Raw genomic sequence first — 144,090 nt, forward strand, 5'->3', positions numbered from 1 at the left:
TATATATATTCTGCCATATACATAGTCACCTTAAGTGGCTCGGGAAGTAACAAAGGGGAGGAGACAATTGAATGCATTTATGTAACCAATTCATGTCATCTTTATGTACTATGATTTCATCACATAGTATGTGGATTGTTCAGCAGGACTTTTTTATGTGAAAAATTTAGTATAAGAGGTAGTATTCCGTAATCTGGAAATAAACTCGTAAGAGAATGCATTTTTGTTTTTGTGAGTGACAAGAGTCACTCAAGGGGGGAATGTAGTGGGAAAATGCATTCAGAAATAAGGTTCTGCGAACACGAAGCAAACTATATTATGTTGTGTTATTTCAGGTTTTATTTTACAGGCTTACAGTATAATATTTTATGTTCATGTATGTTAATCCTCATGCATTCACACTCTGGTTGTCTCACACTCGTTAGGAGAGTTGTTATTCATTGTGCCATGAGCTGCGCACATTCCAAAGACCAAGGCTGTCTCCTGTAGAGTAGGGCATCAGATGTGTTATGACTACTGCTTATCAGACATTAGACGTCACCAATAGACACTCTAGGTGAAAGAGGCATATAATAGAGTGATTTTCTTTGTTCTAGTTAGTTGATTCTCGAGACAACTCGGTTTGCTTGTATCCTGTGTTGATGCAAATAAATCTTACACGTGAAGTGAAACGGTCAATTCTCTTTGCTTTCTTTGAGTCTGTGTCACCATTCTGGATACCTTCAGTGGGAGTTTGTGGTCTCTCACTATAGTCAGATAGCTAAAAGTTTATGTCAGATAGATGTTGATTGAGGTGCATTGAGACAAGAAAAATTAAACCACAACAAACTTTACCACTGGTCCTTCACTCTTAGCCCGTGTGGCTCAGAGGCAGAGCGGGTCGTTCCTTAATCGGAAGGTTGTGGGTTCGATCCCCGGCTCCTGGTGCCACATGTCAAAGTATCCTTGAGTTTCTGTTCAATGGACTTCGCCATCACTGAGTGAATGTGTGTGAAAGGGTGAATGTGGCAAATAGTGTAAAAGCGCTTTGAGTGGTCGGAAGACTAGAAAGGCACTATACAAGTACAGGTCCATTTACCATTTGTCACATGGTTTGACTCTCAGACGGCAGTTTCTTAGCGTACAATGGAAGAAAGAATGGTGCACCCGTGGTCTTTGGCAGACGGTTTATTTGCAAATATCTCCGTAAGGCAGAGTCAATTACGTTGCAGCCCCATTGTGACCCATCTGATCCAGGTTTGGTGCTCAGTAGAAAGGATTTGTGATATATCTTGCAGATGGCACCTACAGTCTCCAATTTTTTATAATAAAGGTTTACTGATCGGGGGGAGACCTGTCACCTACTCTCAGGGGGACAAGGGAGGGATATAGTTTTTGGGTGATAATTTACGACTTAGATGGTTTACGCTCCTTTCAAGACATTAAGAATAGCTTCAATCTGCCAGGCACTTCCTTCTTTTTTCATTTACAGCTGAGAGCAGCTCTTAAGGCACACGGTGTACCTTGGCAGCACCCGCTGCCTACACATCCACTTCATGAGTTGATTGTTACTAAAAGAGCTGTGAGGGGAATGGTATCCACTCTATACTTACACTTGCTTGAGGCCACCTACAAAATGCTCCCAGTAGACAGATTATGGAGGGGTGATGTCCCTGGACTGGATCAGGATTTTGATTGGGACAAGGTGTGGGTCAATATCAAACTCGCCTCTCGAAATCCTGACCACCAGCAGATCCATTATAATTTCATACACAGGACCTACCTGACCCCTCGTAAGCTACATTTTATGAAAGTTATCAATGATCCCTCATCCACCCTGTGTACATTAAAAACCACTGGCACTTTCCTTCACATGGTGAGGGGGTGCCCCCCCATTGCTCGATTTTGGCAGGGTGTGGCCGCTGAGCTGATGGCACTCATATCGGAGACAGTGCCTGTGACTACACCAGTGTTATTATTAAATGATCTTTCAGCACTTCGAGTCCCTGAATGTCAGAAACGTGTAATGTTGGCAGGTTTAACAGCTGCTAAGAAAATGATCCCAGTACTCTGGACCCCCCTCACACTTTGACCATCAGACAATGGGTTTTAACTTTTCTTGATGTTACGTATATGGAGCTGTCGACAGCCCGTATAAATGGGGCCAAAGAGGCGAATGTGATATGTGGCTCACTACGACTGAAGCATTGAAGGGCTCACTCTGATCCTTGTGGTCCGTTGTGTATCTGATCTACTTCACTTGGCATCTTGAATCACTTAATAGGTCTATATTAACTGTTCCACATGTCCCTTTTGTTTTTGTCTTACTGTTTTTGTTATTGTTATTGCTATTTGTTTTAGCTGCAGTGTCTCGATTCTACTTTTTAATTTTTTTTAAATAGTTTATTATTTTTCATTCTATGTATGTGTGTGTGTGTGTGTGTGTGTGGGGGGGGGGTTGATGTAACGGTATGTTCAGCGGCTGTATGTCATTATTTGTTTTGTGTTTGAATGAAAATAAAATAAATATTTGATCCAAAAAAAAAAAGAGTATTCTTGTGGTACTATCATCGCATAACACCCATACTGACCAAAGCATATTAGTTATGTGCAACTCTTAGTTATTGGCCTTTTAGTTGTAGAATATGGTCATGCAGAATAAGACATAATAAGTGGTTTATAATGACTAATATGCTAATAGGCAATTAGTTAATAGTTACTTTTGTATCTTAATATTTAAGTGTTACCAATATATTTTTATTAACATTTAACTGAAATCAATTAAATTCAATTCAATTTTATTTGTATAGCGCCAATTCATAACAGAAGTTATCTCAGGACACTTTTCAAATAGAGCAGGTCTAGACCGAACTCTTTATAACATTATTTACAGAGACCCAACAGTACCACCATGAGCAAGCACTTGGCGACAAGGGCAAGGAAAAACTGCCTGTTAAAAGGCAGAAACCTAGGACAGATCCTTCGGCTCTAGCTGGGTGGTCGTCTGTCTCGACCAGTTGGGGTGAGAAAGAGAGAGAGAGACAGAGAGAGAGAAAGAGACGAGAAAGCACAAGAACTCCGGGGAAGAAGTGAAGTTAGTAACATGCATTAATGGAACATGAATGAGTGCAGAAAGAGAGAGGAAGAGAGGAGCTCAGTGCAGTCAAGGCCTATAGCAGCGTAACTAAGGGATGGTTCAGGACTCACCTGATCCAGCCCTAACTATAAGCTTTATCAAAGAGGAATGCCTTAAGCCTACTCTTGAATGTGGAGAGGGTGTCTGCCTCCCGAACCACAACTGGAAGCTGGTTCCACAGGAGAGGAGCTTGGTAACTGAAGGCTCTGGCTCCTGTTCTACTTTTAGACACTATAGGAACCACAAGTAGCCCAGCATTCAGAGAACGTAGTGTTCTAGTGGGGTAATAGAGTACTATGAGCTCTTTAAGATATGAAGGGGCCTGACCATGAAGAGCTTTATAGGTGAGGAGGAGGATTTTAAGTTCGATTCTACATTTTACAGGGAGCCAGTGCAGAGAAGCTAGTACAGGAGAGATGTGATCACTTTTTCTAGTTCCTGTCAGTACTCGTGCTGCAGCTTTCTGAATTAATTGGAGCATTTTAATGGACTTATTGGGGCAACCTGATAATAAAGAGTTGCAGTAATCCAGCCTTGAAGTAACAAATGCATGGATTAGTTTTTCTGCATCTGTCTGTGATAGTATGTGTTTTTTAATAGTATTTTTGTAATATTACGTAAATGAAAGAAGGCAGTCCTAGAGGTCTGCTTCATGTGGGAATTAAATGACAATCCTGATCAAAGATAACTCCAAGATTCCTGACAGTGGTGCTAGAGGCCAAGGTAATGCCATCTAGAGTAACTATATCTTTAGACAGTGAGTCTCTAAGGTTTTTGGGGCCAAGAACAAGAATTTCGTTTTTTTTTTTAACATCAGAAAATTGCAGGTCATCCAGGATTTTATGTCCTTAAGACATGTTTGTAATTTAGATAATTGATTAATTTCATTGGGTTTGATTGATAGATATAACTGCGTATCATCTGCATAACAGTGAAAGTTAATGGAGTGATTCCTAATAATGTTGCCTAAAGGGAGCATATATATAGTAAATAGTATTGGTCCAAGTACAGAACCTTGTGGACCTCCATGACTAACTGTAGTATTTATTGAAGATTCATCGTTAACATGTACAAACTGCGAACAATCTGATAAATATGACTTAAACCACCTTAGTGCGGTTCCTTTAATGCCAATTTGATGCTCAAGTCTCTGTAAAAGAATATCATGGTCAATGGTGTCAAATGCAGCACTAAGATCTAATAATACAAGAACAGAGACAAGTCCATTGTCAGAAGCAATCAGAAGGTCATTATTAACTTTAACCAGAGCTGTCTCTGTGCTATGATGAACTCTAAATCCTGACTGAAAATCCTCAAATAAACTATTGTGATGTAGAAAGTCACACAACTATTTGGCGACTACTTTCTCCAGAATCTTAGAGAGGAACGGGAGGTTAGAAATCGGTCTATAGTTGGCTAAAACCCCTGGGTCAAGAGTGGACTTTTTAAGAAGGGGTTTAATTACAGCTACTTTAAAGGACTGTGGTACATATCCTGATAATAAAGAAAGATTAATCATATCCAGTAAAGAAGTGCCAATTAAGGGAACAACTTCTTTAAGCAGCCTAGTTGGGATCGGGTCTAACAGACAGGTTGATGGCTTCGATGAAGAAATGATTGAAGTTAACTGATGAAGATCGATAGCAGAAAAACAGTCTAAATATATACCTAAGTTTACATTAGCAAAAGTCCCTGAACTTATAACTAGCCACTGATAACTGTTGATGGCAGTTGGTGATTAATTTGTTCTCTAATAGTAATAATTTTATTGTGGAAGAAGCTCATAAAGTCGTTGCTACTTAAGTTTATGGGAATATGTGGCTCAATAGAGCTGTGGCTCTCTGTCAGCCTGGCTACAGTGCTGAAGAGGAACCTAGGGTTATTCTTATTTTCTTCTATTAGTGCTGAGTAATAGGCTCCTCTGGCATTACGGAGGGCCTTTCCATGAATTTTAAGATTATCTTGCCAAATTGAGCGATATTCTGATAATTTGGAAGAGTGCCATTTCCTTTCAGATTTTCTAGCTATTTGCTTTAACTTGCAGGTTTGGTGGTTAGACCACGGTGCTAATGTCCTATGTTTTAATAATTTCCTTTTTATAGGAGCGATAGAGTCTAATGTTGATCGTAGTGAGCCTGCAGCACTATCGACAAGATTATCAATTTCAGAGGGACTAAAGTCGTTATAGGACTCTGTTAAATTCAGACATGGCATTGAATTAAACACTGAAGGAATCTCCTCCTTAAATTTAGCTACAGCACTGTTATATAGACATCTGCTGTAGGAAGTTTTGCCTAATGGCTTATAATCTAATAGTATGAATTCAAAAGTTATTAAATAATGGTCAGATAGGAAAGGATTATGTGGGAAGACTATTAAATGTTCAATATCAATGTCATATGATAGAACAAGTTCAAGAGTGTGATTAAGACAATGAGTTGGTTTATTTACACTCTGACAGAAGCCAATTGAGTCTATTAATGATATAAATGCGTTACTAAGGCTGTCATTGGTAACATCCACATGAATATTAAAATCACCTACAATAATTACTTTATCTGATTTAAGGACTAAACCTGATAAAAACTCTGAGAATTCAGATATAAAATCAGAGTACGGTCCAGGAGCGCAGTACACTATAACAAATAGAACTGGCTGCAGTGTTTTCCAGTTTGGGTGAGAAAGACTAAGAACAAGGCTTTCAATAGAATTATAATATAGTTTAGGTTTAGGGTCCATTAAAACGCTCGAATCATATATGGCTGCTACTCCACCTCCTCGGCCAGTGCCTCGAGGAATGTGAGTATTAATATGACTGGGGGGGTGGATTCTTTTAGGCTTACATACTCCTCGTGGGACAACCAGGTCTCAGTAAGACAAAGTAAATCAATGTCATAATCTGATATTAATTCATTCACTAAAACAGCTTTAGAGGACAGAGACCTGATATTTAACAGCCCACATTTCATTCTCTTATTTTGTGCTACTGAGGAGTTAGTTTTAATTTTTATTAGATTTTTATGTTGAACTCCTCTTGTTTTTATTTCTTTAAATAATTTAGGTGGTCGGGGGACAGACACAGTCTCTATGGGGTTTGGGTGGGTGACTGTACTAATGGAAGAGCAGAGAAGTGTGTAAGACAGCAGCTCTGCTTCCTGGTCCCAACTCTCGACTGTCAGGTTTTAGAAATAAACTTCGCCATATTTCTAGATAAGAGAGCCGCTCCATCCAAAGTGGGATGGATGCCGTCTCTCCTAATCAGACCAGGTTTTCCCCAAAAAGGCATCCAGTTATCAATGAAGCCCACATCGTTTTCTGGACACCACCTCGACAGCCAGCGGTGGAATGACGACATGTGGCTATACATGTCATCACTGGTCACATTGGGCAGGGGTCCAGAGAAAACTACAGAGTCCGATATATATTTACGTTTATCTTTGGCCAGCAGCTTTAAATAGGATTCGATGTCGCCCGCTCTGGCCCCAGGGATACATTTAACTATGGCCGCTGGCTTTGCTAACTTCACGTTTCTGACTATGGAGCTGCCAATAATCAATATCTTTCCCAAACCATAACCAAAGTGGTCGCAGGATCCTGGATTGTAGTGTGACAGTCCTGAACCACCCCAAGAACCTCTTTGCGACTCCACCACATTAAAATAAATGCTTCAAATGTTGTCTCTGAATATAATCCATAATAATGTTATGTACAAAATAATTATTAAAACAATTATAACAGTAATATAGAAAACTTTTTACGAGACAGGGTTGAGTCTTCAAATGTCCTTCAAATGTGTTCTAATTAGTTTGTTGACTAATCTGAACTTTGAAAATGAAACTTTTGAAACCCTCTGATCAAAGTCACATCCAAGTGTTTCTGACAGCGTGGCAGGGGAACTTCTTGGATGTATGCTTCCCTCTGTTTTGTCAGGGGAGACAGAACAGGCAGCCATTTTGGCAATGGCCTTGATAATGTTAATACATTTGGCACGGTTCCCCTGGTCAGCTTCCAAGAGAGTAGAAGTGTACCTGCTAAAGCCTCAGGCTAAACTCTACGCTGGTGACAAAGTATCCCCATCTGTCAGACCTGCTGCTCCCTACCTCATTTATCTTGGATATATTTTATCTATCAGTATTTAAGAATATAATGTATGGAGATAGCAGTGAGTTAACAAGCACAGCCCTGACCCACTTTATGAGGGAAGGTCTTTCGGCATTGAAACTGAATTTTATTCAGAGAAGACCAAATTAAGACCAGGTTTCCTTTACAAATTCTGCCCTGAGAAGCTATTTTACTGTAATTATTATCAAGTGCATTATACAAATGGTCTTCTGTCCAACTCTTAAAAGACTTCAGCAAGCGACAGCATCAGTGGTTCAAATGTTTCTAGCCACCTCTAGTGACACAAGCAAAGACAGAAGAAGCGTGACATTTGAATTATTTATAAAATATTGCAGGGGGCAGGTTAGGATGAACATTTCATATATATAGTAAAAATAATTTGAGAATTAATGAAGTGCTACCGTTATGTAGGGATGGGAATTTAGAACCTATTCGAAATTGTCCAATCCATCGTAATCGTATGCTACTGAGTTTTACGAATTCCTCTATCAATGCCAGCATACTTTTCTGACAGTTGCTAATTTCAAAATAATGATGTCATGTGTCTATGCTGCTGGAAACTTGCAACAAGAAGGAGTCAGCGAAGATGTAGCAATGAGTTACCAAGCACAGCCCTGACCCACTTTATAAGGGAAGGTCTTTCTGCATTGAAACATAATTTTATTCAGAGAAGACCAAATTATGGTCCAGGTTTCCTTTACAAAGTCTGCCTTGAGATGCTATTTTACAGTAATCATTATCAACTACTAAGTGCATTATGGTCTTCTATGAACCTCTTAAAAGACTTCAGCAAGTGACCGAACAGCATCGGTAGTTCAAATGTTTCTAGTGACACAAGCAAAGACAGAAGTAGCATGACATTTTAACACCATAAAATCTTGCAGAGGGATGTTTTTGAATGAATAAACTGGTACATTTATGTAGGGATGGGAATCAAGAACCTGTTCCAAATTGTATGCCTCTCAATTCCTTATCAGTTCCTTTATCAATGCCAGCATGTTATTCTGACAATTACTGCTGAAAACTTGCAACAAGAGGGAGACGTCAGGGAGCAGTAAACAGTCCATTAGAACTTATGGGATGGTAATGATTCTTCCAGATATTAGGATGGACCTTCATTTATGATTTAAGGATTTAAGGATTTTTTTCATTTGGCAAGTGACCATTGTTGCGCATGAATGAAGCATACGTAATGAAATGCATGTTTCTGCCAAAGGCTTCACATTATTCCACTGACTGACAGTTGGATCAGTAAATGTAACTATGTGCTAGCAGAGGCAAGGAACAAAATAGCCGCCCAAATACTGGGAAGAACATGCATTCAACAGATTTGTTAGGCCTGAAGATAAATGAGTTTTAGTGAGAAACACTAAACTTATTTACTTTACAAACTGTAAATAAGTATTTTAAAGATACATTTATACTAATCAAGGTACTTGTACAACTGATTTAATACATTATCTGAATAAAAACAATATACATTTAGACGTTGGACAATTCAAACAAAGAATTTGTATTAAGGTCAAAAATGTGTAAGAGGGTTTGCAGAGAATAAGTCAAACAAATCTGAGTCAAGACTACTGTATCTTCCTGAAGAGGTACTCAAGGAGCTTTGAAATCAATATCCATCCTCATAATAAAAATGATATGGAGAGAATGATGTCTCTGTAATATGAGGAACAGTGCTGACTCTGTGCCATTCAAATTAGTATCACACAAGCCCGATGGCTCACAAACCACAGACGCTATTCACAGAAATGATTTCAAACAGATAAAAAGATCCTCTGTTATCAGTTAAAATGTGTTGGGATGGTGGTTGTGTAGCATTAGGTTCAAGAGGTGTGAAAACTGTCTTGCATAAGACAATGGCAACTCTAATTAAGCTCTCCAAATCACAGTCACTCACTCATTTCTTTCAATGTCCAACCAGCAGAAGTTAAGGTCTGACTAACACTCCAGATGTCTCTTCAGAAAGGCTCAAGACAAGTCAGAGGTGAAGTGTGCATTTGATCCACTCCAAAGCTTTTTTTTAAAAAGGCATGAATACTACAACTGCATACTGCAGTATTACTGTAAGCCAAAATTCATCTATAATGTATGAGAGGCCGCACAACCAGATGAAAACTGAAAAGCCCCTGCACACCGTCACTACTGCTTATTCATTTTATGCTTTTAATATGATGTATACCTGAGGAAGTTCACTTAGACCAAAACATTGTACTAGGTTTAAGGCATAGACTGTATAATTAAGTCTGCATCGTGTGGCCCCTAGAGCGCCTGAACTCGAGACTTCTGTTGGCCGAGCCGCTAAGCTTTAGTTTAGACCTACGCTAACTTTCGTCTTCTAGACTTTCCCTAATGTTACTCAACTAATGGTTCCAATCCAGAGTGAAAGAGTAATTTCGATGCGATGCTGACACTCAAAAAAAATGTATTCAGTCTTTCGCAATGTAAGCTTATGGGAAAAAGACTTTTTGGGGTCATTGTGCATTAAGTGACAGACACCATTGCTGTAATTACAATAATCAAATTGGCTTCAAAGACAGTGCTATTCCTGGAGGCTTACTATTACCTCCTGCGTCACACACTCTGTAGCCACAAGCCCATGCCAGCTATATGATTCTCTTTGCTGCATTTTTAAAATTTGCTGGAAGGGCGGGGGCTAGCAGAATTTAGGGGTTTTAAATAGTTTCACTAAATTCACCACAAAATATACATCTGCAGCCAGGACCTCCACCCACCTTGGAACTGGTAAGAGGGTCTCGAGAACATTAAGTTTATTTAGAATTCAGATTCTTTGTGCGAATTCTTTTTTGATGCAGACATAAGACACAGCAGCAGTGTAGATTTAGCTCTTTGGCTACCAGGAGCATAATTTGGCACAGGAGATTAATTAACCCTGCAGCCCTATAAACAGACACAGGCATTTAATGAGAGCTTTAAAATGTATAAAAAAACAAAGGTTGGTGAGCTGCTGCTTTCCAGCAAACTCAAAGAGGACAAGCTGCTGTTACAAAGACAGATCTCAGTATATGGCTGAAGAGCCCTGTAAAATCAATACTGCAGTTAATCACTATGAGCCCCTCTTTTACCACTGCCCACATTCTGATGATGATGCAAACCGCTCAACAGACAATACAGCACTTCTGGGATTCTCAGATCCTATGAGGTGAATAAAATAGACCAATATTGCAAGTGTTGTACTTGACAAAACAACACAGGGGTGGAGCCCTCGGGCGGCTGTGGCAGTAATTTTACTTTAACTATCCCAGCCTGTGCCTGGGAACATTTGGCAGCGGCTACAGAGCAGCCAGACGCTTCCAGGCATTATTTTTCCAAGCATCCACCAGCTCTGTGTATTAGCTTTTCAGCCCCTTGGGCTCCTGCACTTGCCTCCTCACTCTTATTAGTGAGCTGTTTGCACACTTGTATACAGATACTTAGGGGCCTGAATAGGCTAAGCCCAAACTGATGGGACAGCAACAAGGAGGGGGATGGAAGTAGATGCACAGGAAGTAGAAAAACTAGAGTAAAGTTCTTCTAAGGATGATTGTGTATGCTGCATAGTATACAGTGCATAGATGGGTAAGCAAACCATGTGACAAGAATATGGAAGGCTGCTGTTCTGTACTATATGAAGTCAAGCTTTAGTCAAAACTGTGTTTTTCATCCTACAGTGTGATGTTTGAATGATGTATGCGCAGAGTTTAATATTAGAAGGATGTCTTCACATCTGCTGAAAGTAGAAAGTTTCAATATATCATTATATCCTTCTAAATGTTACACATTGGATTTTTAATTGTTTTTTAATACTTCAAAGATTCTTCTGCATACCACAAGAGGCAGCTCACATACCACCAGTGGTACACATAACATAGTTTGAAAACCAGTGGTCTAGATCAATGGCTCCCAACATGGGGGTTGCCAAAGTAGGGGTTGGGACACCCACTATGGGTCGCCAAAGCTTCATGGGGGGTCATGAGGCCTTCTTAATTTGAAATAAACCTAAATAAAAATGCTTAGATATAATGTATGTTTGTTAAAAATACATAATACAGACAGATAATTGTATAAAAAGTTCCTAAAACAATCAGAAAAACTCACCTCTGATGTAATATTTTCAGGAAATAATCTGCTCAAAATCCATCCAAACTGCTTGCTGTACACCAACCTCCCACAGCTGTACAGTTTATCAGTTGTTCTTTTAATATCCATAAAATATATAACTTCTTCAGGCATCGTTAACGTAATGATAGAAAAGGGGTCCCTGAAGGAAAAAGGTTGGGAACCACTGATCTAGATCAACATTTGTCATGCTGGTTACTTCAGGACCGTGACATGTTCACAATGGAATCTTATATGGGCCATATTTAAAGAACATAATGTCATAATGAGAGCCAAAATGAGAAAAATCTGATCTGAGCAATAAATCTGAGTTGGGCTCTAAGCCTTGCACTGTGAAAGTAGACAGTGGCTGTTGGTTGGTACACAGGAACCAGACAGTGGTCTCCTGTGTTAAAGTTGAGTGTTTTGTTGACTTTGAGTGTAAATTACTACAGTGCCAGTTTTGACTTTCTCCACTGATATCTGCCTCCCTACACAATCTGTTAAGATGACAGTATAACCAGTTTCCATTGCATTTGCTTTATTATTGCTTGACTTTCAGAGCAAAAACTTACCACAAACACCAAAGGATAAATGTGGACTGAAGCTGGGGTGACATATTTTCCAAGGCTGTTCTGTTTGCCTCTGGGGGCCTACATTAGGCCTCAGTGATATACAGTCAATACCTCTCATCCTTATTCCCCTCCTGTTTTTTTGGTAGGGCCAGGACTGCTGAGCTATGGCCACTGTGTCCACAGGGGCCAACGGGCAAGGCAGCAGTAATGAGCAGCACAGCCTCTTTTCTCTCCGCTCCAAATGACCCCGCTGAGGCTGAAAGAGGGGATGGGCGGGAGGAGGAAGACACCCCCAGGCAGAGTTATGCTTGTTGAACCACTCAATCACCTCACATTAACATCTTAAAACTCAGAGATGTCCTCCGGAGAGCTCGGCACAAATGCTGCTACTCAGCAATTAAAGGCATGCTTGTGGAGAGTTGACAAACTGCTGCTTCTTTTCTTTTTTTGTCTTGGACTCATACTCTCTGTCTGTTGTCCTAACTCCGCAGACAGTCACTCTTACACTCAAAAAAAATATTTTGATTAATTCAGTAAGTTTGATTCAACTTACTTAGGTTTGGGTCTGACTAATTTAATTGGGTTAGTCCAACTAGTTTTACAGTTGCCCAGTAGCCCAAGAGATTTAAGATTGCTTAATCCTATCTATATGTTCCATGATTTAATTAAGGAAATTCAAAGAAAATTTTGAATGTAAAAAGGTGATCTGGTGGGTGTGGAACATGCATATATATTTGTCTTTCTTCCCAAATCCCATGTGCTGAGCCAACACTGTACAACACAATGTATCTACTGTTAGCATTGTGTGTATCAAATCATCCTGATCTCTCTCTCCCCCCCCACTGGTCGAGACAGACGACCACCCACCTAGAGCCGAAGGATCTGTCCTAGGTTTCTGCCTTTTGACAGGCAGTTTTTCCTTGCCCTTGTCGCCAAGGTCTTGCTCATGGTGGTACTGTTGGGTCTCTGTAAATAATGTTTTAAAGAGTTCAGTCTAGAACTGCCCAAATTAAAAAGGTCCTGAGATAACTTCTATTATGAATTGGCGCTATACAAATAAAATTGAATTGAATTATTGTTGTCCACAAAAACTATTAAAAACACATCAATGAGCCACACTGTGTGACATGCCCTTTCATTACCATGAACACAAACACTAGTTTATCACATACACCGTCCTGCTACCCCAAATACTCACTAAAACCAAATGTGGATTAATCCACCATCGCAAATAGTCTCCAACAAAAGCACTATGTCCTTGGCATTGCCTGGACTAGAATCACCCAACAGGAAATTATATGCAGACATCAGAGAGGGGTCACGTTTTTAAGTCAGTAGATGGTAAGTTCTCATTATATTGGTTTATGGACATATTGTGCAAAAATAGATGTAATTTTTGGCATATTAGCACCGTCTACAATTTTGCACTTCATTAATTAAAACTGAATATATAGCAGATGAATATTGATAAGCTCTCTCACCTACATATGTCCATGTATTACTTTATACTGCAACAGTTCTGAAGTCCGAGAAGAATACTCTAAAACACAACTTCAGATCAGACTCAGCCCTCTGAGAGTACAGCCTGTACAAGATCAGACATTTGAAAATGATTATCTCAATGCTGAAAAATGTTCCAAGAGGATTCTCATACATCTCTCTCTACGGTTCTCTCTTTATAAGGTATAGTAAATGCCTTTTAATAGTCTTATCCACGTTGTAGCAGGAAAAGGTCAAGAGTAAAATTCTGCCTGACACCGGAGGTTTTTGTGGGGTAATTTAAAGACATGTCAAGAAAGACCTTTTGCCTGGTGAGCAGGGAACATTCCATATTTATGACGCCTCTGTTTGAAGGGTATTAGATGAATAGGTGAGAGGGTGCTCGCTGAGTTGTAAAAGAAAAAAGGTGGCTCAGGAAGGAGCTTGGGATCACAAAACTAGAGAGGATCCTGAATCACAGACTGAAGCAAGCTCAGTATGCAAGACGAGCTGAAGAGTGTGGATAAACCAGGCAGAGATCTATTATGCTCCTTTGATAAGAGCAAAAACCTCAGGGTTTCCCGCAGCACTTTGCAGCTAAGGCGGCCGCCTTAGCAACACACGCCTGCCGCCTTGACTACGTCGTCGAAAAAAAAAAAAAAAGTAGGCCGAGTGATATCCGCCGTGTTATTATATCCTGTTGTCTCCCTTTCATTCCAAACCGCGTTGCGTTTACATGTGGTTGTCATAGCTATACGTTTGATGATTGCATGTGATTTTCTCTCGCATTGTACACAGCCAAATGGACAGAAAAACGCAACCAAAAATGGCAGGCTTCTTTGTACGACAAAGCAGGCCTACCTCACCATCCGCACCGCCACCCCCCGCTTTAATGAGGGTATCCATTTTGTCTGCCAACAACTTCACTTGCTTCTGTTGCTTTGGAGCATATGAGGAAACAACACACAGGCCTGTTCTAATTTAGGCTTCTCATTATATTGAGATACTAAGTCAAAATAATGAGATAGTATCTAATTTTGAGAAAGTTTCTCTTTATTATTATAGTCAGTAGTTGCAAGAGTTTTCTCCTCCCTGGTTTCCCTTGTGTGTGTGTCTGTGTGTGTGTGTGTGTGTGTGTGTGTGTGTGTGTGTGTGTGTGTGTGTGTGGACTCCTCCCATTCTCCCTGATAATCTGCTCACCTGTCTGACTGCCCAAACCTGCCAGCAATCAACTCATCAGCCCTGCAGTATATAAACCCTGGTTCTTCATCCACTTTCTGCCAGATCGTTGTCTCTACAAGCCTGGTAATAATGTTCTTGGCCAGTTAGAGAACTTTCCCCCAGTACATGCTGTGAACTTTAACCTTCTTTTTTCCCGTGCCTCAGGATCATACACCTTCACCTCAGCTACCTTCCTTCCTATCTGCCATGCTGCCTCCACATTCAGTTCCACTCTGCCTGGATCTCAGCTATAATCCTCTCACCACTGCCAGCGGGGGCTTCACATTTCATTCCCTGGTTCTCAATAGCCTGTCTTTGGAAATCGTAACCGAGTTTGTATTCTCCTTGTGGGTTCCTCTGTTTAACATAACAGAACGATCTGGTGGAGAGTGGATGGAGAACCAGGGTTTATATATTGCAGGGCTGATGAGTTGATTACTGGCAGGTTTGGGCAGTCAGACAGGTGAGCAGGTAATCATGGAGAGTGGGAGGAGTCCAAACACACACAGAGACAGGAAAACCAGGGAGGAGAAAACGCTAGCAACTACCGACTATAACAATTATAATGACTTAAAGAATCTTTTTTTTTCGTCACTTTGGCGGAAATGGGCTTCCATAGGTATGATTCAAACAATATGAAAAACAACAAAAAAATCCCTGTCATAGTATCAGTCCTTTTAAGGCCAGGACACACCAACCCGACGGCCGACCGTCGGCAGAAAAGCAGTCAGACTGATCAGTCGGCTCCCGTCTCCCCGAGTCGGTCAAAAAAGTGCCTCCGAACACACCAAACCGGCGGCGACTGGAGCGTACGTTCTGCGCGTGCGCGAGGCGTAATACGTCCCCATAACAGCAGGCGGCGCTAATCTGTGTTGTTGCCCCAAAAAAATTAGAACCTGAATTGACAGATCACTCTAGACCTAGTAAACACAGAGCACGCTGTTGTCAGTCATTGTTTTCATCAGAGAGTGTTGATAGTAGTCAAGGAGGATCGTTATTCTCATTACTCGCTGAACGGAAAATACGATGGCTAATAATAACAAGATTGGCGTTGGCGTAGTATGTTTACCATCGTCACTTCCGGTTTTCTCGTGCACTCACTGATTCTCTAGTCAAGGGCTAGCACTCCATCAATAAGATTGGTCATTGAGGCCGACGGCCACTGGCCGGTTCTACGTGTCAAATCGCCCAAAATGAACGCCGACTGACGACGGCGCGGGACACACCAAACCGTCTCGAGTCCCCGACCTCGCCCGACTGTCCGACGACGTCCGATAATCGTGTTGGTCTGTCCGGGCCTTTACAGACACTAAATAACTCCTCAAATTGGGGATGAACCCTGCTGTTGGCTGCTGTCTCAATGTCAGTAGACACTTCATTTGAATGTCATTTAGATGCAGCAGCTCCTCCACTCCCCCCTAAACCCTCCCATTTGAAACAGTCAAATTACATACTTGTGGTTGTGATTCATTCTAATTTAATGTGATTAGTCATGCCGTTGCAGATTCCCAGCTCATGTTGAGGTGTCTCACAGCCAGACTGTGATGGACATGTCATCTGCGCTGTAATAAACCGTCACATCTTTTTAAAACAGCCTCCATCCCATTTTCTGCACCAGCAAAATTGATGGAAAGGCATTTGACAGTGAGCTTTCTCAGAGTTTGTAGGCTCATTGTTGCTGAAATGTCAGTGGAGCACGCTTGCTTTTGATTCAGATACAATTTCCCTGTCATGTGGTAGGGCCTAATTTTTCTTTCTGGATATGTTTTTTTTTTTTTTTTTCTTTTTCTCGGGGGGCACTTTTTACTAGAGCAAAACGTAGTGTGACAGCACATTATCGGAGTACACCAGAGGGTCAGAGGCAGCTTTAACTCTTTTAACAGATGATCCCCGCAGTGGATGGCCAAAAAACGGTTGATGGTTTGATTCAAAAATGTTGTCCTCAATACTTTAACATCATATAGTTCACTTCTGAGGAACAAAGTAATTTGTTAGCACAGCTCAGCTTATAAATGCTCAAACATCATGTATAGAAGACCACTCTGGGGACCTGTAGTTACCATCATCAGGACTACAGAACGAAAAGACTAAACCCGGTTAGCAGTGGAGGTTTATTACAACTTAGTTTTTATTTTTGTACCCATGGCCATTCGTTCTGCTGTAATAACGTCTAGCCAGAGCCAGTTACGTGACTCAATGTGTGAATATTTGTTTTACAGTTGTACTCCAATAACCTTAGTCAGATCCTTGGTCGACTTTCTCCTTTCCTGTACTTAGATATGCTACGTGCTAGGCTAATGTAGAACAGACAACCACCTTCTGAAGATGGTTAATAGATAACAGCGACAAATATATGGTGTTAGTGTTGGCAAAATGTTATAGTTAACTAGCTAACTGATGATTGATATACATTAGCTAGCTAGTTAGCTACAATTTTGATAACATGAGCTTTCAGAATTACCTATGATTCATGTAGCTAATTAGCTAGTGTCCTGCACACATTAGCTAATTTAAGATGTGACAATGCGAGGGATGAACAAGTAGCTACACCATTATCTGTTCAACCAACCAACCAACCAAATTATTCAATCCGTATTTGAAAAGAAGAGGGGGGTGGTGCCTAAACCGTAAGTGGGAGGGGCTAGCTGGAAGTTGATATGGTTTGATCAGAAGTTGCTATATTTACATATTTACAAGAATGAACATTTTAAAATAAAATTTGGGTAAGAGTATGTTGGGTATTTGAGTACGTTTATTCACATTCATATTCTACTTGTTTGATACTAGTACTTGTAAAAACTTAATTATCTGTACCAGATATTAATTTCAGCCAGGTATTCAATCAACCCATTAACTCACCAGGAAATAAAATGTTCACAGTCTAAGCATCTCTCGGCAAGGTCTAGGCTGCTCAATCAACTCTTGTTTTACTCTTGTCTTTGAGAGTATTCGGTACTAGCCTATATCTTTTTTTTAATCAATTTGTTGCTGTTTTCGCAAGCAGATGCACTTTGACCGATGCTTGCTTTTTGGAGGAGACACTGCTTGGACCCAACAAGGAATTGTGGATTTGAAACTTTTAACCGACAAAATTAGGAAACATGAATGCAGCACAAGCCACACTGGAAATAGTGTAAAGCTGTCATTGCTGGGTAAAGTGAACATCGCCTGTCAGCTTGATGAGGGCCACCGCACCGCTGTACAGAGACACAATGAGCTGGTAAAGAAAAACAGGCATTCACTATCACGGATTGTGGACTGTACACAATTTTGTGGGGGACATGAGCTTGCCCTGCGGGGGTTCGATGAATCTCCCACTTCATTCCAGCGGGGCGTGTTTCTGGACCTCGTCGACCAGTTCTCTTTTTTAGACAGTCAATTAGTTGATCACCTGTCAAACACACAGGTTGCCAAGTACACGTCTAAGACCAGCCAAAATAAGTTGCTTGACTGTATGTTAGCTATTTATGGACAAAAACTGGTGGATGAAATATTGCAGGCATCTTTTGTGGCTGTGCAAGCTGACGAGACAACAGATGTGGCCTGTGTAAGCCAGTGTGATTGTACTCAGGTACATCACTGAAGCCTCCATGGTGGTGGAAAGAGTCCTCACTTTCTCCCCGTTAGTGGACAGGACTGCAGCGGGACTCGAAAAACTCGCAGCCATATAAGTTGGGGAACAAACTGATCGACAGACATACGATGGGGCAGCTGTAATGAGCAGCGCATCATCCGGCCTACAGGCCAGGTGAAAGGAAGTGTTCCCTCACGCGCACTTTGTGCACTGCTATGCCCTCCAGTTAAACCTCATTATGCGGCAGGCCTGCACATCTCAAACACCTGACAGAATATTTTTTGCCAAAATCTCAGCTTTGCAATGTTTTTCCCTCAAGAGAACTGCAGTCCTGGATGAAGTGTGTGTCAGGAGGATCCCAGCGTCAGGACAAACAAGGTGGTACTTTAAAAGCTGCACCGTCCACACTGTGTTTAAACATCAGGACACTTTGAAACAGTGTTTTGAAAAAATATGGGATGATCAGTCTTGGGACAGCGTGTCAATCCAACAAGCCCACTGCCTGTCCGCACTTCCGGACCGTTAATTTTCATTTCTTTATATCTTTTTCCCACTCTGCCCTCATGCATGTAGATATTCTCTACAGAATTCTTCAGAAACAGACCACAGATTCTATTGAAAATAAGAGAATAGGAGATTTTTTTTATTTTTTTTATAGACTAAGTGATAAGTTAAATGAAAGAATTGGAAACTTGGAAAAATGTCTCAAGATTAAAAAAAAACAATGTATAGATTTCTAATGCCATCTTGTTTGTAATCAGTACAATCAACTTTAGAAATGTAAAAAATATGTAATCAGACAGATTAGCAGGATTACATATTTAAAATACATTGTAAAATAAAGAATGATATACTATAATGCACACATGAAACTATAGCTATTCTTACAGCTGCCAGTTCATAATAATCAAAAATGCTTTAACTGGGTGGAAATTTCACGATTATTATGATTTCCATTTTCTTTTCTAAGGTTACATTAGAGTCAAGTCATCTTGATATTTATTTTATTTTGTCTTTTAATCAATCCAAGTTACGTCACTGTAATATTGTGATACTTGGATTAGGTTTCTACATTTTTCAACAGGTAATTGTAATTGATTACACTAACCCTCCCAACCCTTCTTACAAACAGAAGAAGACGGTAAAAAGTAAGACATTGAAAGCTAAGGACTGTGTCGGAACAAAAAGGGCAGACACATATTCCATGGTGGGATGAAGCTGCCTTACTGCTGTAAAGGTTTATATATTAAAATAATAGTGACAGATGCTTTTACACATTGCATTGAGTGTTTGGACTGTTATGTGTTCATGAAATGTATATACTGTAAGTATGTTTTCCTATTATAAAGATACTATAAAGGTAAAGATGTCGGTTCTTGACAGCAAACCTCACTCTGTTTTCATTTAAAATTTCATACTGGCCAATTCCATTGGTAAAGTCAAACTTTTCACTGGAATGAAACAATGCCTGATTTCCTCACTAACAAACACACACACACACACACACACACACACACACACACACACACACACACACACACACACACACACACATTCACACACACTTCAATCTTCTGTGGGTTTATAGGTTGCCTTTTAAATCTGCCCTCTGTGGTCTGGAGTATGTGCAGGGCTTCAAATAAATGGACTGCCTCTCTCGGAAACAATGAGTGTTTCTTCGGCTCTGACAAAGATCAATCTTGGCCGCGAGCGAGGGAAGCGCAGTCTGTCTGCCAGCCGGGTGCACTGCTGCTGAGGCCTCTTATATAGACAAACAAATCGAGCAAGCAGTCACGCAAAGTTTTTCTGCAATGAGCATTTTTCTTTTTCCATTGTTTTTATTTTTAAGGATGATTCCGGTAATATACAACTTTTGTTTACTTAGTGAATGCAGATCTCCACACTGAATTTATAATCTTATTATTGCTGATAGAAATAATTCACATGTCAGTTTCACCGCCACATAAAGTTGTTTAATCGGGATCAACTGTTGGCTTGTTTAAAATCCATCTGAACATCTGACAAAGTGTGTTTCTACTTCACTGTTGCAAATTGTTTCCAGATCCCTCTCTGTCCCAGGTCCCTCCAGGAAGTTTCAATCGCAGAAGATGCAACAAAAATGACAGCTAAAGATGCAGTGCTGTTGGGCGCCCGGTTAGCTCAGTGGGTAGAGCTGGTGACCTATGTACCGAGGCTGAGTCCTTGCTGCAGCAGCCCAGGGTTCAAATCTGACCTGCGGCCCTTTGCTGTGTAGCGGTTGCACTACTATTTAATAAGAAAGGTAATTAATCATTGGTGATTAATAATACTCGTAAATGGGGCACCACCTCCATTGTTTAGTTACTGGAATAATCCGGAGGAAATTATTCTACAAACCTAATCAAATCAATTTTAAATCAATGTATTCAATTTCAAAATCTATATTCAATCTCATATTCTAAAGTAGTGATTTCTTTTACATGATTCATCGATTTCCCCACATCAAGTCAACCTACACAGACAAGGACATATGGTTATATATGTTTATTAACTAAATTAATGAAGAGTTAATAGCATGAAATGACAATTCAAACAAACAATAACAAGTAACAGAATATGTGGACAGTAAATTAATTATTAATATTGGGTGATTCAGGAGCGATGGTGGATTTTGTGATACGGGAGTAACTTTTAAAACTACGAGGCCCTAATCTAAAATTCTTCTGAGCTTAAACTATGGTAATGAAAGCTCACAGACAGACACCAACTCTTGGGAAGTGTGTGGGACCCCGGCAGTGTATGTGGGTTTCAGCCTACTTTTTGTAGAGATGGAGGGACTTCAGGATCTTTCTCCTCCGGCTGGTACTGCTCGGCTGCTGTTCAGAATCACAGGTCCAAGAACGTGTCGTCACCGATACCCATTAGCTCTCCAGTCCAAGGCCCAGCGCGGCTTGGCGCTTTGAGTGCGTTGGAGGCAGATAGTCTGGAGAATAATGTCTTTGTCCGGCTGAAACATTTATACGTCTCCTTGAGCGGTCAACCACTGCGATGTCCTTCTGGCTTATGATAAATGTATTAAGAAAACGTCCTCAGAGTGGTTGGTCTTCGGCTTTGATTATGAACTTATTCAACTTCTTGTCTAAAATAACTGTAGGATGAAACGCTGGCCTGGCGAATCCTCTGTAGTCAGTAAATCAAAGAATTAAATTAAATTCACTTTCTGTAAATAAGGCGACAATACTTGACAATATATATAAACTAAAAAAACGTATAAAAGAATTAACTTTGTTCGTGGTCTTGAGCCTTCAAAATAAAAGTACTAAAAAGTACTTCAGCACCACAAACTATTACGTGAGGAAAATTCAACACGTGTCTCAAACGAAGTAAAGTACGGAAATTAAAAGTAGAACGAGAGTAAATAACGAATGGATCCAAAGCAAATTTAAGAAGAGAGTTTTGGAAGTGTAAAAGTAAGAAGAGAGTAAGAAGAGTGAGTGACCGGAATCTATATTATATTATATATATATATATATATATATATGTGTGTGTTTTAGTCTGGAGGCGTATCTGGAAAGGCTAATCGCGTCACTTCCTCTAGCGATATTTTTATATTTGTAACTTTATTAACTTACTTCTACCGTGTTTTAAAGTTTCGAAATCATAATTCACCATTCACAGAACCCACCATGACTTAATACATAGTTTACATGTTTTAACATAACATAACTGAAATTACTTGATGTAAAAATAAAAGCAGAACTAGTTACAATGTCACAAACATGCATATGAAGCAACACTAATGGATTGTACATATTTCGTATAGTGTTAGCTTAATTCTTGTTATAAAATTATGTGTCAGGCATTTACCATTTGGAATAATACACAATTATAAAACAAAGTCCATTTTGAAGATACTGTACGCTATACCAGAATGTTACCAAAAGGTGGCACTGTGGTTCCATCAAACATTCAGACATTTCACACATGATTTTGTAACTTAGTCCAACCTGGGAATGTGAACATCAGAAAGGCATTACATTTGCGACCTTCTCATGCTGGATGGCAATCTGTTGATTTTGAGAAGATGAAATTTTACAATAATACTCCAACAGAACTAAATCTATATCAATGCCGGTGCTGTTACCACTATGGATTGGAATGTCCTCCAGCAAATGGACCTCTCATAAATTACCTTGAAGGAACCTCTCTCTGGAGGTGGTACAATTTAGATCAAAGGAGATGCAAACACATTCCATGTCCATTCCATAGGGATTAAAAACCAAAAAAGGCATTTAAATTATCACACATCTCTTGTAAGAAAACAACGGTTTCCAGAACCTAAGTGTGAAGTGTCGTTCTGATCTATGGAGGAGTCAGTGTTCTGTTGAAGAGGATAAAACAAATTGACACCTAGAGATACCATCTGTGAATCTGAAAAGAACCAGGCTCTCTGTGCAGGAGACTGTCAGCGCCACAGTCTCACCTCCCCTCCTGGGTCAAAAAGTCAGAGAGAGAGACCTTTCTGAACTGGGAAAGAATCAAAATAATATGATGTGTGTGGAATTAAGAAACCAAAAAGAAAAGTCTCTTGTGATGATAATAGACAACGACAAGGTCCTACAGCTGCCTGTCATCCCCTCTCTCTCTGCCCCCCTTTCCTGGCTGTCTTCAGCTGTCCTATCAAATAAAGGCAATAAAAGCCTAAAAAAATAAAAAAATGCAATGCTGTTCCCTATGGAAGCCCATTTCTGCCAGGAGAAAAAAAAAGACAGATAAAACCTAGCCTTGATAATAAAAATATCCTCAAAGTTCAAAGTAAGTCGAAATTATGAGATAGAAAGTCATAATTATGAGATAAGTCGAAATTATGATAGAAAGTCATAATTATGAGATAAAAAGTCATAATTATGAGATAAAAAAGTCATAATTATGAGATAAAAAAGTCGAAATTATGAGCTAAGAAGTGCGCATGCGCCTCAATGGCAGTTGGCAATATATTCACATATTCACACTTTCCGCATCAATAACTCATAATCGGGACATTTTTAAAACACAGCGGATGCCTCTTTCCAACTGTAGTAAAGCTCATAACGAGCTACAACCTCATTTTCATCAAAACAAGCCGTCCTATGCGCTATAATCTCCCTTAATCAGGTCCCTTTAGGTCCCAACCCCCAACTGCTGGTTTATATGACATTTGACTTCACTCCAGGAAGAGTAATTAGGTTGTAGCCAAGGTAAAGACTAATGGGGATTCATCCATCCATTATTGTCCACATACCAGTCACGTGGCAGCAAGTCAAGCACTGAACTCCAGATGTCCCTCTCCCCCACAATGCCTTCTAGCTCATCCTTGGGGATCCCGAGGCGTTCCCAGGCCAGATGAGATATATTATCACTCCAGCGAGTTCTTGGTCTACCCCGGGGATTCAAATAAATTACAAAAAATGTTCCCTCTCTCCATGTTTTGCTTTCTCCTCTTACATCTCTCTTCCTCAGTCTCTCTTTCTTTTTCAACTTTACACTCAGCTCTTCTCGCTGTCTTGCATTCAAATAGGTTTCCCAAAAACCTTAGAAACTAATATTACAAAAATTAGACACATCCTATCACAGACAGATGCAGAAAAACTAATCCATGCATTTGTTACTTCAAGGCTGGATTACTGCAACTCTTTATTATCAAGTTGCCTCAATAAGTCCATTAAAACGCTCCAATTAATTCAGAACGCTGCAGCACGAGTACTGACAGGAACTAGAAAAAGAGATCACATCTCTCCTGTACTAGCTACTCTGCACTGGCTCCCTGTAAAATGTAGAATTGAATTTAAAATCCTCCTCCTCACCTATAAAGCTCTTCATGGTCAGGCCCCTTCATATCTTAAAGAGCTCATAGTACCCTATTACCCCTCTAGAACACTACGTTCTCTGAATGCTGGGCTACTTGTGGTTCCTATAGTCTCTAAAAGTAGAACAGGAGCCAGAGCCTTCAGTTACCAAGCTCCTCTCCTGTGGAACCAGCTTCCAGTTGTGGTTCGGGAGGCAGACACCCTCTCCACATTCAAGAGTAGGCTTATGACATTCCTCTTTGATAAAGCTTATAGTTAGGGCTGGATCAGGTGAGTCCTGAACCATCCCTTAGTTATGCTGCTATAGGCCTAGGCTATCGGGGGATTTCCCATGGTGCCCTGAGCTCCTCTCTTCCTCTCTCTTTCTGCACTCATTCATGTCCCATTAATGCATGTTACTAACTTCACTTCTTCCCCAGAGTTCTTGTGCTTTCTCGTCTCGCAGGTTCTTATCGATCCTGGTGGAGCCTCCTGCCATGGTCCTGCTAGATTGCCATTGCCAATACTGTTGTTGCTGTGCACCTGTCTGTCTGTCTGTGTGTCTCTCTCTCTCTCTCTCTCTCTCTCTCTCTCTCTTTCTTTCTTTCTTTCTTTCTTTCTTTCTTTCTTTCTTTCTTTCTTTCTTTCTTTCTTTCTTTCTTTCTTTCTTTCTTTCTCTCTCTCTCTCTCTCTCTCTGTCTCTCTCTTTCACCCCAACTGGTCGAGGCAGACGACCACCCACCTAGAGCCGAAGGATCTGTCCTAGGTTTCTGCCTTTTAACAGGCAGTTTCTCCTTGTCCTTGTCGCCAAGTGCTTGCTCATGGTGGTACTGTTGGGTCTCTGTAAATAATGTTTTAAAGAGTTCGGTCTAGACCTACTCTATTTGAAAAGTGTCCTGAGATAACTTCTGTTATGAATTGGCGCTATACAAATAAAATTGAATTGAATTGAATTGACTGCTCTAATCTGTTAACATGGGCGCCAAAACAAAAATCAGACGTTCCGCCACGCAGAAGCGGGTGGTGTAAACAAGCTGTCAGAGAGGGGTCTTGCCGTAGTGTGGGCTTTTTGGAGCATACTTGTACAGGGCCATTTGAGAAACACAACCCTGAAACATATAATCTAAATTTGATTATAAAATAAGTTTCCTTATGTTGGGCAAGCAATTTGTGGACTGTGAAAACTAGATGTTTTTATCTTGCAAAAAATACTCTGACCACTTGTAAAATGTTCTCTTACCTAAGAGAAGAGCAAAATAAGAAAACACTGGTGAATCCCAAATCAATGGGTACTAACAAAATAAAAACAAATTGTGAATAAGCTCAAAAATAAGAAAACATTTCTGCCAATAGATCCTCCCAAATCTTACACACTGGACCTTTATCAGACACATTTTATTGTATTGTATTGACTTGTCTTCTAGATAACGGAAGGAAAAAGTTACCATTAGTTCTCATGATCATTTTCATCTATGAAATGCTGAGATGATAAGCAGCCCAGCAGCAGCTGGCCCTCTCACATCACTGTTGGATAACCAAAGGCTTTTCTAATGGCATTTTCAGACCTGTCAGTCCAAAACTGAATTTTTCACAACAGCCCTGATTTCCAGTGACTTACAGTATGTCGTGTGTGGAAGGGCTTCTTGGTAACTTTGCAGTAAGCCCACTCTGGAAAACTGGGGCAATCTAATTTCAGGTCTCCCACAAGACACAGGCACTGAGCAAGGCAGGGATACCAATGAGGGAGAACGGTTCAAACAACACAGGGACTGGAAATGCAACAGTGCAGTGTTTCCAACTGTTTTCAGTGTCTGCTCATTTGGCACTATCTGCTGGGATACAACCGCTTCTTAATTGTGGTCACATTTGTCAGCAAAGTTTATCCTCAGCCGGCAGGAGATAGAGATTTTTCAAGTTGATCAGCAGTGAGTGCAGCAAACGTAAAACAAAGACAAGTGTCCTTACTGCAGCTGCTGCAATACAGGTGTTTAAGTGAAATACGTGAACTGCTGCTGCTCTAAGCTACAATTAGTTGAGACACTGGAGCATTTGTAATTTTCCTGCATACATATGTCATTTTTGAGTAATGTTTTGTATAATGTTAGATCTCGCGATTCCAATTTATAAAACTGTTTCTTCTCATTTTCAGCCTTTGGTCTGAACTGGGCTTTAAGCTACATAAACTGAAAACAGGCTGTTTCTCAAAGCTCATGAAATAAAAAAAAAATTGTTGTATATAAACAGAATTTCTAGGAGACAGGGCTGGAAGTTTTTAGAGAAACGTGGTTTTCACAGGACAGCAAGGCTACAAACATATGATGATCTTACAGAATAATGATGCATTGCAGTAGATCAGTAGTCACAAACTCAAACTGGTTTAGGGCCACTGCTAATATTTTCATCTCATAGGAGGGCCACTTCAACATTAAAGTACTACAAGAAAGAGCATATCAGCCATAACATTATGAGCACCTAGGCACCCTAGTGGTTAGAAGGTTCTGCAGCCCCATACCAACAAACTGCTCTGCACTGTGTGTTCTGACACCTTTCTATCAGAACCAGCATTAACTGTTTCAGCAGTTTGAGCTACAGTAGCTCATCTGTTGGATCGGACCACACAGGCCAGCCTTCGCTCTCCACGTGCATCAATGAGCCTTGGCCACCGGTTCAACGCTTTCCCATCCTTGTAGCACTTTTGATAGGTACTGATAATAAATAATTAGAAACGTATAATCTACTCTCGCATCTTTAATAATCAGTCAGCAGCCACATTTTGTAGCTATTTTTCTAGTCTGGCCAATTCTCCTCTTCACTTTTTCAATATTATTAATTAATTAATGATTTGTGTAAATCAGCCCTTGATTTTTTCACTCCATATACACTGAACAAAATTATAAACGCAACACTTTTGTTTTTGCCCCATTCATCATGAGCTGAACTCAAAGATCTAAGACTTTCTCTATGTACACAACAGGCCTATTTCTCTCAAATGTTGTTCACAAATCTGTCAAAATCTGTGTTAGTGAGCACTTCTCCTTTCCCGAGATAATCCATCCACCTCACAGGTGTGGCATATCAAGATGCTGATCAGAAAGCATGGGTATTGCACAGGTGTGCCTTAGGCTGGCCACAATAAAAGGCCACTTGAAAATGTGCAGTTTCACTTTCACTGTATTGGGGTGGGGGGGGACCAGAAAACAGTCAGTATCTGGTGTGACCACCATTTGCCTCACGCAGTGCAACACATCTCCTTCGCATAGAGTTTATCAGGTTGTTGATTGTGGCCTGTGGAATGTTGGTCCACTCTTGACCTGGAACATGCTGTCGTATACGCCAATCCAGAGCATCCCAAACATGCTCAATGGGTGATATGTCTGAGTATGCTGGCCATGCAAGAACTGGGATGTTTTCAGCTTCCAGGAATTGTGTACAGATCCTTGCAACATTCAAGATTCAAAAGGTTTATTATCATATGTACAGTATAAATACAAGGCTAGTACTGTTTAAGAGTCTGATGACCTGGGTGTAGAAACTGTTAGAGTCTTTTTGTCCTTGCTTTCACACTCCTGTAGTGCCTCCCTGACGGCAGGAGTGTGAAGAGACTGTGTTGTGGGTGTGTATTGTCCTTTATGATGTTGTGGGCCCTCCTGATGACCCTGGTTGTGTAGATGTCCTGTAGTGATGGGAAGGCTGCTCCAGAGATGAATTGTGCAGTTTTTATTACACCCTGGAGAGCCTTCCTGTCCTGAGCAGTGCAGCTGCCATGCCACACGGTGACTGAGCTGGTGATGATGCTCTCGACTGTACATCTATAGAAGTTGCTGAGGATCTTGGTTGCCATGCCGAATTTCCTCAGCCTTCTTAGGAAGTATAGTCTCTGCTGGGCTTTCTTCAGGAGCCGGTGGGTGTGGTGAGACCAGGTGAGGTCCTCGCTGATGTGGCTTCCGAGGAATTTAAAGGTTTTCATGCTCTATACCTCTGTCTCACCGATGTACAGTGGGGTGTGCTGTTCCCTCCTCCCCCTTTTAGGATCAATAATCATCTCCTTTGTCTTGGTTGTGTTCAAGGAGATATTATTTTCCTGACACTAGGCCACCAGTCCTGCCACCTCTCTTCTGTATGCCGTCTCCTCCCCACCACTGATCAGTCCCATGACCGTAGTGTCATCTGCAAACTTTATTGTGCAGGTGTTGGTCTGGGAGTGTAGAGCAACGGACTTAGCCCCCAACATGGGGCCGTGCATTATCATGCTGCAACATGAGGTAATGGTCGTGGATGAATGGCACAACAATGGGCCTCAGGATCTCGTCACGGTATCTCTGTGCATTCAAAATGCCATCAATAAAACCTGTGTTCGTTGTCCATAACACATGCCTGCCCATACCATAACCCCACCGCCGCCATGGGCCACTCTATCCACAACGTTGACATCAGCAAACCGCTCACCCACACAACGCCATCTGCCATCTGCCCTGTACAGTGAAAACCGGGATTTATCCATGAAGAGAACACCTCTCCAAAGTGCCAGACGCCATCGAATGTGAGCATTTGCCTACTCAAGTCGGTTACGATGATGAACTGCAGTCAGGTCGAGACCCCGATGAGGACAATGAGCATGCAGATGAGCTTCCCTGAGACGGTTCCTGACAGTTTGTGCAGAAATTCTTTGGTTATGCAAATCGATTGTTGCAGCAGCTGTCCGGGTGGCTGGTTTCAGACGATCTTGGAGGTGAAGATTCTGGATGTGGAGGTCCTGGGCTGGTGGAGACGGCTTATGGTAGAGAAATGAACATTCAATTCACGGACATCAGCTCTGGTGGACATTCCTGCAGTCAGCATGCCAATTGCACGCTCCCTCAAAACTTGCGACATCTGTGGCATTGTGCTGTGTGATGGAACTGCACATTTTCGAGGGGCCTTTTATTGTGGCCAGCCTATGGCACACCTGTGCAATACCCATGCTGCCTGATCAGCATCTTGATATGCCACACCTGTGAGGTGGATGGATTATCTCTGCAATAACAAAAGTGTTGCATTTATAATTTTGTTCAGTGTACATCCAGGGCTGTCCCAGTTATTAATAAAACCCCTTGGAATCACAACAACATTAGACAACAAAGAAGGGAATAAAGGGAAGGCTGAGTGAAATTGGAAAAAGCACAAACTTGAAGTCCACCGCCTCTACATGAGGGAACTACTGTTTAATTTGAACCAGATTATTAAAGATTCGCGAGGTGCCTGCTTTTCTGATCTGATTGCTAGCAATAAACATAACCCAAGGTTTTTGTTTACTACTATCAACCAGCTTGTAACTCCATCTCCTCCTGCTATTCAAGCCTCCTGTCCTGCTGACTGTGAAAAATTCCTGTCTTTTTTCATTGGCAAGATCGATGGTCTAAGATCTTAATTCACTGTTCTGCCCCGTGCAACATTCAGTCGTCACATTTTACCATCTGATTTTGCTCCTATCTCTCTACAGATCCTTTTAAAAACTGTCGATCACATGCGTCACTCCTCCAGTCCCTGTGACACAGTTCCTACAACATTTTTAAAAACCATACTCCCTCTTAGATCCTAGCCTGCTTTCTATCATCAATTCCTCTCTCTCATCAGGGTCTGTACCTGATCTTTTTAAAATTGTTGAAGTTCAGCCACTTCGGGCGACTGTGGTGCAGAGGCAGAGCGGGTCATCCCCTAATCGGAAGGCTGTTGGTTTGATCCCCAGCTCCTCCTGCCACATGTGAGCAAGATACTGAACGCCAAATTGCTCCTGATGCTATGCATTGTGTCTATGAATGTGTTTGTTTCTGTTCGATGGGCTTTGCTGTGTGAATGTGTGTGAAAGGGCGAGTGTGGCATGTAGTGTAAAAGCGCTTTGAGTGGTCGGAAGACTAGAAAGGCGCTATACAAGTACAGGTCCATTTACCATTCTTAAAAAAACATCTCTCAATCCAGACCAGTTAGAAATCTCCAAACTTTCTTGAAGCTGATAGAGGGTCATAGAATCTTTAACAAATTCCAAACTGGTTTTCGCCAAAAGCATAGCACCAAGACAGCATTACTGAGAGTGTCTAATGACATCTTTATGCTGACAAAGGTGAAAGCTCCATCCTTATTCTTCTCAATCTGACTGCAGCCTTTGATACCATCGATCACACCATTTTATTGGATAGATTACAGAACTTGGTTGACATTTCTGGTAATTCCTATTTGACTAATAGACTCTTTAATGTCTGCGTTATTAATCACGTTTCCTCTTCCGCTCCCCTGCTATGTGGTGTCCCTCAGGGGTCAGTTCTTGGTCCAGTTCTGTCTGAAAAATTAATTCACAGCTTCATTCTTTCCCGTCTAGAGTGCTGTAACTCCCTCTACACGTGCCTTAGTCAAGCTTTGTTAAATCGTTTACAGTTAGTACAAAATGCAGCCGCCAGACTTTTAACCAGAACCAACTGTCGGTCCCACATTACTCCTGTTCTGGCATCCCTTCATTGGCTTCCTGTGAAATTCAGAATCAACTATAAGATCTTACTGATTACATATAAGGCACTTCATGACCTTCCCCCCAGTTACATTTCAGATCTCCTTGTTCTTGCTCCTCAAATCTCTGCCTTTTATCCATTCCCCGCTCTAACTACAAAACTAAAGGTGACCGTGCCTTTGCTGTTTTAGCCCCAACATTGTGGAATAGTCTTCTCCAATCACTCAGATTCACTGAATCTGTGGACTGTTTTAAGCGGCTGTTCAAAACCCACCTCTACAGGCAAGCCTTTTTTTAGGTCTCCTTGTTGGTTTTCTCATCTGTTGTCTCTCTTTTAATTTATCCTTCCCACTTGTTTTATCTTCCTTATGTTTGTATTTACATGCTCTCTATGTATGTTGGATTGGGTATGGTTATACCCTTATGTTTATTTGTTGTTTGTAAAGCACTTTGGAGCTCTGTGTCAAAAAGGTGCTATATAAATAAAGCTTTACTTACTTACTTACTGACCCCTGCAGACCGGGAACACCCCACAAGAGCTGCAGTTTTGGAGATGTTCTGACCCAGTTATCTAGTTGTCCATCACAATTTGGCCCTTGTCAAAGTTGCTCAAATCCTCACACTGCCCATTTTTCCTGCTTCTAACACATCAACTTTGAGGACAAAATGTTCACTTGCTGCCTAATATATCCCAGCCACGGACGGGAGCCATGATAATCAGATAATCAGTGTTATTCACTTCACCAGTCAGTTCTCAGAATGTTATGGCTGACCTTGTTATATAATCTTTGTTGTTTGGAGCAAAATATGAAGGGGTAGTTTAAATTGATGTTAAACAACCAGAGAAAACTATATATTTTTGACATCATGTAGCACTTTTATAGTACCAGTGGGGTGAAAGGGACAAGGTGGCTGCCCCATGGGTCCCATAGTTTGAGCTCTTTCCTAAAATCAGGACCTATGCAGATGGCCCACCTGGCAGGTGTCTGTTGTGGTTTAATTTTTCCATCTCGATGCACCTCAAACAATGTCTATCTGACATAAACTTTTAGCTATCTGACTCTAGTGAGAGACCACAAACTCCCACTGAAGGTACCCAGAATGGTGACACAGACTCACATAAATCAATTCAATTCAATTCAATTCAATTTTATTTGTATAGCGCCAATTCATAACAGAAGTTATCTCAGGACACTTTTCAAATAGAGCAGGTCTAGACCGAACTCTTTAACATTAATTACAGAGACCCAACAGTACCACCATGAGCAAGCACTTGGCGACAAGGGCAAGGAAAAACTGCCTGTTAAAAGGCAGAAACCTAGGACAGATCCTCCGGCTCTAGGTGGGTGGTCGTCTGTCTCGACCAGTTGGGGTGAGAGAGAGAGAGAGAGAGAGAGAGAGAGAGAGAGAGAGAGCGACAGACAGACAGACAGGTGCACAGCAACAACAGTATTGGTAATGGCAGTCAAGCAGGACCATGGCAGGAGGCTCCACCAGGATCCATGAGAACCTGCGAGACGAGAAAGCACAAGAACTCCGGGGAAGAAGTGAAGTTAGTAACATGCATTAATGGGACATGAATGAGTGCAGAAAGAGAGAGGAAGAGAGTAGCTCAGTGCACCATGGGAAATCCCCCGATAGTCTAGGCCTATAGCAGCATAACTAAGGGATGGTTCAGGACTCACCTGATCCAGCCCTAACTATAAGCTTTATCAAAGAGGAATGTCTTAAGCCTACTCTTGAATGTGGTGAGGGTGTCTGCCTCCCGAACCACAACTGGAAGCTGGTTCCACAGGAGAGGAGCTTGGTCACTGAAGGCTCTGGCTCCTGTTCTACTTTTAGAGACTATAGGAACCACAAGTAGCCCAGCATTCAGAGAACGTAGTGTTCTAGTGGGGTAATAGGGTACTATGAGCTCTTTAAGATATGAAGGGGCCTGACCATGAAGAGCTTTATAGGTGAGGAGGAGTATTTTAAATTCAAAGAGAATTGACCGTTTCACTCCACGTGTAAGATTTATTTGCATCAACACAGGATACAAGCAAACCAAGTTGTCTCGAGAATCAACTAACTACAACAAAGAAAATCACTCTATTATATGCGTCTTTCCCAAGGGTCTCTATTGGTGACATCTAATGTCTGATAAGCAGTAGTCATAACACATCTGATGCCCTACTCTCCAAGAGACAGCCTTGGTCTTGGAATGTGCTTAGCTCATGGCACAATGAATAACACTCTCCTAACTAGGGTGAGGCAACCAGAGTGTGAATGCATGAGGATGAACATACACGAACATAAAATATTATACTGTAAATAACACAACATAATATAGTTTGCTTCATGTTCACATAACCTTATCCCTGAATGTATTTTCCCACTACATGTCTCAGCCAGTGCCTATTATTTACACATATGGGCTTTATATATACTAACATTGATGCTGCAAAGCTGGTGGAGGGTCAGCCAATCAGCCAGTGTGTCCAGACTGCAAAGAGCGATCAAGCTGACATGTCTACAGTGAAACACAGAGAAAGAACAGATATAGCAGCCTACTTGGTAAGTTGGTGTATTTTACCACTATAAGCACACTGACACGTTTACAGCACTGTTGATAGGCTTATGTACTTTCACCCTTTTCTGTCTCTGTCTTTTCCTGATAGAAGAGAACATAAAGGACACACCAACAGCCAAGGCAGTGAGGTCTTTCAGTGTCTTCAATCATGACTCTTGGCCATAGTAAATTGGAGATCCTGGACCATGGTGTACTGGAGGAGGAGAAGTTGTCCTGGCATGTATGTTATGATTTTTGCAGATTTACCCTGACAGACTCAAGAGTAGATGGATATAAAATGGATATATAGTAAGGGACACAGGGAATGGAGGTGGAATGAGCAGGGAAGTAACTGGCAAAGGCAGAGGGCGGTGAGCAATGGCTGGAGAGAGTGGATGCCTGACATTATGTTGATAAACACCTTGTGTTCCTTCTCATTTTATTCCATCTCATGCCAGGAGTGGGTGCAACAAAGAATAGGCAAAGGAGGATTTTTAAGTGATAACAATGACAATATGCATGCCATTCAATCATGAAAGCTATCTTTGACTGAGGGAAGGCATGATGACAAAGAGCCATACTGCTGAGACTGTGCAGTAGGCTTTGTTGTTTTTATTATATAAACAAGACATGATGAGTAGCCATGTTTCCATCAACATATTTTAATGCAGTATTGCATTAAAAATGTTTCATGGAAATGGCAAAATAAAAAAAAAAACATTTGCATTTTTGGAAAATGTATGCTCTTAATTGGAGATGTAACTGACGTAGAGAACATTTAACTGACATGTAGGCCTACTGTTTTACCACCAAAGCAGTTTGAGGGCTAGTTCGGAGCCAGAATCCAGCACTGCAAAAACACTTTGCTAGTCTAGAACCAATAACCACTTACAACAGGGACTGGGGGTGACTTGTGGCCAGTCGGCGATGTGTTAGCACAAAGGAGAAACATAAATGGCTCATTCTAAGGTAACACAAATACAACCGTTCTTATTTTCAGGGGATTTTACAAATATGAAAAAAAAAAGTTATGCATATTAGTGGATAGTTGATGGAAAGAAGCATTAATTTGTATTTTCTTTTGCTGTGTTACTTGAAATTCTCTGAAGATTTCCCTTATATTTGAATGGAAACACGGTTATTATCATTTGGGGAACAATGTCAATATTTTATGAATCTTTTTATTGGAGAATCAAGGATGTTACATTTTACAGGAAGTGAAACAGTTCTCCAGTTTAATTTTATCTTAAACAAATATATACACCCCCCCCCACATACAAAGAAACGAAAACATTGCTTAGTAATACCCCCCCCCCCAACACAGTTGTCCCACCCTTCCATATTTTGACAGTATTCTGGGAAAACAGCCTTTTTTTTCCATTTTGTTTGTTACACAGTTCTTCAGAACAGTTTAAGGATCTATACACTGAGAACAAGCACACAACTGCATGCCCACATTTCGCCACCAGTTGGTTAACAAGGCTTTAAACTCACAGTCTCACAATTGTCAGTCAGGCTACTCATTTCCCACCATATTAAGGTAGTTGACCATTGATTTGAATAAACATACATAAAAAAAAAATAAAAAAGGGAACAGAGAGAAAAAGAAGTAGAATATAAAATAAAAAGGTGTCTCATACTTCAGGCAATACTTTAAGATTCTCAAAATGTGTCACAAACGGTTGCCAATTTCTGGACTGACCCTTTCAATGTGAATTTAACTTTTTCTAGTTTAAGAAAAAATAAAACATCCCTTAACCATGCGGCCACCGCTGCTGGATTAGCGGATGACCAAACCAATAAGAGTCTTCGATGGGCAAGAAGTGACGTAAAAGCAATAATGTCCGATTGGTTTCGGGTTAAAGTTAAACTCTCCTTTGAAATACCAAATATTGCAATCAACGGACAGGGCTTAATTTGAATTTTTATGACTTCGGATAAAGTTTGAAAAACAGATGACCAATATTGATTTAGACGGGGACACAACCAAAACGTGAGCGTTAAATCAGCTGGGGAGGGGGAGCATCTATTACAACTCCCGTCCATTCCTGGATATATATTTGCTAACCTAGCCCTACTGAAATGAGCCCTATGCACTACTTTAAACTGAATGAGCCCCAAGCGTGCACAGGATGAGGATGAGTTAATCCTCTGTAGTGCATCCTCCCAGTGTCTGTCCGACAACTCAACCATCAACTCGCCTTCCCACCCATTCTTGATTTTTGAAAGGTCATGGTTTTCCAGAGACATTAGTTGAGAATATAACTGTGATATCAGTCCCTTTTTTGGACAGAGGAGGGTCATTTCTTCCCATGCTGCCTCAGTAGGGAGGACCGGGAAAGAAGGGAACAGTGCTTTGACACAGTGGCGTATTTGGAGATATCTAAAAAAATTACTGCGTGAAAGATCATATTTCTGGCATATATTATCAAAACTCTTGAACCCTTCTTTACAGTACAAGCTTTTAAAACAGGAAAGCTGCTTCCTGTCCCACTGAGTAAATGTTAAGTCGAGAGAGGAGGCTGGAAATAAATGATTCTTACAAATAGGGCATGTCAATATTTTATTACATTGTTCTTAGTTCAGAAATTGCTTCTTTATACATTTTTATTTATTTTATTCAGGTAGCATTAATGAATTCTTAGTTGAAAAAATGATCCACCCTTTTAAGGTTGTTTACTAGAAATACATTTATTCTATTTAGCCAGTCCTATTTTATAAACATGAACACACTATGATCAAATGAATAATAAGGCAAGAAAGTACTTGTCTAATTTCCAATGATTAATGGAGCTGCCTGAAGTTGAGAATGAGGAGAAGAGCAGTCCAGAGGAAACACTCTGATGTACTTACACTTCATTATTGTCAAAGCGTGTCTTCTTGGCTGTCAGACAAAATTACACTGAAGAGCTTCAAATGACGAAAGGGGGCTTGCAGAGATTAACAGCACTTTAAAGTTTGAACATCATGCACACTTGAAGATGTGAATCACCAAAACAAACCTAAACAAATAGCAGAAATATAGGTGAAAAGGGTTAAGACTCCAGCATTCCGGAAACCCCACTGACCAAAAGCAATGCAGTTCTTCCACCCTTATCAGACACAATGGATGTGGCATTTCAGAAAATATTGAGATATAGAACCTATAGCTGGACTTTCACTTGTCTGATCTGTCAGCTTGTCAAATGTGATAAAGAAGAGAAAAAAGGGTGTACAAAGTGGTTTCATTTCCTCTGGGGCTTCTCTGCAAATGCTCGGTAATGTTATGAGACACTATGAAACACTCCAGCAGTTCCAAATCTGCCAACGCGATGTAAATTGTACAGGTTTGGCTAACCATAAAATTCCTTAAGACATAAAATACCAGGGATGGGTGCAGAAGGAAGACCTTAGGTGTCCCCCCCCTTTCGACTAAGTGAAAGTTTAATTAAAAGATATGATCTCTATTCCGAGCCCACTCCTGCTGCTAAGTCAGGAGGTTATCTTTGGTGCTACTCAGAGACCGCTGCAATGACTGCCGGTTGCAGCTCAATGTGGAGACCATTATGTCTGTTCAGTGAGTCCATACAGCCATTAGTGACACTAACCAGTGGAAATCATTTCTGCTTCAGCACTTTGAGTGTGATATGTTTAAATGTCACTAAAATAGACCAGAGAAGGACAACATCTCTGTTAGAATTTTGCGTAGTTGTCAAATTTCTATGGTCAAACAAAATAAATTATGTTCATACACAACTACATTGCATGTATAATTTCTGCCACTCGGGTTTATATTAAAACAATAACAAAAGATGAAGTAACTAGGGACCATTCAGAGCATATACATAGTTGACTGTTGCGTCTTACTATCAGGTTGTCAAATACTAACGCTGGAATTGGAAGTTCAAGCGTCTAACCCAAAGAATCTTTCTATCTTTCTCGACTCTGATTGGTTGTTTTCGTTCAGGCTGAGTGGATTCTTGCAAATGCCATTAGGAGCACTAGGATCATCTCTAGGTGATTTTTTCACAGATTATCTGTCTCATGGGTAACACTTTATAATGAGTACACACTATTAAGCATTAGTTAAGCATGAATAAATACTGAATTCATCATTTATAGCGCATGAATAAACATTAGTATGTAGTTTATAAACAGTTAAAAATGTTTTATTCATCATTGATAAGCACATTAGTTATGGATTAGTAAATACTGAATTCATCATTTATAAAGCATGATTCTGCTGTAAATAGTCATTACTATGTGGTTTATAATCACAGTTATAAATGTTTTACTCTTCATTGTACTGTACATTTCTGCATGCACTTGCACATCCACTATTCAGACATGTATTAATGATTAGTGACTGTGTTAGCAGATGTTCTATAAAACCCACAACAAATTCATTTTCTAATGATGGCCTATAAACAGTGATTAATGCAGGAATTCACAGTTACAAAGCACTTACTACTCATTAATTAAGTATTTTACGCGAGCTTATCTAAAGTGAGCACTATCTATGGTTTATTAAGGATTTACAAATGAGATATAAAGGCTGACAATGCCTCGAGATCTTGTGATCTTATCTGTTTGGGACGTGTACGTTGAGCTCCCACTCTCAGCACGTCATCAACGTGATGACGTGCTGAGAGCGGGATGTTACGTCATATTTGCGTTAACTCTCGAAGTTTCTGACAGTGCAGCCAAGGGGGCATGGAGAAGCACATTGGAGTCTGCGGCCGTCAGCGGCACTAGGGAGAGTATGTGTCTTTGTTTGGTAGCACACATTATGGTTGAAAGATAACGTTAGCTTGTCACTTGACACTAACGACTAACGTTACTAACGTTACCGACCCGCCCGCGGTGGCTAAGCCGACCCGCCGCTGCTAGGCACTCACCTCGCCCGGCTAGACGAGACTAGACTAGGTCGGCTTAGCCACCGCGGGCGGGTCGGTAACGTTAGTAAAGTCAGTAACGTTAGTGACGTTAGTCGGGGAGCGAGGGCAAACACCTGCAGCTGCTGACAAGCTAACGTTATCTTTCAACCATAATGTGTGCTACCAAACAAAGACACATACTCACCACTAGAGCCGCTGACGGCCGCCGACCCAATGTGCTCCCATGCCCCCTTGGCTGCACTGTCAGAAACTTCTGAGAGTTAACGTAAATATGACGTAACATCCCGCTCTCAGCACGTCATCACGTTGATGACGTGCTGGCGGGAGCTCAACGTACACGTCCCAAACAGTAAGATCACAACAATAGCATGTCTTCATAAACCACCCTTGTTCGTCTTCATACAATATGTTGGGAAGTTGCAGTAAATATCAATACAATATGTTCTATATCCCTTTGTGTTGTGTCTCTCCTTCGTCTGTTAAGATAACTGAACATTTTGTGAGTCTCGAGGCATTGTCAGCCTTTATATCTCATTTGTAAATCCTTAATAAGCCATAGATAGTGCTCACTTTAGATAAGCTCGTGCAAAATACTTAATTAACGAGTAGTAAGTGCTTTGTAACTGTGAATTCCTGCATTAATCACTGTTTATAGGCCATCATTAGAAAATGAATTTGTTGTGGGTTTTATAGAAGATCTGCTAACACAGTCACTAATCATTAATACATGTCTGAATAGTGGATGTGCAAGTGCATGCAGAAATGTACAGTACAATGAAGAGTAAAACATTTATAACTGTGATTATAAACCACATAGTAATGACTATTTACAGCAGAATCATGCTTTATAAATGATGAATTCAGTATTTACTAATCCATAACTAATGTGCTTATCAATGATGAATAAAACATTTTTAACTGTGTTTATAAACTACATACTAATGTGTATTCATGCGTTATAAATGATGAATTCAGTATTTATTCATGCTTAACTAATGCTTAATAGTGTGTACTCATTATAAAGTGTTACCGTCTCATGTACTACTGTCAGGATATAGTGAAAGTCTCAGAAAAATGACTTCTTTTAGATCCAGATGTCCGATGACTAAAATCCTTCATCCTGTTCAAATCTAGAGTTAAAAAGTACCAAGATCTAAACAGTGGATGGTAAAAATGTGGCTTCAAACTGGATAAAAAGTTAATGTATGACAGCCACAATGCCACAAACGCAGCATTACCTGAATAAAATGACACATTTCTCTTGTTGAAAACATTTGGGATAATATAAGTACACAAATCAACTATATATAGACCATAGCTCTGTTACATATTATAGCTTTAAGTAAATTACATGGGGAAAATCAACTACTTCCAGGAACATCAGTGAATGTGTTTGAGACAAGAGTGAAGTAATATTGAAGAGCATCACATTTCAATGTAAGTCAGGGGTATGGAGACATTCTGGTTTCCTTGTACATTATTAAAATTATTTAATGAAAGACTGAAAATTTGCTAGGCATGTACAACTGCGTAAACTATACCATGGCTTTTTGGAGGGGCTCACTTTTTTATGATATTGCACTGCTACACTTTGATGGTGAAGGCAATAATAGCATGCATGCCTATATCTTTAATGAAGTGAATTAGATCATACATCAATAATTTCCTAATTTTACACATGATCAATGTATGGCAAAACTTATGTCTTATTAAGAGAAGCCAAGCTCCCCTGCAGTTCGCACCGTGACCTTCAACACAAATACAATATTTATTTTTATATTAGTTATATTAAACATGCAAATCTTTGAGTGAATCAGAGTTGACATGGTTGCCAGTAATCATTTCCCGTGGAATTCTCATCCTGGGTGAGATCATTAGGGCACAATTTCTTAAAACTGTACAGTATGTTGGAGTTGGTCTTCGTTTCTGTTTCAACTCGCTGTAAAATCCAATAAGATCACCTCAGCTGTCAAATCAAGCATAAACTAAATCCTCCTTCCCTCAAGGTTCAGCCTCTGCGTGTGTTGCTTATGCAAATTCCTAATCATATCTGAAGATGGGGGGGGGGACATTTGCATTACATACAGCTCAATTTTCAGCTCCATGCCACACTGTCAGGATGTAGAAAGTGAGGGAATGCAGTGCGTGCTGCAGCTGCACAGTACACATAACAGGATTCCAGCATTCCGACTGTAGTTTAGACAAGGTGAAATATCTTTACACCACAACACACACACACACACACACACACATACCCTAACAGTAACAACTCCATATCAAGTTGGGGGAAGGTAGTATTGGAATTCCCTTCACCTATTTTATTTTTCTTACCCAAATGCAGTGATAGTTTAATTATTTATTATTTATTGATTAATTTATGCATTAATTTGACAAAAATCATCTAAATATATTCAGTCAAAATTGGTAAGTAATAAGTATATATATATGGGGCGGCAGTAGCTCAGTGTGTAGGGACTTGGCTTGGGAAGTCCAACAGACCACAAAATATGGAGTGTGGACTGGTAGCTGGAGAGGTGCCAGTTTCACCTCCTGTGCACTGCCGAGGTGCCCTTGAGCAAGGAAATCTAACCCCAAAAAGCTGCTCATGGGGCACTGTTAATGTTGCGTGTGTGTGTGTATAAAAAGAGTGAAAAGAACAATTTCCCCTAGGGGATCAATAAAGTATATATATCTTCTTCTTCTTCTTCCTCTAAAGTATATTAGCTTCAATGTTTTGCATATGGGCTTTTATTAATAATAGATTTAATTACAAAATGGAGGGATGGAGGGGAAGAGAAAAAGACAGAAAAATGGAAACAGAACAGAGTCTGTCTGTCAGAGACCTTCTTCCCATAATCTCTTTGACATTGTATTTATAGTAAAATGTTCACATTTGAGGCAAAAGTGTTTTGAGTGAGGGATTTTATCTTTTAACCTTTCACAGTCCATGCCAGTGAGAGCCAAAGGAACCTGAGCGTAAAACCATTTGCTAAGTGTTTTTTTATGAAGCTATGCAGATTTTAAATGGATCATTTATAATATATCTAATGTATAATTCTAAAGTATGGTGATGTCTGTTGGCAGTAAAATTTGCTGCCAAGTCAAAAAATGCAATAACATAGTAAGATAGCAACCTAAAGATAGTTGAAAAAATAATAAGACGGGATAAGGCAGGCACTTTTTCATGATTCTGAAAAACATAAAACTATAATAAAAAAATTAAATACTAATAATAAATAATAATAAAAATAAAAACTAATTCCTCCTGTTTGCATAACATGTTAAAAAAAAAGTGAGCAGTTGTTATAGGAAAGATATTGTTTGTTGGGGTCTCTTCATAGTAAGTCAGTGTGGATTGAACTGATAGTATATTGTGTTGCCACAATGTAGTGTTTCCGATAAAACAAAATGTTGACAATGTTAAATTGATTTCACCATTTAGGTTTAAGACTTTACTCAGTGTGGTAGGTTACCATTCTCACAAAGCTATTAAGCATTAACTACCAAAAACTGTTGGATGGGTGGAAAATGGATGGATTGATGCCAATTTAGCATAACATGCAAACATTACATTGCAACATACTAATTAACAACAAAAAACATGATTGTAGGAGTGTTGTGGAGTACCATGTTGAGCTGCTCTCATTGGCTGCACTTGGTTTCAACTCATCTGTTAATGGCGACTAGGCAACTGCCTGGTCACACATGTTCTCGTATTCCAGATAAAAAGTAGAAGAATAGGGGGCGCCCGGTTAGCTCAGTGGGTAGAGCTGGCGACCCATGTACCGAGGCTGGGTCCTTGCTGCAGCAGCCCAGGGTTTGAATCCAACCTGCAGCCCTTTGCTGCGTGTCATCCCCTCTATCTTCAGCTGTCACTATCATACAATACAATACATTAAAAAAAAAATTTAAAAAAAGAGGTGATTGTGAGATCAGCACTGCCTAGTTTCATGGTCTGATCTGAGTTTGCTGTGACTTGTAAATCACAAGGTAGCCACACCATAAAGCCTACCCTGCTTTATTGTCTATTTTACTCTAAATTGGCCCATCATTTACTAAATAAACATCCTGCTGTATGGAAAAAGACTTGAAACTAGAGACTGCAGTCATAACTAAGCTAACTACCTAGTACTTGCTAGCTAGCAACCAATGCTGGCCATTAGAAAGAATGCAAGTCTAAAACACTTCTGGATTGGCTTAGCTTCTCTGACCTGGAAGCTCGAAAAACCTTCAATATCTTGGACAGTGCCCGCCAAAAAATTAGAAATTAGTACCTTTATTCAGCACAACACAACCCAAATTCTTTTGGCATTTTTTATCCCTTTTAACAAGTACATTTTCAGCGCTGTTTTCTCAGCATTAAGTCAGCTTCGTGCCTCTTCTATTTTGTCCTATTCTGTTTCTGATTGAATCTGACCCCAGAATCTCACTCCTCAAGCCTGAACCTAAGCAACCAAACCAACGATGGCAATGAACAGTAGGCAATCAGAGGCACAGTAGGGTGGGTCTTCGTTACATGGGCGTTTAGTGATGCGTACCTAGGCTAGTCTACCAGGAGGTGGCAGTACACAGTAAGCAGTAAGGGTACTCGTGGACAGATTCAGAAGTACCAGAACTCAGCAACGGTATGGACCCATTTCAGGCACTGACCTAGGGGAAGTAAGGTTGGGGGGATGGTATAATTAGCTGAATGGAAAGCACCAATATGGAAGCAGGGAAATATATACGTGTAACTGAGGACAATGAAGGGAAGCGGGGGAACGAAAATCAACTTGTGTAGATGAGAAGAGACTTATCATCAGTTAACCTGTCACCAGGCTGCTCTTATCTGTTGCCAAAGAGGAACACACAATAATAGACAGAATGACACAGTCAGTCTTCATTATAGCTATGCTAATAATAAGATAATAATAACAAGTTATACACTACTGAGGGCGTTGTACAGAAGGTCACTTGAGATCATATCAACTTTGCTTCTGATATCAGATCTCAGTTGAAAGCTGCTTCTCTGATCTCATTGAGGACCAGCATCAGTGGCTTGGTCCATTCAAATTTGTTACAGGTATACATCAGAAAGTCCTTGTGGTGAAGTTTTGACAGTGCCTGTTTGCACATCATATGGAGGTCTCGCAGTCTTTCATATCAGATATCAGACACTTTCACAGCACACAAAATTCAGTCACATTACACACAGGCCAGAGCCTCCACAGGTTTTACATACAGTGTGTACTTGCATGCCAATCAGGACATTCAACCCACTAGCTGGCACAGAAAAAAGTCCTCAGATCTCTCCTTCATCACCCCCTGTAGACATGACTTAACTGGCAGTGTTGACCTACAGCTTCAAGTACATGATTTGGTTCCTCTTCACTTTGATACAACATACCCAACTGGCCCTTTGCATCTTTTTGTCCCTACTTTTATAGAGGATAGATCTCCTGTCTTGTTTTTCAGACGACACCCTCCAGTTCACTGACAGGCCATGGGCAGTGTGTCATATCCCAAGATTCAAGTGTTAAAATTGTTCGGTTTTGCCCGGCTGCCTGCTCTACTTCAGCAGCATACAGCATCATTGGGGGAGGGAATCCTTTTTACCCCTTTCCCCGAGTCCAAGTACTGGGATAGAAGAAAATGCCCTAACCCATTTTGTAGACAACATCCTCCGGTTTAACTAAGTGACCATGAGCAGCAGACTGTTGCTTGCCTTAGCCCTCCACGTTTGGTCACTATTGGCCTGCAGCCTTGGGTTGGGTGGTCTTCTTTTGCTCATGTCTATGGAAACCAAGGGTCAATGTTTTTTTTAACAATTTTGAGTGAAAGTAGGAGTGCCCAAACCTTTTGTACCACATAGTAAAACTTTTAAATGTAAGAAACTTTCTTAATAAGTGAGTTTTAAGCAATTTAAGCTGTAGTATTGGATTTGCAGTGAGATAGTTTCATCATTATCCATTTCACTCTGCAATAAATATCCCTCCTAATGGGAATGATGATGCTGGGCCACAGACTTTAGAATCGCTGTCAGGTCAGGTGTAAATCTTAAAGTGGAGATTAAAGTACATCGTGATGGCCATTTTCATAATTTCTTCATCGTCAGTGTCGTAAGAGAAAATGTTTGCTCACATGTATGTAGAGCCATTTGGTGAAGTCTAGACTTTTTGAAACCCCTGTAGAACTCTGTCAGGGTGAGCTGTGGTGGAGACTTCAGAGAGTATCATCACATTGCATTTCAATAAGCTCCAACTGCATGTTCTATTTCGTTTCTACTGACCACCAAAGGCGGTGCTTTCGGCACCTGGATGTCCATCGCACACATGTGCATGTCGAGTGTTTGTATCATCAAAGTCACCTGTGACCTGGGTGACGTATGCCCTGTGCCCCGGCACAAAAGGCAGGCCCACCCAGGAAGTGACCTCTTGCATCTTCTCGCGTTGGTAAGCAGGTTTTCGAGTTTTCAAACAGATTTTGGCGTTACCCCAAACGGGTTGGAGCTGTGAATTTAGGCCTCCAAGAGACTGTGACTAGCCGCCTTAAAACGATTGCACTCATTACATAAGGTAAGACCGATGTTTTAGAAAAGAGTTAACGTTGTGTTACGGCCACGCCGCATGGCCAACTTATAGTCAGCTGTGTTGGTGTTCACGCCATTCCTGAAGCTGCGTCAAAGAGCATAGGAGTTACCTCTTGGTTAAATAACCTTGTATCAAGTAGCCTTGGCAAAGATACGGCGGAGATTCCCTCCCACAAACTTTCTTTTCTTGTAACAGAACGCAGTTTCTATTTCAGTTGTTTAGTACGCGCTCATACGTTTTTGGAGCGGTGAGTATCATTTACTAGTTATTGTTATTATTGTAGTTGTTAACGCTGCTAGGCTGTAGGCCATTTAGGCTCAGCTTTTGTTTCTTTGTTAAGACGCTAATAGATAAAGTTGGCATTGGCGGCGGGTGCTCGTGAGCCAAGCCACCCAGTAATTGAGTTGATTAAGAAGCAACCTTTTGTCGCTCTCCTGGTTTAATAGATCGTCCTTTGTTTGACAATCGTGGCGCATGAGTGTGCTCGCTCAGACGCCTCACGATCGCTCCGCATATTCCGTTACACGGGAAAGGGGATATTCAGGCTTTAAAACCATTGCTGTACGGGAGTGTGTTCGCTCCAGACAGTGCTACGTTATATAGCGCTACAGGCTAGGCAATATGCCAAATATAGAGCCGGCTGTTGCAGAAGCACTCAGGCCAGATGCTCGCTGTCCCTGGCCGCAGTGCCGCTTGACTGATGATTCCATCGCCAGGAGCTATGACACAGCGGCACGCATGGGACGTATTGGAAACTCTGTCCCACCTCATCCTAGCCCTGTCCCAGTCACTACAGGACTCAGATGCATGCCTTGTCCATAAACGGAGAGTGTCTGCATTGGCATCCGGGGGTACAGGAGTAACCTTATGGCCGAACCCATCTTTTCTCCCAAAGACCTTTTCATCTTCATACATCAACCATCCTCTTAGGCTGGCAGCCTTTGAACCCCAAGATCAGGGGTCTGAACTGGGGTTGAGCGCTGAGCTTTTGTGCCCCGTAGGGGCACTCAGAATTTATCTTCAGAAGACCACCCAAATCCGGCAGTCAGATGCATTGTTTGTCTGTCATACAGGGCCAAGACGAGGCCTTGCCCTGTCCAAACAGCGGCTGTCAAGATGGATAGCCGAGACCATCGGCCATGCTTATAGGAGCAGTGGTCTCCCAACCCCTTCTCATGTTCGGGGGCACTCCACCAGGAGTGTGTCTACATCATGGGCAGTCCTACGAGGCGTGCCCCTCTCAGACATTTGTGCGGCAGCATCATGGGCCTCAACCTGCACATTTGCTAGATTCTACAGGGTTAATGTTGTACCACATAACCCAGTGGCTGCAGCGGTACTTCCTACACCTTCACAGCATCCCTAACAGGCAGGTTACAATTCCTCCTGACTTTGCTGATATTAGCCATCCAGGTGCTGAAAGCACCGCCTCTGGCGGTCAGTAGAAATGAAATAGAACGATGGTTACGTGTGTAACCGCGGTTCTATGAGTTTCGGATGACCGCCAGAGCTCGGCATTCACGCGGAATATTCACTCGGATTGCCAAGAGGTCACTTCCTGGGTGGGCCTGCCTTTTGTGCCGGGGCATAGGGCATATGTCACCCAGGTCACAGGTGACTTTGTTGATACAAACACTCGACCTGCACATGCGTGCGATGGACATCCAGGTGCTGAAAGCACCGCCTCTGCCGGTCATCCGAAACTCATAGAACCGCGGTTACACACGTAACCATCGTTCTCCTCTACTCCTTCCACATCAACAGAGAAAGGTGTACTTCCATGCCAGCAAAATCTTGAAACTTATGGTTAAATTCTGTGATCAGTTATATAAGCACTGTCACATATTAACCCCATTTGCAATGAAATGTTGACGTTTGGGAAACTGGAAATAATTTCCTGCAGATTTGGGACGTAACCCAGCCAAAACTTTTGCAATTGCTCCCTCATGTTCATTAACAACAAATATGACATTTTGCCAATCCATTCAGGCAAACACTACCACAGTGAATTGTAGAGCTTCCAGTTGTGGTTGGGGAGGCAGACACCCTCACCACATTCAAGAGTAGGCTTAAGACATTCCTCTTTGATAAAGCTTATAGTTAGGGCTGGATCAGGTGAGTCCTGAACCATCCCTTAGTTATGCTGCTATAGGCCTAGACTATCGGGGGATTTCCCATGGTGCACTGAGCTCCTCTCTTCCTCTCTCTTTCTGCACACATTCATGTTCCATTAATGCATGTTACTAACTTCACTTCTTCCCCGGAGTTCTTGTGCTTTCTCGTCTCGTAGGTTCTTATCGATCCTGGTGGAGCCTCCTGCCATGGTCCTGCTAGATTGCCATTGCCAATACTGTTGTTGCTGTGCGTCTGTCTGTCTGTCTCTTGCTCTCTCTCTCTCTCTCTTTGTCTCTCTCTCTCTCTCTCTCTCTCTCTCACCCCAACTGGTCGAGACAGACAACCACCCACCTAGAGCCGAAGGATCTGTCCTAGGTTTCTGCCTTTTAACAGGCAGTTTTTCCTTGCCCTTGTCGCCAAGTGCTTGCTTATGGTGGTACTGTTGGGTCTCTGTAATTAATGTTTTAAAGAGTTCGGTCTAGACCTACTCTATTTGAAAAGTGTCCTGAGATAACTTCTGTTATGAATTGGCGCTATACAAATAAAATTGAATTGAATTGAATTGAATAGATATAAAGTAGGATGGTGTATTCAGCAAGAATCTCTGTGATAGATTTTTGATCTAATGTAAGACCTTACAGTAACATTTAATAACCAGGCAAGCTCAGCTCCCAGCCAGTGTTCTGCAGTCTGATATCTCTTACACAGGAGTAGACAGCAGTTCATTTAGGGCATTAGATGTGTATTGACAGGGTTGGAGACATGATTCACAGGGGCTTCTGTGAAAGTATTTAACTTTCGCTATTATATTCATACCTGATAGCCCAGAGGGACAAGATCGCAGTGTTCTCAATAGATATATAATATTACTAAATATTGACATGTGCATTCGAGGCTGGAAAAGTTATATCATTCATTAAATTACTTTACATATTTCTGAACAAACTTGTTTTTTGTGTATTTGTAATTATACATACACAATATTAACCTCTCTCACTCCTCACTCAGTTGTACTTATTTGCACAATAGATTAACTCATAAAAATGAAAAATGTAGCCCACGGTGTGCTATAATGAACATGTCGTGGGCAGCAGGAATCCACCAGTCAGTGTGATTTCTGTTCGTCAGGTGAGTGTGAGGCCGCCCACTGCAGATATAATTTAAAACTTCTTAGTGCATAATGAATCCCGGGTGCCCTTTGCAGACAAAAGTGCTCACTTAAAAATAATTAGAATATGCAAATGGTGAAGACTCTTAGCATATTTGCAATTGATGGAGGTTAAAGACAGTATTATCACATGAAGTGCATTTTCCAAGTAGGATCAAAGCCAAACAAACACCCATTTGTTCACACATCAAACAGCCTGACAGTGGCTTTGAATTACACAACGGCAAATTGTGTTAAATAAAACATGTGGTGAAAATAATGGAAACTCTCTGGGTATTGTTCTTGTCTGAAGTCAGAACTTTTGCATTTCAAGTCAGGTATTAAATAGACGACATCAAGATGTTTACTGTGGGCTGATGAAAACATCATTATGGCTTCCACCTTCTGCCTTTGAAACACTTCCCCGTCATATCTACTTTATCAGTAATTTTACAAGAAATATCGGCTGTCACATCACTTTAATTGGTTCTGGTCTAAACGCAGCTTCAAAGATTATATTAGGGGTAGGCAGTATGAACCTTTTCACACAGCAAAACTCGAAATTAAATTGCAATAAACTTTTCTTAGACAATACAGTGATTGAAAATCAACCCTAACTTAAGCTCATCGAGACCTTTGTTTGCTACCATTTTATATGCTTTATGCTTTATCCCTATGGCTAAAGCATTTAATGATGTTTCCCTTGTAGTACTATATGTTTGCATGTACTTCACCTTTACACTGGTGTGTGTGTGGATAGAGTAATTATTGGTTTGGGTTCATTATGTGGCAAGAGACACCCTGGGCAAGCTTAGCTTGTGCTGCTCAAAGCAGCAAAAAATACATTTGAAAACCTCAACAGTAATGTCTCTTTCCAGAAAAAGAGACATTGACCTGGCTACTCAAGATAATCCACAGACCTTGTGTGAGCAGTTTCATGTAGGAACTATTTTCTTTCTACCTGTCACTACAGAAGTAAAGCGGGCATCTACTCATGCTCATGATAGCTGGCTCACCTAGCACCACTGAGATAATAGTTAACGTTCAGCTACAGTTGGGTGGTGTAGATTGCTAGAAAGAAAATGCTGAAACCAATTACCTTAATTGCCATGTAATTGCAAGGAGAGGAGACAAGCATATATGACATGGATCTATTCCTCAGTCTGTCGCTATTAACACAGACTCCAGTTTGTGCACTTAAGTGATAAACAGTACATCAGGCTTCAGGATCAAAGGGGCCATGCATATTTTGGATGTTTCCTGGGAAAAACAACAAAATGGGAGGGTGCCTTAAAATAAGAGAAATGTAGAAATAATCAAAATAATACATTTACTGTAAAACTTTCAATAAAAGCGGGGTCCCAAAAAGACGCAAGTTGCCTTTACTAGAGTGGTGTGAGTACATATTTTGACAAATAAATGCAGGTCTCCAGTAGAGGCATGTTCTGGATTTTATAGATCTATCTATTTATCTGGATGTATAAAACCTCCTAAAACCCACGGGGTCGTGCAAGTTGTAAGCCATTTCGCTTACACAAATATAAATGTTTAAGCTTTTGTCAACATGGATATTCTACACATAGTTAGATTCTCTACAATTCAGTTGTTCAGTTCATTTTACGGAAACTATGAACACCAAAGTATAATTCATTCAAACTTACCCACGTGGGAAACAAGAGTCGGAAAAAAAGTGCTGACTCCCAACCGCTGAAGGGATCATAAAGCCTGTACTATACGATCTGTGTCCATTCCATGCAAGACTTGTAGGTACCCATAGAACCCATTTTCATTTAGATATATTGAGGTCAGAGGTCAAGGGATCCCTTTGAAAATGGCCCTTGGTACCAATAGATATGTTAGGTCATCTACCTTCTATTGATACCATTCACAAAACCTTCAAAAGAGAGTCCGCTACAGCCTCTGAAAGACAGTGTAGAGTGGTAGAGGTTAGTAATTGGGGGGGGGGGTGGTACTTGGGGTGACCAGTCAGATTTCAGGGCTGGCCAGTGCCTCCCCTCTCTGGAAAAAAACCCTGATCGGAACATCTCTAAAAAACAAGCTAATGGAAGAAGTCACGTGAGTTACAGTATACGTAAAACAGTGCAAATATGAAAATATGAAAAATCAGCTATCATCCTCTTACAATCTTTTGGAGTATATTCAGTGATGAGTTTCTATCAGGGTGTTAGTGGACTGTCTCAATTAATGTGTCAGTGTATCAGTACCAGCAGTGAGTCTGATTCCCCAGACTATTACGATCCAGACAGTGATTATCTGAGCCAGGCAGCGGGACCCAGCTCTGGTTAATGATGGGCCGGGCGGGTGAGGATTCATTAATGTGACACTGTGCAAATTGATAACTCTAGTCTTGTTGTAGGAAAAATCCTATTAACCGAGCCATGCCCTCTCCCATGGGGCCATTCCCTTTAGTTTGGATTTCATGCCTTTATAATTATGTATGATATGTCTGAGAACTTTTAAAGTGAGTGGGGGCAGGACTAGGGGTGGTAGGGGATGTCCTGTGATACACCGTAAGAGATGAAGAAATTGATTTCTTCCTTTGTTTGGTTTCTGGGGACATTTTCATGATTTAATAAGATCAGGAGAATAAGCAAAAAAAAAAAAACAACAACTTAATTTGCATCAGTAATAAAATAATGCTACTACTTCATCTTTGTGCTTTGGTTTTTCTTTGGCCAGTGTTGGAAAAATTACCTTATTATTATTATTATTATTATTATTGTTAATTTATGAAGTGTATCAATTTCTCTCTTTTTTATTATCTTGAGTATATTTTATAATTTTCCATATAAAATCGATTAATCTTAAGGGAATATTTATTATTATTTACTTTTTATTTCTTTATATCTACTTTTTTTTTAAATCATAGGTTGTTGGGCCTGATGATGTGTTGTGTTGTATTATTTGTTTGATTTCTTGCTTTAGTTTGATGTGATGGTGTTGTGGATGTTTTGTTTTCTGTTTTCTGTTGTGTTTATTATCTCGTTTGTTCTAAATTCTGACAAAATTTTGCAAATTTGAAAAAAAATAAAAGTATTTTAATATTTCTACACCATGTCTCAAAATGTTATGAGGTGACAGGAAGACCTCACTGGTTTCATGTACACAATTTGTCCACTACAATTTACACTACTGATTTTCAGCGGATCATCTGATAGAAATCCATATCGTTCACTTACGTTCCACACTGATGTTTCAGTCTAATCCACTTATTTTACTATATTTATTACAGTTACAGCTGCATGTATAATTAAATTTGTAACAGAATATTATAACAGCTTATTGAACAGGATTCAGTAAACAGCTGACAGAAAATGAGAGAGAGAAAGGGGCTGGTGTGGAATGTAAGTAAGTACATTTACTCAAGTACTGTACTTCCACTCCAGTGTGTAGGATTTAGTGGCATCTAGCAGTGCAGTTGGAGATTGCCACTCTCTTGGTTCACCCTCCTCTTCCAAGCAAGAAGGAGAAACTACGGTGGCCTCGAATCTCACAAAAAACTCTCTGTAGCTCATGTATTTATTTTGTCTGTTGGGGCTTCAGTGGAAACATGGCGGTTCAACATGGCAGACTCCATGGAAGGTGACCCATGACTTCTTTACTTGATGACTGTATTGGGTTGTCCATTCCCAGCAGCTAGCTGGTTAAATCCTCGGGTCTCGTTCATATGTCAATGTGTTTGTTGTTTTACTGAACTGAACCCTAATGGCTTTAAAGCTTCAAACTGGGGTCAGATCTTCAGGCCTGTGCAGTGCCTCTTCTGTGTTCTTAAGAGGCCTATCACAAATTCAGTTCAGTCAGCCAACTCACGTTTGAAATGTTTATTAAAGCAGTATAGCATATTTAGATTTTGATATGTTTACTTAGAGATATTGGGGAGTGATGCGCAAATACCTTAACCCCTAGCTGGAGCCTACAGGTGGATGCTGGGGTGGTGGTGGGGCTTACAGCGCAGCAGGCAGCAATAGCTTACAGAGAAGCAGGAGATGCAAGGCAACAGCGGCATTGACAGAGCATACGCAGAGCTGGGAAATTGTGCAGTTTAAATAGACCGCCAGAGTGGAAGGGTGCGCAGCTCGAGTTGACTGCCTGAACTAGCTTGCAGGCTTCGCTCCATTTATATTTATGGAAGACAAAGGATGTAAACACAGTGGTAGAAAAGTACTAGTCAACTACAATAAAGAATTCTGCTACTTTATGCTTCCACTCCACTACATTTCAGAAGGAAATATTGCACTTTTTACTGCTGCGCATTTATCTGACAGCTATACTTTTCAGAAGACTTATGCAATGCAATATAATGCATTGTTAAAGATTCCCAACAATCATTCTTTTTCCAGGACAGAAAACTTTGTGATATTCAGGAGATTAGGAGTAAAATGTTTCTTATGGTCTATATCAGGGGTGCCCAATACCATCGACCGGTCGATCCCAAAGGTAGTGTGGGTAGATCGCATGAGGATGGATGATAAGCCAACATTTTATTTTTTTAATGCATTCAAAAAAATGTGCCACTCGCTTGAGTTCTCATCTTTTCTAACACACGGGTCACCACACATCACCGTGCGTGCTACGCGTAAATTCTTGCAGAGATTTCGAGAGCTCTGTCTGGAGATAAAGGAGTTTCTTCTTGACGCTAAAAATGGAGAATACATCCAACTAAATGACGAGCAGTAGCTACTAGGCATTTTTAAGCGATCTGACAAATATGTTAAATGAACAATAGAGTTGCAAGGAAAAGACCGTGGTCAATATGATCTGCTCAGTTAATGCTTTCAAACGAACGAAATCTGTCCTCAATGCTGCAACGCAGTAATTTGCAAAGGTTTCCCAAACCTCGCATCAGAGCTGGAGACGCAGCAAAAGGCATGTGCGCAACTTGACTTTGCTTTACTGGAGCCAGTCGCTACATTTATGTACAACCCATTTCAGGAAGATGTTGAGGTTGATTCACTAGCATCAAAAATTTAAATGCTGTTTCACCTGAACTCGTCCAAAGTGAAGGATGAGATTCTGACACTACAAGCTGAGATTCAGCTGAAATCCAGGGCTCATGGACAGTTCTGGAACTTACTCACAGAGGAAAAGTACCCAAACATGAGGAAATGTGCTACCTCCTTGATTGCATTATTCGGCTCAACTTATTTATGTGAGTCAGCCATTTCCGACATGATGATTATTAAGTCCAAATACCGTTCCACCGTGACTAATGATCATTTGGAAGTCTGCTTGAGGCAGGCTACCAGCAGCTACTGTCCGGACTATGCAACCCTGGCTGATTCCATTCAGTGCAAGTCATCAGAGTAAGGTAATGATGAAAAATGTACGGAGTTGTATTGTGCCATACAGGTTCATGCACTTATTAAAGGTACACCAACATATATTGTATATATAAGGTATATATAAATAAATATATGTTTGGCATTTGTAATGTAGGTAGATCATTTTGACATGTCATGTTAAAAGTAGCTTGCAAGCCGAAAAAGTGTGGGCACACCTGGTCTATATGGTATAAGCCAACATTACAAACGTATTGTCTCATAAAGAATAGTTATAGTTTAGAACCTTATGTGAATAATATGCTTTCAGGAACATTACTATTAGCCCCAGTGACCAGGGGTGTCGGCTTTAATGCCCATCCAGAGAAGGACAGACTTTGTTTGCTGTGTGAGCAAGGTAAAACTCAGAATGTTCATTTTATTTGTACTGTCTATGAGGACATATGGGATGTACTTTTTGATAAAGTGTCCCTTTATGTTGTTTTGTTTGTCTGATTATGAAAAACTTGAACTGCAGTTCAAGAAGGCAACCTGGTTTGTAGTGATTATTTTTTTTTGCCAAACTTGGGAGAGAAGGTGACTGTATTAAATGATCTGTGAATGAGAAACTACGGTGTCCCCCAAAACTCAAGAAAAACAAAAAGTTTAATACATTTACTTTGTTCAAGTTGGATGTATGCAAGTGTCACCATCATCTTTGTCTGTTCAGTCCGATGTCTCCTTCCTTTTCTGTAGATAATTACGATACAAGAAAACAACTTGATAAAAGCTAAACAACATACTAAAGTTAGAGAACCAACTCATACTTTGCCAAACCTTAGCTGCTTCATTTGTTTTTAAAGGAATAAAATAGAGGGGAAAAAAACCTTTGAACTCAAGATTTCATCAACATGGCATCATGTCTTACAATATTTGATGTTTTCCATCAAAAAGACATAAAAATCCTGTTCTGTGTACAAGAAGAAATCAGTCAGACTAATTATACTGATCTGTGTGTAATTGCAATAATCCCCAGGCAAAGCAGTCCCTTTGGACCACTGCTGTTTTCTTGGACTATAAAAAAAGACAAATGCTTTCAAAGTTTAGGAAATACCCAAACTGAAAGAAGAAACATTATTTTTTGTCAAAGCATTGTGTGTGGAAAGCTTTCAACAACAAGAATAAAAAAGGTTTTGATTTCTGTCTGATTTTTTGGTTCCAACCATCGACATATGTAAAGATGGATGACAAGACAGCTCTCCAAAAGTTAAGCCAAAACATCTTAAGAGATAAATAAGATATACCTTTATTAATCCCCCCTAGGAGAAATCTTGGACATCGGACAAACTAAAAAATCAAAGTACACGTCCAATACATTTTTGTTCGTGTTGAACTAATAGCAATGAGAAGAAAACCCAGAATCTGCAAACAAAGAAGCCAATTAAGTATGTATGTTATTAAAATATAAATAATACATAATACAGGCAGAGAATTGTATAAAACGTTCCTAAAAATATCAGGGAAAAGTCTTCTCTGATCAATATTCACAGGAAATAATCTGCTCAAAATTCATCCAAATATCTGGTTTTACAAAAAACTTCCTGCAGTTATTGTGTTCACTGTTTAAGTTCATTTTACAGTTTATCAGTTATTCTCTTCTGTTATTGTTATGCATTGAGTATAATATAAAATATGTCAGTTTAAGGAAAAAGGTGGCTTAGATGTTCTTGAAACACACTGTCATTCTCATTTGCTTAGCTGGCCCTTGACTCTAATTGCTGCATTCCTAAGGTAAATTTCCATTTATTGAGCTTCTTTTCCACCTGTAACTTCTCCACTCTCATCATTTCTTTGTCCAGTACCACAGACTGAAGATCCTGGTCTCCTGGCCCAGCAGGTACAGTTGGTGTGTGTTCAGGCGCTGTCCATGGAGCTGAAGGGACTCCTTTTCTACCATTGAGTAAACTGATGACCCCTGACTAAGTGACATATTTTATGGATATTTCATATTCTATTAAAAACTATATAATAGTTATAATAGGTAGGTAGGTATAATGAACCCAAATAGTGAACTCAGTAACGGCCAAGTTTGTGTAAAACGAGTGATTTGGATGAATTTTGAGCAGATTATTTCCTGTTTAGAAAGTACATTAATATTGAGTGTTCTCTTGCCTAAAAAAAAAAAAGAAGGCCTTGCGACCCCTAATGGGGGTCCCAACCCCTATGTTGGAAACCACTAGATGCTGTATGTATTATTACTCTGTATTCTGGTTCAATAAAATGTCTATGAGAAAACACTTATAATAGCAATATAAATATAAATAATAACAATAATGATTTTATTGAGTGTAACCTGAACACTCAACTGAACCCCAAAACCCACAATATGGTTCCTTTAAGAACTTTTCTGAGGGGTTTCTCAAGGAACCTTTTTGAACTGACAAGGTTCCTCCACAGTGAGGGTTCCTTGAGGCTCCTATACTTCTAAGACTGTTGTGATACAGGGTGATATAGAGAGCTTTTAGGACGGGTCCCCCACCCGTTGAGGGAGGTTTGAGCAGGCTAGAGTCTCTCTCCTTCTCCCTCTGCTTCATTAACGTCTTGTTTTTTCATTGCATTGTTTCATTTGCATACAAAATGCACATTGTGTTCAATATTTTTTCTTGTTTCACAAGAGTAATTTCATTTTCCTTTCTTAAACTCAGCAGATATTTTCAATCTACTTGTTGGCACTCATAAATGTAAGTTTGTAACCATAGCAACGTGAGTGATGTGGCAACTATCATTACGGTAGAAAGCGTTTGCAGGGACAACTCGTTCTCACTCTAAGGGCGTTTTCCGCACCTGAGTGCGAAACGAACTGCACCAAGGGGGTAAACGCTCCAGGGTTCGATTCAACCGAACTAAACAAGGCAGGTGTAAAAAACACCCTAAGTCGTCAAATACTGCCGTAAGGTTCGTGGCCCTAGTATGTAGTTTATAAACACAGTTAAAAATGTTTTATGTTTTATCATTGATAAGCACATTAGTTATGGATTAGTAAATACTGAATTCATCATTTATAAATTGATTCTGCTGTAAATAGTCATTACTATGTGGTTTATAATCACAGTTATAAATGTTTTACTCTTCATTGTACTGTACATTTCTGCATGCACTGGCACGACTGAGAGCGGGATTGCAGGCTCAACGTACACGTCCCAAACAGATAACATCACATCAATAGCATGTCTTCATAAACCACCCTTGTTCGTCTTCATACAATATGTTGGGAAGTTGCAGTAAATATCAATACAATATGTTCTATATCCCTTTGTGTTGTGTCTCTCCTTCGTCTGTTAAGATTGTTCAGATCTGTTCAGTTGAACATTTTGTGAGTCTTGAGGCATTGTCAGCCTTTATATCTCATTTGTAAATGCTTTATAAGCCATAGATAGTGCTCACTTTAGATGAGCTCGCACAAAATACTTAATTAACGAGTAGTAAGTGCTTTGTAACTGCCTCAGTTCATGAATTCCTGCATTAATAACTGTTTATAGGCCATCATTAGAAAATGAATTTGTTGTGAGTTTTATAGAACATCTGCTAACACAGTCACTAATCATTGATACATGTCTGAATAGTGGATGTGCAAGTGCATGCATAAATGTACAGTACAATGAAGAGTAAAACATTTATAACTGTGATTATAAACCACATAGTAATGACTATTTACAGCAGAATCAATTTATAAATGATGAATTCAGTATTTACTAATCCATAACTAATGTGCTTATAATGATGAATAAAACATTTTAACTGTGTTTATAAACTACATACTAATGTGTATTAATGCGTTATAAATGATGAATTCAGTATTTATTCATGCTTAACTAATGCTCAATAGTGTGTACTCATTATAAAGTGTTACCCAAATTGCTCCCGATGCTGTGCATCGGTGTGTGAATGTGAATAAATGATTTTGATGGACCATCACTGAGTGAATGTTTGTGAATGGGCGAATGTGGCACATAGTGTAAAAGGGCTTTGAGTGGTCAGAAGACTAGAAAGGTGATATACAAGTATAGGTCCATTTACCATAAAGAGTGTGGTGGGGTGGAAGACTCAAACAAACACAGGACTTTAACCCAGGAGATCGCTGTTGGTGTCCTGTGTGAAACCAAAAGTAAACATGTCTTTGAGTAAGTTATGTCTGGTATCTTACATAAGTTATGTTTTATTCATGTACTTAAATTGTGTCAGTTACATAACTTAAGTACCTTTTCCTAATCCTAACCAAGTAATTTTTGTGCAAAACTACAATTTTACATTGGCATAGGACTACTAACCAGCAGTTTTCGATGAGTTCGAAGTGAGAACTAGTGTTCCCTCTATGTCTAGCTGATGCTACTGACCCCAGACATTTAGCCAAAAATGAAATTGAACAGAAGTTATAAAATCATCAATTTAAAACAAAACAATCAGATTACTCTGATAAAATTTCATGATGATGTTTAAAGAAGAACTTAAAAGAGATCACTGACTCAGCTGACTTGAGTTCCTCAGGCAGATTGTTCCAGAGCCTCGGGGCCGTGACTGCAAATGCTCTGTCCCCTTTATTAGTTTTCAGCCGGGCTTCTGGAACCGACATCAGACCTCTGCCGAGGTTCTTAAGGTACGAGCTGATGTGGGCAAAGATCCTGTAGAGCCTTAAAAGTAAGTAAAGTGTAAAGAGGATCAAAAAGAAATGATGTGATCATATTTCTTGGTTCTGGTTAAAAGCTTGGCAGCTGAGTTCTGTCCAGTCTGGAGTCGGTTGATAGATTTTTGGTTCAGGCAAGTAAAAAGGCTGATGCAGTAATTCAGGCGCGATGAGATGAAGGCGTGTAAAATGGTCTCGGTGTCTTGAAAAGCTAAAAAGGATCAGATTTTTGTAATATCGATGATAATAGTAATAATAAGAAGTGTTTATGTACTCTTAAAGAGCAACTGCTAATAGGTTGCAGTGTGATGGTGATTAAGAGGAAAAAATATGGCTAAATTGACAAAAGTTATTACTGATACTGTATGTTTTAAATGTGAACCTGCTTTGTATAGAAATTCACAAGTTAAATGTATATTATTCTTTTTTATCAATTGTAACGGCTTATTGAAAGTACAGTGGTAGGCTTTTGTATGTGTTATGATTGTTTAAAGCAGAAGTTGCAGATTAAGGTAAAGTGAAATTATTATGTCAATAAATTCTGCTGAGAGCAATCTGCCTAACAGCAACAGCATCCTTTCTCCTGTGAACCTGCAACAGTGTCACTAAATCAAAGATCAGTAAGACACCAAAATGTCCCAGCATTCATCCCCTGGGGACTTTGAATAACCACATATTTGATGGAAATCAGTCCAGCTGTTGTTAAAATACCACGAGAAAAAGTTTTGGACGAACCAAGAAGAACCAAACGTGCTATACACAAACATTAATACTCACGTCATGACAGTTATATAACTGTCAGACAACAGCAAAAACTGCTTAATTTGTGCTTACTCCATTTTATATCTGATCAATAATTTCTATTAGAGGGGCAGTATTGAAATAACACTCCTGCCTGTAGTCAAGGCTGTTTGGATATGTTGTCTATGTCTGTTATGATCCCATCCATCCTGACTGTAGTACTGACCTCAGGCCGGCCAACTTTAAGACCAAGAATCAAGACATCTGTCACTATGGATTTTCTGGCCACATCTCTGACAGAAGATACAATTAGAGAGGCAAGTCCCATCAAATCACAGAAACAGATAGGTCTTTGAGGAATGGGTGTTTCCGTGTGCATTTTCCATGACAATAAATATCCTGAGTATTTCTTATAATTTCAGGAAAGATAAATGCTTTAGGATAAGTCACCCCGACTTTCCATAAAAAATCTATTAGTGTAACATATGAAACACATTTCAATGGTGTGGCGACAGCTGTGATATTTTGGAGCATATGGCAAGGCTGTAGCAGGTGTTCCTGTATTTTTTAGGCAGAAAAATTAGTATTTTATTGAATGAGGACCAGCAGCTTCTTCCCACTTTATCACAGCTGACAGCTCGTGGCTGCTTCATAATAAAGGAGTGGCCGCCCCATTTCAGCTTGGTGTGTGTTACCACTGACCTCTGTGTTCCTCCTTCACTGAGGCTGCCTGCCAGATGGAGTCCAGAGAAATGGCAGAGTTCTGCAGGTTGGGAAGAGCAAGGAGGAGAAAAAAGTAGTAGTAGTAATAGTGCAATGATGAAAAAAATATACTTTACAAATCATATTACAACACTGAAGATCTATCTTGATTTATGTATTCAATATATGTTCATATTTCGTTTTGTTATTATCAATGGTTAGATTTGTTTCAGCACCGCAGCAATTTATATTTAAATATTACAAATAAAATCAAGATGAAACAAAAATGCCTTTTTAACCATTGTAGATCACATCCTCTGCGAGGATCTATTCTCCTATTATCAATTTATAACAAAAAACCATAGCATAAAATTTGTTTCTTTGTATTCGTATATCAAAATCCAATAATTTTTTCTTCCTGTAAAGCTATAAGGGATTATTAAAGTATTTCTGATTCTGAAAAAAGTAATTTCCCCACGGGAATTATTAAAGTATTTCTGATTCTGATTCTGATATCTGATATATGCTTACTTAGGAATGAACCAACCAACTCTAACCAATAATATAATGATGTAAAAATCACAATAAAACTCCAAGGCACTTTCTTTTAAGCAATTAAAATGTCTTTATTGTCACAACAAGGTCAAATAAGACTTAAAACTAATTCGGCATCAGTCTTCATCCAACAGATAGATCTAATAGAACAAAAGGCCCTTTTACTGTATAGTGGTATTCCACCAATTTGTTGTGGCCTAAAAATGTTGTAGTCATATTAACTCCAGCAGATGGCACTACAAAATTAAAGATCATCATGAATAACATAAAATGGCAATGGTTACAAAATTGTATCCACCCATAAATCTTTTAGCGGCGGCAGGTAGCGGTTCGCTATCAATATTTCCATCAGGAAACTCAGTATATGAACTTGGTTGATCCCGGTCCGGCTGCTAAGCCTGGTTTTGTTGTCCGCTAACAGCAGATACATTTAGCAGAAGTAGTTAGCTATCACTCCATCAAGAAACTCTGTAAATTGCAGAGAGTTGAAGCTAAAATATGATCCAGTTTCACCAGAATCACTGAATAAAGGTATGATGTTGTGCTTTTGTGCAGTAATTAGTGAGGCCTTGCCTTAAATGTATGTAATACATCGTCCCTCAGAAACTTTTTTAAAAATAGTTTTTATTGTTTATTGTTTTTAAGGAAATGACTGTAAAATATCATAAACCTAAAAATACCTTAAAAATAATTTGTTTTGTCATTCTTAGGCCTGATAAAAACACTTAAACATCAATTTTAACTTTATGGGGACTTCCAGATATGCTCCAGTGACTTTAGTGAGATAAGGGTTCACTGGAACCAGGTATTGATTCTAAAAGGACATGTTATTGTTGAATATTTAGGCCCTATTTACACCTTGTGTTAACGTGCAATTACTGCATTCCATGGTAATGGAGGTGTAAATCAACATTAAGTGCATTGTGATCATTGTGACTGGATTGGCCAGACCACTGTGATAGGATCTCAGCTAGGTATAAACACAAGGTACACAGCGTCACCACATTCTTAGGAAAAAATGAAGTCAGTCGATTAAAGGTCACCTGATTCCTCTCCCTGCTAGCTTTAGAAAAGCCAACTGGAAGGCTAGATAGCACTGGCTGTTATTGTGAAAATATATGTCTTGTAATTTGGGTGAACTGACCCTTTAGACAGCCCATTAACATCATGGTCACTGTTTTATTTCAAATATTATATATAAATTATTGCAAACATTCATCTTTTATATGGGCACTTTTGGACTACTTTCTGTAAATGCATCCTAACTGGACCTGCTCCTAATTGGCCGCCGTCTGTACAGAATTCCTGAAACTCTTCCAATCAGGCCAGTTTGCAGCTGAAGAACGTCCACTCAGCAGGCTTGACTCATTAGAAACAGAGCAGCTGCTGTTGTCAGCCATTTAGGTTCCAGTGTGATTAGTGTTGTGCCTTTGAGGACCGATGACTTTGTGAATGTGCAGAGCACATGCTGGGGCTTTTTCTTGCACCTGCCCCTGTTAGTTGTTTTGATGACTTCAGATGGGAGGAGGAACGCACAGCTGCACTACTTGATACTGACCAACAACATATCCTACAACTGTGGTCTGTGCTGAAATCATCTTACACTGATTATATACTCTCTCTCTCTATATATATATATATATATACTAACTGTGTGTGTGTGTGTGTGTGTGTGTGTGTGTGTGTGTAGAACATTAATATAACAGCAAACAACTATTTGCTTTGTAAAGGTATTGTGGATTCATGGTGTCCTTTGCCTGTGTTGCTATCCCAGCCAGTCTGGCTGCGCATGCATGTGAGTCCCTCCAGAAGAATGACTGAAACTGTTTTTGTCATCTATGTTTGTGAATTGATTTATTTCAGCCAAACCAGCATTGGTGCTTGTTGGAAAAACTGCACACAAACTAACAAAGACTGTTTTGGAGAGTTTTATTTTGTTCTGTGTACAATGTACAAACATGAAGTTATGATGTTACAGTGATATGCAAGGTAAAATTACTGTTTTAGTCTATGGATTCTGGGGGAGAGTGATGATAATACAACAGCTGTTTCTGGTTAAACAAAAGGTCTATCTATGTAGGGAACCTTTCCATAATGGTGTCAGAAACTGAGAATAACAATCTGAGCCTGTCAGTGGCAAAAACAAGCAGTAGTCCCCAAGGATTAGCTAACGTTACATGGCAGCCATAGCAGCCTGTTGTGTGGGTATTTCCTCATCTAAGTCAGTGAATTAAGGATTTATTTCAACCAAAACAGAGTTGGTGATTGTTGGTAAGAGTGTGGAAAGACTAACAAAGATGGTTATGTTGACTTATGGTGAAAAGTGAGTTGCTGGTGCTCTAGTGCAACATCCACTGGCAGTGAATATCATATACACTGATCAGCCATACCATTATGACCACTGAGTGGTTAAGTGAATAACACTGATTATCTGGTTATAATGGCTCCTGTCAGTGGGGTGTTCCCGGTCTGCAGTGGTCAGTACCTATCAAAAGTGGTCCAAGGAAGGAAAAGCGGTGAACCAGAGACAGGGTCATGGTCCATGGACCAGGGTGCCCCGGTGGTCAGAATTTTATGGCTGATCAGTGTATATAAACTTTAAGTCAACTAAGGTGGAACACGAACGAGACAGTTCAGTGGATACTGCAGGAGTTACATCAGGCCTGAAACCAGGATAAATTGACTATGGGGGCTGTTAAAAATTGCACAGGGGGCACATTTTTTCATATAATAAAATTCATTGTCTCAGAAAGGCTAAATAGCAAGAACATATGGCTACTGTTTTAAAACAGTAAAGGTGCGTACAATCTGCTGTCCCTTTACTTCATGTCACCTACACACAATAAACAGCATTGTCCGTGATTCCTGAAACAGCTAAGCCATAAGCGATAGTCACATGTATCTTGGCTAATAATATTCTTGCTATTTCTCTCTCTATCTCTCTCTAGTATATGTGTGTGTGTATAACAGCTTCAACAGGGGAACATATATATAACTTAAGACCCTTAAGACCCCTCGTGATGCCGGGCCCAAGTTATAGATCCAGGATATAGTAGGGGATTTGTGATGCACTGTTGTACTTTCATAAAGCAGCAGACCAGCTGACAAGAAATGCTGTTCCACAGACCTCAGTTCAATCTGATCCAACTCGCAGCTAACTTCAATATTCAGGAAAGAACACTGTGATTTGTCTCATAGAACATTATCTCTCAGTGGCAAAATCAGGCTGAAATCAGGGGGCAGAGACAAAAAAAAAATAAAATAAAAAGGTGTAGAAAGTTGTGATGGCTTTATGGTGAAACAGCGTAGTCATGGTTAGGATTAGCCCCCTAGAGGGCACTTTATCATGTTTTGTCTACCATAGGGGCATCCAAGAGGGCACTTCTGAAAATGTTTTGAAAACTTTTTAAGTATGTGTCCACCAGTGTTAACTCTGGACAGACTACCCAGCCAAGAATCCTGACAGGTTTAATTCCTTTTTTTTAATAGCTTATGCCCTAGAGCTCCTGTTTATCACTGTTATGATGTATTAAAAATAACTTTCCCACTTTATCAAAGTGAAGATTTCAACTTTTAAATACTGGGCAGCTGTTCTATATGTCTGAGCATGCTTCAGTGCATCAGAACTCTGCAAAAATATAAGGCGCAGACTGATGTGGCAGAGCATTTAGATAAGCAGAGCTGGTCTGAGACAAGAAATGTATTGATAACACAGGAATAGAATAGCTAGATTTAGTTTATCCAAAGTGTGAATGTGGATGTGTATGTGAGTTACATACAGGGAGAACCCCGCCTTCCACTCAGTGTTGCTCTGGGATAGGTTCCAGCACCCGCTAAAGTAAAAAAATGGGTGGGTGGGTGGATTTTTGCATTTATTTGAGTGAAAGCCACTGTATTTGTGTTTTTAGCAGAAGCAACATCTCAGTAACAGTCCCCAATTCTGCTCAGTGTCTTCCAGATACGAGAAAAAAACTACCTCCACAGCTGCCTGGGGTTGCAATAAAAGACAAAAATGGGCAGGTATGAAATAAAAATATTTTTGATTTATTTATTTTGTTTACTTGTGTATATATACTGTCAGTCTAAAAATACATTTGTATTTTATAGTGCTGTCAAACGATTAAAATATTTAATCGCGATTAATCGCATTAATGTCATAGTTAACTCGCAATTAATCGCACATTTTTATCTATTCTGGTATCCATGTGTTTCTGTCTGAAGTCATCCATTGTCGCCTGGCTTTGACGAGGGGGCGGAGAATTTGCATCAGCTGTGTGCTTGGCCATCAAGTGGTATTTCAGACTGGACGTGCTGCGATGATAACTCAGTTCACAACGACAAAACACACAGATCACTTTGGTCTTGTCAATGGAACCATTTGGCAACTTCTTAAAAGAAAACTTTCCATTCAGAATGTTATTGGCATCCATTTCGGCGTCTCGCGCTCGCCATCCACTCAAAACGTAACATCTACTACTCTTAAACAAGTGTGTGTGGCGTGCCTGTTGTTTTGTTTCCGGTAGCTAGATCCGGTGTGGTGTTGTAGTTTTTCTAATGTTACTAGTTGTTGCAACAGCATGTGAAAAAACTACAACGTGTGCTAGGCCAAAAAGAACGTTAATCTCGAGATAAAAAAATTTACGCTGTTAAAATAGGTTTGCGTTAACGCCGTTGGTAACACGTTTAACTGACAGCACTAGTATTTTAGTATCATGAGTCTGAATTTTTGAAGATGTGCATAGTTCACAACCTTACAGAATATGTCACTGTAGTTTTTAACAAATGTTACTCAAACAGGAAAAAATAGTTTATTTGTTGGGGACTATATTTAGTGGCAGATTAATCCACATTTGTTGAATATTTGGGGCAGCAGGGTGGTGTATAAATAGTGTGTGTTCATGGTAATGAAGAACATGTCACCCACTGCAACAGCTAGTCACACACTGATGTGTTTTAATAGTTTTTTGACAACAGTGGAGCTCTGTGGCACAGAAGAGGAAGATATATCAGCTGCACGCAAACCAAGCGGTATATAGACTGACGCACATAATGCAGAACCGTCTGGAAACTTTTAGCTGTACACCGCTAGAAACCTGTGCTGAGGTTAGCACAACGATCAGAAATCAGAATCACTTTTATTGGCCAGGTGTGTACATACAAAGAATTTCACTCGGTTTTATGTCCATATGATGAATAGTACAAATAAACAGGACAACATAATCACATTTGCACAGATTTATTTAGCTTTTCAGTTTTATGGCCTATTGTGACCATTTGCATTTTGGGAGCGTCTGTATTTTTGTGACTCCTAAATCAGGGTGTGAACTGAACAATGACCTCTGTGGACCAGTACAGCCCTATGAGCAGGGTATATTGATTATTAAAAGGGATTTAGTTTGGTAGGGTTCTGCTAGGGGAATTAGGACCCCTTAAAAAAAAATCCTGGCTATGGCCTTGATTTAACCAACCTCTGATGAATACTTTCTTTAATTGCCATTGAGTTTTTGAAAAGTAATGTCTTTCGAAATGCCTTGCTTTGTACCACAGACCAAATTCAGTTTAAGAAATCTCAGAAAAACAAAAATCTCATTGGCAGATACCGCCAAAGCTAAGTGACAAAATATGTTTCTGTGTGTGTGATTTTCTTTAATACAGAGCGACAAGAATGACTGGAAATCCGGATTTTATTTCCCCAGCCCTGTCAGCAATCAATTCTGATCCAGAAATCTTACCCGTCATGCTTGTGCATGCTCATTTCTGCTGCGTCAGTACCTCGATGTTCATGCATGTGGACCTTTCTGCTTCTGCACCCTCTCATCTCCACAGTCAGCATAAAGCTGTGAGCTTACATTATGCAAATGGGTGTTGGTTCTGTACATCGCCTTTAAATTGATAATGCAGCCATGCCTGCAGTAAATTACACTCATAAATCTGGCCAAGGTGCTTTTAATGCGCTCATTGAGAAGCTAATGTTTCCTCCTCCTCCCCAGGATCAACATTAACTTTGAGATTGGATGAGGCAGGATTATTGATTATGACTGATTTGAATATGGGAATGAGGTGTGAGGAAAAGTGTCTTCTCTGCAATGTTTGGTCACCATCTGAAACGATTTATCAGAGACATTAGCTTGTTTCGAAAACCTAGTGTTGGCCTTAATCAATCATTTGAAAATGCTGAAGGGAAACAAAGCAATGTTTCCTCTCCAGTTGGAAACTACACCGATTATGAGCTAATTTCTTATTTTTATTCAAGCAGGCAAAACTAATCTTGGCAGGGACCCCTTGTACTAATGAAACTGGTGTGTTAGTAATGTACTGATAATCACCAACACGCATAATTTTCTGCTGCAAAGTGCTTTTCTCTCTGCAATTAACCTGACAGGACACCCTTCCCCCAGGTAGGCCGAGAACAAAGCAGAGAGCGGTGACATGCAGGGAGCTGACGATAAAAGCAGGGCATCAGCACAAAGGCCTCTGGAGAGATGCTATCCTTGGCTAGCCAGCCGTTAGCGAGGCGGCATTGACCTTTTTCACTGCACCCGTGACTGTAGAGGAGTTAGATGTAAGATGTTGACAGAGCAGGGCCTTGTATGGTAAGAAAAGTAAGGCGACAAGTGAATCAAGTCTTCACTTTCTAACTCAAGGTGTTGATAATGAGAAGAAGAGAAGTATTAATTGCCTTGGTAAGACCTTGGTCTGAGCAGAGAGAAAAATACAGTTGAGTTAGACTTTCACTGTGTTCCTGAATAGGAGGAAATAAACAATGATATCAACATATTTAGTGCACTGTAACAGAAAAAATATTACTCTCCCTGCTTAATAGTTTCTGCTGAGAGTGATGGATTATGTAGCTCATATGGCTGTGCTGAACTTTGTTGCATTGCTAGACCAGTTTGTTATAAATGCATATAGGCAGGTGCGTTTTGACTTATCTCCAACTCTTTACTGGTCTAACTGAATATTGATTATTTTTGCCTGTTTCATTTGTGAAGTCTGAAGTGAAGTTTCAAGTCAAAACAGGCAAGTCTAGAGTCAGTTCCCAAATCAAGAATGTCTCAAGTCAAGACTGACAAGGTCTTAGTCAAGTCCATAGACTTGAAATTAGACTTGTGAGTCCTAAACAAGTCATATTAAGTTTACACAAATCAAAAATTATAGTTTGTATTTGTATAGTGCGACTGGACCTGAATCATGGAAAAGTAGTGCTGACTGAATTAAAACCAACATCAATACCCAAACTTTCTGCTCTACTTATATAGAAATATGAATGACCATTAAACTTAAATTAAGTAAGAACTGGAAAACATTTCATTATGTGCCTCCACAGAGCTCTACAGTCTGAATCTGATCCTCCAGCAAAACCCCCTGAGCTGAGCTCCCCCTCCTCCTGCCTTATCTCATCCTCCCATTCTGAATAGCTTTCTTTAAGTCCACTGAGTGAGCCAGATTTACAGCAGAGTTCTGAAGTAAAAGTGTGCAAAGTTGGATTAATCTGCTTGTTTAACACCATGACAAGATGCTCAACTGTCATTTCTCTGGAGCTGAATGAAGATGTTCTGTCCAGTACAGATCTGCACTGTGGTAATCTAGACCTCTTGGACGTTTTGGTTTCAACCACTGTTGATGGTAAAGAAATAGAGACGGAACAGTAATACAGTTTCCTATATGGAAGGAAATATATATATGTATTAGTGCTGTCAAATGATTAAAATATTTAATCGCGATTAATCGCATTAATCTCATAGTTAACTCGCAATTAATCGCATTTTTATCTATTCTGGTATCCATGTGTTTCTGTCTGAAGTCATCCATTGTTGCCTGGCTTTGATGAGGGGGCAGAGAATTCGCATCAGCTGTGTGCTTAGCCATCAAGTGGTATTTCAGACTGGACATGCTGCGATGATAACGACAAAACACACTGATCACTTTGGTCTTGTCAATGGAACCATTTGGCAACTTTTTAAAAGTAAACTTTCCATTCAGAATATTATTGGCACCCATTTTGGCGTCTCGCGCTCGCCATCCACTCAAAACTTAACGTCTACTACTCTACTGCAGCGTGCCTGTTGTTTTCCGGTCTAGCTAGATTTGGTGTGGTGTTGTAGTTTTTCTAGCATCACTAGTCGTCGCAACAGCATGTGAAAAAAACTACAAAGTGTGCTAGGCCAAATAGAACGTTAATCTCGCAATAAAAAAATTGACGCTGTTAAAATGGGTTTGCGTTAATGCCGTTATTAATGCGTTTAACTGACAGCTCTAATATATATATATATATATATACTCCCATCAGGAGTTTGGTTGGCAAAACAGGGGCAAGAAGCTATAAATGCTTTATATGGTAAGAAACATGTTTTAAGCCTAGTGGGAGGGCCTACCAGTTTAAAAGGGACTACCTTGACCCTAGTGCCGTCAGTCTTGTCTTGGCTACAGAGAAATCTATTGAGCTCTCAGATTGTGAATGGACTGCTTTTTTTTAATAGATATTTGACTTACTTGTCAGTTTTGTTCCTGAGAACTCCTAGAACTATTTGATCATAAATGGTCAGCAGCTGATATCAACGATGTGCTTCAGATCAGCATCCCAGACTTCCCATCAAACCGTGGCTGGAAATGGGCTGCTGCATTCTTTGAGTGTGGAGGCTTTTTATTTGTCCTCTCCTGTGTCTAAGCAACTATAGGGGCGGCTGTGGCCCAGAGGTAGAGTATAAGTCTAAGTATCCTTGAGCAAGACACCCAGAAGAACCCCAAATTGCTCCCAATGCTGTGCATCAGTGTATGAGTGTGTATGAATGATTTGTTTCCGTTCTGGTGAGCAGTTGGAACCTTGCATGGCAGCCACTGCCATCAGTGTATGAATCTGTGTGAATGGGGTGAGTGTGGCATGTAGTGTACAGCACATTGAGTGGTCCAAAGACTAGAAAGGTGCTATATAAGTACAGTCTATTTACCATAACCATATGGTGCTGTAAAAGCTCTTACTAACAGCAACGACGACGATAAAGACGAAGATGTCAACAACAACAACAACAACAACAACAACAGAAAAGGGCCATTGTTGAAATGGCAAAGAAGAATCTATACAATAACCTGACTAGCACATCACTTAAACAAATTTCTGCTATATTGGATATTTTTTTTTACAACAAGGTATCAAATAACAGTGTGACAATGTGAAAGCTGTCACTGATAATGATGAACCTTTTCAGCTGAATCTGCAGCTCTCCTTTACACAGCTTTTTCTTGCTAAGACTGGGCCAAAAATCTTATGCCTATCCTAGCAACACAATCTGCTAGGCATTAGCCATCGTCACATGGGCATTCACATGAACTCGCATTTAGTTAATACTAGGATTAAGCTTGGTTGGTGCAATCTAAATGAAGTACGCAGTATATTAGTAGAAAAGATGATTTTAATATTTTTTTTGTCAGTCACTAGCATCTTTATCAGCTATTTCTATATGAAAGTAGAAGGGGCATTTGGAGATTGCAGACCTCTGCCAAGGCGAGTCCAGTCTTCGGTGAGATGCAAATCTTTACACCATTCACGATGAAATACATCGGGGTCATGCAGGGCTGAAATACGAAAATCACATCCCTGATTGCCTTTTTTTCCTTTTTTTCCTTTTTTTTTCATTCATTTTAGGTAGTTCCTATCACTCTAATGTATGTTCAGGTATTTTTCATTTTTCGGTTTGGATTTAATTTTATACTTGAAGCTATAAAAATGGGGTTTCACATCATGATTGATAGTTAAGCCCTGCTTGTGATTGAGCTGGCCAGGCATATGATTGAGACTTCAATACCGCGGCGACTGGCTCAGGGTTGCAAAAGATTGCAGTGACTGTATTCAAGATATTTTGGCTTCATTTTTGTACTGTCCGAGGAAGTGGAGACGTCCATCTCTTATATGTAGATGATTCACGCATGTGTGTCAAATTCAGGTAATATTGCCATAGACTCTGAAAAACTATTTGTGTATCTACCAGTCATGAAAAATGGGTAAAAAAAAATAAAGGTTTTCCTGTAATTCTGCTGACAGACAAACAAACAAACCCACAAATGGCACAGAAAACATAACCTTCATGGAGGTAACTGGAGTGCTAGATGTTCTGTGTTCCTAGAGACTGACATTTTCTGGACATATGGTTTATACCTTACAGTCTGTACATATGCCACTCACATCTTTTTTGTTTTTAAAGATATTTTTATTGAAGCCTTTTTTATATGTATAATTTCACAAACAAGGCAAACAAAGGAACAGACACACAAAATCAGAACCCCTCACCAACCCCCACCCTCAACCCTGGTACAGTAAAAAATAAAATAAATAAGTAAACAGTTGCATGAGTTCACCTATGGTTACATCTGAAAAGCAAAATAAAATACAATCAAGTGCTGTATGAGGTCCCAAATAATCATAAAATCATAGAAGTTTAGTAGACAAAATAGTAAAGGGGAGCAAGTTATATACTGACGTACTAGTTAAACTGGTGTAATGATGGCAGTAAGGCCAAGAAAGAACTCCATATCTTTTCGTACTTCTCTGGGTTCCTCCTCACGCTGAATAAGATTTTTTCAGGCGTGCTGTAGGATGTTAATTCACTTAACCGTTGTCTCTGCGATGGAGGAAATTCTGATTTCCAATTCTGCAAAATACACTTTTTACCAGCTGTACCCGCAAGTAATATAAATTATTTTTTAGTAAAGCTTGCATCTAGAATTTGTATATCTCCCAGAATCCATATCCTTGGGTCAGGGGGAATCTTGACATTTGTAGTTTTTGAAGCTATATTAATGATGTATTTCCAATAGGTTTCCATGTCACTCACATCTGTGCCGTGGATATGTGATAATGTAGATATTGTGTGGAACATTACACAGCTGTTGTCCTCTGTTGACATATTAATGGATGCACTGCAGTTTTGCACACTGTGTATATTATTACATATTGTACACTGCCTTTGTTAGTTTCACCTTCACATTGTGAACTGATATTATTCCAAAGTATTACTATCTTTACAATTTTTATTTGTATTTAATTGATCTTATGTGGTTACATGTTTTCTTTATCTTGGATGTATGTCATCTATTTCATGGAGCATTTGGTTTTCAGTTGCATGTAGGTCACCAATCCAGCTGCCTTTGGCCATAGATCTGTTAACTATAGCACCATATAGAACAGTTGTTGCATATTGCCTTAGGGGTCACTCCCACATAGCCCTGCGCCTTTTATCCCAGCCAGCATCTTCTTTGTTCTCAGACCACAGAACCCACATTTATGTAAAGCCGACTGGTTGAGACTGCCAATGTGCTGTCACCAAGAACAAAGACCTGCAAAAGAAACAATATTGATTGTTGCAGATATTGTATTCTCTAGTTTTAAATTCTAGGTCACAGCCCACATACTTCCTCTCAGACACTTCTCTTCAATAGTTGCAGGGATGTGAACATAAGAGCACAACATAAAGAATGAGAAACAATCAAAAGAAAGGAAATGAAAAGACAGTTAAAATGAGGGAATATTTGGAAAATAAATCTCTATCCCTGTTAACTGTTAACACTGCTGGCTTTTGAAAAAGTTATTTTCAAGTATAGATAAGCAGGTAACATGCAATCATGCATTTGTATCAAGATAGCAAGAGGAAAAGATCTGAGTTTGAAAGAGGGTTCATCGTTGGGGCACTGCTGGCGGGAGCAGAAGTTGAGACTACTCAACTAGTGTTTAAATAGGACAGTTACATTTGCATTTAGATCTATGGGAAAGACATCATGTAAGTAAGTAAGCTACACATTTGATGATCGTGCATTAGTGAGATATGTATCAACTATTCCTCAGGTGACTGAGAATGTCAGCATTACAACCTACAAAGGCAGAATAATTTAACTTGCCAGAGTGTAGACATTATAAAAATGACTTTAAGGTTTTTTGTTGAATTTTTAAATGAATTGTATGCTGAATATTGGAAATGTGGACATTCTTTAAGTTTTTAATTAAGTTATTTATCTAAAATTGTGATCAAACTTGACCTTCAACCCCTTTCTGTAAGCTAAGGTAGTCTGCTTTGTAGTTTGCATTTTTTGCATAATAACAATAATGAGGGTCCTGCTAAAGCAGTTTGATCGCTCAATCGGTTAAACTATCTCTATATCAAATAAGTAGAGATAGAGAAGAATGACAACATCTACATAAAATAGAGTGATCATAGCACAATTAGGCTAGCAATTAGTTTTTTTGTCAATGTGATGGCCACATTAGCAGCCACACAGTGAGGAAAACACATGGTGGTAACACTTTCATTTGTTTCATTATCTTCATGTTTAGAACAATATACAAAATAAATAACTGGACACAGATTTTGATTTTGATTTTTTTATTAGCCATTTTTTTTTACAGCAGGTTACCTTTTTGGGTGCACACAATTAGTTAACTTCCCTTATCAATTTTGGGTAGCATTATTAGGTTAATTAATTTAGGTTATTTTTCATTGCATTAATTCAGTTTTATTTGAGTTATCAGTTCCTGGGTGTTGCTGGAGGTGTCTCTCTCCTGTCATAGTAAATGCCGGCTGAATCCGAACTGCGTAAGAGGGGTTGGGCTGGTTATTGGACTGCACCTTGTCAGCTGCATCATGGGGAGAGGCAGGGTTTTTGAGATTTGCTATTTCTTTGATAATTATGTTTTTTGATATAGGCATTTCAGTGTTTTTAACTAGTTAATATTAGGCTGCATTACCTTGACATTATTCGAGGTTATTGTAGTTTGTTTAAATATTATGTCATAGTCTATTCACCCGTGTGTCGGAGTGGCCTGACCAGCCACTATTTAAAGGAGTCATATTTTTTCCCTTTTCAGGTTCATAATTGTATTTTGTGGCTCTACTACAATAGGTTTAGTTGCTTTAATGTTGAACAAACACATTATTTTTCATACTGCCTATAGCTGAGCACCTGTTTTCAGCCTCTGTCTCTTTAAGGCCCCCCTCCCGAAAAGCCCAGTCTGCTCTGATTGGTCAGCATTATGACGGGGCCGCAGCTTCAGCCCTCCTTCTTCTGACTCAGCGTTGCCGGTGTTTTCGCAGGCAGCTCGTCAATGTTACCGAGTTTAGCTGCATTTCTACCATGAATATTAATTCAATAACTGCTTCTAAACCAAAAACTTGCTATTGCTATTAATGATATTAATCTCTCATTAATCTCACATAATGTTAGGTTACAGTTATACCTTAACTATTAAAACCAACACTGTTTTATGCTTGTCTTTACATGTACAGTAGTGAACAGGGACCTACAGTCTACAGAGCCCAGTGAAGTAAAAAATATTTGTTGTGAGGAGGTAAAGAGGTAATGTGTCAGCATGTGCATGTAGCATAGTATATAATGTAAACTGTAATTACCCTGATGTGGGGATCAGAATCAGAATCAGAATTAGGTTTATTGCCAAGTAGGTTTTTACACCTACAAGGAATGTGTCCTTGTGCACTGGTGCATAAAATACACAAATCACAGAAAAACACACAGAAAAATAAAGTACTTTCAAAATATAAATAAATAAAGATAGGAAAGATAGGAAAAGAAAACAGTGCAGAAGACAGGAGTGCATTAATATAATGCATACTGTATATACAGGGTGGGTATAAGAGTCAGTGGGGGGTCCAGGCATTGTTAATGAGGCCAGCTAGCACCATCATCGTCTTTGGCAGGTTGAACTTCTTCAGCTGCCGCAGGAAGAACATCCTCTGCTGGACTTTCTTGGTGAGGGAGCTGATGATCAGCTCCCACTTGAGGTCCTGGGTGATGATGGTACCCAGGAAGCGGAAGACTCCACAGAGTCAACTGGGGAGTCACACAGGATAATGGGGGCGGGTGGGGCTGGGTTCTTGATGCAGCAGCCCCTGTAGACGAGCTTGAAGTAGCTGCAGGAGCTGGGCCAGAGCTGGTGGCAGAGCTTGATGATGATGAAGGTGCTGAGGTCTGACTCACTGACTGCATTTCTGTGACAAGTCGAGAACATTGCGCTGACAGCTCAGCAGCTAGCTTGCTGCCTTGGAGCTCACAAGTTGCGATGTTTCTTAGAAGCATTGACACCAGGGGAATCACCTTTGAAATAGAAATTTTTTTCCAATGATACCTCCCTGGTTGCTCCCTCAAAAGGTCTCAGTGCATTGATGGAGAGACTGATCACAGACCATTCTTCCTCACTTAAGCAAAGTGAGCTCTTTCCAAGGATGCAGAGGACTGTGGTAACTGCCTCCTTTTGCTCAGACAATCTCTCCCACATATAGAATACAGAGTTCCACCTTGTCTCAGCTGCTTCAATGAGTTTGTGTTCAGGGAACTTCTGCTGCTTCTGAACGTCTTTGAGCTTGTCTGCAGCTTTAGTGCTATGGTGGAAGAAAGCAACAACAGCACTGCTTTTCTGTTGAATCTGAAGCAAGTCAGGGTGAGCCTTGAGAGAGTCTTTTACCACCAAATTCAATGTGTGTGCAGAGCATGGATAGTGTGCCCAACCTGCTTTGCGCACAGCAGCAACCGTGTTGGTGCCATTATTTGTTATTACAGCCAGAATCTTGTCTGTAACGCCCCATTCTTCTGCGATTCTGGTTAATTGCAAACAAATATTGCTGCAGCAGGGGCGATTCTAGGGTCAGAGCTTCAGGGGCGCTGAGCACCCAATGAGCCCCACTGCCACCACACACCCTTTTTCACACAAAAACAGAAAATATGTCTATTGAAAAATAACTTTATCATTTTAAAATTGGTTCAACTAACTCCAAAATCCAGATTTCTTTTTTTAAATTTTTTTGGAGACCTTTCCAGAACACCAGATTTATTGTGACAGTTCACACAGACAGCCCCCTGTAACAAACACAAACACAAAACCTTCTTCACTCAGCTGTTTTTCCTGACCGTTAACTCCATGTGCCTCCTTTTGTATCAACAGTCATTAGATTAGATTAGATTAGATTAGATTCAACTTTATTGTCATTGAACAAAATAATTTGATAGTCAGACACAACTGAAAAATAACAGATATAAATCTAGGAATAAATAACAATTCATTTAAGAAGCCACAGTGAGTGTTTTCACACATACTGGTGGTATACAGTGATATGTCGTTTCGTTTTTCAGCTCGTACACACGTTGTTTTCACTCTCGTCCAAACGCCGCACCACTGGCAGGGCTTCATGTTTCCATGACGACTGACCAGAAAAGACGTGCGTGACATCATGTTTACATGACTCCCGATTGTTAAAATGAGTCTCAAAGTAACAATGAACTTTAACAACTGAGACACACGTACGCACTACACAGGTACGCAGTTTCTTGGCGCGCTGCTGTTTTTGTTTAATAAACGGACCGCTCCAGTTCGACTGTAGCCACAGTAATGGCACCAAGGGAGCTAACTGGTAAACGGTGCCTGGACTCCAGTACTCACCGATATGGTATCGGAATCGGAACAACTTTGGAGCAACTTACTTAGTTGATTCACAACAATACAACTAAACAGATTCTCACTCTGCGTGTGTGTTGCGCTGGACGACTGTCGGGCTGCGGAGTGGTGCAGGTACAGAGGAGAAGTAACGGGTGAGAAGAGGATGACACCATTTGCTAAGCGGGGATGTTTTCATTTTCGTCCTTAAGATATACTTTTTAAACCACAAACTACTGAGTATGTTTTGGACATTATTTAACCTTGTCAAAGACAAACTAAATTTTTAGAATAACAACATTTCTTACTCCAAGTTTTAGGGGTGCTGAGGAACAGAGCATGTTTCTAGCACGTATGCCAGCATTTGCCAGTGCTCACCTATGATGTGGCATGAGACTGTTTAATATGCCTCTGTGTCTCTTGATGTCCACATGTCAGCGGTAAGGACAACATTGTCCACACCACTCAATGCCTTTCTGACTTTAGAGCAGCAGTCTTCATAAAGAGCTGGTAGTTTCCTCTCCATAAAAGTCTTACTACTTGGAATTTTGTACCGTGGGTCAAGTGTCCTACAAAATTCCTGAAGCCATCATCTTCCACCACGGAAAGAGGTTGCAGGTCTTTCACAACCATTTCTGCCAGGCTCCTCGTAATCTCCACTGCTCTTGGGGAGTCAGCTAAATGAAATAATAAGATAATTAGGTCTCAAGCACATCTACTTGTAGTTTAAATATAGTAATCATACAGTATCCCTTTCACAGTGAACACAAATATATGTGATTATATTCAATATAATCTGAGCCATATTATATTCAGTGTATTCATTTAAAGAACACGTTTCAATGGGATAAATGTATTATTTCAAGGTTTTAGCATACTTTATTCTTTATTGAGTTGGCTAAAGTAACAAATGACCAGTTGCACTTAAAAATATATATTAACTAATGCTGAAGATGACCAAAATATTACTTTCACCACTATTATCTACCTATATTCTCTGCCAAACTGAATGTTAATGTGTTAACGACTGCTGCTTCTGGGTCGGTGGTGTGGGTCTGTCGGGGCCGGGGGGGATTTCTCTCCTCCTCTCTCCATTTCTGTAGCTGTACATTTTCCTTTGCATGGACTTCATGTGCTTGTATAAATTTGTTGTATTGCCACTGTATTTAACAGCCTGTTTAAACACTAAACACTTTGCTGTTGTTTCATTGGTGACTTGAAAATAAAGCCACACAGCGCTTCTCTTTCTCCCCGCCATTCTTCTGCTCCCTCTCCCATCTGTGTGTGTGTGTGTGTGTGTGTGTGTGTGACTACTGGCCGGCAGACCTGCTTGGTTGTTTACCTGGGTCACCTGACATTAAAGCACAAGAGGGGGGAGGAGGAGCAGAGTGTGCCTGGCTGTGCTCCGCGCTGTGACTGGAGCGGCACTCAAAAGCAGCGGCACTTACACAGAGACAAACAGCCAGGTTGCCTCCGCAGCAACGCGGACAGGACAGAAACTGAAACTAAAGTATCGATTTTATTACACTGGAATCGATCAATATCAATACTAACGTTGGATTGATATATCGATATTTTGGATCGATCCGCCCACCACTAATAATAACCATAACTTACTACCCTACCTTGTTAGCTTTCAACAAGGCTTAATCACACTGTCCCTCATATTACAACATAAAGTCTGACAGCGGACTTAGTAACCTGCGGCAGTGAGTTCACACAATATGAATAAATAAAAAAAAACATACTTAAGCACACCTTATCAATTCACTCCCTCCTTGACTAATTTTCCACATCCCTCCCCCCCAAAACCCTTTCTTTTTCTCTCCCTCTCTTATCCAAATACAGGAACCACTGGGACTCTCTACAAGAGTCTCACCCCTCCATTCATTAATTCATCTGCCAACAAACCTTCATTCCTCAACCTTCATCCCTTGGTCACTAGGCTACTATTAGTGTAGTTGCTACTGTTGTTGCTGTGCACCTCTGTCTGTCTGTCTGCCTGTCTCTCTCTCTCTCTCTCTCTCTGTCTGTCTCACCCCAACTGGTCGAGACAGACGACCACCCACCTAGAGCCGGGGTCTGTCCGAGGTTTCCACCTCTTAAAAGGAAGTTTTTCCTTGTCGTTGTCGCCAAGGTCTTGCTCATGGTGGTACTGTTGGGTCTCTGTAAGTAATGTTTCAAGGAGTTCGGTCTAGACCTGCTCTATTTGAAAAGTGTCCTGAGATAACATCTGGGAAGCTGGAAGGGCAAAAGGCAACCCAGCCCTCGGACACAGAAATTGGTGCCAACCTCATGGTTTCTACATTAATTTGAATGGCCAGGATCGTAATATCTAAGAGTTACTAACAATGTTTTGCAAAAAGTTTGTAACATTTTACGCAACAGTAAAACAAAAAGCAACTCAGCACAAGAGTGAAAATTGCATGGAGATTGTCTCGTCTCCCACCCACATACATTAGTTAGTTGTTGTTTTCACCACCACTGCTGTCATTGCGGTCAGCTTCTCCAGGTTAGGATTCCTTCAGTGTTCATGGTTCAGGAGGTTTCTACTGGGAGCCTTATTATCCACAGAGGTCTCCTCCTCTCCAAAACAAACAGAAATGCTGATTAAAACCATTAAAAACACTGAATAAAGCAGTTCCACCTTAAAGAACCCTGTTTCTCCCAAGCTGTTGGACAGACAAAGGACGTCCCAGAGGGGTTGCGAGCCGAGCAGCTGCTAACGTTAGCTCAGCTTGTTTCTCTGATAACTTAAGATCCGGACGTCCGATGACTAAAATCCTTCGTCTGGTTAAAATCTAGAGTTAAAAAGCACCAAGATCTAAACAGTGGATGTAAAGAAACAGAAAGTTTTCTTGTATTAAAGTAAGATCTGACTGAATACTTTTTCTGTGTTTATCTTTCAAGAAATAAATGGGCTGCTTTGTTTTCAGAGGTGACAAAAGAAAGCAACTTTTCTTTCAGTCTGCATTGATTTCAAGCTAACAGAGCGTTGCATGCACACTGAAGTAGGTGTATGGTACAATACATTTTGTTTGTTTTTAAAAATCTTTGATCCTTCCTTTTTTCATTTTGTCAAAAGTGGATATTTGCTTTAGAGCCAACTGATGGATGCACCTGTCACCCAGGAAAGTAAGACATTTCTGTATAGATGCTACAAACACTGCTAAACACACAAGCACATGCACACATAAGCATAACAAGAAGCATGGACACACAGCAGTGTGACGAAGTTGGATGTTCAGCCTTGAGTGTCTGACTCTTCCATCCTACATTTTCCCACGAGGTTACAGAGACAGACAGTAATGGTTTCTAAAAGCATGATTGATGAACACAGCACACTGTGTCCTCACCTTGGAAACAGACATGCTTAGCCCCCCCCCCACACACACCACAAACTAGAATTTAAACGACATTGTTAAATGGAGGTTTGTTCCAATTATCACAGTAGCAGTAACTCATCAATAGATTTGCATTTGTTGAAGCAAATTAATCAAATTCAGCAGATTCTTCACTGACTTCTCTCACACACGACTCTAATGGTTTACACACACCTCTGCCAAGGAGCTGCTGGGCAGTTAAAGCAGCCAAGAACCGTCTAAACTACAGTGCAATGAAGGCTGATTGTCTCTTTGTCATCAGTAACATAAAGGCATGATCTTTATGAAAAGTTGGGTGCAATTCAAATGACTAGATACAATATGAAATTAAAGCTGCAAGCAGCGTTGGGCGGGACCTCGCACTCCACGCAACTCGGGGCGTGCTGCTGCCGCGTCACGTGCCATTGTTACACGTGCGGACCAAAACATGAAATTTCACGTAAATCAGCTCAAAATTGCCACGCAGCGCTTACTTCCAGTTGCCAGTAGGTGGCGCTATCACTATGTCTTAATATTGTCATGTAGACAAGTTCAGGGCGGGACTGTTATATCACACGTGAAGTTTCACTGAGATTGGACCACGTACGCTGAAGTTATGAGGACGTGTTCAGGGCGAGACTGTTACTGAATAAATGAAGTTTATTGGAGATTGGACATTGCACATTGAAGTTATGAGTGCTGTATTATGGTGAATCGGCTGAATTCGACAAGTTGTCACTGGCACGGTCATTTCACGTAACTCAGCTCAAAATCGCCACGCAGCGCTTCCTCCCTTTTGCCAGTAGGTGGCGCTATCACTATGTCTGAATGTTGTCATGTAGACATGTTCAAGGCGAGAGTGTTATCAAACACGTGAAGTTTCATTGAGATTGGACCACGTACGCTGAAGTTATGAGGACGTGTTCAGGGCAAAACTGTTTCAGAATATATGAAGTTTATTGGAGATTGGACATTGCACACTGAAGTCATGAGTACTATTTTATGGCGAATCTGCTGAAATCGACAAGTTGTCACTGGCACGCGGTTTGACATACAGTCACAAATAGCTCAACTTCTCAGTTTGTATGACCACAGAATTCAAAGTGGCCAACTTTGACCTCATGCCACAGACACGCCGTTCAACGTACAGTCTCAAATAGCACAACTTTTAATCAGCACCATTTTTTGACTGTACTCACAAATTTTGGAGCATATCCAATAAATTCCCATGGAGGAGTTCGTTCAAATACAACGCGAAAAGTTCGCCGAAAGTGAAAATGAAAATCAAATTGGCCGACTTCCTGTGGGGTTTCGGGTATGGGTCCAAGAGACTTTTTTGTACGTCTCGGCATGTTACATGTGCCTACCGAGTTTCGTACATATCGGTGAAATGTGGCGCCGGGGCTGCTTTATTTTATCCTGTAGGGAACATGACAAACACGATTTTTGGTATGTGAGCTTCAGGCACCACTCTACACGTGCCCTGTGAATTTCATATTCATAACTATTACGGTCTCCGCACAGTTATTTGTCATACCAAAAGAGCGCCACCTAGTGGTGTATTTCTTTGTCCTTTTTAAATGAGCCTCAGGGAGCCATGGGCAATCATCGTACCAAGTTTCATTTTAATCACACGTGCTGTTGCAGAGATATAAACTTCTTCATTTTAACGAGCGCCACCATGTGGCGATGACCTGAAATTGTGCAGGATGCCTAAGAAAGACATGAGTAACTATGGACCCAAGTTTGGTGACAATCAGATATAGCAATGTGGAGAAATGGTCCACTTCCTTTTTTGACAAAAAATCCACAGAAAGTTAATTTTATAACGTGCTTATTTTTTTCAATATCAAAATTCTTTGAATTACTTTTTTATTAGGACAGTCCACACATACTACATAAAAAGTTTTGGGCGAATCAGACAAAGCACATGGGAGGAACATGGAAAAGTAGTTTGTGGATATTTCGCTCTCTAGAAGAAAAAAAATCTTGGCGGAAGTGGGCGGGGTTTACATGGGGAGATTCAGCTCTATTCACCGAACACGTGGATACAAGGGTTTTGAATGTGCGACAAACTATGCAGAAGTTATTAGCCTAAACGCATTTTTGAATGCGTTTAAAAAACGCTGAAAGCGACCCATAGAATATCCCCATTTTCACCAGGCCTGACAACTTTGCCAAATAAAACCACTATAATGAGTTTTTGTATATGTTCAGGGGGGGCTAAACATAAAAGGCAAAAACAATAGGGACCTCCAGCGGTCGCTGGCTCGGTCCCTAAATATAAAAGGATCAAAATAAAAAGAAGATGCTTGGAGGTCATGGCAGCACTGGATACTGCATGATGATACTGTATATTACTGTAAAACTTAAAGCCCCATTGTGTAACTTTTCTGCCTTAAATTAACAAAATCATTTTAATGCTACACTGAGTTGTAATAGGCTCCAGGTCCAAACAAGTGTGTCATTATATTACACACTCATCAAATTCAAAGTCAAATTCTACATACAAGGGATTTGACTTTGATGACGTTTATGTTGATGTTAATGTACATACACAGTACAACATAGACTACTATGTATATATAATTTCTAGACATATTATTTTATGTACATGAGGTAGGTAGATATGACAGTATATACAGTACAATATGCACAGCATGCATAGATGTGTTTTTAGTGATTATATTTACGTGTTTTAAAAAGAAAACTGAATTTCAACAGTGAGAACAATTTATTCACAGGTACAAAAGATGTTTGAATCACAGGGTTACTGCACAAGGATTTTTCCTGGGTGATGACCTGTGAGTAAAAACTGTTGTGTCAGTTCGTTTTGGTGTACAGTGCTCTGTAGCACCTACCAGAGGGTTGGAACAGATTGTGTCCAAGGTGTGATGGATCTACAGTGATATTTCCTGCCCATTTCCTGACTCTGGACATCTACGGCACCTGTGGCTCAGAAGGTAGAGCGGGTCGTCCACTAATCAGGGTTCAATCCCTGGCTCCTCCTGTTGCATGTTAAAATGTCCTTGAACAAGATACTAAACCCCAAATTGCTCCCAATGCTGGAGTATGAATGTGTGTGAATGAATTAGCTTCTGTTTCTGATGAGCATTGGCACCTTGCATGGCACCTTTTGTTTTCACAGTACAAATACAGATTACAAAATGAAGTCAGTGTCACTTAAAGTTAGTAGTAAAAGCAGTTTAATCAACAATGTTTTTAACTTACAAAACTGAGTTAATGTATAATTTTCCTTGCAATTTGAGTCTTGAATTATTTTAACTTATGTTTAGTTGTATAATCTTTAGACTACATGTTATATTTATAATTTAGCCTTTTTATTTACGTTTTTTTGTAGGAGAATATTAACAGAGATTGGATGAAAGCTAATCTGTAAAACCCAAAGGTTGTTTTTTTACAACAAAAAAGAGAAAAAAATTTTTTTATCGGGGGGGAGAAAAAAAAAAAAAAAAAAAAAAAAAAAAAATTTTTTTTTTTTTTTTTTATTTTTAAAAAAAAAAAAAAAGAGTAACATGGAATGATTTAATTGACTCCTCACTCTCATCTGGATTTTGGCAGCTGGACAGTCAGAGAACACAATTTAAAGAGAGATTTTAGAAAGAAAATCAAACTGAAACGGGGTGGACAAATATTTGCCTGTAACAATACAGAGCTAGAGTACGTAAGCTTGGCTAAGTTGACTGCAGTTCTATACTCAAAATGGCATCTTTATGCACAAAAATTAATGCAACTTTAGCTCCGAAACATAATGCGTTGACTTGTTTGACACTTGTTTAAGTAACTTTGTGTCACATATAGAACCAGAACACCAAAAGTAAATGTGACAGAACTGCTTACCTTCACTGGGAAAAGTCCAGAATAAAAAGAGGAAGAGGATGAAGGGCAAGTGCAACATATACACTTTGTAAAATAACAGTCGCTCAAATAATTGATGAAACCCATACATTCCCTCAGAAAAGTGTACGACTTCTACATTACAACATATTTATCATCATTTACATGATTTCATCTTTTATATTTTAATTAATGTAGAAAATTTGGAAACATACCACTAGAAGTGTTAACATGTTTACTTATTATTAAAATAATAATAATTAATAAATAATAATAAAATGCTCATAATTTAGCAATAACATAGGCAAAACATTTTACCCAACATATTATGTAAGTTACTTATAACGTAACTTATAATACATACTTATTTTAACACAATCAACACTCATCACTGTCATACATTGGGGTGATACTGGCCACCCCTGAAATCTGATTGGCCACCCCAAGTGCCACCCTGTTATTCTTACCTCTACCGCTCTCTGTCTTTCAGAGGCTGTAGCGGGCTCAAATTTAAAGCTAGGATTAAAACACTGACGTCTGATTAAATTAGATGACTTCATCACCATATCATGCTAGCATGTCACCAAAGGGGCTAAATAATGCTCCAAAGTTAGGCAAGATTTTGGCAATGGAAAAACTGGCATGGCCATATTCAAAGAGATCCCTTGACTTCTGACCTAAAGATATCTGAATCAAAAGGTAACCACAAGTCTTCCTTTGCAAGACATGCCCACTTTATGCTAATTCTGTGCAATTTTAGGCAACATTTGTTTAGTTTTTTACATGTGGTCTAACCCACTATCTTTTCCTAAACCTAACCAAGCAGTTTTTGTATCCAAACCTAACCAACCTGTGACTCTTTAAACTCCTAAAAGTGAGATGTTCCTCAGCAAACTTTACTTTGAAAGTCTGACCGGACACTGTATATTACTTGTTGCTAACTTGACCACAAAAGCCCTTCACATGCAAAATTGATACTAGAAGGGTACCTGCAACGTAATTTTTTTGAAGCAGAAAGCCATGTCGACCTATTCCTCTAAGATTGGCAGAGATTATAGTGGCAAGAAATTTTAATTAACTTAATTTCTCAAATGGTTTTCCACCTTCAGAACATTTGTGGTAATGGCAGGGGGATTACATCCAAACTGTTGTTACATGAATAGTTAATCTATGAGTGTGGAGTCATCACATTAACAGCTGCACTGTGTGTGTGTGTGTGTGTGTGTGTGTGCACGCACACTGTGGTGAGAGCAGATGAGGCTGGAGTGGATCTTTTATTTGACTTTGGAGTGGTGTGGGTCAAATGTACTTCGACCCAAACAGTGATGTTGGTGTGTGTGTGTGTGATAATTGCTGTGGGACACGGCCAACCAGAGAACACACGTATCGATCAGGATGTTAGGTGAGAGTGTTTCCTTTCATTCATCGGCCAGCTGCTTGGAGTGTTGGGGCGGCCTTGTTTAGCACTTAGCTAATTGCCTCTGAGAAGCCAAGCTCTCACCAGCTTTACTACTGTCTACTCTTTATTGATATTTGCCCAGTGTAGGGATAGAGATTATATATGTTTTTTTTTTAAAGCTAATACCAAGAAATACACATCGTGAAGTGTTATTGACTAGGGGAGCAATAATATTCCTATTCTTTTTAACAAATCATTTTCCAGGAATTTTTCATGACAAGAAAGGACAATTCAATTTAATTAAATTCAATTTTATTTGTATAGCGCCAATTCATAACAGAAGTTATCTCAGGACACTTTTCAAATAGAGCAGGTCTAGACCGAACTCCTTATAACATTATTTACAGAGACCCAACAGTACCACCATGAGCAAGACCTTGGCGACGGTGTCAAGGAAAAACTTCCTTTTAAGAGGCAGAAACCTAGGACAGGCCCTTCGGCTCTAGGTGGGTGGTCGTCTGCCTCGACCAGTTAGGATGAGAGAGAGAGACAGAGAGACAGACAGAGGGGCACAGCAACAACAGTAGCAACAACTACACTAATAGTAGTGACTGCTGATGATGAACATGAAGAAGATGATGGCGATGTCTGTCTACTCCAGGTAGGGAGTGAGTCCCTACCCCAAGTAAAGGAGTTCAAATACCTTGGGGTTTTGTTCAAAATAAAAAATTAAAATAAAATTAACTTATAACACAGTAAACAGTGCAAAACAGTAAACAGTACAAATGGAGTGCAAATGGAAGTAAACAGTACAGATGTAGTGCAAATGGAAGTAAACAGTGCAAATGGGGGTAGAAATTGTCCTATTGTCTATTGTCCTCCCTGCCTTGCCTAGGAGTCTAGGAGTATCACAGTCTGATGGCCAGGGGGACGAAAGAGTTTCTAAGTCTGTTGGTGGAGCTGGATTGGGACAGCAGTCTGCCACTGAACACAGTCCTCTGCCTGGTGAAGGTGTTGTGCAGAGGGTGGTGGGCGTTGTCTAGTATGGTGTGTATCCTGAGATAACTTCTGTTATGAATTGACGCTATACAAATAAAATTGAATTGAATTGAATTGAATAGTATGGACAGCAGTTTGTCCAGGGTCCTTCTTTCTGCCACTGTTACCAGAGAGTCCAGCTCTGTGCCCACCACTGAGCCAGCTCTCCTCACCAGTCTGTCCAGTCGACTGGTGTCTCTCTTCTTGCTGCTTCCTCCCCACAACATAAAAGAGGACTCTGGCTACCACAGACTGGTAAAACATCTGCAGCAGTTTTTGCAGATGTTGAAGGACCCCAGCCTTCTCAAGAAGTACAGACGGCTCTGCCCTTTCCTGTGAAAAGTGTCCATATTTGCTGTCCAGTCCAACTTGTCATCCAGCTGCAGCCCCAGATACTTGTATGTCCTGACCACCTCCACATCGACCCCCTCTATGGACACAGGTTGGAGATGTGGTTTCTTCCTTCTGAAATCCACCACCATCTCCTTGGTCTTGGAGGTGTTCAGCTGTAGATGGTTGGACCTGCACCACCTCACGAAGTCCTCAAACAGGCTCCTGTACTCCCCCTCCCATCCATCCTTGATACAGCCAACTATCGCAGTATCGTCCGAGTATTTCTGCATGTGGCAGAGCCCCGAGTTGTACTGGAAGTCAGATATGTACAAGGTGAAGAGGACGGGAGAGAGCACGGTCCCCTGTGGTGCTCTGGTGCTGCTGACCACAGTGTCTGACGTGCAGCCCTTCAGTCGGACGTATTGTGGTCTCTCCGTGAGGTAGTTCGTAATCCATGTCACCAGGAGTGGGTCCACCCTCATCTCTGTCAGTCTCTCAGCAGGAGCGGCCGGATGGTGTTGAAGGCGCTGGAGAAATCAAAAACGCGATTCTCACAGCGCCGCTCTCCTTGTCCAGATGAAAGTAGGCCTTGTGGAGCAGATAGAGGATGGCATCCTCCACGCCCACCTTCTCCTGGTACCCAAACTGCAGCGGATCTTGTGCGTGTTGGACTTGGGGTCTGAGGACATGGAGCAGCAGCCGTTCAAAGGTCTTCATAATGTGTGATGTCAGTGCTACTGGTAGTGGTACTGGCAGGAGGCTCCACCAGGATCCATGAGAACCTGTGAGATGAGAAAGCACAAGAACTCCGGGGAAGAAGTGAAGTTAGTAACATGCATTAATGGGACATGAATGTGTGCAGAAAGAGAGAGAGAGAAAGAGAGGAGCTCAGTGCATCATGGGAAATCCCCCGATAGTCTAGGCCTATAGCAGCATAACTAAGGGATGGTTCAGGACTCACCTGAGCCAGCCCTAACTATAAGCTTTATCAAAGAGGAACGTCTTAAGCCTACTCGTAAATATGGAGAGGGTGTCTGCCTCCCGAACCACAACTGGAAGCTGGTTCCACAGGAGAGGAGCTTGGTAACTGAAGGCTCTGGCTCCTGTTCTACTTTTAGAGACTATAGGAACCACAAGTAGCCCAGCATTCAGAGAACGTAGTGTTCTAGTGGGGTAATAGGGTACTATGAGCTCTTTAAGATATGAAGGGGCCTGACCATGAAGAGCTTTGTAGGTGAGGAGGAGAACACTCAGAAACGGTCATATAAGCTGCCATTTCGGGCAAAGTTACTACATTAAGTTGGCCACAGCACATAAGAAACAGTTCAAATCAGTTTTATTTTTATTGAGAAATTTGATCATTAATAATAATTATTTTTGCTCCAGAACGCTCTGGAAGAAACCGACTTGATGCCCCTGACCACTCAGGAGGGAGAACAGGCTGAATAAAACACAGTTGTAATATAATATGTCTTATATCAGAAACAATATAAACATTTTATTTATTTATTTCATAGTTATTGACCACTCAAAGCACTTTTACACTTTGCACCACATTCACCCTTTCACACACATTCATACAGTGATGGCAAAGTCTATCGAACAGGAACTTACTCATTCATTCACATTCACACACTGATGACACAGCAAGGACAGTTCGACATGCAGCGGGAGGAGCTGGGGATCGAACCAACAGCCTTCCGTTTAGTGGACGACCCGCTCAACCTCTGAGACACAGCCACCTGGGTGCTGTCCTTCAGTTTTCTTACAATATCACTGATGCTTAATGATGAAATTAACAATTACAAAGAAATCAATAGAGAGTTGTGTTTCTTTTGTGTTTTTCCAATACAAGAGAAATCACTTGATTTTAGGTTAGGGTAAGAGATTCACTGAGATTAAAAATCAGTGATATAAAGAAATGGAGGTGACAAAGAAAATGTCCTCTTTACATTTTTGCTACTTGCATGTCCATACATGATTTTATTTCTGCATTCCTTTTCTTCTTTTGATTTTTGTTATCCTCACCAGTTTAGTGTGGTTGAAAGGCCAGTCTGCATATTTTTATTTGGTTTCTTATACTCTGAGTTGAACAGACGAAGACCTGGGGAGTGGATGTGTCATGACTGATTGCTCTCAAAGGGCGCTGAACTACATAGATTGCAATGCACCTTAAAGTTATTTAAATGTATGTTTTAACATATCTACACAAAATGTTCCTACGGTTTTACCAGGCTTGACATTTATTGAATTGTTAAACTTTGCATGAACCCTATGTAAAGTAGGCATTCATGTGCATATGGACCTTAATGGACAAAACCACATCTAGTTAAACTACAGCAGCCTTACTATACCCCTCAACTTCCTCCAGTGGGTACAGCTTTTCCAGGGATTACCAGAAAACCATTTACTCCACCTCAGTGAAGAGACGATGTACTCGCTTCGACTACTCGCTTCGACTTCTCCTCACCTCCATCCCGCTCCTTCCCCCAGCTGTGCAGCCACTGCTGAAGCAATGGGAGGGCGTCAGTGAGCCAAAAGCCAGCATGGAGGCATTTATCTTTTCTGTGCTCACTTCCTCTCAGCAGCTTAACGTCTGCCTGATGGATCTCACAGGCTCCGAAAGGTGGCATCTGCTTCAAAGCTGAATCTGTTCCATGCCCGCCCTGCGAGCTGACAACCTTTCTTGCTCTAGGTTTTGTTTAATCACAAATCGCTGTCAGGCTGCCTTTTCCAAGTCTTACATCGTGATTCCCATCAGTACTACCTTTCTTTACTGATAAAATAATGAATTACTTCTTTCATTTTGGGGAAGTTTCGTAGTGGACCCTCCAGGCCTTTATTTTTGATTTGTTATTCATGGTTCATCTAACCCATGACAGTGTCAAGTTATCAATCTGCCTCAAGTGAGATACACCTAATGTGAATATGGGCAAAGCCAAAATTGTTTCAATTGACCAGATCAGGAGATTTTGACCATGGCAACTGCACCCTGTCTGAATTGGACCAAAAAAATGTCAGTACCCTGATTCAGCACAACCCTATCTAAAAACAGAGCATAAGCTTAACCCTAATTAATTAATTTAGCAGTTTTTTGTCCTTTTGAAAGAGGACATTTTCAGCGCTGTCTTCTTAGCGTTAAGCTAGCTCTGTTTAATCAGAGACACAGTTACACAGTTGTTTAGGAGTACTTTACCAGTATTACTGTACACAGGGTTTTAGAAATAGTCACTCCTGAATGGGTCCAGTTTTGCAAACTTATCTGTTACCTGCCATTATCTCCAAGTCAAATCCAGACCGCCTCAACCTGTTTATGTTATTAAGTCCCATGATCCGACCCATGATTAAACACACATTTTACACACACAGTCATATTTGTACTTGCACATTTACAAATATAACCACACTGCCAGCTGGGCACTGATGCCTTTACCTGCTGTTTAAAAGTTACCAGTCTTTACCATTACACCTAAATTCCTGGTAGGTTGCTATGTACTCACTAAATATTAACTTTGTACTTACTAGCCAGTACTTTCCTAATTATATTTAGTTACCATCTGGTTTCCTAGTAAATATCAGATATAAACATCGAAGGTGAAACCATATTATCACTAGCTTATTTCTGCTGTTTACATCCCCCCCCAGAGCAAAAAAAAAAAAAAAGCCCACTGCAGATATTTCCTGCATGTATACATGTATGTCTATGTGTACATAAATAACTCTATATATTATTATTTTATATGTTTATTGTTATTGAAACAATGTTGTAATGTTGTGTAATGTGTTTAGCATGAAGGTAGCAGAAACTTTCATTTTGTAGTACAACCTTGTGTTGTATAATGAAAAATAAATGTCCTTAATCCTTGATTTTCTATGTACTCTACATTTAAATTGGATTAGTGGATTAGAAATACAGTGCCCTACTGAAGTAGTTTTTCATTATCATTCTTGTTACTGTGCTCAAGACAGTGTCAAGTTATCAATCTGCTTCAAGTGAGACATGCCTAATGCCAACATGCACACTCACACACAATTGTTTTTGATCTGCTATAAATGTAAGATGCAAGTATGTGTTTGCTATGCATAGTCGCATTGTGTGGAGACGGTATCATCCCTGAATAATGATTTCTGTTGGCTGACCCGCTGCTGAGTGGGAGCTTTCAGCAGCTGGTAACTTCAGACGGCGAGGCATAGTGAATGTCAGAGACAACACAGTGGCAGACAGACAAGCAGTCTGGAGCCTGTGGTTATTGGCCTCATTGATTGAGACAGATGCTTTGCTGAGCTGAGGGACACTCTGACAAATGGAAGCTGAAATCCACAGAAGACTCGGCAGCTAGCAAGGTGGCTTGCTTCTGTCTGGTCATCAGTTCTGGTCGGTGGTGTCCGATGTTCTCACCTTGCCGATGCAACTTCGCCCCGGACAGCTGGTATTGATTAAACATGGGACGACAGCGAGATGACTGATGAGCTAAATTCTCTGTTATTCTGGACTCACCACATACATTCTATAGGCGTGAGGAGGCTTTGTCTCAACATCAGCAAACCTGCTTGTACAAACTCTGACCAATGTTATTGACGCATATTGCAGTCTCACTACACTACTTAAGCCTCCAGTAGATGATTCACATTACAATCCTACCATGGAACCCCTGTAAGTGTTAACTTCATAAGAGAAGAAGAGTCTGCTCTGTTAGCTGCTGTTGTTTGGAATAAAGGATGGTGTGAAATACTATGTACTCTTATTGATCTCTGCATATCCTTTGTACCAGTGACAGGACAAGAAGGACATGTATCTGGAAAGATCCAATGATATACAAGTTTCTGGCTCTGTATCCAAATAAAATTCAGTATCATATAATTTCATAATAAAAAAAATCTGTCAAAGATCCAGTCTGTGATCTTCTGTGTACTGTGTGTGTCCATAATCAAACGTATCACCACCTTGGATATTTCCATAATTATATGGATTTATTCTAGTGTTATATCACAAAAAACTGCCAAGACATTCTAATGGGAATAATGCGCTGGAGACAAAGAGTGAGACTAGTATTCATGTTAAAAAGAACAGTTGTTGTTATTGTAGTAAATAAATTAGTGTCATTGTCAACCTCGGAACCCATCGTCGCCTAACAATGATTTAGGCTCTGGCAACAACAGTCAGTGTTTCGGGGCTTCCAGTGTAGCCAGACGATATCCGGAAAAGGGGTATCCGGGACAAGACTTCTGCAGTCAAATTAGCGACTTGATAAATTACAATGAAGAGAGACACATTCTGGCTCATCTCTATAAACAGATACGTGCTTATGTATGTAGAAACTTTTTTTAAAATAGCTAATAAAAAGCTGAAGTGTCATCAGGCGATGGGCCCCAAGATTCCATTTCATTTTGCACTCTATCTGCATTCAACCAAAGCCGACTCAAACGTGATTGGTCAATTGGCTAATGCTCCTGTTACCACGTAGCTAAGGTTCATCCTATTTACTGGAGTAGTGAACAACGTTTCCATTGCACTAAAACCTTGGGATGGTATCTATTGCTTCCAGGTAATAGTCAGACCTCAGGTATTACAATGGAAAGGGAATCATGACTTGTAAATAATAAGAGCATTAAGAGTAATTAAAACAGGAGCAAACTAGAAAACCTGAGATGATATATAAAGTACCTTTATAAAACTGAAAATAAGGACAAAAGCCCTGTCTCTAAGTAATACATGTTTCAAATAAAGAAAGTTTCTCTCCACAGGTCAGAGCCACTATTTGAGAATTTTTGGTGCAATGCACACTGCCTTTTTATCTGATACCACAAAAGGCTGCAGTGGCTGGTTCTCACATATTATATTTCAATAGTCCCAAAATCTTGTTGACCAGAGACACAAGTACTTTTGGGAACTAATACTGCACTGAAATAAATTCAGTAAAAAAGAAAAGTTACTGACTTATTGGACTAGACTCCACATCAACAGAATGCAAATATAATAGCAAAGCAGAGCATTTGTGGATTATAATCAAATTGAGATTATCTTCATTCTCAAAAGAGTTTGAGCTTGCAATCCCGCTCTCAGCACGTCATCAAAGTGATGATGTTGGGAGGCGGCAACATTTTACGTTCATATTTATGTTAACTCATCCAAGAGGAGCATGGAGAAGTCTGGCCTAAATCGACGAGGCAGACGCGGGCCAATAAGAATGGCGGTGTGGGGATGGATACATTGGAGTCGGCGGCCGTCAGCGGCCGTCAGCGGCACTAGTGGTGAGTATGTGTCTTTGTTTGCTAGCACACATTATGGATGAATGCTAACGTTAGCTTGTCACCCGACTGTCCCGTCACCATCACGTTGATGACGTGCTGAGAGCGGGATTGCAAGCTCAACGTAAACGTCCCAAACAGATAAGATCACAACAATAGCATGTCTTCATAAACCACCCTTGTTCGTCTTCATACAATATGTTGGGAAGTTGCAGTAAATATCAATACAATATGTTCTATATCCCTTTGTGTTGTGTCTCTCCTTCGTCTGTTAAGATAACTGAACATTTTGTGAGTCTTGAGGCATTGTCAGCCTTTATATCTCATTTGTAAATGCTTAATAAGCCATAGATAGTGCTCACTTTAGATGAGCTCACACAAAATACTTAATTAACGAGTAGTAAGTGCTTCGTAACTGCCTCAATTCAATGCATTAATAACTGTCTATATATATATATATATATATATATATATATATATATATATATCCATTGGAAATGAATTTTTTATGGAACATCTGCTAACACAGTCACTAATCATTAATACATGTCTGAATAGTGGATGTGCAAGTGCATGCAGAAATGTACATCTAAATAGTTTGTTCATCATTTACATACACTTTCTAAATAATATCACAAACCACTGACAAATCCTAAATAACTGGTTAGTAAGTGATGTAATACTTGATTTAGAAATGCTGAATCCATCATATATAAAATATGAAAATGCAATCATTAGCACGTTAAAGATGAGCTTATTAATGAAGAGTAAAACATGTATTACTGTGATTATAAACTACATATTAATGTGTATTCATGTCAGAAAAATGCGTTATAAATGATGAATTCAGTATTTATTAATACTTAACTAATGCTTAATAGTGTGTACTTTACTAGTAATTTTAAGTGACGCTAACTTAGTTTGTAAATTACAGATAATTCCTGATTAAGTACTTTTTACGAGGTATTTTGTTTTCACAATACAAATAAAAATTATAAAATTAAGTCAGTGTCAATTATTAAAGCTACTCCATCAAGATTGTTTTGTTTTTTTAACTTAGAAACTTGAGGTTGTTTTACTTAAGAAAAATTATGTAATCAGTTAAGCTAACTTATCTGTTTTACAGTGAAGCACACACACTTAGAACGTCAGGCTTTCTATGATACTGTTATACACAAATTCCATATATTCCAAACATATTCATATTGGTGTCAGTCACCATAATCTACAGTAGCATGACCAGCTGATCCCAGAACTCACAATTACACATTCATGATGACAAATTCATTTTTAGGTTTGTTAAACATAGAATGGTAAATGTATTGTAATGTACTTGTATAGTGCCTTTCTAGTCTTTGGACCACTCAATGCGCTGTACTCTACATATTTTGTTAAAAATAATTTACCTTACTTACTTGGATGTATGTACAATAACTCAGCCTTGGTACATGGGCGAGCTCTACTAGGTGAACTTTTTTTTATTTATTTTTTTACAGTGTATATTACATTAGCCACTTAAGGAAACTTCAACACTCAACATTTAAAATCATGTAATCATTCAACAGGAAAAAATTCTTCAACACCCGAAATAATGCTTGTATGGTGTGTTGTGCAGAGTAACTAAATGCTGCTTCTCCATATGTCTATCAACAGGAGGCTAGCTAAAACATCAAAAGTGCATGGGTGCAGGAAATACTATCTATTTGAATCAAAATACAGTGCATATGGCAATGTAAAAAGACAAAAATAAGATTAAGACTTTCTACATTTACACTTTCTAGCAATAAACAATGATGCTAACACCACTGCAAATATCTAATATATCAAAAATGGAGCGAAGCCTGCGAGCTAGTTCAGGCAGTCAACTCAAGCTGCGCTGTAATAAACATTTCAAATGAAATGTAAATAACAGTGTAGTACCAGGAAAGAGTGGGGTACAAGTTTATCAAATCCAACCATTTCAAGGAAACTACATTTGACATTTCAGTTTTGGTCCTTCCATAATTAATTGGATAAGACCCCTTCAGAAGAACTGTATAAAAAATATGGACAAACAATATTTGCATTTATATGGAACAATAAAACCGGAGTTCTTGTGCTTTCTCGTCTCGCAGGTTCTTATCGATCCTGGTGGAGCCTCCTGCCATGGTCCTGCTAGATTGCGTGACAGACAACCACCCACCTAGAGCCGGAGGATCTGTCCTAGGTTTCTGCCTTTTAACAGGCAGTTTTTCCTTGCCCTTGTCTCCAAGGTCTTGCTCATGGTGGTACTGTTGGGTCTCTGTAAATAATGTTATAAAGAGTTCGGTCTAGACCTGCTCTATTTGAAAAGTGTCCTGAGATAACTTCTGTTATGAATTGGCGCTAAACAAATAAAACTGAATTTAATTGAAATTGAATTGAAAATCAAAAGAGCATATTTATGCAGTACAAGCTAAATAAGGTGGCTTGAAACTTTTAAACTTAAAGGGATTAAATTACTCCATAAAACCATCTATCATACCACAATTAATCAACACTGGTTTTCTGAAAGATTACTTAAAAAGTGTTTTTACGTTTTTAAGTTCCATGTGTACAGTTAAAAGTTACCCATTTCAATCAACTAAAAAATTACTTTTTTTTCCATCAGTATCAGTTTTCACGGAAGATGCTATTGCAAAATGGCTGCAGTACCGGTATCACCCCCCAGATAAACCAGAGAGCAAGTTACATTATGGTTTCATATTTCTTTGCTGATTGATATTCGTCCCTATGAAAAGAAAAAAAATAATAAATGAATGAACTAAATAAAAATATATTATTTGTAAAGGGTCTAATAGATATCAACATGATAATTATGACTGAAGTGTGCACCATAAGAATAAAATAAAATAATAACATCAATACCTAATACCTGGAAAAATGCTATAGCTAAAAAACCAAGACAACAAGTGGTATGTCACCCACATATTAGAGACCTACCATGGCTGAATGGAAATGTCTGGGTAGGGGTGTATAGGTGTGTGTAGGTATTGTAAGTGATCCACTTTACTCAGATTGCCAACATAAATCTAGGTGCATATTTAGTTTGAAACTTGACATTTAACTTTGAAGTGGGTTAACCAGATGTGAAATGGAACAGAAAATTGTTTTAAACACTCTCAACTCAATTTCAGACATGTTGGTCAATTGAGCTGTTCACACCAGATGTGGAGAGGAACAGACTTTTCTGCGTCGTAATGAACCTGAGACATTTAATTGTGAACCTTGCGTTGTTAAAAAAGGAGGCATGAAAGTGAAATCAAAGTCAATGCTTGACCTACTGGTACATTATATGATGTATGTGAGCAAGTGCTGTCCTGAATTGTCAAGAAATGATTTGCCATACAGAGCAGGCACGACCTCTGGCCTGTTTTTGGATTATGTGAGTGGGAAGTTGGAAGTAGCATGTGCAGTCTCAATGCAGATTCAGTACATATCGATTTGACAATTATGTTTTGATTATTTTTTTTCTCCCCTGTTGCTAAAACAAGACTAGAAATATAGGTTGAGTTTATGACATTTTCTAAAAGAATATGAACCTCCCTGTGAGGGTGTAAATATACAATATTTGTATAAGCTACTCCCATCCCTCCTTTCCTCTACTAGAATCTAAATGGCTGCAATCACGCTTATCTAAATACCGTGTCTCCTTAGCCAGTGGCGCGCAGCTAAGAGTTACCTTTAACTCTCCTCATTTCTTCCCAGGAGCCTTTGCATAGCCTCATCAGCCAGTCAGCTGGCCTCGCAGAGAGCACGACTCTGCTCCACTTCTCTCTCCCATCCCGGGAGCAAGACACTATTTCCTTTCATTTTTCACCTTTCCCAGGGAAGCTTTGGGGTGCACTGCCAGCCTCAGAGAGGAAGAGATGAAGGGGAAGAGATGTCAGCTGCATTGGGGGACGCTCTCTTTATGGGCATTTTTAATAGTGACATTTTATATGCGGACACACCTCATATACTCTCTATTGAGCAGTGCCTTTTAAATAGACATCAGGGAGCCAAAGTGTTAAAGCAGGAGCTGATGAAACGAAATTCATCATTGTGGCCTCAAAGGTCTGGTACTAAAATGTTAACGCTTGTGTGATCCCCCGAGAGCAGTCAGGCTGTAGATTACATTATTGTGAGTGCATGGTTACCTTATTACAGTAGAGATACAGGCCTTTAAAGGGGAAACATCTCTTCATGTTCACTGTCAGCGCTGACTTATATGACATGTTCTACAGAGCAGTAAACACTGAACTGTCAAGTGTTGATAAGTGCTGCTTTTGTGGTGAGACAATTTAACTATAGCAAACACTTGGATAAATAAAAAAAAGGTTGTATAAACCCTTTTGTCTGTTTAATGCCCTCAGGTCACTTGAGTCAATGTCAGTTGGGACTGAGAGTCAGAAAGACCATAATTCTGTAGCTGCTCCTCACCTACAGTGGCTCCAGTGGCTTGTACTCTTCTCAAAAGTAATGCTATTTTTATTTTTACTTTACTTATTACTCCCTCCCAACAGTAATTAGTTACTCTACTAGTTGTATTACTTTAATGCTACTCCCCACAAAATTGGTAATTGTTTCTTTTCTCCCAAACATTCAGACACAAAATCCAGTTTTGTTTATTCAAATTAAAGTAATGGAATATTTCCAGCTGCTGAATGTAACTGTTTCCATCTTCCAAGCTAGTTTCCTTCATGATAACAAAGCTGAATCCAAGGATGTATTGGGCTGACAACTGAAGTAAGGTTGTAACTATTTATTTTTTGGGGGGTAACTGTACTACATTACCCGCAACTAGCATAACAGATGTAACCCATGTTAAAATATGACATAAATAAGAATAAATAGTTTAAAAGCTGCATAAAGTTTGAAAGTTAAAAGTGATTCATTTAATGTAAGTTAATTCATCAGAGTTGATTAAAAATGTTAATACAACAATAATTTAATGTTTAAGATTAAAAGTTTTCCGACAGAAAATTCATGTCGCTGCCCCTTTAAGGGACTAGTGACGCTAGACGCAGCACCTCAGTGACGCTGCAGCACCTCAGTGACGCTGCAGCACCTCAGTGACGCTGCAGCACCTCAGTGACGCTGCAGCACCTCAGTGACGCTGCAGCACCTCAGTGACGCTGCAGCACCTCAGTGACGCTGCAGCAGAGACCTGAGGGAGAGAGCAGAGGAGAAATCGGAGAGAAGGAGCGGTGGTTAATAAGCAGAGAAAATAGTGAAAAGGTTGATTTTGATAAGCATGTTGTATATTCCACCCTGAGAGAAGGCGACAGAGTCAGAAATGTCCGCCTAAGGGGTAAACATAAGCTAGCTGACAGGTGGGAGTCATGTTGTTTTGAAGCAATCTGGAGACATCCCAGTCTACATTGTGAAACGCGAGACTGGAGAAGGTTCACAAAGAACCCTTTAACGTGATCTATTGCTGCCTTGCGGTTTCCTTCCTACGACTCTTGTGGTAGGTGAAACCAGCACGACAAAGACAGTCAGGCGGCCAAGAACTCGACAGCACCCGTAAGGCAACAGCTTGGATGAATCTGATGGCGACAAATCCCAATCTGACACAGATGAATATTATCATGAAAAAAACCCTAGGTTTCAACCATACCTCTGAAACCATGGAACAAGAAATGACTGAACCAGAACTTCCCAAAATGTTGACTGCTGTTGAGCAAGATCTTCCAGATGTGGCTGAAGCTTTCCCTGAAGATGCTCCAGTAGACACTCTTGAGGAGGATAACCCACCTGATCTTGGAGAGGATAACCCACCTGATCTTAGAGAGAATAACCTACCTGATCTTAGAGAGAATAACCTACTTGATCTTGGAGAGAGTAACCTACCCGATCTTGAGGAGAGTGATTTGTCTGATCCAAAAGAAAGTCACTTACCTGCTGAACAGAAATCTGAAAACCTACCTGACCGGAGCACTGTCCATTCTCCTATTCAAAGCACACTGGAAAGTAACATAGAAAACATAGTTGAAGTCGAAACTGAACCTGAAGCTGAAAGAGACCTGAGGGAGAGAGCAGAGGAGAAATCGGAGAGAACGAGCGCTGGTTAATAAGCAGAGAAAATAGTGAAAAGGTTGATTTTGCAGTTGAAAAACATAACTTACCTGTTCATGAACTGACGGGGATTTCATGAGAACCAAGCCACACCGGTTTTGGTGAGTTTTGTGTTGTTTTCTCGCATTTTTGCCGTGTTGTACCTTTTTTTTCTCTGGCAGAGAGCTAACGCTAAAAACTTACTTTACAAGGAAATGCTTCGTCATAAACTGTTAACCAGTTAATATTTTGGGTTTATGAAGACTGTGAATGTTATAAAAGTGAATATATGCTGTGTAAATGAAAGATGTGTGCAGTAGTTTGTGTGGGAGACGGAGCCGTGAGTTAAAAGAGACCGCTCCGCCGCCATTTTTTGAGGTGAAAAAGCACCGTAGCAGTAACAGTACAACTCAGAGACTGTGAAACATTTATTTGTGCAATTTAAGGATTTAAAAGGAGATTTATTGTGCTTATGACCTGTTACACAGGTCAGGTTTTTTGATTGGTTTGAAGCTCGGTTGGAGCGAGGATTGGTCTGCAGTGTGCGGGCGTGCACTTACACAGATGGGATTCAAGATGGCGAGCCAGACCCAGACCTTCAACTCATCTTCTCCATCGCATCAGTGAGGAAATCTTCTGCGTATGGTGACTCGCTGCCAGAGTGGTAGGAGTATCAGGAATTGGTTTTGAACTGAACTGAGAGCTGATTGGATTATTAGTTTTGGACTGAATCGAACTGAAACTTTTCATTGAACTGAATAATTGAACTCACATTTGGACTTGAACTTGAATTTAAGGTGTCATACTTTTATTTTCATGTTGAGTTCATAATTTTGAATGTGATTTGAAATGATTGTGGTCCACTTTGATTCGATTGTGTAATTGAAGGTATTCTCTTACCTGTAAAAGAGAGAAAAGAGTTAACTCAGGAAGAAAAATAGGAATTCTAAAATAGGTGCAACCTAGGAAAAAGAGACTGGTCTAACTTAACTTAGATTAGCTTGACTAAAATAACTTAGGTAAACTAAAGAACAAAAAGAGAGTGAAATACCTTTTCATTTACTATACTTACCTCAATATTAAGAACCTGGAGGGTATTTTTGTTTTGTGTACTGTATTTTATGTGTGTTTTGCATTCAGTAAATTGCCGGCGTTTGTATTTAAAGCAACTATCTCTGGTGTAATTACTTTTGATTACTGAAACGAGTAATTTCATATTGGTTGTGATGCTCAATATAACGTAGCCACCAGTTTATAGCTGCTTCTTTTGGAATGTAACCTTTTAAGCCAGTGTTCATCATGTGTCGAATGCTATTGCTGTAATTACCTAGTTTGGCCACTATTCACAAATTAGCTTCAAAGCCCAGCTCTCTTCCTGGGGGCTTGGTTTCAACAAGAAAGAAGAATGCGTGGATTAAGAAAAGACAAATGATCTGATTCTAAATTTTATTCTGTTTGTCCATTGTGAGTCCAATAATGTTATAGAGGTGCAATGCTAAATGGATGGAGTAACATTTTAAAGACGTTTGGAGCAAGTAAGTGATGATTCTATATTCTTTGATGTGTAACCGTGGCAGTGGAAATCAGTCTTTTGCATGAGCACACAGTTTCACTTGACTGACATTAATGAAAAAGAATTATGCCTTTGCAAAGCTTTGTAATTCTGATGGAAATAATCCATATTCATGTTTACAGCCAAAGTTTCAGTAGGGGATCTATGCAGAGTTTTATGGTCCCAGCTCTGTACTTAACACAAAGACATTAGAACTGATATGGATCTAACTCTCAAAAAAGATGTGAATAGCTTGTTTGCAAAAATGTTGAAAGATTCCTCCAAACCTGGCAGTTTATAGAGGTGCTGTCACTGTAAACAGCGCTGTGAGAACTTACGACTCAAACTTTGACTCTGTCCCTCAGTAATTTCTGGAAAACATGTGCAATGGAGGTTTGACATTTCCTCGACTTTGTAGCATAATTAATTTACTGTTACAGGAAACACATTGTTCATGAATTCGCTCCTCCAATCATCTTAGCTGCCATGAAAACTGTTGCCAGGCATTGCATCACTGTGAGCAAATCTAATTTACACATGAAGAAAAATGTCAGTTACAATTATATTCACATCACTCTACAATGAGATCCCGAACTCATTAAATGCTCCTCCGGCTAGAAATAGCTTGTTGATTCATCACCTCAGTCTCTTAATGAAACAGAGGCCGTACCATGATTCCCTTGTACCATCCACCCTCCAGAACCTGCAGTGATTATCTCAGGTGCAGGTGTAGGTGGAAAGTGACATGGATACATCCAACTCGACACTAAGCTAGGTTTGTTTTGCCAGTGAGCTCCTGTGGTGTAGGTGACTCCAAGGTTCCTCTGTGGCTTTTGATTCCCAAGACCACCCGTGTAATCAGGCCGCCACTTCTGATTAACAAACACACCAATCACAAAACCCGGGGGTCATGCGAATGCAGCCCTGCAGGGGTAAACCATCCAATCAGACCTGTTCCTCTGGGCATCTGAAGATGTGTGGGCTCTCACACAGACAGGGAAAGTAAATCCTACAATTAGATTTAAGACCCATTAACAATTAAGTTTTCAAAGTTTCTGCTAAATCTGAGAATGCTGCTGTTGCATCAGTCCCTGGACCTTTAGCTTGTTCCCCATGCTCACAGTGTGAGCGCAGCTGCTGATGGATTGCTCTATTCTGACACATGGTGGGTGGTGTGAGGCTCTGATTGCATTTGTATGGTTGTGTGCAGCTCGAACGTTTTCCACAGGCATATGGATTTTTTACTATGTCCCCAAGAGTTCATGGTGGGAATTTAACACTTTTATGTTACCTCAAAATACCTATGCTATCCCTTTCAATATTATCCCCTTTTTAGTAATAGACTGTATTCTATTTACTATTAAAGCAGGCATGGGATGTGTTTGGATGTGTTGATCAGTTTTCCTGATATATTTTGTCAAAAAACAAGATCAAATACACATTTTAGATTACTTTCTTTTATGAAGTCCTCATATTGTAACAATGCCTATTATGTTAGCAATGACAATGCATCAGTATACTGAGAAAAGCAAACATGGTAGTTCTAGAAACTGCAGTTCCAGGGGGCCCTGGCAACTCACCTCGTAGAGCAGGCGGCACCATGTATCAAGGCAGCAGCCATGAGTTCAACTTCGAACTGTGGCCCTTTGCTTTAGCCCCAAAAAATACAACCAAAAAAAAATATATACAGTTCCTCTGATGGCCACTTGAGGCTGGCTCCAGAAGTAAGTCAATCTCTATAAGGTCCCATATTAAAATGTATCTCTTAAAATGGGTTTTCCTTTTATTAAGGCTTAAAGTTATGTATAATTGAGGGTGTGGCTGCCTTGAGTGACAGGTGTGTGCCATCACAGACTAACCAGGAGCCTGTGGAGTCAGAACTGCCAAGATGGGACTACATCTATTTTAATGATACCATATATGGTCCACACTGGAGCTTAAGATGACAAATTTGATTTCCTCCTAACAATTATGACTGCAAGTAATAGTAAGACTTCAAATATGGAGCTCTCACCCTCAGAATCAAAGAGGTGGGAGTTAATAGTGTTACAGTAATGCCATTTGTTATTTAAAATTAAAGCACATATTAAATACTATATTATCTAAACAGAGAGACATTCAATTCAATTCAATTTTACTTGTATAGCACCAATTCATAACAGAAGTTATCTCAGGACATTTTTCAAATAGAGCAGGTCTAGACAGAACTCGTTATAACATTATTTACAGAGACCCAACAGTACCACCATGAGCAAGCACTTGGTGACAAGGGCAAGGAAAAACTGCCTGTTAAAAGGCAGAAACCTAGGACAGATCCTTCGGCTCTAGGTGGGTGGTCGTCTGTCTCGACAAGTTGGGGTGAGAAAGCGAGAGAGACAGACAGACAGACACAGAGAGAGACAAACAGACAGGTGCACAGCAACAACAGTATTGGCAATGGCAATCTAGCAGGACCATGGGAGGAGGCTCCACCAGGATCCATGAGAACCTGCAAGACGAGAAAACACAAGAACTCCGGGGAAGAAGTGAAGTTAGTAACATGCATTAATGGGACATGAATGAGTGCAGAAAGAGAGGAAGAGAGGAGCTCAGTGCACCATGGGAAATCCCCCGATAGTCTAGGCCTATAGCAGCAAAACTAAGGGATGGTTCAGGACTCACCTGATCCAGCCCTAACTATAAGCTTTATCAAAGAGGAATGTCTTAAGCCTACTCTTGAATGTGGTGAGGGTGTCTGCCTCCCGAACCACAACTGGAAGCTGATTCCACAGGAGAGGAGCTTGGTAACTGAAGGCTCTGGCTCCTGTTCTACTTTTAGACACTATAGGAACCACAAGTAGCCCAGCATTCAGAGAACGTAGTGTTCTAGAGAGGTAATAGGGTACTATGAGCTCTTTAAGATATGAAGGGGCCTAACCATGAAGAGCTTTATAGGTGAGGAGAAGGATTTTAAATTCTATTCTAAATTTTACAGGGAGCCAGGAGGAGATATGTGATCTCTTTTTCTAGTTCCTGTCAGTACTCGTGCTGCAGCATTTTGAATTAATTGGAGCGTTTTAATGGACTTATTGGGGCAACCTGATAATAAAGAGTTGCAGTAATCCAGCCTTGAAGTAACAAATGCATGGATTAGTTTTTCTGCATCTGTCTGTGATACGATGTGTCTAATTTTTTTAATATTACGTAAATGAGAGAAGGCAGTCCTAGAGGTCTGCTTCATGTGGGAATTAAATGACGAATCCTGATCAAAGATAACTCCAAGATTCCTGACAGTGGTGCTAGAGGCCAAGGTAATGCCATCTAGAATAACTATATCTTTAGACAGTGAGTCAAAGATTTTTGGGGCCAAGTACAAGAATTTCGTTTTTTTTCTGAGTTTAACATCAGAAAATTGCAGCTCATCCAGGATTTTATGTCCTTAAGACATGTTTGTAATTTAGATAATTGATTAATTTCATCGGGCTTGAGCGATAGATATAACTGCGTATCATCTGCATAACAGTGAAAGTTAATGGAGTGATTCCTAATAATGTTGCCTAAAGGGAGCATATATAAAGTAAATAGTATTGGTCCAAGTACAGAACCTTGTGGAACTCCATGACTAACTGTAGTATTTATTGAAGATTCATCGTTAACATGTACAAACTGTGAACGATCTGATAAATATGACTTAAACCAGCTTAGTGCGGTTCCTTAAATGCCAATTTGATGCTCAAGTCTCTGTAAAAGAATATTATGGTCAATGGTGTCAAATGCAGCACTAAGATCTAATAATACAAGTACAGAGACAAGTCCATTGTCAGAAGCAATCAGAAGGTCATTATTAACTTTAACCAGAGCTGTCTCTGTGCTATGATGAACTCTAAATCCTGACTAAAAATCCTCAAATAAACTATTGTTATGTAGAAAGTCACACAACTCTTTGGCGAATACTTTCTCAAGAATCTTAGAGAGGAAGGGGAGGTTAGAAATCGGTCCATAGTTGGCTAAAACCCCTGGGTCAAGAGTGGGCTTTTAAAGAAGGGGTTTAATTACAGCTACTTTAAAGGACTGTGGTACATATCCTGATAATAAAGAAAGATTAATCATATCCAGTAAAGAAGTGCCAATTAAGGGAACAACTTCTTTAAGCAGCCTAGTTGGGATCGGGTCCAACAGATAGGTTGATGGCTTCGATGTAGAAATTATTGAAGTTAACTGATGAAGATCGATAGCAGAAAAACAATCTAAATATATATCTAAGTTTACATTTGTTAAAGTTCCTGAACTTGGAGAGCCACTGATAACTGTTGATGGCAGTTGGTGATTAATTTTCTCTCTAATAGTAATAATTTTATTATAAAAGAAGCTCATAAAGTCGTTGCTACTTAAGTTTATGGGGATATGTGCTATAGAGCTGTGGCTCTCTGTCAGCCTGGCTACAGTGCTGAAGAGGAACGTACATAATTATTATATAATCCTATAATATATTTGTACTACTAAAAGTACTATAGCTACAATCCAGAGACGACTGGTTGCCACCACAAAACATAGTTAAACAAATGAAATGTTCAACACACGTGTGATAGTGTTTGATGTTTACTGTAAAAATACAGTATTCTGGAAATTAAAAGGTTTAGTATAATTAGATTGGATAATTAACATGATATATGTGCACACATACCAATCAAAAACATTTGGTTTAATTAAAAATGAAGAGCTGTTTGCTGATCTGAACCAAATGATCTGGCTCACAAAAAAGGAATTAACATCCCTACGAAAAACCCACTGACTCAGTGCTAAAATCCTAACTCAGTGCTTCCTGGGGTTCAGGACACCCACTAGGGGTCACTGAAGCTTCATGGGGGTTCGCAAGGCCTTCTTGATTCTAAGGGGTGCTAGAAAACTTAAAAAATATACCCAGTGTGCTTGTATCCAAAAAAAGTATATTTTCTAATACAACAATGGCCAAGCATCAGTGAGAAGAAAACACTGAATTTCTCAAAAAGGAAGCCTATTAGGTATGTATGATTGTTAAACATACATAATACAGACAGATAATTGCAACATGAACATAGCCTGACATTGTTGTACAGTATCACACAGTGTTATTTCCGATTTGTATTGGAAACCAATCAATCTGTATTTTATTTTCTGAAGCACAAAAGTAAGTAGGTTTTGTGAAAAAATACTGAAGTCTTGGTGTCTTTTATAGCCAGTTCCCTCTATAGGCATTTAACAACTTACTTTTATAACATTGTCTTGTTAATGTTTTTAAAACTGGCTGTTAGTAGGTTTATTCCTAAGGTCACTGAAATGTAGAAAACTTGGAATGAACATCCCTTCCTTTTACACTTGTAATAAGTTGTTTGTGCAATCTGATTGGCTGCTATGGTCAGTGAGCATAAATCACATTGGCTCAGTTTCCCTGATCACTCAGTGACTTGTTGATAGTGTTGCTTACAGTAGGTGTGTGCGGTTAATGCTCCTAAAGCTGCACATCACACTATGTTCCTCTTGTCTCTGGCCAACATCCAACTTTGTACAGAAGTTAAAATGAAGTGGAAACTTTTATGTGATCCCAGCTTGGGCATGATGGAGGTTCTGTGTGCTCAGAGGCCAAGATAGCAATCAGCTAACTCTAAAAGGTCCCTGCTGGAATCCTCCATAATCTCTGAGGAAGACTTCTATCAACCATAAAATCTTAATAGCTTATAAAAATTATCTGTGTGACCTTCGGGGAGACTATCGCTACAAATCGGACGTGCAAGTGTTTGTTCTACCCAGCTTCCCAGTTAAAAAATAAAAAAACAGAAACAGTTTGCTGATGTTCTGTAACTGCCGTCATCAGCGATTCAGGGGTTTTCTCATTCCATCACAAGACGGCCTTTATATAGCTCTGCACTAAAGGGCAGCATGCTTCCGAAAGGAGAAGAAGTAGGCCAGCCTTGACAGTAAAGCTTTAATTGAAAAGATTTGTGTACATGCCATGCAGTCAAAAACAAGCTATGAATCTCAGCCTTTTATGTTTCTACAAGGGCGTGCAGTAGGAGTGGCAGGGAGTTCTTATACGGAGTATATAGAGATGGTGAAAAGGCTTGCATAATGTTATATTGTGGAGAAATAGGCCTTGAAGCCACAAGCAATGACCCTCCTTCTGTGAGGGAGCTACGCACCATCCGGTTAAAATATTTTAACCCTTTAGGCGCCGGGTTTTATTTTTAAAAATAGTAGATTTTGACATCTAAATTTCAGAAGGCTCTGGCTTGAAAGTGGTTTGAGATAGAGACAAAGTGTAAATGAGACAAATATTGAGAATGACCTAAAGTTTATCTAGGGAGTACATTTTCCCATCTAATTTGCATATTATGACGTCATATGGCGATGGCCATATTGGATTATGTAATTTCCATGAAATACCTGATATCTTGAAAGAGAGTTGAACTTATTTCATCAGATTCACCCCCCTCCATCTATTTGTTAGGTTGTCCACATATCAAATGAACAGGTAAAAGTAAATTGTAAGCCAACAGTCGTAAATTAGAACTGTTACTACACCACAAAGCTCATGTAAACAGTAGGCGTTTTTTATGATTTTTTTTTTTTTACCCACCACCACCTCCCCTATTGGAGGACACTTTTTCTTTTCTTTTTTTTTGTTCTTTTTTCTTCTCTTCTTCATTATTATTATTATTATCATTATTATCATTATAATATGATAATAATAATAACAGTAGGCGTCTTTTAGCTGCAGAGGCCTAATCTGTGCCCATCTATCCAGATAAAAGTTTGTAGTATTTGTACAGTGTGAACCTCTCATTGCAAGGCACAGTACAGAGACAATATGAACAATATTGAGACCCCCCCACATAGCCTAACAAATGGACAGGCACACATCCGCATCGGATGGCTGCGCCACTGTCGCTCATGGACGCACTGTGACCGGTGCGGTAGAAAGAGTGAACACTAACGCTGGTCCCAGCGCTATTCTCACCACCCCCGCTACTTCTACCACATCCATTAGCTCCCTTACTGATACTACGAGTTCGTGTATCATTTCCACTCCCACCTATGTTGGGCAAAGGGTTGTGTGTTTTTGCTTGTGTGTTTTCCTCGCTTTGCCCGGCAGCGCTATTGCTATGCAAAGACGCACCGTGAGTAGCACGCTCACTAATCGACCGACCGTCATCTCCCAAAGGTAGATTTTTTTCTTCAGAAAAATTTATTTTAGGGTTAGGGTTAGGAAAAAGGGTTAGCAGCTATTTTATCACCGCTTTGTGTTTTTGTTTTGGCACTAACCGTATAAATGCATATTCCTGCACATAAGCCAAGCTGCAGTACATCCATAACTTAGCTGCTCATTCTTTCCTCCACTGGCTCCCCATTCAATAAAGAATCCTGTTTAAAATTATCTTCATTGCCTACAAAGCCGTCCACAACCTCGCCCCCTCTTATATCACGACCTCCCGCACTGAAATACTCCTACCCGCAACCTCAGATCTGCTGACACCAACCTCCTCACACCTGTCACAGGACCTTTTCCTTTGCTGCCCCCATCACTCTGGAATCCTCTCCCCCAACACCTCAGACATTCTCCATCACTCCCATCTTTCAAAACCACACTCCATCTACTTAAAGTCCCCATGAAACAGAAAGCAGAGTGCTGTTTGCTTTTGTGTGTTTTCTTTAGAAACGGGAAGCTATGGAGGGATTTGTTGCTGGTATTGATTGGTGTTTACAGTAGCCAAGAGCACTGAGTTTGTACATTCACTGTTATGCTGCTAATGCAATGAAATATGCTTGCTATCTGCTATCTGTGATGAAATTTTTATCCTTCTTTTATTGCTCCACTTTTTTAAACCTATTTTATTTCTCCTGTTTTTAGTTGTTTATAGTTGTACCAGTTGTTTTAAACTGATATTGCCTTTGCTATTTCTGTTTTCACCTTTTAAAGCACTACATGAAATAAATATTATTATCACTATTATGATTATTACTGTTATGCAGCAGATCAGCTGTTTGGGTCAGAGTAACACAAGCACACACCATCTTTGAAATCCTTGGAAATTTGATTTCAGTCTGATCTCATATATTCATAAAGCTGACACATAATAAACTGTTGATATTGGCTTCAGCAACTCCTGATAAAGAGTGTAATGTCACTGTGTAATGTCTCAGCACACTCAGAAAAATTACTCTTGCAAAACCTTTTTTTCACTTGAACATAGGAAAGAAAACATTTTAGATAACACTTGCGGATCATATGATTTTTTTCCCCACTAGCCTCTCATGGCTTTCGTAGAATATACTGATACAAGTGCAGTAAAAGTCCTCCATTAATTTACTAATGTTAAAGTATTAGAAACACAATGTACTTAAAAATATCAAAAATAAAAAAACTCAAAAAGCAGCAGCATACTACATGACATACATTCATTATTTACTTTTAACAGGTTGAGGTTGAGGTGGCACACATTTTAACTTCTTTATACACTGTTGGGTAGTTTATTCCTTAACAACGTAGCATTTTATAAACTCATCTGAGACTGAAAATTAACTACAGCATCAACTACAGCTGTAGGATAAAAGAAGTAGTAACATGAAATCGAAATACTCACGTGACATGCAAGCACCTCAGAAATGTGTTTAAGTGCTGTGCTTGAGTAAACAATCATTACTGTTGTAATCTTCCCTGCCGCTGAAAAGTTTTGAAGAAATGCTGTTTTGTGGTGAACGTATTTGTTCTTACTTGTCCTATACTTCCAGCGCCGCACAGAGTGGCAGCTCGACACAACTGCTCCCGCTCCCCCTCTCTATTTTCGCCGCAAATCTTAATTTCTTCTTTATTCCTTCTACATGCACTGTATTTATTGTTGTAAATAGACCGACAGTGTTGGTAGTTTATTTTTTTATTTTCTTTTAGCCATAGTAGAACTTTAGTATTTATATATAAACAATGTGGGGCGCTCGGTTAGCTCAGTCAGTAGAGCTGGCGACCCATGTACGGAGTTACTCCAGTGGCCCGGATTCGAATCCGACATGTGGCTCTTTGCTGCGTGTCATCCCCTCTCTCTCTGCCCCCCTTTCCTGTCTATCTTCGGCTGTCACTGTCCAATAAAGGCAAAGAAAGGCCAAAAAAATAACTTAAAAAAAAAAAAACAATGTGCAGGAATGTGGACACAGTGACCACCACACAACAGAGCACCAGGGGTTACTCAGGTGAGGATCTCCTCCAGTATCGGGACTTACGTGTTGCATTTCCGAAGGAGATCCCGGTGGAGTTAAGGGGAGGAAGACGAGGAACCAGAGCAGGAGTGTTGGTGAGGAACAAGAAGACGGAGAGGTGGTGGAGATACAAGCCATGTCTACCATCAGTTGTCATAGGGAATGTACGCTCCCTGACAAACAAGATGGACAAGTTAGTTGTCTTTGTTAACTCTAAATGGTGTAACCCAGGACATGTTGTAACAAAGGCAGAAATCTGCAAAGAATGCACCCCCCCCCCGCGGCAACTCTGACCACTGCCTGATACAGCTCACTCCTACATACATGTACACTACATGTTATTGACGACATCGAGGGACTCACCCACGTGCCACACAAGGTCAATAATTAAATACTATTCTGTCAAAATGGTATTTTTCTCTAACTGTATCATTAATTAATAAAAACAACCAGAGCTGAGAAATATACAAAGACTCATTGGATTGGAAGCTTGAAGAAAGATGATTGTTGAGTCTCATTCCCAGGGTCATATGTGACACCCTGGCAATGAGATTCAACCATCAACTATCTTTCTTGACTTTGATTGGTTGTATTCGTTGAGGCTTGGTGGATTCAATTCAATTCAATTCAGTTTTATTTGTATAGCGCCAATTCATAACAGAAGTTATCTCAGGACACTTTTCAAATAGAGCAGGTCTAGACCGAACTCTTTAAAACATTATTTACAGAGACCCAACAGTACCACCATGAGCAAGCACATGGCGATGGCGGCAAGGAAAAACGTCCTTTTAAGAGGCAGAAACCTCGGACAGAACCCAGCTCTAGGTTGGTGGTCATCTGCATTGACCAGTTGGGGTGGGAGAGAGAGACAAAGAGAGACGGAGAGAGAGAGAGAAACAGAGAGAGAACAGAGGTAACGACAGAAGGACTGTGACAAAGATACACAGCAACAACAGTAGCAACAACTACACTAATAGTAGTGACTGATGATGTGGAACATGAAGAAGATGACAACGACGACAACAACGATGGGGGACAATGAGCAGTGATTATAGTAATAATAGTATCTGTAGTAATTAAAATAGTAATAATAATAATAACAATAATATCAGTGATATTAGCAATGGGAGTCAAGCAGGACCATGACAGGAGGCTCCACCAGGATCCATGAGAACCTGCTAGACGAGAAAGCACAAGAACTCCGGGGAAGAAGTGAAGTTAGTAACATGCATTAATGGGACATGAATGAGTGCAGAAAGAGAGAGAGAGGAAGAGAGGAGCTCAGTGTATCATGGGGAATCCCCCGATAATCAAAGCCTATAGCAGCATAACTAAAGGATGTTTCAGGACTCACCAGAGCCAGCCCTAACTATAAGCTTTATCAAAGAGGAACGTCTAAAGCCTACTCTTAAATGTGGAGCAGGTGTCGGCCTCCCGAACCAAAATTGGAAGCTGGTTCCACAGGAGAGGAGCTTGGTAACTGAAGGCTCAGGCTCCTGTTCTACTTTTAGAGACTATAGGAACCACAAGTAGTCCTGCATTCAGAGAGCGCAGTGTCCTAGGGTAATAGATGAGATGAGAAATGAGATCTTTAATATATGAAGGGGCCTGACCATGAAGAGCTTTGTAGGTGAGGAGGAGGATTTTAAATTCTATTCTGAATTTTACAGGGAGCCAGTGCAGAGAAGCTAATACAGGAGAGATGTGATCTCTTTTCCTAGTTCCTGTCAGTACTCGCACTGCAGCGTTCTGAATTAATTGTCTTAAGCCTGATAATAAAGAGTTGCAGTAATACAGCCTAGAGTAACAAATGCATGGATTAGTTTTTCTGCATCCGTCTGTGACAGGATGTGTCTAATTTTTTTAATATTGTGTTAATTAAAAAAGACAGTCCTAGAGGTTTGCTTTACGTGGGAATCAAAGGACATGTCCTGATCAAAGATAACTCCAAGATTCCTGACAGTGGTGCTAGAGGCCAAGGTAATACCATCTAGAGTAACTATATCTTTAGACAGTGAGTCTTGAAGGTTTTTGGGGCCAAGTACAACAATTTCATTTCTTTCTGAGTTTAACATCAGAAAATTGCAGCTCATCCAGGTTTTTATGTCCTTAAGACATGTTAGATAACTGATTAATTTCATCAGGCTTGATCGACAGGTATAACTGGGTATCATCTGCATAACAATCAAAGTTAATGGAGTGATTCCATGGCTTCGATGTAGAAATTATTGAAATTAGTTGATGAAGATCGATAGCAGAAAAACAGTCTAAATACATACCTGATTTTACATTTGTTAAAGTTCCTAAACCTGGAGAGACAGCGATACCTGTTGAGGTCATTTGGTTATTAATTTTGTCTCTAATAGTGATATTTTTTATCATAAAAGAAGCTAATCTTGCCAAATTGAGGGATATTCTAATAATTTGGAAGAGCACCATTTCCTTTCAGATTTCTGCGCTTTTTGCTTTAATTGGTGGGTTTGGAGGTTGTACCACTGTGCTAGCCTCCTATGTTTTAATATTTTCCTTTTATAGGGGCTATATAATCTAATGTTGTTCGCAGTGAGTATTAATAAGATTATCAATTTGGGAGGGATTAAAGTTATTATAGGACTCTGTTATATTCAGACATGGCATTGAATTAAACTCTGATGGAATCTCCTCCTTAAATTTAGCTACAACACTGTCAGATAGACATCTGCTGTAGGAAGTTTTGCCTAATGGCTTATAATCTAATAATAGGAATTCAAAAGTTATAAATAATGGTCAGATAGAAAAGGATTTTGTGGGAAGACTATTACATTTTCAATATAAATGCCAGATTCTTGCAAATGCCATCAGGAGCACTAGGAGGAGCCAGAGAAACCAGATTTTTTCTGTTTTATGTACTGTCAGTACATAGTAAAAGTTTCAGTAAAATAAAAAAGTATTTTTTATCAAAGTTACCTACTGCAGCTTTAAACCCTTGAGAATTGGAGAAGAAAAAAACAGCAGTGAACAGGAAGGGAAATAGCAAGGTCCCGTTGGGCTAATAAATTATGTGGTATCAGATCAGTGCACTGACACGAGTACTCACCAATTCCCAATACCACATTTCAAAGAGTATCATAGAAATGTACGTTATTAGTACTGTATTGGAACAACTCCATAAGTACAAAACTCAATATAATATACAACATAGGTCTAGTTAACTGTAGATATTTTAATGTGGATATTATATATTTTGCTCCTCTCCCTAGAAGTGAGATCAAATATGCATCACTCTAAGAATATGTGGCCAGTTAGGACGGATTTCCTTGTTAAATACAGACAAAGATACATGTAGGTGGATGTTACATGAGAAAAGCTTGAAACAGAACACAGCGTGAAAGAAAATTGGACAAAAAAGCTGTTATTTTCATAAAAGAAGCCTATTACATCCAGGGGAAATTAGTGAGCTCTTTGATGGATGGCGTGCTCTGGTGTGATGGCAAATTATTGTGCAGCCGAATAATAAAGGCAGTCGTTGGTCTCAGTGGGGCACATGTGCCATGGTATCAATCATGGAGCCATATGAACACAATCAGAATTCTGTCACGTAGATGCTGTGGTTAACCATGAGGATTAATGACATCTTCCTGGTCATATTCAAAAGGTTACAAGCTTTGGTCATAAATCCGCTATCCATGATTACGACATGTGTAAAATCAAATGTGTGAAAGGCTCGTTCAATGGCTACAATGATGAGATGTTGCCAAATAAATTTTGATGGTTAGGGAACATTCAGCAGGGTTAAGATATCAGGTTTGATCCTATTAATGACAAGATGTAAGTGATTCCAGAAATACAATAACAAGGAGAAGAAATCCAAATAAGACCCCATTGATTGATTCATTTCACACTGCACATTACAGCATCACACAAGGGCCACTTCTATCCAAAGGCCATCAATTATGAATGGCACCATATGGGTCGCCTTTCCCTTCCTCTAATTATGTGAAAGTCAAGAAAAATCAAATTTGCTATTTTGCATTATTAAGGAACACAGACCTACATAGTGCGTTTAAGAAATTGTTTGTTCTGCTGAGTTTTTATCACTGTTGTAACATTCTGGAAATATGAAATAGATATGTATCTGTGTTTTTTGTGAATAATATATGAACGTCAGATCAAAGATGTCACAATATCGACCATCCATTGTAAAGTGTGACTGATAGCTTGCTAGGATAGAGCCTTTCGCATTTTTCGTGAGTTTCCACCGAAGGTTCACCGAAACACTTGCAAGGCTGAGCTGTATTTAAATGGTTTCAATCTGTAAATCTACCTCTAGATGCTCTGATCGATCGCATTTATGCTTCAGAAGTCATACAAAAGTTTATTCGTTTGGGAAGATCTATCAGTCATAACATTTTTTGTTTGGCCAAATTGTAATGGCTAGATGACTGAGTTAGAGCATCTTCTTGTGGGGTGGAAAAATCACATTAGCTTTTTGTTTTTTTATTCAGATTCAAAATTCCAGTTTGCAAGTCAATTCCACATTCAATGTGATTGTCATTACGCAAATAAGTGTTCAGTGTTCAAAAAACTCATTTTTCAGTGGAGTAATTATGCATTTAAAACCTAAAAGTGAGAAACTGCTTTACTGATGCCTAAAGCTACTGTGAAACAGTTAGTGTCAACAGTCAGGGTTAGATATTTTAGATTTTTTTGTTGGGAGGTTAATCTTCTGTCTTATCAATCATTGTTATTTATTTTTTTATTATTATTATTATTATTATTATTATTATTATTAACATTTAACTTTCTGGAAATGGCCGATTCATGTATAACTTGAAAATCTCCCCCAAAACTTTGGGGGAAAAACAAATTCAGATTCAGTATCAGAATCTTTTATCCATTTTTTTTGTCTTCCGCAATACCCACTCCTCCTCTACTGAATATTTCTCACTGTTTACAAGTCTGAACCCTATTTCCATGAGGGATTGTATAAATAATTCACATGATGTTGAATTTGTTTGCTTTGTGAAGATTATGTGGCTGCTGTAAACTACCTGTATAAACTTGACAACAATTAGCTCATGTGGCAGCAAACTCTCAAAAGCCCCCACCCACCTAAACCAGTCAACAGATGCACTCCAAACAGTTTTATCATCTTCGATTACCACAAAATTTACCTCACCTCTTAAAAATATGAGCATAATAACAACAAATTGCTGAGAGACCACAAGGCAATATTCGAAGACATAGCCAAAACACTTGCTCCCAATTGCAAAATAATGAGCAGGAAGTACTGTGCTGCTGTGGGTAACAGAAAAATTCAGTGCAGCTCTCTGTGCATGCCTCTTGGAAGTTCCTGCCAAACATATCTCCAAGACCACAGCTATTACCTCTGTTCAGTGGCATGCAATTTATATGGCGCTCCCTGGGGAAATTAACTTTGTGGTGACAACTCACAAGATCAACAATTCTAAGAGGAATTCAGGCCATTCCTCTGCAGAAAGGAATAGTATAATTACAGGCCGTGAACTTGAGCGCAGCTCCTCTCCAGCAGAGGATTTTTTCTCTCTCTGGACTATTTTATATCATTTTGTTTATAGGAGTGCTTTTTTCTTCATAAAAAACGATTTTGAACATTTTGATTTACATGCCAGAACAAAGAATTTGATCTTAGAACTATTAATATTTTCAAAGTTTCCTAACGCAAAATGTTTCCAAGTGTTTTAAAGAGTTGTAAAATATCCATTGTCTACTTTTCGTTCACATTCCCTGTCCTGATGATGCTGAGCTGGGGTTTTGGCATCACTAGGGAGAACACTGCACACACCATTATGAGATTGAGGCAACGATTATGCCCAGTCGGTGCCGAGAGCCAAATGCATACCAATGGGCTGTGGAAATGTACTGATATGCAGAGGGGGGTCAGCCAGACGATGAGCAGTGAGCAATCTCGTCTGCCAATGTTTTGGCTGCATAATGAAAAGAAGCTCAAGCACAAAAAGCTTCTAATCCACGGAGCTGTTACTGTTACACTGACAGGAAATCAAAATGCATCCACAAATCCTCAACTGTAACTTGCAACATTTCAAATAAATGATGGATACACTTGTGTGATTGGTTTAGATATTGTGTCTATCTCATCTCACGCATATTTATAATCACATTACTCCACTACCTGATATAAATCAATCATGACAAAAGCTAATCCCAGGGCGGAATTCACCTGCTACTATAGCCCAGAGGCAAAATTTAACTTTGGGCTCCTTTTAATACCCCCCACCCAGCCTTCGCTCCCCACATGCATCAATGAGCCTTGGACCATGACCCTGTCTCCGGTTCACCTCTTTTCCTTCTTTGGAGCACCTTTGATAGGTACTGACCACTGTAGACCAGGAACGCCCTTGTCAAAGTGGCTCAAATCCTCATGCTGCCCATTTCTCCTGCTGCTGACACATCAACTTTGAGGACAAAATATTCACTTGCTGCCTAATATATCCCACTGACTGACAGGTGCCATGATAACCAGATAGTCAGTGTTATTCACTTCACCTGTCAGTGGTCAGAATGTTTGTGGCTGATCGGTGTATGCTATTCGATAGCCAATAGTCATACTGCTTTAAATAGAAAATCTGAGTGTTTCCCATCTTTGCTGAGCAAGAGTTTTGTGCAAAATGAATTAAAGGCCTGTCCCATATAGAGGCCTGTGAGAGTTCAGGTTGAGTTCAGTGATTGAAGCAAATAAAAGCCCAGCTATTAATTGAAGTTTTACATTATTTTCTGCTGCCTGTGGGAGGTCCATTGTTAGAGGGTTAAGAACCAACCTAGTGTGATGTCTGTGATGTCTCAGCATTGCCTAATGAAGATTCTTTGACCAGTATGTGAGTGTCACAGCAATAAACTTACATGTAAATCAAAAAAACACCACAAAATCATATTGAGGCCTAGAAATCTAAAAGTTTTTTATTAATGTTAAATTTCTCAGTGGGTCATTTACATTGGAATTGTCTGAATGTCACAGTTTCACTTTCTCTTTATCACTGAACTAACCCCAGTAACAATGGTCCCATGATAACAGAGTTCAGGTCAAACAAAAAAAGTCTAAGGGTCTTCAGTTCTTCGTACACAGCGGTAGACAAAGTCAACTTTCTACTTGACCACCCATGAACACCAGGGGACAATAAGTTTGTGAAAGGGAAACAGATCAATGATTGATCGCTTCACACTCTGTCAACTCCACCCACCCGCTCACTGAGTGAGCCCCGCTCTTTAACACCCATCAACACACTCAAACCTTGACACAGGCGAAGTATCTCTCTGCATTCTCTGTCATGACCTGTGACGAGTGCCATTCCGAACGCTGTGTTCTTGAGGCGGACGCCCATTTAGAGGCACCCTACTGCTTTGATATCTTACTTTGTTAAAGTGTACTGACAGTAAATAGATTTGGTCGATCCATATTTCATTTCCTGTGTGCTCTCCAGGGAGCCGTTGCCTGTCCTTGTCAAGCAGCCAGCATCCTCAGTCCCAGAGAAAGCGCTGCCAGCCTCCAGAGGTCTCACAAACACATCCTCCCTCCACTTGACAGCATCATTGCCAACGGCCAAAAAGGAATCCAGCATAGCTTGATTGAAAACATCAATCATTTTTGTTGCCTTGTGTTGCCTTGAGTTGGGCGCTGAGGAGAAACAGTGTTATCAATATAATCAAAAATCTTAAATCATGTTAATGGTTGCTGGATGGCAGCTTGACTTTTAATACAAGGCTAACTTCAGAAGTTTTTCGAGTTTGGATGCATTGTCTCAGGATTACAATTAAAATGCAATACATATAGTTAAACCATGGATTACTACATTGATAGAAACTTTGGCAATAACACTTTCTATCAGTTTTGACAACACTGTACCCATCAAATTAATCTCTGATATTTGAGAACTTGGCAACAAAGTCCAGTGGGGCAAGAAACAGACATATTATCTCAACTATTTTTATTTAAATGCAAAACGAAGTACAGTAGATCAAAATTGAAGCAGGAACCTGTAAACTGGGATGAGTGTTTAAAACAGATTAAATAATAATTATACATTCTGCCTTAATTTGTATGTTAAAAACCTGCCTCATCTGCTTGTGATTCTTGTCCAATCTGACTTCTTCTTAGCCATGTAGTTGTACTTCCAGTTCAGTTGGTAAAAATCTTGTTGTTGCAAAATATACATTGTATTCTTTAATGGTAACATCATATGTCTTATATTAGAAACATTAAAGTTATTAATCAGTTTGCCCCTGTTTGGTTAAGTCTCCAGTCAGTGCTCTTGACCATTAGACTGACTCAGATTTAGAGTTGGTTAGCATTGTGGCTGGCCACTGCTCCTAGTACTTGGGATGGGTCAAATGCAGAGAATGAATTTTCACACAGGGATCAATAAAGGATAACTTTTTTGGCCACTTGGGGACAGAAGCCAAGCTGGCATTTTATGGCCTTGTTAAATTGAAATTTCTAACTTATGAAATTATTGCCAGTTTATATATTCCACAGACAGTGAGCACTAGCACTTATTTCTGGTGACCAAATGTAAGATAGCTCTGGTTTGGTCTCCACCAACTCCTGAGGGAAATATATGTGGCTCTTTAGCGCATAAATGCTCAATTAGGGTCACCAGCTAGTTTTAAACTTAATCTGTCTGCTGTTTGGTGCTGAGCAGGTAGTTTACAGCAGGCTAATAGAGGTTTGAAAACAGCTGCCAGCTGCTGAGTTAACATGCTATATTTTAATTAAAGGTGCTTTAAGTGAAATTGCCATTTTGGCTAATATCCTGTACATTCTTGCAGTTAGCAAACCCCTCGCTTAACCACACTGAAACTCAGTCTAGAACACATTTTCTGCCCCACTAGTGGTAAAATTCAAATACCAAAGTTGTGTGTCCACTTTTCATCCCTCCAACAATTTCTGTTTGGGGATGAGCATTTGGCTCACAGGTACTACCACTGCGAGTGTGTTCTTGTAATATGATCAAATTGGCATTAAAGGAACTGCACTAAGCTGGTTTAAGTCATATTTATCAGATCGCTTGCAGTTTGTACATGTTAACGATGAATCTTCAATAAATACTACAGTAAGTCATGGAGTTCCACAAGGTTCTGTACTTGGACCAATACTATTTACTTTATATATGCTCCCTTTAGGCAACATTATTAGGAATCACTCCATTAACTTTCACTGTTATGCAGATGATACGCAGTTATATCTATCAATCAAACCCAATGAAATTAATCAATTATCTAAATTACAAACATGTCTTACGGACATAAAATCCTGGATGACCTGCAATTTTCTGATGTTAAACTCAGAAAAAAACGAAATTCTTGTTCTTAGCCCCAAAAACCTTAGAGACTCATTGTCTAAAGATATAGTCACTCTAGATGGCATTAACTTGGCCTCTAGCACCACTGTCAGGAATCTTGGAGTTATCTTTGATCAGTCAATTAACTCCCACATAAAGCAGACCTCTAGGACCACCTTCTTTCATTTACCTAATATTAGAAAAATTAGACACATCCTATCACAGACAGATGCAGAAAAACTAATCCATGCATTTGTTACTTCAAGGCTGGATTACTGCAACTCTTTATTATCAGGTTGCCCCAATAAGTCCATTAAAACGCTCCAATTAATTCAGAACGCTGCAGCACGAGTACTGACAGGAACTAGAAAAAGAGATCACATCTCTCCTGTACTAGCTTCTCTGCATTGGCTCCCTGTAAAATGTAGAATTGAATTTAAAATCCTCCTCCTCACCTATAAAGCTCTTCATGGTCAGGCCCCTTCCTATCTTAAAGAGCTCATAGTACCCTATTACCTCACTAGAACACTACGTTCTCTGAATGCTGGGCTACTTGTGGTTCCTATAATCTCTAAAAGTAGAACAGGAACCAGAGCCTTCAGTTACCAAGCTCCTCTCCTGTGGAACCAGCTTCCAGTTGTGGTTCGGGAGGCAGACACCCTCACCACATTTAAGAGTAGGCTTAAGACATTCCTCTTTGATAAAGTTTATAGTTAGGGCTGGATCAGGTGAGTCCTGAACCATCCCTTAGTTATGCTGCTATAGGCCTAGACTATCGGGGGATTTCCCATGGTGCACTGAGCTCCTCCCTTCCTCTCTCTTTCTGCACTCATTCATGTCCCATTAATGCATGTTACTAACTCCACTTCTTCCCCGGAGTTCTTGTGCTTTCTCGTCTCGCAGGTTCTCATGGATCCTGGTGGAGCCTCCTGCCATGGTCCTGCTTGACTGCCATTGCCAATACTGTTGTTGCTGTGCACCTGTCTGTCTGTCTGTCTCTCGCTCTCTCTCTCTCTGCCTCTCTCTCTCGCTCTCTCTCTCTCTGCCTCTCTCTCTCTGCCTCTCTCTCTCTCTCTCTCTCTCTCTCTCTCTCTCTCTCTCTCTCTCACCCCAACTGGTCGAGACAGACGACCACCCACCTAGAGCCGAAGGATCTGTCCTAGGTTTCTGCCTTTTAACAGGCAGTTTTTCCTTGCCCTTGTCGCCAAGTGCTTGCTCATGGTGGTACTGTTGGGTCTCTGTAATTAATGTTAAAGAGTTCGGTCTAGACCTGCTCTATTTGAAAAGTGTCCTGAGATAACTTCTGTTATGATTTGGCGCTATACAAATAAAATTGAATTGAATTGAATTGAATTTGTCTATCTGAATATATACCAAAGAGACAAGTTCTTATGAAAATATGGTTCATAAGGCTTAATAAAAGTATACAATGATTTCTTTGCATATTTTCACTGTCAAGCAGAAACGTCACGGAAGAAAACCTGTGTTTTTACAATATTGGTATTTTCGGTTTTAATACTTTCCCTTGGTTGAATAAAAAAATCATAGTTTTTGTACTTTTATTAAGTCTTTTGAACAATATTTTCATACTCACCATTTTGAGCTGATGTAACTTGATCCTAGATACTACATACTTGGTTGAAAACATGGTTAAAACCCTATCCACCCTATGGACATAATATATATATTTAACATTCCCTCCTCTCGCATTGGGTCTTAATGCAAACATCGACCACCGCTCTGACGCCAAGAAGCTGTCAAACTATCTCACAACACTGCCTCTCGTCCTGCCCGGAGATCCACTCCAATGTACCCAGCATTCTGTGCAGGTCAGAGATCGTTTAATTTATTCAGCTCAGCTATATGCAGTCCTGCAGCTAACAGACGGCAGTGTTGTGTCACCACTTTGCAGAGAAGTGTAGAGAGCAGTTCTAGAAGGAGTCACCGGCAGCTCCATTTATCCCTTGTGTGGCGTTTGGGGTCTGTGGGACTTGTTTACTGTGAGTCATTAAATGTTTTTTCAACCTACACATTTACATTAGATATAGGGTGGGCACTGACATCCTGCATTTTCCTGCACTCTGTACCCTCTGTAGCGTGTCAAACTTCAGAAACTGTATGTTATTTCACGTTCTAAACATTCAATATTTTGTCACACTCTATCCCAAATTGGGTAAGGAATACAGCAGATCAATATCTCTGTATATGTGGCTGAATGTCAGAATCGATCAGTATGGCAAAGAGAATCTCTGCTCAGAGGGACTTTAAATCACTTTCAAAGGGAGAGAAGCTAGTGTAGAGGCAGCCTGGGGTTGTCTTGTAAATGTGGCAAAAAGCAGAAATGTATCATCCACAGGGATGGGACAATTTGTGACTAGGAGTGACTGGATTAAAATAGACAATTTAGACAAGCTGGTTACTGGCTACAGCTGCAAAAGAAGAACCTTATACTAGCTACTTGTGATATTCTTCAGTCTCTTTCACATTCGAGCGTACAACTTTTGTCATATGGATGGCTTTGAACCCAGAGTGGAACAAAAGGAAGCTCCACAGGAGACAATACTTTCTTGAGGAACTTGGAAAGGCATAGGTAAGACATGTGCTTGACACTAGCTTGGTCTGCTGTAATTTTCAAAACTTACTTTCCTCATTCTAAGTTGCAGCCAGTAGCAACAAGAAGCTCTGTGATGTCTGTGGATCCAAGAAGGACAGGAAGACACAGCACATATGCATCAAGTGCAAGAAATGCATCTGCAGCACTCTCTCAGTAAGACTGTCCATCATGTGGTGAATAGACCAGCACAAGTTTGTGTTCAATAATACAATACTGCATGTAAAATCTATCTTTCTTTGTTCAGTTCTGCAATAGACATCATTATTGATGAAAGCCTTGCTTGGTTTGTTTGTTCAAGATAAACATGATTTATTCTACCATGCCCTGATTATAATTGATTTTTTTAACACTGTATCACAAAAATGTCAGGATGACATGCAAGGTCCCCAGCTGGATTCAAACTAGGGATGTTGCAATTACATAGTGTTTAAAACCTTGGGAAACCAAGACATCCAGTTGACTTTCATGAGTGGTCTTTAATCTGTGGCAATGGTTCCAACACAAAAACACATTAACTTAAGTAAGCTTTCTGCAGCAATGTGATTGAAATGAAACATCACGTAAAACCTGGTTTCAGTAATTGAGTTTAGGGATTAGAGAAATAAAATTTCAATTTAATTTCCCCAGAAGAAAGACAATTTCTTAGTCATGTATATCTAGGTTTCATTTCATTGAAGAAGTATGACTGACAGCAGTGTGGTGGGACCAAAGGAACGATTATCACATGTAACACTACATCCTTGTATTCCTAATAATTTAATTCAAAATCGAACCTAAACCTAGTGTGCATGTTAACATACAAACTCCTCTGTGTTCTTTAGTCTGTCTCCAGCAGTGGAGAACAGCCTCTCTGCAGCAATGCTACCAGTGAAAGCCATCATTATCCAAAACTTAAGGCCCTGAAACAGAGCTATTTTCTTTACCTGACCAGAGCTGGCTGAAAGATTTGTAAAGTGTTCAGTCTGCGTTGGTTGGTTGGCTCATATTGGTCTCTGGCTAAGGCCACATGAAGATTTAATACAATTATTCGTCTTCATCATCTCTCAAAGTTATTAATTATTCATTTATTTGATCCAGAATGTGCCCAAACAAAAGCCTTCTGTAAGGAAGAACTACAACATAAGTCTAGTGTTTGTTTGTTGTGTGTGTGTGTGTGTGTGTGTGCGCCATTGTCCAGGTGATGCAATGTGCTCTCGCAGTTCTGCATTTCTGTTATGTCAACAAATCAGAATTGTAAAAGATGAAAATTGGAATTCTTACATTAATCTGTATTTTTACTTTGCACTTTTCATACAAGAAGAATATATCACTAAGTGCTTCACACATTAAAACACCTGACCACCCCCACAGACCCATATGTACCAACTAGCACACACACATCTCATCATCATCTCATCATCTCATCAATTTGCAGTGAGGAAACACTGGAGACAGAATTAGGAAAACTAAAAATAAGAAAAGGATATATCAAATAAGAAAACTGAGTGAAATGTATAAATGAATTAACAAAGTAAACAAATTAATGTATAAATAGACCAGATAAAAAAGCACTGAAACAGATAAATAATAATAGATGGATGGATGGATGGATGGATGGATGGATGGATGGATAGATAGATAGATAGATAGATAGATAGATAGATAGATAGATAGATAGATAGATAGATAGATAGATAGATAGATAGATAGAAAGATAATACATAAATAGGGAAAATAAAAATTCTGTTAAATGTATGTATGTATATTAAAAGTATGTCTTTTGCTTTAAAAACAATTGTGTGCAATATGACCAAAATGTTATATCAATATACACAATCAAGCAATTGGTTTGTGTGCTTAGCTTTATTCAAAATGTACGTGTTAATTAGACATGTGTTACAATAGTAGCCAGAAACAGAGAATGGAAAATAGACTTTATTTCACATTGAAAGTGCTGTACTGTGTAACACTACTGTACCAGCTGGCTAGCATAATCAATCAAAAGTTGCATTTAATTTAATCATCATAGACGAGTTATATTAGTAAAACAATAATACATATGAATTCAGTTTTTCATAGGTGTACAAGATTATTTTATGAATGGCCTGACATGTGAACATCTCGGTCCTCTGCACTCTCAGGGAGTCTATGTAAAGTGTATGGGCCAAAAGTTGAAGTTTGCCACTACTGTTGGAGCAGCTGATAGCTGAACAGCTCAAATAAAGGGGAATGCACTGCACTGGGGCAAATACATTCAATAATTAAAATGATACAAAATTAAAAGAATAAAATACCAATCACTAATTTATGATAAAAACAATACTAGTAACAAAATATACGAGACATGATGGAAATGAAATGTTGTGCTTAGAACTTTTTTGCAAATTTTCAACTGGGCATGTAATAAAAGATTAATGTAAAAAAAAAAAAAAAATAGGTAAATTGAAAACACTTTTCAACTATAGTTATGTTCGGAATTGTCTGTGTCACGTTCACTCTCTATGTTTGTTTGTGTTGCCTTGAATATAAAAAATCGGCACTATATAAGCATATAATCAGCAGTTTAAATCTGTCTCTATCTTTTCTTTCTAGGCCACTGAAGAGCTCTGTGTGAGCAACTCCTTACATTATGTGACATGTAACAAGCTGCCACGGGCAGTACAGTCTTGTCATTCTGTTCACTCCGTGAGTGAGGGGGCTGTACCCTACATACACACAACACAGACTATAATGTCAGTCAACACTGTGTTTGTTAAAGATCTGAGCTCACACACTATTAACCTGTATGCTTTATCTTGCTGCAGTCATGCTGTCTGTTATCACCTACTCCAAAATGGATGTGTCAGTTTCATGGTGAAGGATAGCATCATGCAGGGCATATATGTCAAAAATGAATATGTTTGCATATATGAGATAGAGATCAGTCTCTACTGGTCATGTGCTGCTAAAGATTCTGGAATGAGAAGATTTCCTGATCCCTTTTGCTCTGCTATACTGGTAGATAGATACCTAATTTAACACAATTAATAGATCAATAATAAGAAATACCTCTTCTTTATATTTTATTGCAAAAAAGAATTACATTTACAGTATATTATTTCTGTAAATATATGTAAATGGCATACAGGGTTATATTTTGGCAGTGCCTGAATTTGACCAACAAAAAGCGCCAGTACCCTAACTCAGCACAACCCTAACCCTAAACACAACATAACCCTAATCCTCATAGCTAAACATTATTCAAATGCCCTGCCCGCATCGTTGTGGCGCAAGCTTCATCCAAAAGGAAACATATTGCCAAAAAAAGTGTGATTTACAACCCAACAAAATAAACAATAAAGCATGACATAATTGACTTCTTCAACTGTCACATAATATGTGCAATATGACGATAATATATATCGTCATATTGCACAGCCCTAGGTCATCCTGCATCTATTAAACTGTATTATCTAATAAAGGTGGGAATGACAAAAAAAATTGTTGGGGCCATATGGGTGTTATAATGGACACATGTCAATTGCCCATGTGAGCTTTTTGCAGGATTATGGGTATTAGGTGGGGCCTAACTGGACATTTGGCAACCTAAATGGGCTCCATTTGTGGCAGCTGTGCCATGACGACATAAACCCAATCCCAGGGACCCAGAACACTAATGAACTCTAGTCGCTACTGCGATGACCTGGATGTCTACCGTTGTGATGTGTGAACTCTTTGACCATAGACCATTCACTACAAAGAACAACGCAGTCACCTGTATCCTTGTGTGGGATCCTCAATTTTAAAGGATGTATAAGGATGAAAATTCCTTCACAGGGCCCCAGATAAGATACCCATTTTGGGCCCATACCTATTTGGTACCCGTCCAGGAGCCCAGCATAACCCACATATATATGTTGGCTGGGTAAAATCCCTCTTGTTTTGGGTCTGGTTCAGTAGCTCTGTCCTGAGAAAAATCATCTGGTGAACAAACATGGATGCATTTTAGAGCAGTCATGGTGATTTATGATAAACCCTGTAGAATTAACTGTATTATTTATGTAATTATTATTGTCATTACATTTTATTTGATTAGAAATTGGCTCTTACAGTACAGTGCAGGGGTAGACAGCATGAGAGGTCAACACAGCTGACATAAAAAAAGCCCACCTACCTACAGACATTCAAACCTCAAATTTAGAAAATCTGAACAATAAGATGTCACTACAATAGACACACTGACAAGGGCATTCTGGTGAATGCAAAGTTGAAACAACGCAGCAATGAGCAGCACAACCTGGGATGTATTGTAGTGACATTGAATGATTTCAAAGTAACAAGGGGGGAAATGAAGAGAAAGAGTGAATGGATTTCACTTATCCAGCCAATTCAGATGCAGATTATGTGGCATAATTGCAGATGATTTCACAGCTATTCCTGACTAAAGCAAACATCTCTGTGTAAATGACCCCATGATGCTGCACCAGGGTTTTAAGGAAAGTAACTTTGTGGTTGTGTTGGCACACACTGACAGTTGCTTTGGCAGAGAAAGGATCATTTCTGCATTACATGAATTCATTATATAAACAGCGACTGAGCCAGCGCACTCCCAGTCTACATCTGTTCCAGTTTTTGGAATGGCTTCACATCAACACATTCTCCCTGAAATGGACAGAAGAGAAATTATTAAATGCTTCTAAAATGAAAGGATGGGCAAATAACACAGCACCCTTCTGGTCCTTTGTGAATTTACTGCTTTGTCTTTCAGTTCTGGGATGCTTTGAAAAACACAAACATATGTTGTCTGTTTAATGCAGACAACTACCTCAAGGTGACAAGAGCTGCTTTTCCATCATGCTGATGTTGATGATGACATGATGACATGATTAGCAGTTGACAATTTGTCACCAGGGCCAGGGCCAGGACCTTACAGCTGGGATTATGAGTAGATCAAAGTCGCAGCATTCATTGCTACCCATATCAGCTCTCAAAAGCTCAGACATACTCTTGAAGTAACTATCATCCTGCAGCCTCACCAAATCTCCAAGGAGAATGTCTGGCAGAGAGAAAGCGAGCCATAGCAGCTGCGGGTGAGAGATGGAGAGAGAGAGAGAGGAAGATTGACAATTTTGCACTAATACCTCCTGACACTGGTGAAGGCTTTCTGAGGAAAATAAAGTACATTACACAAACAAGGTGACGCAGCCTAATCCACTGCTTACCTGAATTAGCCTCAGACAGAGTGGGCAGCACCAAGACGGCTGCTCAAGATGCTTTGAAAAGCAGCGATAAAGACCCTTCTGTTGTCAAGGTGATACAATCGCTGATCCGGCAGTTGTTTGACAGCTTGTATGCTGAGTCTTAAGGTGTGTTCACTACTTGGTGGAGGACTTCTCTGTTCTTAGGGACTGTGGAAGAAGCTGCAGTTTTCATCTGTGAAGTGATGTTGCTGTGAGGCTTTGATCAGCCAGTAACATATTCCATGTTGAATGTACTATGAGGAGTTTTTAACTAGTTAGAAAACAGTCTCACATTAATACTGATTCCTCTATATGAGCTACAAAAAACAAAACCATCAGATGATTGGCTAATTCTACATAGTTATTCTTAATGCCTGCCACCGTTTCAGATTCAGTCGGATTCCCCTTGAAATCAATTAAACGAAGAAGTAGAAACACTACCGCTTTTGGCCACAGGGGCTGCCAGAAGCAACAGAAAATAAAAGTTCCTTGTAGAGCTTTAAGCAGCAATAATATCAGACAAAACATATGACTAATGAGCACTAATCACAAGGGCAGTAATGGATGATAAGAGCTTTAATCGACTCACTTTTCATTAGCTGAATAGTTGCAGAAAACCAAAAACGTCTTGTCACCCTGAGATTCTTCGAACACAAACCTTTTCTCTTTTGACACAAGGCTCCTACTGGTGCACTATTGCATATGCTAACTGTACTAGCTGCTGCCAATAGCTGGCTAATGGTCCTGTTTACTAACTGTACCTAGACTGGGAGCTCGGAGTGCCAGGGGAGGTTTGTTTACACCACTAGCAGGGGAGCTTTGGACTGCTGGGTGGAGGGGGTTCTAAGGCTTGGAGTGGGGGACATAACAGGGAATGCTACTAGGGATGAGGCTAGAATGAGCACCACAGCCAGAGTTGGGTGAGTGGGCAACGGAGCTGAACTCAGCAGCCTCCTAATGACCTCAGCTGGGACCAAACACGGCCTGTGATACCATCACTGCAGCCATTTTAGTAGGCTAAACACAGTCAAACACACGAGCAGCTGAGCAAAACAGAACCTTAATTAGTATCATTGGCAACACCTGTTTACAATACTATTTATTGGCAAAATGTCTGCTGTGAAAAAGGTCTGTACATTAGGATACATTGCCTGTGTGCCATGGATATCTGTGCAGAATCTTGTGCCAATCCATCCAGTAGATGTTCAGGTATTTTACTGGATAAATGAAAACTCTGAGTAGAGGGGGATCACCATTTTGATAAATACTGGTCTTGTTTCGCTACTTTGAAACAAACCAAGATTCATCATTAACCGTGGCCACGAAAGTTACTCTGTTGTCACCAAATATTCTATGTAGGTGGCCCCCTGTTAACATGACTGTGCCAGATGGTTTAATACACAGAACCATCTAGGAAGTCATCATCATCATAAAATGTTTGGAAAAGGGCAGACACTTGGCAGATGATTAGATGAACTATCTGTATATTCACATTATATGTGAATACTAAGCCAAAGAAATAAAACAGCCATGAAATTTGGGATTGAATGGAAGCAGGAGTTTAAGTGGCTAGAATACATCTAAGGACATAATGTACCAGGTTTGTGCCACCAGTTTCCTCAACTTGTTTTTACAATGGTTTACATTTAGGCCACCAAAAGTCTACTTTGGCCACCAAATTAGGCGGCTTGGTACAGGGACATCTCCAGACTTCTTTGACTGGGGTGGGGTACTGACATGAAATGGCATGAATTATGTACATTTCCAGTTATTCCCAATTTATGCAACACTGTTTATGGATGCCAGTAAGCAGAAATATTCAAATAAAGGTGAAAATAACACATTTATACCAAATGCCAAGAACTGTATGGTTTTTGTCCAGATCTGCATGGAGTTAGTATAAAGTGGGCATGTCTACAAAGGGGAGACTCATGGATACCCATAGAATCCATTTAGATGTTTTCAGGTCAGAGGTCAAAAGACCCCTTTGAAAATGGCCATGATAGTTTGTTCACCACCAAAATTTAGCCACCCCAAGCAGAGGGGTGTGTCCAGAGGGGTGCTCTGGACTCTGGGCTCCTGGTTTTTGTGGCTTGTTGGGCCAGTGCTTAAATATATTACCAAATATCCCTGCAAACTATTAGATGTTAGAAAGAACTTGGTGACACATTTTCAAACACCTTCAGTAGTGCGACCCCGTGCCTGTTAATGTAAAATGTCATTTTTACAAGGGCAGTTTTCAGACTTGTTGATTTTCGACACTTGGCCAAGTCATTGAGTGTTATAGCTGGATTTTTGTGAAAAATGACTGCTTCCTGTCGGAGCTGCTCCCCTCAGATCAGCATGTCAGCCTTCAGCTCATTGATGAGCTTTTGAGCGTCCTTGAGTCTGGCCATTGAAACAGGATGGGGGACACTTTGTGCAGACACCTCATATGGCCCCGACAATCTATTTCTGTTTGTGAGAGCTTTAAATATTCATCAGTGATTGCCTTGCCAAGGAGAGGAGCCCTGAGCAAACAGGGAGATAGGCATTTGGCGTTGCTCTGTAATGATCACACCGCATATCTGTGTGATAATCAGAAATTAAATAGAAACAGAGAGCAGGGGAGCGGGTCTACCTTCAGATGACTTTCTCACTGCTGTTTCTGCTCTGTTTGATCTATGTGGGCATCACACTTACTCTGTGTGTTTTCTCCCTCTGTGTTCACTCAGATAATCTTAGTGCAGACAAGATTTATTTGAAATGTACTCCACAAAGCTTTTTATTTATGATGTTTGAATACTCCCCAACCACATGCTAATTGTGAAGGGTTGCGTGATATTTCGATGGGAGCAATTAACTCTCTCTATTCAACCTCAGAAGTTTTGTTCCTGCTCTCCAGAGGCAAGACTGCTAAACTGAGCAGCGTCCCTTATCAAATACATAGAGTTAGTTATTAGCTGCTTACATAATAAAACTAGGAGTACAAAAGTAAAAAAGAGATTGAAAGATTTTAGCTTGAGGTCCATTTATTAACAGTAGCTGTTTTGGAACTTTAGATCAAACTTTAAAACTGAACTTCAGATATTCTTTTTCGTAAACTTTCTCCAGCCTCAGTGTACTGTGTCATCCCTAGGAGTACTTAATCAGCTTCAGCTTGAAGAAAAAGCAAATAACCATAAGATAACAATAAATTAAAGCTAAAATGCATAACTTCAACATTCATTGTTATTTTTGGTTATTTCAGGGTTGTTGAAAATATCAAATATATATAAAACTTAAACTTCAATGTACTCGTTTTGAAATAGAACCTCCTTGCTACATCAGCTTCAGAGTGTATTCTTGATGCTATCTGATCCACCTTGATGGAATGGCACAGAGCTGGTTACATCAGTCGATTTTGATCCCAGACCTTATGTGACATTGTCTTTGAGCACAAAGCTATAATTATTTTCTGAAGCTCCGAACAGAGCATCAGAATGAAAGAGTTGTACAGACCAACTTGAAGTGATACCTCAATCCCCGTCTCTAGCTGATAACCATCAGCGAGCAGACTGCTGTAATGTGTGGAGAATGAAAAGGGTTAGGAAAATTAATAAAATGGGAATTAAATTTTTTTAACTCTATTACTGAACATGGGATAATGAGTAGGACTGGGTAGAAAAGAAGGGGAATTGGGATTCATCCAATAAAATGTTTTGCTTCTATTAATTTATTTATGAAAATGCAGTTTGAACCTACTGCACTTCCTCTCCATCACCAGTTAAGCACCGGTCAAAGAAATGTGTAGTGATGACTTTCAAAAGTGTTCATAAGTTTCACTAAAGATAGGTACAGCAAAATATATGATCACTGTTAGAAACATTTTTATTATTTAAACATATTTAGGTTTTTTTTCTCACGGCCTCACAAAAGTCTGATCTACAATTCCAAAAAACAGAATCAATCCAACCATTATAATCATAACCAGAGTCAGGATTGAAATTCTAGTCCTAATTATGTGTAGCCTGGTGAAATAGTGGCACAAAGCACAAAAATATATTTTGGGTTTACCTGTTAAAAAAAGCTTTAATATTAAATAGCTTTGTTTTCTGTTTGGCATACTCTACTTGTAGGTAAATAACGTCTTAAATAGAAAAGGAAACTCTCTAGTCTGTTTTAAAGTGTATCATCATTGATCCCTCACTAAAAACTGGTGTACACATAACCATAAAATCAGAGTATGGACTTGAAAAATTGGAATTTAACACAAAATGACAAATGAAGAAAGTACATTTTAAATTACAAGGTGAAATTGGAAAACCTGAAATCGAAATGGAGAAGCTAAGTCTGACAGTGTAAATGGAAAAGTTGTTTTTCAAAATGGAAAATGAGTAGTTTATTTTCTATATAAAAAGTTCTTTGAAGTTTCTACACTGTTTTTAACCTTCAATTGTGGCCTGGTTGTCCATAGGGTAAAGTTTCAGTAGAGTAAACTAAAGCTTTTCTTTCAAATTTATTCAAAATTAATTCATTCTTTATATTAATGTGATTGTTTCTGCAAAATATCACAATTACCCATCTCCCTGAGAGTGGGGAATGAAGTGTAAATAATTTAAATCTTCCACAGAGGCTCCGTCTAGCAAGACGTGCCTGCAGTTGACCTTCTCTCCATGTAAATGAGCTGAGCAGTGAGAGGCCACAGGCTTCGGGCCAGGCACTCTCTTATGTTTTGACAAGGTTATGTTGGAATATAGCTGGAGCCATGGCTGACATGCTGATTGAAACTAAAAAGTCATATAATTTTAGGAGCATTCATTTGACCATCATAGCTGGTGATATGGAATGTTCTTGAAGGTATTGACTTTCTGTGCAATCAAAGAAAATGCATCAGCAACACGCACAGGACACAACGCAGACGAGAGATGGTTTTATCAGGGAGGCTGCAGGAAGCCGTGCTGAAGCAGAGCTGCAGAACTGAGCTTTGACAAACTTCACACTTTGATCTCCAATCTGCACATTTCGGGGACAGGAGGAAACTTAATCTGACTGGTGGTATTGCAGGAACACTCTCCCATTCTGCTTTTTTCATTCAGGGTGATATCAAAGCTCTGTGTCAAGGAGGCATTGTGATTAATCTGCAGGTTTTGCCTTTTCGGCACTTCCCCTGCGGAGCTCGGGGGAAAACGAAAGGTCATGGGCGGCATTGAGATGGCTGTTATGCATGCAAGGGGAGGCATGAATGTATGCATGCAGTGGGATTTTGAAACAGAAAAGCGCTTGCTCGATGCTGAGCTGACCCACAAGAGCTTGTATGACATGGTAATCATACTGTTCACTGGATGTCTTTCTATTCCCACAGTCTTTAGCCCCGTTTAAAAGCTTTGCTACACTTTGATATCAAGCCTTGTGAGCCTCTTGAATGCGGCGCTTCTAAATATTTAAACAAATCCATAATGTGCTGAATGTTTCCTCTAATCAAGTCATAGAAGTAGACCTAATCACATATGGTCATCTTTCAGCTCTAATGCTGCTGGTATGTTTCTAGAGCACTATTTCTTTCACATGATGGAGGGAAACTAGGAGTTTTTTTCAGCACTCACAAATGGTCATATAAACTGCAGTTTCAGGCAAATTGGCCACATCCCATAAGTAATGGTTCAAGTCAAATTTATTTTATGTTGCAGAAAATTCTTCTTCCAGAAATTCAAAGCGTTCATTACATTTACAATATCACTGTGCGTGATATTATAATTAATATTATTGTTATTATTGTTATTGTTATTATTATCAGTCTGTGGATACTGCTGGAAACTGTGAATTTCCCGTTGGGGATGAGTAAAGTATCTATCTAATCTAATCTAATCTAATCTTATCACAGCACTACATTAGGCTGTATGCATGTAGCTTTGAAGTGTCAGCCAAATTTTAAACAACGTACCTGTGGGAAACCTCTTGATTTACTGAACATAATCATCCTAATAATAATCCTAAAATCAAACCAGTTTTTCACAGAGATTTTGGTCCATTCAGCAGCTCATACACACTAATTGGCCATTATTTAAACCTCTCTCCCAGACAGTAATTATTCAATTATAGTTAGATTTGCTCTACATTCCAAAGCAGTGTGCATGGTTCTGTGAGTGAGAGTGATAATCTGCTTTAACAGAGTTTTGAGCGTTGTGTCTCTCAAAACTAAACAAATTGCTAAAGTGTAAGGAATAGACTGACTGCTCTGTCTCTGTGTTACTTCCAGGGCCAATAAGCACATCACTAACTAAGTATATTAGTCTGACAACTAGGGGTTATAGGTCATATTAAAAGGGTGGGCGGGGGGGGACAGGCCATCCACAGTTGAAGCTGGTCCTGATGCTATCAGAGTTAGAATGTTAGACACTCTTTGACACACACTTTGAGGACCCATTTGCCAACCCTTTCTCTTAAAACTGCTATACAAGGACTGTTTATTTTAAATTGATTCTCCTTTTAATTCTAAAATCTCAATAAACTGAACCATTGTCAGCCAGAAATGAGAACCTACTTTTATGGGTGCATCAACTCAAAGGTCCACTGTGTAACATTTAGGAGGGTCTATTGCAAGAAATATAATATATCATATATGAATAGAATATTCAATATTCAGGTATGTTTTCATTAGGGTATAATCACCTGAAAATAAGAATTGTGTTTTTATTACCTTAGAATGAGACGTTTTTATGAACAAAGGGAGCAGGTTGCCTTCTATGGAGTCCATCATGTTAAACCGCCATGTTTCTACAGGAACCCCGAATGAACAAACGAAACACTGGCTCTAGATAGGGCCTTCCTTGTTTTTGGGGAGTTTCATGGCCACTTTAGACACACTTCACAGCCCGTTCTCATTTCCAGGTTGTCAAATACACACACAAGTGGTGTTCAGTTAGTTGCAATCTGAAACTTCACCGCTAGTTGCCATTAAATCCTACACACTGCTTCTTTAAAAAATACCTTGGCAATGCGAGTTGGGCAAAACACCCAGTGCACCTGTGGAGCAGAGCTGTGTGTGCTTTCAGGCAATCAAATATGATTAACAAAATAAAAATATATTCTCTCTGTTGCTCTCTCTCAAGCAGTAACCTCTGCTGATTTAATCACAAACAATCACATATATCAATATTTGCTTGGAAAAGCCCCCAAGTGAAGATATCTGAACTCAAAAACATTATTGGGGCACATATCTTAAGGTGGCATTAGAAATCAATACATTGTTCCAAAATACTTTTTTTCCTAATTATATGTCTTTTTTACATTACGTTACATTAATTTTCACTTTTATTATTATTGTTATTTTTAAAATTAATCTAAATTACTTTGTTAAATTTGACAGCATTTGACACCAAACTGCCACCCCATGCCACCACTATAGATCCCTGCGCAATTAATTAAATCATATTAAGGCTCAAGGGGTGGCAGTAGCTCAGTGTGTAGGGACTTGGGTTGGGAACCGGAGTCCACAGTCCTCAATATGGAGTGTGGAGTGGTAGCTGGAGAGGTGCCAGATTCACCTCCTGTGCACTGCCAAGGTGCCCTTGAGCAAGGCAACCTAACCCCAAGAAACTGCTCATGGGGTGCTGCTAATGTGGCAGCCCATCGCTCCACCATCTCTCTCATCTCTCTTGTCCACAAGTGCATGAAGTGTGTATTTCAGTGTGTGTGTATAAAAAATAAAAAAGAGTGAAAAAACAATTTCCCCAATAGGGGATTAATGAAGTACATATCTTATCTTAAAGTTATGCATAATTAAGGGTGTGGCTGCTTTGAGTGACTGTGTACCCAGGTTTCATTAAGCCTATTGCCCATTTTTTAATTAGCTAGAGCCAGAGCCAATCACAGTGAGTTTTACAACGGCTTTTCAGAAACCTATGGGGGATGGCACAGAGACTACAGACATTTTTACTTATACAGTCTGCCTCTCTCTCATAGACATGTAGCCTACATGAAACTAGATGAGCTATGAATCCCCCCTTTCCTCTTACAAACTCTATTCCTATCACATCTAAGAGCATCAAAACAGGAAGGAAGTGGTAAAGTAGTAAACCCCGCCTCTAGTTTGATCCATCTCAGTGTGATCACTCGCTTTCAGTTATACTCCAACATACAGGATGCAGATTCTACACATTATCATATCAATGTTATCAACTTAGACTACATGGTATGCAATAACAGAAGCATGTCCTTGACATCAATCTAACATACATCCCACATCAGAGCCTCCTGTGTGTCTCCCAGCAGAATAGAGGCTCCTCACCTCTCCTCCAGCTGTTTTGCTTGTGATGCAACCAGCGAGGCTGCTGTGCGAGCTGTGAGCCGTGGCATCGCTTGAGGCGTCCAATTGGAGATCCAGTTTACCTTGCAGAGGTGCCTCCCTCCCCTCCCTCTCCATGCCCCGCTGCAGAGACCCGCTCGGTATTTTAGGCACACTCCCAACAGTTTAATTCCTCTCAGACAATTTGAAGGTCTAATGCCTCAATCAATAGCCATCGTTTAAATGAATCCCCTGCCCTTATTTGAATCACTAAAACTGGCTGGATTAGATTATGAGGGCTATCAAGCTACACTCCTGGGCTCCTTTTTTCTTTAGCCGTGCATTCTTTATGAGGGCCTTCATTGTCTGCAGTGTAAGAGCAGAGATGTCATGATTTGATGATGATGTCTTACTAGCTTCACACATTAAATGCCTGTGGCCTTAATTACTTTGATATTATAAAAGAATAGTGTTAGTGTGAAGTCAGAGGGGTATAGTCAAAATGGAACATTTGCACATTGATGGAGACAAAGCATATCTACATTCCCCTCGGCTCCTGAGTGCACAGAGATGGAGTTATTATTTACCTCTGAATGTCCAATCACAGGCTCTTTGTCTTATTTTCGTTAAGTGCTTTGTCTTTAAATATCAGGCTGGGAGGAGGACATGGAGCTCCATTATCAATGAGGAGCATTGGGCTAATGTCTAAGAGGCACAGACAGCTCTCTAAACTTACCCAACAGGCTGTCTACAGGTCATAAAACGAATCAGCAAACAATACAGAGAGCTGTGACAGGAGACTCATTGGAAATACACTAAAGATGTTGCATTGTGTTGTGGATTTTCAAAAGTATTTTCTGAGTGGCTCCATTAGCTGCTGTTCAGATCCATCTGGAAAGCTGCCAGCTCACGGAAAATGGATCTTCATCCACAGAATCTGTGGACTGAGCTTAAGTTCATGTATCCAAATCAGTAGCAACAGGAAGTATGTATGCAGGGTCCATTATACTGTCCATTTTGATCTGTTCCTGTACTGTTTAGTGGCAGATCCAAACCAGATAGTGAGAGAGAGAATGAGTTGTCCAACATTTGGAGTTTGGTTGGCCAAACAGGGGTGTAACACAGCGGGCTGTCTAGTGAAGTCAGTTTTGGCTTGCTTAAAGTGAAGGTATAAATATATTGTCACGGTTGTGCACCTTGGGAGACTGGAAATAAATTGCACCAACAATATCTTCGGACTAAGCCTGACAGTTACTTTTATGAAAAAAAGTTACCATACTATTCTGTATGAATTATTCTGACAGTAGAACATGAGACAGATAATGTGTGAAAAATTCAGGTTCTTCTGGTTCCTCCAGCTCTTTTAAGCCGCTTTTAATAGTAACTTAGTTTTCTTATATATAGTATTGAGGACTTGTTAGATATTTTGAGAGGCAGTCTCTTAGTTCAGCTAAACAGCTTCTTTTTTAGCTGCCTCCTCCTCCTGAGAGAGGGCTGTAAAGAATGTGTAACAGCCAATAGCAACCAATATGAAGCTCCATTAACCAGTAACAACAGTCAGCAATTAGTGTTAACAGCTAGGATCTTCTAGAGACCAATTGCAATATGATGAAACCAGCAGCAATGCAAATGTCCCCAATCTTAGTTAACAACTTTACTGTCTGTAAGTTATTGTAAGCAGTAAGGAGTTTTTTCTTTTTCATTTGAAATTTCTTGTAGAAGTGACGTGGGGTCATGGGAGTTGTTGTCTTCACCACCATTGCCGTCATTGCAGTCAGCTTCTCCTGGTTAGGATTCCTTTAGTCTTCATGGTTCAGGAGGTTTCTACTGGGAGCCATAGAGGTCTCCTCCTCTCCAAAACAAACTGACTGATTAAAACCCCTAAAAACACTGAATAAAGCAGTTCCAGCTTAAAAATCACTGTTTCTCCTTCACCCGGTTCATATCTAGAGTGGATGGTAAAAATGTGGCTTCAAACTGGATAGCTCCTCAAACTGAAATGATTCATCTCTCCTGGTTCCTCTGTCAAACTGCGTATGATTTGTCAGCCCTGCATCTATATACTGCAGAGACTAAGTGCTCTTTATTTTACCTCATGGTTATATAATAATGATCAAGGAAGTAATTATTTAAGAAACAAGGAATAAACCACTTCATCTCCTTACCCTGGAAACCTCTTCCACACATACGTGCAGACACACTCCGCAGCTCCACAACCTTTCTGTCTACTTTTTCATTTTCTCCTAAATTCTGCTCAGTCCTTCTTTAATGTGTGATGGGACTATGTACTAAGCATTTAAAAACCTATACTTTTGTTTTTTTTCAGCCGATTTGCGTGTATTGTACTTTAACAGACCCCTCCTAGTGAATTGATTAGATTGACTTGACAGCGTGTCCGTGGCAAATTGTTGTTTCACCATTAAACAGGAGGTTGTTTTAACTTTAGTGTACACTCTCTAATCTGCCTCACATTTGATAAGAGTCCTGCCTGAATATATTCATAAGTATTTCTGATTGTGATTCTGATAACAACAGATCATTGCTTTAATTTGATCCTGCACACTATCAATCACAGATTTAATTTAGGATCCAATGCATCTGTGCATGAGCCTTTCTGGAGTGCAAAAAGTAGTACAGGAAATAAAATAATAAAGAAAAAAACAAAGTATGGTCACAAGAATTTTTTTTGTAGTCCATATAAGATACAAGTAATGTCTTCCTTGTCTATATATTGTGTTATATTGTATATTTATAACATTTGCCTCAATTACTTTTCAGTCTGCCAAAAGTCCCTTCTTTTTCTTAACCAGTTTTATTAATCTAATCCTGTGTACATTAACTACATCCATTATTGCACCAGGGTACATAACAGAGGAACATGTTCTGATATCTTCATTGAGTATTGATTGAATCTAAATGACTTTCCTTCTGATTCCACCACGGTAAGGTTTCTCATTAAGTGTCCCAGCAATGATGAATGATATGCAGGCAGCAGAGGCTGGACTGAAGGGGTGGCAATGGGGAAGGAGGAGGGGATGGGGAGGAAGGGAGGGAGGTGAGGTCATTACTGAGCAGCAGATTTGAAAGGACATCAGGGTGTTACAATTTTTTGAGGAAGAATCTCGGTCTATAAGAGAGAGGGGAGATGGGAAAATAGAGTGCAGACTGGGTTAGAGGATGAGAGATGTGCCAAGAGTTTCTATTGCTGAGTCTGGCCACTCATCTATACTGCAACTCTTGTTCTCTCCTAGCAGTGAATGTGTGTGCTCTCCTCCCCTCCTAACCTTCTCTGTCTTTCCTCCATGCTGAGCAGGTGCATGTCTTATGTGTCATCACTGTACAGTGGGCATAAAGAAGAGCGAAACCACTGCATAAATCCCAATTTTTTTCTAATTGTGAAACTACACTGCAAGATGCCACTAAATCCTACACAGTGGTCCTTTAAGTCAGTGGTTACATAACTGAAGCATTGTTATTGCACTGCAAAACCTTTTGTCAGGGTTTATAGTGGGGCATTAAAAGTGTTGCATTGACCCCAGAGACCATGGTTATCACATCTCTTACACTCTAAAAGTCAGCACTGGCTTATTTTAGCCATAGCAGGAACTTTTAGTTGTGGAACCTAACCAAACCTTAGGTGGTGGCAGAGGTTTTCTAAAAAGCACTGACAAAGAGCCTTTTGGTTATTTAGGTTGGGGGACTTAGAAAGGTTGGAAATGGTTGGTCCTCTGGGGGCTATTGATACTATTACCTAATTTCATGGCAGTCAAGCCAGTACTTTTGATATCTTTCTGTGGACCAAATGCCCAGACTTTGGATCACTTGGCACTTGTGACAGAATCTGTCGTGCTTTAAAAATATCACAAGCAATTGAGGGATGTAGTAAACAAGGCCATATCGCAAACCAGTTACCAATAATCAGTGTTCTTATTGACAATGAAGAGAGACAATATGTATCTCTTTTCTCTGTGTCAACAGGCATAATTAGAGATCTGTCCCTGTGTCGTCACTGGGCAATAAAAAGAGATGGCTATTAAGCCTGAGAGAGGGGGATAAACAGATTAACATCAAGGCAGCTACAGCAATCCCTCTCATTGGGTGGGGTTAACACCCAGATACATGTCTAATGAATCAGAAAATTCTACTACTCATCTATCAAGGCCGTCTCTCCTCATTTGAGAGTGTGTACACTGGGGAGAAGACATTGGATTGGAAATCAATGGGTGCACACACAGCAGTTCAACCCCGATGTGTGTGGCTGCAGTGGGGAGCAGATGCTCTCACTGAGCGTTACAGGTAATATGGCATGTCAACCCAGGTCCGTGTATCTTTTGGTCATTGGATTTTCCTTTGATATAAAGTGTTTTTTTATTCATCAGGGGCGCATGAAACACTTTAATGTAACATATTTTAATTATAGCTTACTGTTCTAAATACCTTTATTTTGAAAACCGGAAGTAGATACGCTGTTTCTCAGCATTTACCATAATGCTGAGAATACTTGTACACTCTAAATTTAAGTGCGGCTGCTTTGACCACGGAGATCGGACTCACGGCTGGCTTGACCGCAGTCTACTAGCCTACTGTTTCTTCTACACAGCACCGTCCTGTAAATGACAACATCCGGTCTCAGAATATGAAACAACAGGCCTTTTTTCTGTTTCTGTTTTCTAGTGATTTTATTTTTTGTTATATGAAATAGAAAATGAAAATCGAATAATTTTTTAAATTTCACTCATCCCTTTTTGACCATGAAAAAGAAAAACGCCTTGTATTTCAATTTTAATTTTTGTATTTTAAAACGAAAATCAAATAACCGCTCGTTTTCTGTTTTTTAATACCCGTTTCTGAAAGGAAAATCCAATTACCAAAACATACACGGACCAACCTATGTTAGAAATTGTCAACATAAATCCAGATTTTAAAAATTCACATTTTTACCAATAAGCGCTAGCAGGTAAAATGTACCACTATATAGAATGCAGTCATCTTTGCACTGTTTATTTTGCGTATTTAGATATATATTCTATGTTGTTATTTATCCACTACCGTGCGTGATAGAGCTGTGCCGTAAGTCATAGGCTAACCTTCAATATGAAGAGAGAGAGTGAATGAAACTCAGACATTAGACTAGCTCAATGTAGTGAGTGAAGGATAGTCTAGTAGATCCACTTCCATCATCCCTCACTCTCAGCACTTAGTCCTCTTCCCCTTTTTATTCCAAGTATTCGTGTAATGACGTCATTCCCTCCTTTTTTTCCCCTGTATTTCTTTGGGTATATTTTGTCAAGAAGAAAAGGGACATGTTGACACATACACTGTACTGCACTGAAAAGAGTTAAGTCCACTGAGAACAGCCTGTGTGTATATTAACTTCCACACCAAGTGCTCAAGCTGTAAAGACTGACAATTACATCTTGAGGTGGACCGCCAGTCCACGCCTTTTTACTTGAAAAGTTTACGAACTTTTTTTTGTAAACAGTGTCACAGCTCTTGTCAATCAGATTTATTTGTCTTTTTAATACAATATAGTCTGATGGTCAGTTTCATGGATCTATAATATTCTCTAAACTACACACTACATATGAATACTCAGTTCTATACTATATTGTAGCCTACATAGTCTACAGAGTAGGGATGGGATGATAGGCTATACAATATTATCGCCTATCGCGAACATTCAGTTACATTTATTGTGGTGAATTTCCTTTATCGTGATAATCATGAACTGGAATAATTGTGATTATTCTCACATGGCTTGAATGAAAAGCATACAGTCCTATATTGATTTCCTGATTTATTTTGAACAAGGGGACAAATGGGAGCCCACATTTTACAGTCATTCCAAAATCCTAATCCTGCCATCATGGCTGAAGGCTCAGCTTGTATTCCCCACAAAAAACAGTTAAACCATTTGTGTGGAAATAGTATAGATTCCAAAATAAAGAACAGGGAGATGACGTTCCTCTCTGCGATGCAATAAATATGTTTCTTAACAAATTGTAATGTAAAGTGATTCCAGTGATTTTTAAAAGTATGAAGTATATTTACATGATTATCGAGTGTCGTGTATCACAATTATTTTGGCTAAGTTAATGATTTCATATGGTCCCATGCCTTCTATAGAGTAGTGTCACTTTCATGATCACAGTGACAAGCAGCAACATGTAGTCACAGAGGAGCGACAGGATCATTGGGCCATCCCACCCGTTAAAAATGAACAAATCACCGACTGCTTGTACCTTGACAGTCAATGAAAACCATTCATTGCTATTGCAACCCAATCACGTCAAGCAGCACTGAGCAAATCACACTGGCAGGAAGTCAGACACAGAAACAACCTAGAAATCTGGTCAGTTTTCAAAATAAAATACTGCATATCGTATTTCACTCCACATCACCATTGTGGCACCAGAAGTCTATCAGTCAGAGGCAGGTTTGAGGGATTTTAAGCAGTGATACATACCATTTTGTATTCTATTTAAGGACAAAATACACAAGTAAACAACGTATGGCAGGCAACACACTCCAATTTTGAAATGCTCTTGGTGAAATTTGAAGATGCACAGAGCACAGGGCCAAACTGCACCACAGACGCGCATTATAAAGCCGTGCCCGGTGGAACTATGAGATTACAGGAAAATTCATTTACATTTCTAGCATAATTTCTTTCCCAAAAATGTCTTTAGACATCGAGATAATATTGTTATGATGAATTCCTTTGGCCGAAAAAATAAGGAAAATGTGATATGGAGACGGTCATAGTTTCAGCCCATGGTCCTGTGGCATCAAATGTATGTATGTATGTATGTATGTATGTATGTATGTATCCATGTATCTATGTATAATATGTAATTTAAGGCTGAACTGTTTTTTTTTTTCCATTTGGCAGTTCATATTTACAGTCAATCTGATACAATGTGAATACAACAACAGCTGGACGTAAAGAGAGAACCAAACAGTGGAGAATCTCATGGCTCTGTTGTTCAATTTAAACTTCATCTTTATGGACACTTTGAAGCAGACAGGCTTGACTGATTTTATTTTTTGTTTTTTTTCATAATACTCTCAGTCTGTCAGCATGCATAAACTGAGATATTGCAGATGATGATGAAAGAGAGGTTGTTGGTGTGGTGCCAGCACTGTAAGTAATGTAGCCCACCGTTCCAATATGTTGGTGATAATAGGACACACTGTGTGAGCCAGAGAGGCTGCATCCTATAACTAACCTTTTGTCTGCACCGGGACTCACATCAGTGCATGCACCTCCATACACACACAGACACACAAACACACAAACACACAATAGGCTGCGGCTCAGAGTGCAGGCTGATTAGAGGAGCGAGCTAGACTCTACAGAGCTGTGTCAAGGTCAAAGGAAGTAGAAAGAAAGTGAGCCAGACCACCAATTTTTAACAGCTGTTGGGAAAACAGGATCTGCTAGGTACAGTATTCCTCCTCACTGCTGGCACACAGGATGCTGTCCAACTTTAATGAACTTTACTTTCTGAACAAAAATCCAGCAATAGTGAGACACATGGAATTTAAGATGCATTTCTGTTTCTTACTTTGATAACATGATGATAATGATAAAGCAGGTCACTGATTCTCAACATGATTTGGGACAATTTTGACCAACTTGCATAGCTCTGGGGATGGCAAAGTCAGTCGGGTGGCTGTGGCTCAGAGGCTGTTCGATGGGCTTTGCCATCACTGAGTGAATGTGTGTGAAAGGGCAAGTGTGGCATGTAGTGTAAAAGCGCTTTGAGTGGTCGGAATACTAGAAAGGCGTTATACAAGTACAGGTCCATTTACCATTTACCACTTAGGTCTGTACAGAAGTATCTCAACAACTACTTGATGACAGTCATGGACTTTGGTGATATCCTGACTTTTCATCTAAAGCCACCACAAGGTTGACATTTATGGTTTTAGGAGTGTATTTCCAGTGTGTAACATTTAGGAGGATCTACAGGCAGGCATGGAAGATAATATTCATTTCATTAGTGTATAATCACCAGAATATAGAAATTGTTATGTTTTCATTACCATAACTTATCTACAAACGCTGCGGAACCACTAAGGTACATACATCTAAAGTTAAAACTCAGGATATAGGTTAAGTCTTTAATATCTTCAGTGCCATTTTGGTAACTCTTCAAACATGACCCCCTCTTTCAGATTAGCTAATCTAAAAGTGGAGTCACAATTTCCTGTGTGAAGGCTCCAAGTGCAAAAGGAAGCCACATAACGCTCAACGCCAGCTACAGTTACACAAACCAAACAACTTATCCCCCTCTAAGAGTTCCTCTGACTTGTGTGAACAGCACACCATCATTTTACACCATTGATAAGGGAAGGGAAAATAATCTATTGGCAAAGGTGGAATATGATATTCATAGATATGTTTTCATTAGTGTATAATCACCTGAAAAGAAGAACAAACACCAGTTGTAAATGGCATTGATTTTTAGTGCGATTCATTTCTCCTTTGCACTTGGAAGGGGAGGGTGAAAGAGATTAACTATATTAACTTTATTATTTTTAACCAATAAATTGCACCAAATTTGGTACCAAGCTGGGATGCGCTTCAGAATTACCATGCCAATTTTAGGCAAGTCCAACAATAGGGGGTGCTATACTACCATTTCCTATTATCTTAGCATTTAATAGAATTTTAACAAACATTGCAAACATTCACTCTAACTTTGATGAACTGACTATCCTATGAGCCATGATGTGGGGCTGTAACACCAACAAACGACCCTCCACTATACAATCCATCCATAATTTCTAGCATAAATTATTCCTTTATATCTGTGCTTCAACAGGTAATCAATGCAAGAAGATACAGGGACAGACTGGGACAACATTTTACCACTGATTTCCCTGTGCACGCATTTTCACCTCACTAGCAAAGCAGTGGAGAGAGGCAGTCTATCTCAGGTGAAGTGTCATTAAGGTTGGTAGCCATTTTTCATAATCCAGTGGAGCTCCAGAGATCAATACTTAGGCAGGGGGGGGTGGGGTTAGATTTGTGTGTGTGTGAAGATGGAGTGGATGCTGTTAGCGGCTCTCTAATGCAATTTAATGCAAGCTGACCACAGTAATGACCAGGAGAAAGGGAAGCCAAACGTTCCTGAGAATCACTGGGCTATTTTATCCATCCACTATGAATTGAAGAGGAGAAGACACTTGATTTAGTCCCCCACTACTACTATTGCTTTTAATCCATTTACAACATTATACAGGCTGAATTCCTTTGGTTAAGGTGATATATGTGGTATTTCTAGGTATATCACTTTACAATCCACTGTGAAAACCATGAAGTAATTACCATAAGTAAAGCAGACCTTATAATAATAATCCTTATGACTGAAAGCACAAGAGACTATACACATATCATACAGGATTATATTTACCGGCAGAAAGTTTTACATAGTCCTAGCATCCCATAGAACAGTGGGAGAAAGGTTAATAGAGATTACATTTCCCATGAACACCCCTGCCTCTATGCATTCCTTCATATTCAGTTTTTCTCCTTTGTCCATAATCATCTCATACTCTGAAAGGCGTACTGCCAGCCTGCCAACAGGAGCAAACTCTGTTTGTGCATAAGGTTTTCTTTTAATAAAGTACAAGTGAAGACAAGTGAATTAAATAAAGATACTTGTCTGTTATAACATATGTGATGATTAAATGTCCAGTGTGTAACATTTAAGAGGATCTATTGTCAGTTTGTTTTATATGTAGGTGTTGAGACATTTCACTCAAAACAGTTAGACAATGGTGATGTTGCTCATATGTGACTCAGATCAGATATGAAACTTGAAAAAAGTACTTGACAGGTAGGGCTGCAACAAACGATTATTTTCATTATTAATCTGCTGATTGTTTAGAAAAACCCTAATTTCCCAGAGCCCAAAGTGATGCCTTCAGACTACTTCTTTTGTCCAACCAACAGCCCCAAAACCAAAAATTCTTAATTTACTGTCCTAAATGACAAAAATAAATAGCAGATCCTTACACATACAAAGCTGGAAGCAGCAAGTCTTTGACACTTTTGCTTGAAAAATGACAATTAAGCAGGTTGTTGGCAACAAATTTTTCATTGGTCGACTAATCGGTTAATCGACTAATCATTGCAGATCTATTAGCAGGTTATTGGATGAACCCTCTGTCTATCACCGTCCATCATAATGTAGACAAATTAAATTACATTTTAGCATTCAATTTGAATTTGTTTTACAGCATAAGGCACAATATGATATTATTAATATCTTTTACAAATCCTTTAAAAGTCTCACTGTAGCTTCATGCTTCTTAACCGACTGTTGGTGGAGATATATATTTACCACAAGGGCCTGTTTTTAACTGGTAAACTTTACTGTTGACCTGCCTCGTTTTAGTAGAACTTTGGTTTCTCCTAACGAATATTTATAATTTTGCTTGAAAAATGACTTGACTTGAAGATCAATTGATTTGTTATATTGGTGGAAACATTTATTGATCGTTCAGCTCTATAATCATACAACTATGATCTTACTT

General features: G+C 39.7%; 3 long non-coding RNA genes across 4 annotated transcripts; 2 read left to right on the forward strand and 1 right to left on the reverse strand.

The window, feature by feature from the left end:
* The first annotated feature begins 23,860 nt into the window (after positions 1–23,860).
* Positions 23,861–118,833, forward strand: LOC127354490 (uncharacterized). Of its 2 annotated transcripts, none has more exons than XR_007881557.1 (2): positions 23,861–24,285; positions 118,214–118,833. It is a non-coding gene; the product is annotated as an uncharacterized LOC127354490 (long non-coding RNA). The 2 variants fall into 2 exon arrangements; XR_007881558.1 differs by lacking the exon at positions 23,861–24,285 and adding an exon at positions 46,535–46,584.
* On the reverse strand, positions 24,696–93,741 carry LOC127354525 (uncharacterized). Its single transcript, XR_007881573.1, has 3 exons — positions 93,674–93,741; positions 46,936–47,068; positions 24,696–24,736 (listed from the first exon to the last, which is right to left on the reverse strand). It is a non-coding gene; the product is annotated as an uncharacterized LOC127354525 (long non-coding RNA).
* LOC127354545 (uncharacterized) lies at positions 96,519–97,945 on the forward strand. Its single transcript, XR_007881577.1, has 3 exons — positions 96,519–96,596; positions 97,456–97,537; positions 97,904–97,945. It is a non-coding gene; the product is annotated as an uncharacterized LOC127354545 (long non-coding RNA).
* Positions 118,834–144,090: the final 25,257 nt, after the last annotated feature.

The sequence above is a fragment of the Dicentrarchus labrax genome, unplaced genomic scaffold, assembly GCF_905237075.1.
Source record: "Dicentrarchus labrax unplaced genomic scaffold, dlabrax2021, whole genome shotgun sequence".
Taxonomy (NCBI): Eukaryota; Metazoa; Chordata; class Actinopteri; family Moronidae; genus Dicentrarchus; species Dicentrarchus labrax.